The sequence below is a fragment of the Dioscorea cayenensis genome, chromosome 8 (assembly GCF_009730915.1).
Source record: "Dioscorea cayenensis subsp. rotundata cultivar TDr96_F1 chromosome 8, TDr96_F1_v2_PseudoChromosome.rev07_lg8_w22 25.fasta, whole genome shotgun sequence".
In the NCBI taxonomy this organism is placed as follows: domain Eukaryota; kingdom Viridiplantae; phylum Streptophyta; class Magnoliopsida; order Dioscoreales; family Dioscoreaceae; genus Dioscorea; species Dioscorea cayenensis.
The window spans coordinates 4,922,680-5,061,997 of NC_052478.1; the positions used below are offsets into that span (position 1 = coordinate 4,922,680).

Below are 139,318 nucleotides of genomic sequence, written 5' to 3' on the forward strand. Positions count from 1 at the left end.
TCATCCCTAAAAATCCAGCCAAAACTTTATATACTACGTGAGGCTAAAAATAAAAAATTAAAAAAAAAAAAACCTGAATCGTTCGCACTTCACAAGACTAATATCGAACAATAGGGGTATTTTACAAATCTGAATTTTTAATAAGAACTTGGACGAGGGATAATACCTAAAACCATAAAAATGAGCACAAGAGGCAGTAACAAATCAAAGACGAAAGAATGAGTGACGGCCAAACTGGCTGAATTCAGGACATTCAAGTTAGGTTAAGTTCCTTGTTAGAATTGTAAGAAAAATTCAGAACCGCTATCATCACTCTGATCTGCAAGCAAGCACTGAACTATAACAAAGCTTCCAGTATTCTCCGCAGCCAATATGCATCCAAGGGAATGCGGGATGAAAACGGGCTCCTAAAGTTAAAGGGATTCTGCGGTCATATAGTTGCTGTCTTAGTAACAAAAAAAGGATCACACAAAATTTAAGCGTAAATAGAACAGAGTGAAGAGAACAATAACCTTTGACCCATAAGAATCCCATGAAGTGATGATTTCCCAAAGAGTAGAGAGAAACCTTGAAGCACATTCCTATAGTATGGTGAGATTACTTGCCCTGCAATTATTCGTCTTGAATATTATGAAGAGTAGTTTGCCTGATAAGTTTCGACTGAAACAAGATGTCTAACAACAATAGTCTGATATAATCAAGATAGAAAACCAAGAGAACAAAATTTGAATCATGCTCATGCATTTCTTGAAACTACAAATGCATTACCAACATAATAAAAAGAGCACAAACTAAAGCATTTACCGAAATAGTCGGGACAAGGAAGATGGATACTGAATACAAAAATTATCTTCTACAACGGAGGATTGCAGAAACATTAATCAATATTTCCATTTGTTACCACATATAGTCTAAACAATGCAATGTCCATTTCTCCATATTCATCTTAACTATATTGGATGACACAAATTTAGCTTGGTTTCCATAATGCTCAAAAAGACTAGATTGGCAATTTTGAATGATCTCACCAATTCCTTTGCTCATCCCACAAAATGGAGCATAAAGTAAAATCAAAGTATCGGGTGGACGTGTTTCACCAACAAATAATGAGTTTTCTATAGGTAAGGAGTATATACGGACGAGGGAGTCTGAAGAAAAGAACAGTCCAATAGATGACTCTGGTTCATGCAATGAATAAAATTAAAGCATCAAAATTAATAATAAAGGACTTTTTCTTAGGTGCCTCGGAGTATAATGAAAAATTTAACCAAAAATATAATAGCTTTCGTGAAAGAATTTACCTAATGTTGCAAAGTTGCTCTGAACAATTGAAACTGCGTATCCTGGTTCTCCACTGGTGTCAAAAGACATCAACATTGATAAGTCAAATGTGGAGTGGCCTTCATGCTGCAATCCACCACTTATGGAACCATGGGCTGAAGATAAAGCTGGAATCTGGAACCATAATCCAGAGGGGAATCTTCTTCTTCTCATAATCCATAACAAAATTTCGAAATAAGGAGTTTCATGAAGGATGGAGATGGCAATCTCCATAATGATACAGATGAAACTGATTGAGGTGCTCAACATGGCGATGAAAATGTAAAAAACAGATGTCGTGGGCAATAGCAGTAAGAGTGGCGTAAAGACAAGTGAACCAACAACATGCTGCTCAACAGTATAGTCATAACTATCTAACCTCTGACGAAGAGGATTCCATTTTCGACCTCTGCAAGTATTTGCATAATATGGTTACTTTATTGAAGGAAATAAAAGATCATTCAACAATTATTTCAAGCTTCTGAATACAACTAAGCATGCAATCAATTAAAGAGTATTGATTAAAACCTCACCACGTGCAGCATAGCAAAACAAAACTACGAGCACATATTAAGGGAACCTAATAATATTTAAGTTAACCTGTTACAGAGTCAAATATGTCTCCCAAACCCTAGCTGTGCTACACCCTTCAAAGGAAGGTGCCACAATGTTTAATCATCACCAAGGAAAGAGAACTATAATCTAAAGACAGTGGACCAAAAAGAAAATGGGATACATTTTGAGCAAATGAGTTTACCTGAAAAGGCGCCACAAAGATGCTACAGCCTTTATCTGTTGCATATAAATAACTGATATTAACTGATGAAGCATTGATATATGCAAAGTCGCAAGCTTAAGCATGTCTATGCACAGAGCAGCTTGGACAGTAAGGCCCATAACGATGCCAAACAATGAAAGCCCATTTATGAAGTATTTCAGAAAAGAACTAGCAATGAACCAGAAAGTAGAGAAAGCTTGTATGGCATTAAGTGAAACCATGCCAAGAAGCTCTGCTAATTCAGTATTCAGCTTAAAACCAGCTGGCACACCCATTAACCATGCAAAACCAGACCGCAACAAGTTATCTGTCACATTGCGATTGATCAGCATAATCTTAAAGGAAAGAGCTTTGGCATTAGCAAATAAGATCAACCCGATAATGTTTCCCAAAAGAAGATCAACGACAACATTAGACCAGATGAAGTGTTTCTTCAGAGAAGCTTTATGTGAATATTCCATATTCAATGAAGAGCTGCATGCCACAAAATGCTTGGAGGTATTAACATCAAATAAGGACCCTCAATCCAAAAAATAAAACCATAAGAAAATAATACTTTTAATTACCTAAAACCGTAGGTCTGAAGAAAAACAGGCCAATACAAAAGCTGACAACTGCGAATGTGTATATTCTGGAATGTGTGTCTCAAAATCTCTTTTAAAAACCTGAAGAAGAATCTTTGAGATCCATACGCTAAAGATCTATGAAACACCTGAAGAATGATGTACACAACAGAAGACACTGAAGCTACAAGTGCTGCCACAATGTGCCATATCATAGATAACAACCTAAACAAACAGAAAAAAGGGCTTTCAAAAAATGTAAGAACAAAGGTACCAATGATATTATTTTTAAAGAAATTTCAGGAGCAAGATGGTACATGCAAATCCTTCGAAAGTGGATCTGAGGCCCTTTAATACTCAAATATCTCTCAGAATGTACCTTAGCAGCATTTGTGCAGTTAATTGCCAACACAACTGAATCCTGCAATCAGAATTACAGTTGCAGAAGTCAGCAGAAAGAAAAAAAATGCAAAGAATATAGTTTCTGAGTCTTGTGATTGAACAACATTTATTGACTTACCATATCAGGAAGCAGTGATTTTTTGTAAAGCCTTGCAACCCAATTTGGTCTATTGAAAGGGGCTCTAACCTCCTTTTCAAAACCCCAGGAGTTCAGAGAAAAATGATGGCTACCAAATAATGGGGGTTTATATGCTATCAGCTGAAATAAACAAATCAGTGGAAAAGATTGAATAAAAGAACTAAGGAACCATTTAAAGAATGTAGCCGTGGTTATCCTAACTTACATACGTGGACGTCACAAATGGGCAGCCACTGTCCACTTATATGCATGTGGTGAAACTTTGGGGCCCATCTGTTTTCCTTGAACATGATTCTTTGGGTTTGGGGGATAAGCTGGATCCATGTCCCGCATCTAGTTGAAGACTGCCTAAACAATTCTAAACCCTGATCAAGTTTCTTACAGCCACATTTAGATTTTCTGTAGTTTTCAGCAAAAGCTGTCCCCAGGGATGATCTAACAGCCTTTCCTGAGGGAGAACTTTGCTCAGGTTCATTACAATGTTCTTGGCCATCATTTCTTTGGGAAAGATCATCCAGGTTCTGACGCTCCATCTTTAAATCTCCTTCACTACAAGATGCAATGCATTGTCCAAGAAGTGTGAATGTTGAAGATTCTTGCAGTGGTAAGGGCATCCTTCTGTTGACATAACGAAGGAGCTCCTGAATCAACAACAAAAGCAAAAAAAAAAAAAACATTTATACCTAAGAATTAACCAATAGACATTCAATTGACCATGTTCAATGCTCTCCCCCCCAAAAAAAAAAACAAAACAAAACAAAAGAAACCTTCACAGTTGAAAAGACTTCGTCCATTTAATCATGTTTCACCATTCTTCAAATATGATTCGCATTTAGTTATGCATTGTATTTGCATTATAATATCACAACCTAATCATGTTTCATAGAATTCAAGTAAACAAGACTATCTAAAACTAAAGCAGATAAAAATACTTTTAAAGAAAATAGCAAACTTTCATAGTTGAAACACATTTAATCAGTCTTATAACTCCAATGAGCAATGAATGTCAAGCCAAACAAACAAAATCAGAGTCTCCTGAGATTAATTTCAATACTTAGCAGAAACAAAATATTGAAAAACAAAGTTCAATATCATCAGAATTCAGATAAAAACCATTACAATTAGACTGTTTTCTTTACCTGAACCTCAGATTGCTGAAGACACGGGGAGATTTCACTGAGGGAAACAGCAGCAGCCACAACAAGGTCCTCCCCGGCATTCATAAACCAACCGAACAGCAAGAATCCAAAACTCGGCTCGCTAGACAAGAGCCACTCCGGCCACCACAGCCTACATTGCTTCCTCTCCGTCATCCCTGAATCCCGTCCAAATATCATACCTTTTTCACAAGAAAATCAACAAAAATTGAAAAACCATCAAACATTCCCATTCGAATTGGATAAAAAATCGAACAAAACGATACTGGATCAAAAATCTAATGATACCGTATAAGATCAAGATCCAGAGCTTCAAATCTGATGCCTTTTCATTCTGACGGTGCCAATCAACTAGAGAATCCTCCGTCTAAGATAATGAGATGAAGAGAAAGAGATCAAGAGATCGAAAGGAGAAAAAAAAAAACCTTCTTTTCTAGAGATCCATTTCTAGGGTTTCCACAAGAGCTCTGCTCCGGCCACAAAGATCCTCGTTTTCATGGTCACCAACTTTTTTGCTTTTCATATAAACCCTCTAAAATAACTTAATTACATCAATCATTTATATGAACCCTTATAAATTTGGGTAAAATTTTTAAGTACGTAATTCAATTTTGGCTCGTTTTCATGTTGATCATCAAACTCTAATTTACATTAATTTGATTATTCAATTTTAATTTGATTTTAGTATATAGTAAATTAAGGGACTTTGAATGAATGATGTGGCTCTTTTTCGATGATATAAACACCTTCAATAGGCTTAATAATGTGTCATGAAGCGGGTTGACTCGAATTTTCAGACAATCATGTAATCAATTAGAGGGTTGAAATTTTTGATTTATTGCCCAGTGAAATCAAATTAAAGTTGAATGATCAATTTGATGCAAATTGAAATTTGGTGATCAAAGTAAAAATGACCCAAAGTTTAATGATCGGGTAAAAAATTTACCCTATAAATTTTAGGTAATTACCTATAAGTCCATCTATAGTTTGCACATGTCCTAAAAAACCTTTGAAGTTTGCTTATTTTTTAAAGATCCCTCCTTTTCAATAAAATCCCCATCAAGTCCATATGCCAGTAACGGAGGTGACTGTACAGTTAAGTGGCCTTGGAAATCACCTCTTTGCCCCTTGCTCAAATTCCATTCTTCTTCTCCTTCTTCTTTCGCCGACAACTTTCTTTGAGAGACGTTGCCAACTGGAGTTATCTTCGTACTCTCGGCTTTCGACCGAAGTTCCCACAAACTCATGAGCCTTCCTACAAGCCAAAAAAAACCCTTGTTCAACTTCCATTCTTCTTCTCCTTATTCTTTCGCCGACGACTTTCTTCAAGAGATGTTATGAAACGGAGTTCTCTTCGCACTCTTGGCTTTCAACCGAAGTTCCCACAAACTCGTGAACCTTCCTGCAAACCAAAAACCAAGCATAAAGGTAAGGAGAAGTCGCCCGAGTTTCTATAGATTGTTATTATGTGCTTTTCATGTGTATTTTTTTTGGTTTTCTGTGTAGAATCCGACTTTCGGTGGTGGTTAGAACGATAATGGATTTCAGACTTTCTTATATATTATTAGGGGGTTTTGGATTTTTTCTGTGTAGTATACGTTTATTCCAGTGTAAAATATCCTCTTTCTGTGTAGAATCCGATTTTCATCATTGTTTAGAACGATAATGGGTTTCAAGTTTTTCTTTTTATCTAACAGGTCAAGATTGGAGATAACATGTTGGTGTTTAGGTCTGAGGACGTCTCGGTCGTTAAGGGTGCCCCCTCTGTTCTTCATGACCACCAATGTTGTGTTCTTTATGACCATCATCTTCATGACCGCAATCTTTGTGTTCTTCATGACCACCATCTTCTTCCCGAACACCTCCCAAAACAACCGAAAAGAAGGAGAAGAAGAAGAAGAAGAAAGAGGGAAAAAAAAAGGGAGGAAAATAGGGGCATTTCTGTCATTACAAAGACAACTGAGTAACGGATGTCATGACAGAGATTGAAAAGGACATTGAAAGTGAAAATGTCATAAAGACTGTAGAGGAAAAATGAAACTTTGTAAAGACTTATAAGTAATTTTCCCTATAAATTTATAATTATATTCACACCCCTAAATGTTGATTTTTAAAATTAAAAAATATATAAAAAAGACTGTTAAAATAAAAGAAAAGAAAAGAAAAAGTACAAAAAAAAAACCATGTGGTTTCCGAGTTTTGCAAAATAAGGAATGGGGAATTTTTTTCGATTCTATGATATGTGATTCCCAGATTTATAAAAAAAGGAAAAACCATCAGCGGCATTAACTTTTCCAATTTTGGCAGGGGGGCAAAATTGTCTATTTATGTAAAAAATCACTGTGTGGTCTAAAAAAATGATTTTTCAACATGATTTTGTTTGATTTTTAGAATTTAAGTTTTTTTTTTGTTTAGTGGAATTTTGGAAGAGAAATAAATTTAAAAAATAATTTTTTTATGTCATATAAGTTGATTTTGAAATGAAATGACAATTTTGCCCATGTGAGTTAACACTGTTAATGGCTTGATAACTGTTTTTTCTTTTTTTATAAATCTAGGAAACCACATATCATAGAATCGAAAAAAAAAATTCTCATTCCTTATTTTACAAAACTCGAAAAGCACAGAGGTTTTTTTTATTCCTTTCTCTAAAATAAAATATACCTCGTTATCTTCAGTTGTGAAGCAACAAGTTATACCAACTTCTTAAAAAAATATATATTTATTAAACCATGAAAATAACAACAATTTAAAATAATTTAAAATTCATTTTAAAGTGATTTTGTAAAGAGCCTGAAATTGCAATAAATATTATTTCTTATCTCATTTAATCAACTCAATTTTTTTTTTTTACAAAAACAACATATTATTTCTATCATATGTGTACAATATTTGTATACTATTTATACACTACCGGGGCATGAAAAATTTGATTATACATCACTCACTTATTATTTGGATAATTTATCACTAGAGTCACTAGATCATCTAGTGGTTGCCTAATCAACTCAATTTTTCTATCAACTATTTTTAGTTATGAAAATTTAAGAACTAAAACTCCAAAATAAATAAATAAATAAATAAACTATCACCTCCTAAATCTTTGGGAGGTGTTTTTTTATTTTTGTCACAAAGTTATAGCAATTAAGTATAAGTATAGTTTTTTTTTTTTTTGGTCCAAACTAAAATAAACCTTTATTAGCTAAATTAGCAAGAATACATGTCATGGTATATACAAGAACATCTTTAATGCTCATTGGGTAAAAGCTCAATGAGCGATTAATCCTCAAATGCTCCATTATAGTCATTGAGTGTTTGATGGTAACCAAATGCTCAATGGTGGGTTTAAACTTTGTTTTTTTTTTTTTAAAAGACAGTTGGCATATGTTTTTTATATTATATAAATTATAAAATTATCTAAAATTTATTTTTTATTTTTAAAATCACCCAAATTTTATTACTGATGCAATTTAATTAATATGTAATTCCAAAGCAATAAAATTTAATTTAATTTAAATTAAGTTGTTTTTTATTTCTTCACCTATTGAATAAATTATTTTTAATTTTTTTTAGTGACAAAAAATTAAATAATTTAAAAAAACTAACGATTACTATTTTATAGAATTTCATATAATTTTTAGAAAATATTTAAATAACTTATTTTAAAAATATAAAAATTTATTATATAATGCAATTATTTATTAAAAAAAATCTAATATTTTTATTAGATAAATATATTAATAATTAAATTTATATCGTGAATAATTAAAACGATAAAATGAAATAATTGGGAATCCTATCCTATAATATAACTATTATAAAAAAATAGTTTAATAAATAAGATTTTAATGGATTAATGGGTTGGTATATATATATTAAACTTTTAGATGGTTTATGCCATAAGTTCCACGTCAATAGTCCTTCTGACAACAACGATATTTTTCACAATGACAACAACAACAAAAATCAATGCAGACGCACAACATATGACTCCTTCTATAAAAGCAAAGAAAAAATGTACTATACCCTCTACTTAAACCCCCAAAAAAAATTTGTTACATAAGTACTTCTCGGTGCTGCTATTAGCACCAATGATTGCAATGTTACATAAGTACCTCTCGGTGCTGCTATTAGCACCCAATGCTTGCAATAATATTTATCATAAAAAAAATATAATATTATGAATCATTCTCTAACCAACAAGTTTCAAGAAGGAGGTGCTTCTCTTTCTTTTTTTCCTTCCCTCTTTTTGTCTGGTCCTTTTTTTCTCTTCCTTCTTTTGTTTGGTCTTCATTTGTAAAGGTGTACTTTTCCAAAGTCATTTCACTTAGGGCCTGTTTGGATAAGCCAGAATTATGGCATAATCTGTACAATATGCCATAATTTAATATTTTCTGATAATTATGCCATATTAACTGCTTTTGAGTCTTATTTTTAGAGTATAAAATTATGGCGATAATATAGACGATTATAGAGTAAAAAAATATTCCACTCTTAGTGGAATATTTTTTTATTATGAAAAGTCTCTCTCTTGATCCGAAGAACGACCCACCAATCCACCGGGTGGCTCGCTCGACCCTCCGGCCAACGGCCTCCGGTGACACGCCGGCGATCCACCGGTGGTCCGGCAGGCTTCCGGCAACTGGTCACCGACCCAACCACCGGTCCCACCGGGCCTCCCGGTGACTGCCCGGCGATCCACACTGGTGGTTCGCCCGGCTAGCCTCCGGTGACACACCGGCGATCCACCTATGCTCCGGCCGACCTCCGATGACCGGCCACAGGTCCACCGGTGGTCTAGTTGCCGATCGGTCGATCTCCGTAATTTTTTTTATTTTGGTAACCAAACACTCATTCTATAGGAATAAAATATGCTATAATTTCTGTAATAATCACTTGCACTTCCTACATAATAAAATTATGTCATATTTTTTTATTTTGCAGCCAAACAAGCCCTTAGTTATGGGACCAAAATATTCTTTGGTTTTGGTCTACTTTTTTTGTGTTAAATTTTTGAGTTATTTATCACATTCAAAATTTTATATAACATTAAATAATGTTTTTTTAAAATTTACCTTTTAATTAAATATATTTGTACAATTTTTAATAAGTCACAATTAACTAAGCATTAAACCATATACTAAATTGGAGTAGTTTTAAAAAATAATAAATTTTTTTTATAAAATATAGGTAACTAATTAATTAGTGTGAATTAGATAAATATAACAAGGAACCAAGGCATAACCTAGTGATTTTCTACCTTGTTTGTGCATGAGAGGTCTTGAGTTTAAAACTTCTCAAGCACAATGCAAAAAATAAAAAAGGTGCTTGGCGTCAATTTGTCAAAAAATAAATAAATGTAATAAGTAAAAAAGCAAATATTATAAATAAATACATGTAATAAGTAAAAAGCAAATATTATGATCCGTGTCACATATGATATTATTATTTTTTTCTATTGTGATTTGGGGCCACATGCAGAGAATACTAGGGGTGAGCAAAACCGGGTACCCAGATCGACAAAAACTCGAACCGTATCTGACCCGGTTTAAATCGGGTATTGAGAATCAGGTACCCGGTTTAAACCGGATCGGATATTAGGATCCGAATTTAAGTTTTATCTAATCTATAGATTTTCTTTATATAATAACATTGGATAAAAAAACAAATATGAAAAATTTATAAATTATAAAGAGCATTAAACTCTTGTATTATTCTCCATACAACAAAATTTATAACAAAAATATACATAGTTTTATCAATCTTAGTCATTAAAAGAAAAAATCTTCGAAAGCATTAAGTGTCTCATCAATAATAATCATTGGTTGCTAGAAGGAGAAGAAATTTGGATGGAGACTAGAGAGAAGAGGCAAGACGATGGCCGTTGGGGATTGTGAGGCAGGATTTGAGATTTTTTTTTACTTTTAATTTATATAGAATTTAAATTTATTAATATATATAACCATATAAATATATAGCTCTTTTAAGTTATCAGATTAGACATTTGAATATTTTTTTTTTACTTTTAACCCTTCTAAAATTTAAATTTATTAATATATATATATATATAATTTTTAAAGGGTTTAGATATAAGGGATTTGGATTTTTTTTCTTTTTTACTTTTTAGACCATATAAAAATTAAAATTATTATGTATCTATATATATAAATATACTAAAAAAATAAAAACAGGATCGGATTCGGTTACCCGATTTTTAATTTCTCCCCGGATCTGACCCGGTTTTCATCTAAAAAATTCGGATCATGTACCCGACTCTTTTTTTCGAATCGGAAACCCAAAAAAATCTGGTTAAAAAATTCGGATACCAGATCGGATTATCGGATCCGGATTTTTTTGCTCACCCCTAAAGAATACCTTAATTCCAAAACCATGCAGGATGACTTATGCTTCACCCATGGTGACTCTATCCCACTTCTACTCTATTGTGTTATTTGTTGTTTTTCTGTTTTCATGTTTTATATATTTTCACATACTTGTGTGTTCTGTGCCTTTCATTTTTATCAAATTTGTGGTGGCTAATTTATTAAAATATTGTTTATTTTTAAATTATTTCTCAAAATGCGCATTTCCGTAATTATTTACGGAAATACGCATTTTATATTTTTTTATTATTTTTTTTAAATCAGTCGGTCCCACTGTGGTTTTTTAATATTTAAATTTAACTTTTTAAAAAAATAGAGGGGCCCATTATTTTTTTAATATTAAGTTTTTATTTTTTTAAAAACTGCGGGTCCGATAGTTTTTAAATTAAAAACATTTTACATCAAAACCTTTATAATTTTCATTAATTTTTCTTATAACTTATTTTTTCTCACTTCTACTATGTTATTTTTACTTTCACTAATTGTAACCGGCTGTTAATAATTTAAATAAATAATTTTAATATTTTTTTCATCATAAGGGGGTTGTTGCAGCGTGTGCATATATTCATCTACATTGGCAAGCATATGTAGATAATGTTTATAGGCTTGAGACAATTTTTAATGTATACCATAAAAAGTTTCAGCCAATGTCAAATGAGAGATAGTAGAACCTCTATAATGGTCCACGTTTATATCCTGATCTTACAATGCGAAGACTAGCTCAGGACGTCCAAAATCCAGTAGAATTCGTAATGAAATGGACATAAGAGAAGGCGGTCAACCAAAGCGTTTTGGTTTATGTCGCAATGAAGGTCATAATCGTCGAAATTGTTCGAATGCCGCTGGTCCAAGTATTATGCCATAATGTTTATTAAATTATTTTATAATATATGTAATTGTTTTAGTTCATTCAAAATATCAAGTGAGTTTGGTTTAGTTATGGGAGTAATTTTTACATGTGAATTTTTTTAAAATATTTAAAATTTTATTATGATAAAAAAATATTAAAATTATTTATTTAAATTATTAACAACCGCTTACAATTAGTGAAATAAAAATAACATAGTAGAAGTGAGAAAAAATAAGTTATAAGAAAAAATTAATAAAAATTATAAGGGTTTGGATGTAAAATGTTTTTAATTTAAAAACTATCGGACCCGCATTTTTTAAAAAAATAAAAACTTAATATTAAAAAAATAACGGGTCCCTCTGTTTTTTTTAAAATTAAATTTAAATATTAAAAAATCACTGTGGGACCGGCTGATTTAAAAAAAATAATAAAAAAATATAAAATGCGCATTTCCGTAATTATTTACGGAAATGCAATAATTTAAAAATAAACAATATTTTAATAACTTAGCCATGTGTGGTTTATCCACACTATTAAAATAAAATAATAATAATAATAATAAAAATAATAATAAACAAGTTTCAAGTCTTATCCGGATTCTTTAACGAGTTGATCCAATACCAAAAACCCGACCCGATCACACCATCACCGGGCGCTGTGAACGGAGTTGAGCTTCAGTGATGAAGATACCATGAAACCCATACGGCACTCGCCGTGGCAGCGCCACCTCCGTCACCACCTCCAACTCCGGCGAGCTCGCATCCATCACCACAAACCTCGACTCCTCCTTCCTCTCATCATGCACGTACGTAACCAAGTACCCATCATCCTCTTCACCTCCACCCTCTCCCTTCTTCGCAGGAACAAAGCATGGCTCTCCAGCGTAACACTCAAGCCCAAACTCCCTCCTTCCAACCACTCCCCCTCCCTCCAAGTCCACCTTCACCACGCCGGAGATCTTCGGGTGGGGAGCAGCCACGCCGGCGTACACATACCTGTTCCTCCTGCCCACGTACTCTTGGTTCACAGAACCAAACTCTAGATTCTCCGGCGAGATCACAGTCCTCGTCACTTTCCCGGAGTTGACGTATATCCTCACCATCTCCAGTCTGCTCCTCAGCAGCTCCATTCTCTCTACAACATACTTCATTGAATCTCCAACAATGTTAAGCCCCACTAGAACTACAACGGCGCCGTCTTCTTCATCCCATGCATTGACCGAGTGCATCATGTTGAACCCCGCCACGTCAAACCAAAGCATCTCCGAGTCATCAATGGCGTCTAGAGGGAGTAAGCCTAAACGAGGTGTTTTCTTAGGGTCAAACTGAACGGCTGGGGAGGTTAGGGGGAGTTTCATGACAAGCTGGACGTCAGAGAAGATGGCGAAGCGTTGAGTAATGGCGAAGTCGTGGATGACGGTGGGATGACGAAGAGAATGGATATGGACTTCGGAGAGCTTCTGGCCGAGGTTGTCGAATCTGAAGAAGGTGAGAAAAGGTGGTGTGAGAGAGTAGCGAAAAGCGAGAAGGTCGCCGGAGATAGGGTCAAGCTTAGGATGCGCAGTCATGGAGGTGTGAAGCTGGCCATTGAAGTCATGGCGAGAGATGGTAGTGGTGTCACCGGTGTCGGGGGAGATGAAGAAGGAGTAAGGGAGGTCGGACTCGAAGAGAGCGAAGGCGCGGTTGGAGAAGAAGAGGAGGCTGGTGTTGGCAACGCCGAAGCCGAGTAAAGGGTTGTACTGGCAGGTAAGTATGCGGAGGAGGTGGACGGCGAAGCGGAGGAGGCCGGGGAGGCCGTGGAAGGAGAGGAGGGAAGAAGGGAAGAGAGGGGAGTTAGAGCGGAGTTCGAGAAGGTGTTTGTTGGTGAGGATGAAGCGGGAGGAGAAGAGAGGAGGGGAAGAAGAGGAGGAGGAAGGGAGGAGAAGAGAGTGAAGCATGCCGTCACCATCGATGAGGTGGTGAGGGCCGGAAGGAGGGAGAAAAAGGTTAGGGCCGTTGCGGATGTAGACGCCGCCGGAGAGGGAGGAGGGAAGAGGTTGAAGAGGAGGTGGACAAGGAGTGGGAGGAAGAGGAGGGAGAGGAGAGAAGTTGTTGGAGAGGACGAGATTAGGGTTTAAGTGAGGGTGAAGATGAGGTGGGTCTAAGAAGGTAGTTATTAGGGAGTCTAAAGTGTTGCATAAGGAGGTGGACAAGGACAGGAGTAGTGGAGGTTTAGGGAAGGTGGTGGTGGAAATGGATGAAGGTGGAGGAGATTGTTTGGGAGGAGGAGGAGGAGGAGGAGGAGATGCAAGACGGGAGAAGCAGGACAACAAGCGTGCCATTTCGCATGTGGATGTGATGGATGTTTTTTTTTTTTTTGGTTAAATAAGGGATGTTTTTTTTGCAGGTGATGCATGTGATGGATGTTTTTTTTTGGTTAAACAAAGGATGTTTTTTTGCAGGTGATGCATGTGATGGATGTTTTTTTTTGGTTAAACAAAGGATGTTTTTTTGCAGGTGATGTTGGATCACATCATTGCATGCGTTGATAGAAAGAGAGAGAGAGAGAGATAGAGAGAGAGAGAGAGAGGTTGGTCACGTTGATAATTGCACAATAATACCTATGTGCCTTTTCAAAACAGAAATGTTCCCCCACAGCACAGGAGTTATTTAATGATATGTTAGAGTTTTTTTTTTTTTTATATATGTCTATGCATAATATTGGCTCAAAATTTCCTCAAAATATAAAACCCAATATATTATATCTTTTTGATAATGTAAAAGATGGAGAGAATTTACATAGCATATATAAAAAGGGTACTTAGGTGGCAATGTTTTATGATTAGTGTGTGGTGCAATAATTGTAATAACTACAAAAAAAAAAAAATTATTATATATTGACAATTAAAATTTTGTCACTAAAACCTCAAACCTATCTATAGTCATTTTCATGCTATACAGACAGCCATAAACCCTATTACAACAGTAAAATTTTTTGACAAATTATCTCCCAACGCTATAAGCTTTATATTAACAAAAATTATGTCTATTCAATAGCCCATCAGCATTGAGTATGTAGCTATAGCCTATACTGACGAACATGTTCGTCACTTTATCCTTTTTCTTAAATCAATTATAAAATTTTTTATTGACGAATAATACTGTAGATAATACCATCAGTATATTTAACGGATAATACATAGTGATAATTTCTAAAAAAATTTACCGTTAATATATCTATTGTGATGAAATTTTTTAATAATATCATCATTATACCTATACAACTTTTGCATATAATATAATTTATAATATTTTTCACCTAGTAATAGATAAAAACAAAAATGATAAATAACAATATATAAAAACAATTTTATTTATTAAATAAAAAAACACAAATAAATCCTACGTTCATCTCGCTTAAAAATTTCCAATCCAAGAGATAGATTTCCACAGTTTGAGCTCCTCCATTCAAAAGAAGAAGCCAGCTTCATATATAAATCATCATCCTCATTCACCCTATTTTCTTATACTCTATTTTGTAAAAACATTTAATGCTATATTATCATTTGATAAAGCAAGCTTTTCACAACAACACAAGCTCATTGTTCTTAAAAAGCCAAACAGATTCTTTGTTAAACTAAAAAAATTAAGTACACACAACATAAACCAATCAAACATCTAAATGGTACTGCACACTATGCTCTTTCCACACTCCTCACTCCTTCCTCCAAGTACTTCTCATAAAAACATGCTTCTCCATCTGTTTTCACTGCCAATACCCCTGTACTCCTTATCCCAAACACTCCCTGTTTTCCCATCAAACTATTAAATTAAAAAGAAAAAAAAAACCCACAACAAGTTTCATCAAAATAATATATATATATATATATATATATATATAATAACCAGTTCGGTGTCCGTTTCAACAGAGATTGAACTCAGTCAGAGTCACACCCAGTGTTTGGCAACCTATCCTTCTCAACCTTCACTCTGTTTCCCATCAACTTCTCCACCATCTCCTTTGCAGCAATTTCTTTATCTCCATTACTCCTCAACATCTCCTTCAAACTCTCACCAAGTACTTGTGCCTGCAAACATTATTATAAACACATATTCCTAAACATATGATAATAACAATATTATTATTACCTTATGCCATGGAGTATGCAGTCTCACATAAGAAAGAACATGAAGTCCTGGACTTACAACTTGAACACACTCAGGCTCACCTTTCTGCCTGTTCGAAACATACACCATAATTTTCGAACAAACATAAAAAAAGAGAGTATTAAGAATTAGTACAACCATACAATTTATTCACAACCATTTATATATATATATATATATATATATATATATAATTCACTTATAAGAAACACCAAAGCTAAAAAATTCAAATATTATAAAGAGTTATATATGTATATAGTTATATATGTGATATGATTATGAAGAACACATCTATAACTAATAATTAATCAATCAATGATCAGTACAAATGAAGCTCAAAGTTGTCAAGAACAAACAGTTAGTTCCGTTGAGTAAACAAATTATAAATCATCCTTCATTTTCGGGTTAATTTAAAAAATAATAAAGTTAAGAAAGAGCATATTCACATATAAGTCACTCATAATTTGATCAATATAATCAATGGATTAAAAGAAAACAAGATCACACACACACATGCACACATATTTTCATGATCAACAACATTAATTAGAAGTATCATTAAGCATCTAAATAATGTTGAAAATTTATGACAGCATAAAATTTGGTGTATACAAAGCAGAAAGGAGATCACATATAAGAAAAATAACTAGTGGGCATTATTCCAATTAAACCTATACCTTAATTTGGGTTGAGCTGGCCAATATATGTTTGACAATAAGCCATACAAATATAATCAATAGTATGGACATCAAATTCCACAAAATAAATAAACCCAACTAGAGTAATAATTTAAGCCAAAAAATGTTGAGGATCCAATCTTTAATTTTGATTAGTAAAAAACCCATAATCTATATCATTAAGCATCAATAATGACTTTGACCAAACAAGAAATGGCAAGTATTATGACTGAAATTTCCACAGAAAACTATGAACCAAATAACCCAGAAAGATAACAGCGCCATCAAGTTTCATACACTAATCCTATTCAAATCCAATGTTTTGCACAATCAAATAAACCTAGAAATAACAACTCAAGAAAACCCTAATCCACACACACAAGACACACCAAAAACACCATTCCTGCAAAAAACCCATCGAAATATGATGAGATTCATGAAAATCCATAGAAACCAGGAAGCTGATATATAGCAACCATAAATGGAGTTTTGAAGATCCAAACATATAAAATATATATTAAAAGTAAAGTAATTCCATTGCTGATAAAAATTCCAAGACATCCAATCAAACACAACCTCACTTAATTATATGAATTGATTAATTGATTATCCACTCTAATACATAAGAAACTACTACCATTTGGGCTATACCAGCAACTTTATTAATGAAAAAATAGAGACACAATGCATTACACACATGACATTAAATAATTGCTTCATCATCATCATCATATTATTCTTCTGTGATCCTCAATATGTGATCACTTTGTAGCTGCCGTCAACGACGACCAAATAACATGAAAAACAAGTTTTTGAGTGGGAAAACTAATAGTAATTTCTTGCACAGAATATAGAACAAAATAAGCAGTAGAAAAAGTGCCAAGAGAGAGAAACAAGCAATAGTAATCTCTAAAGTTGAGGAGAATTATGGACAAAGAGATGAATAGGAGGAGAAAGTGCGCAATGAGGAAAAGGAAACAGCGCCATCGCCATGCCCCCACGCTTGATCATTAATCTTCATGATCCAAGTAAAACTTCTCATTGTTCGTTGGAGAAGCATAGCTTTTCAGTTTTCTTTTGTTACTTTTCTTTTTTCCTTTTTTTTCTTCTCTATGTTTTAGCAAGCCACTTGTGCTTTAAGAATATGGTGTGTGCGCATGATGATGCTGTGCATCCACATTGTGAATTATTCATCAACTACTTTATATGATAAATGAATGATAAATAGAGGCCAAAAGGTTATTATTGAGACAGTAAACAAAGATCAAAGAGACTGTAAAAATAGTATTACCTGCTAGTGATATCAAGTGATCAAAACCCTCACTGAGCTTCCAAAAGCCTCACTCGAATGAAATCAAAAATTCAATTTGTTGTTTATACTGTAACACACACGAGACAAGTGTTAGCTTTGCAAGTAAACAGATCATTGAGCCTACATGTAAACATCATCAGAAACACTGAATCATTGAACATATAAGAAGAATATTATCTCTCCAATTAGTTTTCAGTAGAACGGGAATAATAATCTTTGCCAGTAAATATCGGTTGTCTTGGACAAAAGATATGCCAAGAAGCTTCATAGTATTGCTCTTGATTATGCAAGACAAAAATAACTGTCATAAATTTAAATGTGGATTCTCATTTTAGCTTTTGCATAACACTTGCCTGTAAAGAAAATCTCGTCATTTCAGTTTTCTTGCTAATCCAATCTGGAACCAATTCTTCTAACAAGCTCAATTGCTTTTCTACTACACTTGAAATTGAAGACGCAACATACAGATATTAACAATTCACAGAAATACATAATTTACACAGCAAGAAAAACATGCACAACAAGGTGCTGATCAGGAATATATAATTTTACATGAATTCTCAATCTCGAGGTCAATTATGATTATCTTGTGGATGATAATCACAAGAAGAAATTATCATTGTAATCCAAATTGTTTATTTCTTCGACTTCTCTATCAGAAAGTAATATTTGAGTGTGCAAGGGAAAACCAAGTTATTGACTAACAACTTACATGTACAAAAGATCTAAAATGAAGAATGAAGAATGAAGGGAAAAAATAGTAGAAATGTTTCTTTTCCTTCAATTGTAAAATTATAAAAACCAGAAGTATGTCTTGAAAAAAATTTTAGCTTATTCCATGTTCATCAACGCCAGAAGACCAATAAATATCCTTTATCAGCTCTATATCAAATATATAATCATTTAAAACAATATGCAGGCAAATACAAAAAAGGTGACAAAATCATCTATGATTTAGGTGTATAAAAAAATCATTGCAACCCAATGGTCAATAATACAATCATAACGTAAATTAACATTTTGAGATTGAATGGCAATAATATCTTGATATTTCTAATTAGGCAAAAATATCTTCACATGGTAAAAAATGTTTCTACAAAAAAAATAGTAAATTGAAAAGATAAAAAGTTAACTCTTTTTGCTCATTTCTACATAGTGGCGCAAAAGAAAGAAAGGAAATGAAAGCTGCAACCAAGCTTCCACTGAAAAATCATAAGCGAATTCTCCATGTAGAGGGGAATTCTCAAAAACGAAAATAATAGATATACATAAAAAGGAAGATAACTAACAAGAACTGCAGCATATCAGGAGTTTTTCCTGTAACACATGAAACTAAACATGCATGAAACTATGTAAGTACAGATTACCCATCAAGCAAAAGAAGCACACCTCATTCTCACATCATCCATATTTATTCTTTTGTCGAGTTCATCCATATAGGGGATTTTTATAAGATCATTGTAATCAAGGTCACCTGAACATAGAAGATAAGAATCAACAGTACATTCATATTCTAAACTCAAGATAGAGATTCTAAAATTTCTCCTCTAATTGCTGCACCATTTATTTGGGAACGTCAACTCAAACCAGAGCTGCACAGAGACCTTTTAGGTGTTTTAGGATAAGACTCAAACAGAATATATTTTATTGTATTTAAAAAGAACTTAAAGATTTTCATATCCTCTGTATATCACAGACACAAGTCATGCTTGCAATAGATTTCCTTGCATTAAACTAGGCACAAATTATTTTTGCAAGGATATAGTTTTTGCAAGATTTTGGTCATATTAGATTGTCTCTGTCTTCCTGTTCTACATCATTGATCAGTTTTTTGCTTTAAGAAATATTGGATCATAAGCATTTATACTGACATTTAATATCCTATCAAAAGTAATCAATACACTTAAAATGATTGTGAATAAGTAGTTCTACAGAATGTGTTATATGCCATTATTATTTGATTTAGCAATGTTATATGTCTTACATTTTATATACATATATAAATACAGTAACAGTAACATTGAAATGGATGCATGGAAATTAAAACCACAGTATGGCAAGTATTCCAAGCATCACTATAACAGTAACAAATAACAACAAGACATCAACCAGAGATTAAATCTCTGGTTGAATCTGCCAGCCTAGGTAAGACATCAACAAGTCATCAACTAGACAAATAGCAACAAGCATCACTGTGTACACATGTTGTATGCATATATTTTTGCTCACTTTCTTTCACAGTTATGATGATTCCAGCAACCTTATCATGGGAAACAATTTGACAATACTTTGTAGAGATGTAAAATTAGTGATTGTATTTTGTGCTGAGGAGCAGATTTTACTTCCAAATATAAATTCTGCAGAATGTTTGGATTAGCTATGTTTTCAGGAGTAAATAAATAAGCATTCAAACTAGAGATTAAGCATCAAAACTCAAAATAAATAAAATATTACAGCAGTACCTTCGCCAAATCTCTGGCCAATTTCTTCGAAGTCAGAGCAAGTGAATCCCGCTCCTTGGACAACTTAATCTTCAAAAACCAAAAACAAGGGCAAAAATCATAATATCAATCAATGAAAAACTCAAAGAAATCAAATAAGCATCACACACTCTGAATCAACAACACTCTCCCACTCATCACTCATCACTCATCAATCATCACTCTCCTACTACTGCTCATCACTCTTCCTCTTCACTCTCCCACTCATCACTCTTCTCCTTTCTGGGATTCCGGCCGGCGAGCTAGCCGGGACCTCCGCCGGAGCATGAGCAGGGAGATGAAGATGGGGGCGTTGGGAATGGAAGAGGTATTTGCGAGGAGGAGGGGGAGATCGGCGTCATGGATGCCCGATTAGGCTGGCGACGAGGAGGCGTTGCATTGGGCGGCGATCAAGAAGCTTCCGACCTACGATCGCCTCCGGACTGGGTTATTGAAGCGAATTGTGGAGGATGAAGATGAGGATGAGGATCAAAGGAGGAGGAGGAGGAGGAGGTATGAGCACAAGAAGGTGGATGCTCGGAAGTCGGGAGAGGAGGAGACGGAGTTCATTGATAGGGTTTTCAAGGTCGCTGAGCTGGATAACCTCCGCTTCTTGAACAAGCTTCTTTCTCCTCTTCCTTTTCATCTCTCTCTCTCTTCTTCGTTTCTTATTTTTGGAGATTTATTTTTTTCTATGTCACATTTTAACATTTATTTAGAGTGGGTTTATATATATATTCTGTTATACACTTAAACAAATGTAACTATATTTTCTCAATCAAAAAGTGTAAATATTAATAATAAGCTGCATTTAGTTTTTATTTTATCACTTATCATTGATTTTTTAAGAAACAGGGGTTGAAACGATTGTATTTTCAATGCCAATATTTTGTTTGCACATTGCCTCATTTTGAAAATTGACCTTATACTTGTATCTTGGTGTTCGTGCTCGCAGATGGACACAGAGAGAAGATGGAGGATGATATCAACATTGTCAGAAGGAGTTTGGAGTTTCTCGGTCCACGTGTGACGACGGACTTGGGGGAAACTAGAACTTCTGTTTAGGCACTGGCTAGTGGCTGAGTTTGGTGGTCCCGAGGGTTTCTATCCTTTCTTTTGTATCTCTGTTGTATTTTGTTGTAACCTACCACATCTAGTGGTTAACTTTTGTACTGCTTATTATTTTGAATTCGAAATGATTTATCCACCTTTTCAAAAAAAAAATATATATATATATTCGGGACTAAAACATTAATGTTTATACATGCAAGTGTATTTTTGGTACATTTTAGTTTGCAAATAGTAAATTTGGGCATTTTAATTAAATATCCGTAGTATATATATAATTTTTTTTTTGTTTAATTTTGATATCTTAACCACTATTTTGGTATGATAGTTGATATTTCATTCTTCTCTAGCTCAAACGTGAAGGATTGGAATTTTATTTCTAATGTTTTTTCATGTTTCTCAAAAATACTTTGGGTAGGGCCTGTTGTAGAGAACATTGGGCCAAAAAAAAAATTCATCATAAATATTTTTTAGTTACTTTTCATTATATAATTTAATAAAAAATATTATCATAAATTAATTAAATATGATAAATTTTACCGTTTAAAAAATTAAAAATTTCCAAAATTATAATTATGCATATAAGATCATATAATAATTGTAAAAAAATAAATAAATATAATAAATATAATAAAATATGAATTGTGACTTCCTAGAAAATTTTGAGGTGTTATAGTTAAAAAATTAAAATATTTAAGATAATTATATAGATAGAATTATAGGATGATAGTACATTAAAATTTTAAATATAACTTTTTTAAACAAGAACATGGATTGTGAGACCTTAAAAAAATTATAGCCAGATTTATTGTGCATTGATATTGTCATGGGTAAATTATTTAAATAATCATCAAACTATTCTGTTACTTTTATTTTTGTCATTAAATTGTGAAAAATTTTAAATAGCTACCATAATTTTAGATCTACATTCAATTGATCATCTGGACTAACTCCGTTAACGGCATGTTGACGCGGTCACACCCCTTTGCCACATTAGCATGCCACGTGAATTAAAACCATTTTTACCTTAAAAATAGTTAATTCATATAATTAGTCTTTCATGTCAAATAAAAAAAATGTAATTTATTTTTTAAATTTTGGGACTTTTTTAATCAGTTAGTTTTCATCAATGTCCCTTATTTAATTTGATTTTTTGTCCATGTGGCATGTTGATATGGCAAGAGGGCATGACGTGGCATGCCACATCAGCATGCCTTAAATAGAGTCAGCTTTAGTGACCCAATTAAAAGTGAATATAAAGTTAGGATACCATGTTAAAATTTTTTATGATTGAGTGACTCAAATAGAAGTGAACGAATAATTTTGGTAACCATTTAAATAATTTACCTCATAAATTAAGTGTTATGGTTAAAACAAAGTGAGACATTAAAAAATTACAAGGCCCTATTAAAAAGTCAAATTTGTTGCACAATGATATTATCATAAATTAAATGTTTTAATTAAAAAAAATTAAAATTTTCATGATAATTAAGTGGATGAAATAATACTAAAAAAATAAATATAGTATTTTTAACAAATATATATGAATTTGTGTGCCCTGAAAACTTATAGGGCCCTGGGCATAGGCTTTGATCGCCTATGCCTGAGCCTGAGGCCCGGGTTCTATCCATAATTCAACTTTGGGTACACTTGTTGTGATACACATGCTTTTTTGTCTTATGGATGCGTTGCAAATCAAACTTTTTTTTTATTATTTTTATTATATAGGGACTAGATGTTGCAAGGTTTGTTATCAAACACAATGTCATAGTGATCTCATTGAATTATTTATTAATTTATATCTTATTTTGATTCATTTTAGAATAAGATTGATTTAAAATTTAGATTTAAATCATAAATCCATTATTTTTTTTATTAAAAATATAAGTTAATCCCAACTGATGTTTTGGATATTGATGTATTTAAAATTTTAAGTTTAAGTTAATTAAAAATATATACACACTCGTGATATAGTTCACGATAAATAGTTGTTGTGAGTACTCTATCTATCGACCTAGATTGGAAATCATGCAGTCATCTAATTTTCTAACATTCTTAACAAGTGTTTGAACTGTCAATGCTATTGTGAGTAACACTCGGCAAACATGGAATATTGAATACGATAACATAATTTGGGCTTACAAAAATTGCAAAATATTACTTAATGCTTACAATTGTTTTTTCTTTTCAAAACTGGCCATATTTTTTATTTTTTATAATCATTTAATCAACCACAATAAATTCAATAATCTAATGATAAATTATTTAAATAGTCATCAAATTATTCGTTCATTACTATTTAAGTCATAGAATTATAAAAAATTTCATTGTTGATGTGGCAATGAGACATGACGTGGCATGCCACGTTAGCACGCTATTAAGGGAGTTAGCCTAGATGGCCAAATTGAATGTGAATTTAAAACTGTTTGGGTATAAATAGAAATTTTTTATAATTTGGTGACTCAAACAGTAGCAACCGAATAATTTGGTAACTATTTAAATAATTTACCCTAATTTAAAATATGAATAATTTTAGATAAAATAAATACATTATATACATTGAAAGTGTTAAACGGATTAATACTAAATTAAACATGCTTTTGCACTGAATTATATATTTATACGGGTTTTAAATCAAGTATCAAGTCAAACACAACTTAACACTGATTCAAATGGCTAACCTGATTTGTGACCTCCTTGAAGAAAGAGAGAGAGAGAGAGAGATGATGATGAATTAATGAAGTTGCATTTGATTATATGTATCTCTTCTTTGGATATATTTAGTCTATTGAAGCAGTCTAACTGGACTTGACTATAAAAATGGATTTACATGATGTTTATAATCACTAAAATTCAAGTCTAGCAAGCCTTCTACACGTGAATTTTTATTTTTATTTTATTTTTGTGGCATTTCGTGTTTGGAATGCAATGCAACTTGATTTACATTTGTTTTAAATAAATAGATGACAATCACCATTTTTTATGAATATAAATAGTACCTAACAATAATGGAACCCGGATTAGTATAGTGTATGTACAATACAAAAATAATACAAAAATCTCATGTGAACAGTGTATGGGGACAGTACTGTCGGAGGAGGGATTGGAATCCATGATCTCTCTTTACACTTTGATGTCATACCATTGGGCTATCCAATGGTTGACTTGATTTATATATTTTGTATTGCTTTAGAAAAATCGACCTAAAAGATCTAAATAGAAAATTTCAAAAATATAAATACTATTTATTAAAAAAAAAGCTTTTATTTTTGCTCATAAGAAAATATTATTAGTATATATTATGTATTTAAATATATATGTTTAATGTTTATTAAATTATTACATGTGATGTTTTGTGTATCATATATAAATACTGTATATTAAATGGTATCAGTGATTAGGAGTACATAAACCAATATAATTAAAAATTCCATTGTCATATTAACGTGGAAAAATTCAATTGTTGTATTAACATGGAGGGCATGCTATATTATAATTTGATTATTTGAATAAATTGGTTTGGTACGCATTATTTTTTATTTTTTTGATATATTTTTTTAATGTGGATAAATTACAATTTTATTGAAATAGAAAAACAAATAAAATGGATGCAATAAGGTAAAATAACAAGAAGAAGAAATAGGTATGAGTCTCCCACAAAAAGTGAGACACCAAAAAAAATTTGGGGTATTCCTTTCATATTTTCATTTTCAAATATAACAAAGTTTTTTTAATTTTAATATGATAAATAAAAAAATATTATTTCAATAAAATGATATACAAAACATAGACTTACCATACCAATATATTTAGAAATTTGTATTCTACTAGATGTAGGGGTAGAATATATATATATATATATATATATATATATATATATATATATATATATATATATATATATATATATATATATATATATATATAGATTAATATTTCACCCTACATCTGGTAGAATATATTATTAAAAATAATAAAATAATAAATTCAAAAACAATGATTACTATAGATGATATATTATACAAATTCTAAACCAAGCAAGAAAAGCTATGTCTAATTTTTTAAAAAATTTATTTTTTGTCCTCACCATTTATTTTTCCATCATTTTTTATTCATCAAAGTAAAGATTATTCCAAGAGAAAAAAAAAAATCATAAATATAGTTTTGAAAATTCAATAAAAGTTCAAGCCACTCCATAAAGGGTTTGATATATATAAACCCTATATCAAACCCTAAAACACCATTGTTATTATTATTTATAAAGATCACAGGGATGAAGAAGAAGAGGAAGAAGATAACTCCATAGAACCATAATAGATAAGTTCCTCAATCATCTCCTCAATGAACTCATCATTCAAGTAATTTATCTCTTCTTTTCCAACTATCTCTGTCCTTGACTTCTTACTCTCTTCTTTCATCACCCCACAATATTTCTCTAGCTTTTCCATAAGACCAGTTGATAAAGTTGATGATCTGCCAGATCCATTTGGATCATATGGAAAGTTAGTTCTTGCTCTAGTCCCACATATTAATCTTGCTGCTTCATCATAAGCTTTTGCTGCATCTTCTGCTGTCTCAAATGTCCCTAGCCATATCCTAGTCTTTCTAAAATAAAAATAAACAAATAAACTTCATATTAGAACCATATAAACACAATATAAAAAACAAATACACAATTAAATGAATAAAGTTTCAGTGAAGAAGTTTAGAGAGTGATACAATAATGGATGCCGAATTTCAGAGACCCAAGAACCCCAATGCCTTTGCCTAACTCCTCTATATCTTTGCACCTTTGGCATGATCACTTAGATCTATACTCTTTAAGAAATGAACACATGCAACAAAATGGTTGCAAGAGATGGAGTTAATATACATAGCATGGAAAGACAAGCCAACAAAGGCCCATAATGATTTGGATCCACGTGTTACTTTGTTCCCTATCAATCTAAATGGGGGCCCATTATGTAACACAGTGACAAAAAAATTGGGCCCAACCCACCAATTCATCGGTCGGAGACTCGTATTGCCACCATCGTCACCTTCACCCACATGTCGGCTAGTGCATCTCCGGCAGGGTGAACATAGAAGCATGGTGGTTCAATATTGAAGAGAAGATATATAGGGCCCATGAGATTTGGAGAGGCATATTGCAAGCCATTCTTAGTTATTTTATAAGATTTTTGTATCTTGTTAACACGAGTGTTTGTTTTCTAGTGTTAATTCTAACCAAGTTGAGGCATAAGTACTAGTGATTTATACGCTATTCAAAGTTTTATGTAGTCTAGTAAGTACTTTGAGTTTGCCTTTGTGTTTTTTTCCTTTTTTTAATAATCTTCCATAATCCACTTTAAAAATTACTTAATAGATTGTTATTATTAGAATGTTTAATATAATGAAATTTTTTGAAGTCTTATACGACAGGGATATATATATATATATATATATTTGAAAATGTGAATAAACTGGAGCATTCATAAACTCCGCACACACATTAAATTTTCAACTATGTTATAAAAGAGATTTAACCCCTTAACTTTTTGTATAAAAGACAATGACACTTATCTGGCTGGTGGTTGAATTGCATTTAGATAGACAAACTATTTTTTTTTTTTTTTAAATAATTTTTTAACTGAAATTCTTAATGAAAGTAAATTTCAAGAGAGAGGAAAAGATTAGGTCAGATGCAAAATTCTCAAGCTTTTAACGAGGACATGATTTGAAGGAAAATAATTTTGCAAAGAAACAAGTGGGTTTATGTGAGTGTTTGTGTGAGAAGAAACATGATTCATGGTGGCAAATCCAATAAGTTGGAGATATGCACGCCATTGTGATGCATTGAGACATGATTTGATTGATATTATTTAATGCTAATGAGATCATGTCATTTTCCTTGCTCTTCTCACAAGTCACAACTCAACATATGTAGCTGCAACATGGACACTTGAATGTGATTGTTGGTTGTATTTCAATTTGGGAAGTTCATTTTCTAATCTTGATTATTTTTAAATATTTCATTGTAAAATCCTTAATTTAGTCATTGATTATATATTTAATTAACTTTTAGAAGTTATTTCTACATAAAACCAATAAAACAGGTCATTCTCACTATATATATTATATATATTTCTGAATTTAACATAGTTTCAGAAAGTTTCCATTCCTCATTCAAACTCTAGGAACTCTAGGAAGACTTTAGATCAAATTAACATTAACTAAAATATTATTCAAATTAATGACTCAACTATTAATTAAAGTCCATTAGATGACAGCATCAATGTTTAGTCAACAACAACATTGCAATTTATTAAATAATAATTGATTATATTAAATAACTATTATTTCTTAAATAACAGAAATGATGTCCTAATTAAGACTTGTCGACAAATTATTTTAACTTCATTAATGATCCAACAACAACTCAAGCAAATATAAATAAGTATATTAAATATTTTGACTTTTTGATGGTGTACAAACCCATAAAAAGCCCTAATGAAAAACACTAATAATTTATTTTTTAAAAAGTATTGAGTATCAATATACCTTCTCAAACAACTTATTAAAAAAGGTTTAATATTCATGGAACTAAACTCTAATCCAATTCTATATTATAGACGTATACATCTTGTGTATGATCATGAGATCATATGTTATTGATTAAATTAGTGAAAAACAAGGGAAATAATTGAGTATAAAGAAGTAAAGAGATGACAAGAATGAATGAATACAAAAAGAGAAGATTCTTACCAATTAAGTTGTCAAAGTAAATGAGAGGTTAAACTTTAAGACACATCTTTAATTAATTAGGGTTCAAATGCATGTTGGTGATTTGTGACACTGTTTAGTTGAGACATCTTTTGATTTTTAAAAAATTTCATGCATCACATCCCATGCATAGTTGACTTTACCTTATTTATTTTATTATTTTTGTTTATTTTATTTTATTTTACTTCATTACACACACATATACCATTAATTATATTTAACCAAAAAATTTGTTAAAGTACATAATAGTTATTTAAGATTTATTGAGATTTTGATGCTGATCATTCCAAAAATAATTCTTTCATCCAATAATATAATGTTTAGTTTTTGATAAAAGATATAATGTGTAGTTTAAAACATAAACCGAATAAAATTTCACATATGAATCACAAAAACTATGCATGTTAATATAGAAGGAGTTTGATCAAATAAGTATTTTGTTTGTTTTTTTTTAATTATTCAATTTAAAAATAATTATTGTATTATTATATTTAGAGAGAATGCAATTCCTTATAATCTTTTAAAAACCCTGGAGACCACGCAACAATCCTAAATAAATTTAGGTAAACACACATAAGAGATGCCATTCCTTATCTTGTTTAATTGGTTTATTAAGAAAGAGAGCATGCCTTGATGACATTAATTAGTGTATTTCTTTTCAATAAAGTTGACTCCAGGCTTAAAAAAAATATGTATATATATTAGTAGTTTTGATTATTTGGCAACTTGTTGTGTTAATCATGCTATTAATCTAATAATTCACTTTTAATATTCTATCTTAATACTCATTAATGATAATGTTTAAATATATTATTATACCATTAGTCCCTACCTAATTTATAAATGAACTTTGGTTTCCCTTTCTGTTAATATATTATTATTATTATTATTATTATTATTATTATTATTTAGATCAATGATCTCACCAACTTGGCTACTTCCAATGTCAAGCTTCATTAAAAGCTCTATATTGTATTTACTAGAGTGGCTAATTTATAATAAATGTGCTCTTTATTAACATGGCCTCTGATTTCTGTCAAAAGTTTCTTAATTATTAGAACACCATTTGATGTATTTTATGCATGTCATGTAATATTTGTTCCATATAAATTAATCGAAATGAGTTTTGTTGGAAGTTTATTATTAAATGAAAAAAAATATATAGTTTGGTGTCCTACCAAAAATTTACACTATTTTTTTTGTTTTATGAATTTGTCATATATATATATATATACCTACAAAATTATTAAACACTCAATCAAGTGCTCATCTTTTCTTATACGATATATACATACATATATATATATATATGGTTATTAATTATTATAAGATGTTTTAAGGGATTAAGGTCTTGTTTGGATTGACTTTTGGAATACCCAGAAGTGTTTTTTTATAAGTTAAGCACTTTTGGATTCCAAAAATGTTGTGTGTATTGTTTTTTCTGAAAAAGCAGAAACTGTAAAAAAAACTGGAAAACAGTTTTTTTCAAAAGTTAGTCATCACCGGCTTATGAAAAAAAACTGTTTTTTAACTTATTTTTACAACTTCTATTTCTACATAAAAACTAATCCAAACAAAAAATAAAAAAAATATTTAACTTACTCTGGAGAAGCACTTTTTTTTCAGAAGCACTTCTACTAAACTAAAAAAAAACATTATTTTTTATAAGCCAATCCAAACAAAGCCTAAGTAATCCATGAGGAAACATACATAACAAATAGTCACAATAAAGGTAAAACAATTCATTATACATCAAGGAAATTTCACTTAATTATCATGAATATGTCAAGCAATGATCCAAAACTCATATGACAAGAAAAAGAACTCAACTTATTAAATTTCATTTATAGTTTTTAATGTGTTTTAGAGATATTAAGTTACGATTAAGTATCAAACTTCTTTTATTAAGTTCATTAACAGCATTTAAGCCAAACTTGAATTGAGGGGAAAACAGTGGAAAAAATTGTATATATTTTCTTCCATTTTATGACCATACATATTTTCTTTTTCTAAATTCTTTTTGTATTTCTATTTTAGTTATCTTCAATTTAAAATTAAATAAGTTGGCCTCAGTTTTCACAATCAATAATAGTCTTGAATTTCTCAGTTCTCTTTTCATTTTAGGCGACTCTATAAACTCAAGTACAAATGCATGAATATAACTTAATGTATGTCTTGGTTGCGCAGCCTCAAATTTTGATCCCCTCAATCAATAGTCATGTAGACTTTTCTTTTCTTTTCTTTTTTCTCAAATTCATTTTGTCATCTAATGACTTAATCACTATTGGTACTCTTTTTAATACTCTCTCCGTTCTTTTTTATCTGTCATGAATAACCGAATCTCACATACCAAAAAAGTTGGTTATTTCACATAATTTAATAAAAAATTAGTTATATTTCTAAAATTATCCGTAATTTATATCTTTACATTTCTCTCGCATATTAAATTTCAAGAAGAGAATTGAATAAAGTGTTAGGGTAATTTTGGAAAAAAAAATAATAAATGCTTCTTGAAGTTTAAAAATGACAGATAAAAAAAACATGGGTTTATGACAGATAAAAAGAAATGGAGGGAGTATATTTTATGATTTATCTATTTTTTAAAAAAATTAAATGAAAAAAATACCATCCCCAAATTAACAAGATACTAGGATAATATCAGCAACGATATATATTCGTATTGCAATATTAATTAGGTTATTAATAACATATGCATGTGTCGTGTGTACCAAAGCACTTCAAATGTCACACAATAACCCTAACCCTAACCCTCACCATAAACTTCAAACATCAAATTCAAATTTAATGCTAACAAGAAGTACTTAAGTTTGACAAAATAAAAAAGCCAATATATTTTCTCCTCGTCCAGTGTACAATTCCAAATAAAAAGAAAGTATACTACATAAAATAAGTATATCCATGAAATTTGTCTAATTGGTCAACTTCATTTGTAGTTGACTTTTTTTTCCTTACAAACAATAATATCATTGATTTGGCTAGAGTGCAGCTTCTTAGTCTATGATACTAACCTAAATTATTTTTTGTTTTTAGTTTTTTTTATTTTTTTTATTAAAGTGGGTAAATCACTCACCTCAACCACTGTACAAAAAGAAAATCTATCGACTTCTCAACTCAAGGAGGAAGGTGGTTACCATCTTTTTACAGCGAAAGTGCTTGGTTACTAACCTAAATTGTGAAATAATGTTTATTAAAATATTCCAAAATTAAGCATAACATATATATATATATATATATATAATTGAGATTTAATATGAAACCCGAAAAATAAATCCTTGAGAGGCTTTTTAGGCCTTTGACCAACCGGTTTTCTATAAACCACAAGTCTAAACTAGTTCAAAATAAGATCACGAGAGCTGCTAAATATTTTTTTAGGTATTTAACCCATCAGTTTTTTTAGTAATTACTGGCTCTAAAGCAGTTCAGAGAAGTGCTGAGAGCTCTCATCACATGTGTTTTCTATACATAAAGGTTCAAATTTTAAATAATTTACTTAAATTATTTAAGCTTTTGTCACTTGTACCGATTATGATCAACTAGTGAGTTAACAATATTTTCAAGCTGGTGGAACCGTGAGAGCGTTCATACTTTGAAAGTAAATAAATAAAAAAATAATTAAAAGAAAGCATCAATTAAGATACCACAAATGTAAATTTGAAAGAGATGGAGAATCATAAATCTTGTAAATTTTAAAATCCAGATTTGATTAATTAGCATACTAAACTCATAAGAAAGCGATTAATTAGAACATGATCGGATTTAATTTTTTTAAAACAAAATTTTAATTGAAATTAATTATCTCGTGTGCCTCAACTTAATCTTTGTTTTTCCAAAATTTAAGGGTTTTCAATGTAGAAACCACCAGTCATATTATTATCAAACGTACATGCATAATATTATGATTAATAATATTAATCTTACTCTTTAGTACTTAAATCTCTATCATACTGATACTGCCATTTGCTTGATACTAATTGGTTTGTTTGTTTTTTTATTTTTTTGAGTTGTGGGTGGGGGGGGCTCAAGCCCATACCTTTCAGGGTAAAAAAAATCATACCCTTACCCGTAGGGTACCCGCTTACCCGTTGTTCAAATTATCGAAATAAATTTAAATAATAATAAAAATAAATCAATTATACATTATATTACAATCTTTAAACACATGTCTATAAATTCAAAATTACTGAGTTGATATATATTTGTTTATCTTAAAATTATATAATCACATAAAAATAGCATTTATTTGGGACTCGATAGTAACTCTACACTTTTTGTTTTGTTCATGTTTAACTACTTTTGGTTTTTTATTTTTAAATTTTTCATATATCTACTATTTATATTTTTATATAGTTTCAAATTTTTTATAAATATCTAGTAAGATTTTTTTGAATATAAAAAAACATTATAAGTAATTCTCATAAATTATATCCAATTGATTTTTTTATTAAGTATCTTATTTTTCGGGGATGTTCTTATAATTTATAGAATAAATTATTATAACATTATTTTTTATATTTTTTTATTTTTTTAAATTTAATTATGATTCTTAATATATATCTAAAAATTCAATTTTTGATAATATTATCAAATATAAATATAGAAATTAAATAAAATTTAAAATAATATATTAAGAGAAAAATTTGAAGTATTATTTTTCAAATTAATCACCATAAAAAAATAGATATTGAGTAAATTGTGAGTAAATGTTTAGTTTAATAAAAATTATATATATATATATATATATATATATATATATATATATATATATATATATATATATATATATATATATATATATATATGAGAGGTAAGGGTACGGGTACGGGTTTTACTCATACCCTCTTCAACGGGTAAGGGTAAGGGTACGGGTAGGGTAGGGGCATACCCTTACCCGACCTGTACCCGCTCAAAAACTAACGGGTATGAGTATATACCCTCTTTGACCGGGTACGAGTACGGGTATACCTGTCGGGTAGGGTACAAATTGCCATCTCTATATATATTCATACATAATTATATTATATATTACCCCATTATATAAACATATATATTCATACATTATTATATTATATTATATATATAATTAAAATATTAATCATTATAAATTCATATGGAAGATGCTACTCTTTATTTTAAAAAATTCTACCTCATATTATTTAAAATAAATTAAATAAAATTAATAAAATTACTATATTAAATAAATTTGATGTTGAGTGATAATAAATAATATAGCTAGCTAAACATAAATCATCAAACATTTTTATTTTTAACTTTTATATATATAGATTTTTTTTATTGAATTTATCACTACATAATTATCAATATTTAGGATATTAATATAAAAGTAAAAATAAAATTCTAAAAAATGCAATTACTATAGCAAAATCTCTAAAACAAAAAAAAAACATTGCAAACTCATAGTGAGTTTTTTTTCTCTTTGATCAATTATTTCATAGATTATGTTTTATTTTTATTATAAGTATTTATCATTTTTTCCCTGTTTGTTTGATATCTAATTTAATTTTTTCAATTTATGTGTGATTATTTGTTGTGTAAAAATATTTATATTTGTTGAATGATTGTTAGATATTTGTTAAATATTTGTTTCATTATGAAATTATTGTGAAAAAATGTTATATATTTGTGATTAATTGTTATGAAAATTTTAATTATTCATTAGATTATTTGTTGAAAAATTGTTGAATTTAATAATTGACTTATATATGAATTTGTTTAAAGTTGTTTTTTAATTACATTATTTGTTGATTTAGTGCTTAACTAGTTGAGTTAATCCCTAATTATATAGATATGATAGCAATTTTACACATAAACCAAATTTTTTAGATGGATATATATCTTATATTTTAAAATATTAATTATTATAATCTCAAGTTTGAATTAATAGAATTATTTAAAATTTTAAAAAATAAATTTAAATTCAGCACCTCCTTAATTTTAGTTTTGGTTCCGCACCCTACCACCGGGGGATATATATATATATTATTTTTAAAATTTTATTTTAATTGTTTTTTATTGTTTTCATGCATATATGAACATAGACATGATTTTATCTATTTTAATTTTGTTTTAATTGTTTTCTATTATTTTTCATATATATATATAGATATTAACATGATTCTTTTGTATTTTAATTTTGAAACAATAAAATAGATAAATAGATATATTGTGTTGTAACTTTCCCTACTTCAATTGAAGTAGTTTATCTACTTTTTTATGGTTTTTTTATTTTATTATTTGTATATTATATTATTTGTTATTGTTTTATTAAATTTATCGAATAAAATTAGTATTTGATTAGTTTTTACTGTTGGTTTTTTTTTAATTAAGTGATTTTATTTATTTAAATTTATTTTTATAATTCACATCATTAGATGAATCCCACAGGCATCCATACTAATTATGATTAATTTGGCTTTTTCCCCATTGTTATTACATGCATATTCGGCCAAGGAAGAAAAGCTTCAACAAAATTTTGAATTTTTTTATTTAATATTCTTGTATTTTAATGAATGCCAAAGGCCCAAAACTGAAAGTTTCAGGCCATTTCCTGTTTGATTGTGATGTTTAACTGATTTATAGTTATATATATAGATAGATATAAAATATTTTATGAATAAAAGCTTAATAATTTTGGTCAGTCAAATGACAAGAAGAAAAGAATGATTGGGTTTTCTTCATTTATATATTATCAAAATTATAACCAATATTTTCAGGAGCACATTCAAGGAAAAAAATCATATATATGAAGATTTTTTTATTCATCGTTTTAAATATTATTTTTTAAATTTTTATATTTGTAAATTCTCCAAATTTATTTTGACTATTTTCACAATTAAAATAAAGAAAGTCTTTGTTTTCTGCTAAAAAAAATATATAAGAAATAAAAACAGCAAACCATGAGCTGCCACATGCCCTTAATTAAGTCTATAATTAAGATTAATTTAAACCAAGCCGGCGCTTTCAACTTGGACTAGGAAATCACCTTTTTTTTTAAAAAAAAAAAATATTTAACAAATAAACCTCTTAAAATTTCATTATTACAGTAGGAATTTTTCAAATAATATATGGTTTAAGGCTTGAATTATAAAATTTATGAGAGTTATGTGTAATATCATTTATATCCTGTAGATCTAAACATCCCTTTTTATGGGACTCGTTTTAGAACCTCAGATGCTCTCTTGATTTTTTGAGCATTAGATTGATTGATTTCGCCGGCACATCAACCTCACACCTACTTATGGAATAAGCCACTAACAGACCTTTTGTTATTGTACAGTGAACTTTACCAACTTAGCTATATCATTCCTTTTATCCATTTTGTTTAGTGCATCACTTCCGGTGATTTTCTCCTAGTCTCTATTCTATTGTTTTCTTTCACAATTTTTTTTTTTGTTATTTTTTTATATTTTTGTGTCAAGTTATTTTGTTGTTTTGTTGTTTATATTCTTATTTGTTTTTCTTGATTTTATTAGTTTAATAAATCAGTAGTTTATTCATTTTATTTTTTTTTTAAAAATTGAATATAAATATTTAGCTTTATAAAAAATTATGTTTATAATTTTCTTTTAAAGTAATTAAACCCTCTTAAATTGGAGGTGTTTTAGAGAACATGGGTCATATCAGAGTATCTAAAAATTTATAATTAATAATTTTTTTAAGAGTAATCAGGTAGCTGGTTAATTAATATAATAGAGTAGCTTATAATTTAGTTAATTTAAAGAAAGTTTAGGAACTTAGGTAACAAGGTTCATGAATCTTAACGTTGTGATGATATCCATGGGGATTTTCACTTGCCAACCCTTGAAAAATAGCAAAATCACCTTTTATTACATAATCTACATTTTAATTTTATTCACCTCCCCAGAATTTAATTTAATTTTTTTTAACTCAGACAATGGTTAGTGATATATATTATAAAATAAATTATAAAAACATAAAAACATGTAAAATACATGGAGTATAACAAATAATTTCGTAAGTTTGCCAGTGGTTGTAGACAAATAAATATATAAAAGTGTCAATATGAGAATTTTGAAAAGAAAAGGGGTTTAAAAGAAAATAAAGGTTTTTTCAAGGGGGCTGCGTGCAAATAAAACCTAGATAATAATGGCCTAATTAATAGATTAATTAATCATATTAGTTAATTAGTTAGACAGTTCCCGGTGTCCAGTGGAGAATGGCGACTGGATCCATCGTGCATCCAACCGTTCATTTGTTTGATTAGGTGTTGGTGGGCCCATAGATGACCGACACGTCATCCAATTAGCCGGTGAATCGGGAGAAGCGGGAAGATATGGGAACTGGAAGGCCGCCTGCCCCCAACGACGAGTATAAATATCACTCTTTTGGCTCATGAAAATGGCGACTTCCATCCTCTCCTCTCGCTCTTTCTAGGGTTTTTGGAGTTCGTTGAGGCTTGGGGAGGGATTCTAGGGATTCTATCTCGGAGGAGATGGGAGGGATCAGCCTCGAGGAGATCAAGAATGAAACTGTGGATTTGGTGAGCTTTATTTATGGATGCTTGTACTTGTGATTTCTCAATCCAATTTATTTGTTTGAGATATGGATTTTTTGGCTTTTTCTTATTTTCTTTTTATTGTTTTAGAACGCCGTTGTCTTGATTTTGCTGTTCTTTTAATTGTATTGAGGTTGTAATTAATGCTTGTTGAGGATTTGAATAGTTTGGTAGTGGAACAGTGTGTGTGTGTTGACTTTGATGCGTTGAATTTGGGATTGGTGTATGGGGAATAGTGTTGGGGGATTTGATTGATGGATTTGCGTAGGGTTTTTTTTTTGTATTTTAATTTGATGAAAAAATTTGGAACTTTGTCATCAGGAGCGGATTCCGGTGGAGGAGGTGTTTGAGCAGCTGAAATGCAGCAGAGAAGGTCTTTCCTCCGACGAGGGGAACTCTCGGCTTCAAATCTTTGGGCCCAACAAGCTCGAAGAGAAAAAGGTTTGATCTTTGATTTCTTTTCTCAGGAGTTAACGAAACTAAGTTGTGACTTCGTGGGTTTGATTGCGTGTTTGTTTTGAATTAATAGGAGAGCAAGATTCTCAAATTTTTGGGTTTTATGTGGAATCCGCTCTCATGGGTCATGGAAATGGCAGCTATCATGGCCATTGCTCTTGCCAATGGAGGCGGGAAGCCCCCGGATTGGGAAGACTTTGTTGGCATTGTTGTCTTGCTGGTCATTAACTCCACCATCAGTTTCATAGAAGAGAACAACGCTGGCAACGCTGCTGCCGCCCTCATGGCCGGCCTTGCGCCGAAAACCAAGGTACTTACCCTGTTGACACCTTGCAGCTTTAGATATCTCCAATGTATTTTTCTTGTTCATAGACCAAGTCTTTGTGATGTTGGTAATGAAGGTGCTTAGAGATGGGCGATGGAGTGAGGAGGAGGCAGCTATTCTTGTCCCAGGAGACATTATCAGCATCAAACTTGGTGATATTGTCCCTGCTGATGCTCGCCTTCTTGAAGGTGATCCTTTGAAGATTGATCAATCAGCGTTGACCGGAGAATCTCTTCCAGTGACCAAAAATCCTGGAGATGAAGTGTTCTCTGGATCAACTTGCAAGCAGGGTGAGATTGAGGCTGTTGTGATTGCCACTGGAGTGCACACCTTCTTTGGCAAGGCTGCTCATTTGGTCGATAGCACTCACCAAGTAGGTCACTTTCAGAAGGTCCTCACAGCCATTGGTAACTTTTGTATCTGCTCCATTGCTATTGGGATGATTGTTGAGATCATTGTCATGTACCCAATCCAAAAGCGCAAGTACAGAGATGGGATTGACAATCTGCTGGTGCTCTTAATTGGAGGAATCCCAATTGCCATGCCTACAGTTCTTTCGGTAACCATGGCAATTGGGTCTCATAAGCTCTCTGAGCAAGGTGCCATCACCAAGAGGATGACTGCCATCGAGGAGATGGCTGGCATGGATGTTCTTTGCAGTGATAAAACTGGAACACTGACTCTTAACAAGCTGAGTATTGACAAGAATCTGATTGAGGTCTTTGCAAAGGGTGTTGAGAAAGATCATGTTATTCTACTGGCAGCAAGAGCATCCAGGACCGAAAACCAGGATGCAATTGATGCTGCCATGGTTGGGATGCTTGCTGACCCTAAGGAGGTATTGGTTGTGTTCTCTTTTTATCTCCAGTCAAAGGTTAACAACTTCATGTTTTGGAGTTCTGATTTTTTGTTATGCAGGCAAGAGCTGGTATCAGGGAAGTTCATTTCCTCCCTTTCAATCCAGTCGACAAGAGAACGGCTTTAACTTATATCGATTCTGATGGGCGCTGGCATCGTGCAAGTAAAGGTGCTCCTGAGCAGGTGCAGTTCTTTTTTCTTTACACCAAAAAGCATGTCGCAGTTAATTAGTGTTACAGTAGGTCCATCATGGATCACTCGTGGTTCATTGAAGTTTTATGTGTTGATGGCAAGCAGATTTTGACTCTTTGCAACTGCAAGGAAGATGTTAAAAGTAAGGTTCATTCTGTAATTGATAAGTTTGCCGAACGTGGGCTTCGATCTCTCGCCGTTGCAAGACAGGTTTTTTGATTGAATCCTCAGCAGTTCTCTCTTCATTACCGTGAATTCTGTGTTCCATGTTTCATTGGTTTCATACTTGCATACCAGGAAGTTCCTGAAAGAACCAAGGAGAGCCAGGGGGGCCCATGGCAGTTTGTTGGTTTGTTGCCCTTGTTTGATCCTCCAAGACATGATAGTGCAGAAACCATCCGTAGGGCTCTGCATCTCGGCGTGAACGTCAAGATGATCACTGGTAGTTTACTTTATTTTCTTTAGATTCAATTGCATCATTTGGTTTGCCATCGGTGCTAACATATTTTACCAACTATTCAGGTGATCAACTTGCAATTGCTAAGGAGACAGGTAGGAGACTTGGAATGGGAACAAACATGTATCCTTCGTCAGCGTTGCTTGGCCAAAATAAGGATGCAGCCCTTGCTTCCCTACCTGTCGATGAGTTGATTGAGAAGGCTGATGGATTTGCAGGAGTCTTTCCTGGTGGGTTTCCTTCTCTATTTGTCCTCTCTAATTAAAGACAACACATATTAATGTAAACTTTGATTCTAATATCATCTGGGTTTCCATTGATACAGAGCATAAGTATGAAATAGTGAAGAAGTTGCAGGAGAGGAAACACTTATGTGGAATGACTGGTGATGGTGTGAATGATGCACCGGCCTTGAAGAAGGCTGATATTGGTATAGCTGTTGCTGATGCTACTGATGCTGCTAGAAGTGCATCTGATATTGTGCTTACGGAACCTGGTCTCAGCGTCATCATCAGTGCTGTTCTTACTAGCAGAGCCATTTTCCAGAGGATGAAAAACTACACAGTATGCCTCAACTATGAAAGCATTTATTATCATTCTGATTGTGAGATTCTTTGTGTTTACTGACCACTCCTTTCCGGTCTGCTTCTTGCAGATTTATGCAGTCTCTATTACCATCCGTATTGTGGTAAGTAACAGATCCAAAATTACAATTTCTCATATTGATTAAATTCTTTTGGAACATCTACTAATTTATGACTGGTGTTTCTTTTTTATGTACCTGTAGTTTGGGTTTATGCTAATTGCACTTATTTGGAAATTTGACTTCTCACCGTTTATGGTTTTGATCATTGCTATCCTGAACGATGGTACGTTCCTTAAGCAAATTTCTACTTTTTTTCCTTCAGTTTATCTCAGGGAACTCACATGTACTTAATCTGGTGTCTACAGGTACTATAATGACCATCTCTAAAGATCGTGTAAAGCCATCTCCGTTGCCAGATAGTTGGAAACTCAAAGAGATTTTTGCTACTGGCGTTGTGCTAGGTGGCTATTTAGCACTAATGACAGTCATCTTCTTCTGGGCAATGAAAGATACTGACTTCTTCTCGGTGAGCATGTCTTGCACCATTCTCACTGTGTTCAAATGAACGTCACATTGTTTACATCCAAATTAATGGGCTTTACTAATGATTTCTCCATGCAGAATAAATTCAAAGTTAGATCATTAAGGCACAGTAACGATGAAATGATGGCGGCTTTATATCTACAAGTCAGTATAGTAAGTCAAGCCCTCATTTTTGTCACTCGATCTCGCAGCTGGTTCTTCATGGAACGCCCAGGGCTTCTATTAGTCAGTGCCTTCATAGTTGCTCAGCTTGTAAGATCCCCTTCTAACATCTAATATATCATTGTTCTTTCAAACTCTACATTTTCATTAATCTATAATATTCTCCTACACAACCGATAGAAACTACACTATCTTGATAAGCTCATTTAGTTGACTTCTTGTGATACTTACCAACTGCTTGCAAAAGGACTTGGTCCTGGATTCTGACTGAATATAAATTGGAAAACATATTGCTGACTTTGACATTTTAATTTAAATGGACGATTAATTTTCCACCTGAAATTAGCTGTGTTCTATTATTTTGCCGTTTGCCAGGTAGCAACTATCATAGCTGTGTATGCAAACTGGGGCTTCGCTAAGATCAAAGGCTGTGGCTGGGGCTGGGCTGGAGTTATCTGGCTCTACAGCATTGTCTTCTTTCTTCCTCTAGACTTCTTCAAATTTGGTATTCGATATATCCTAAGTGGAAAGGCTTGGAACAATCTCCTTGAAAACAAGGTAAAGTTCTTTTTTTATTAATTCAGTTAAATGGATGAATAATGCTTAATGTCTAACAATGTTTTCATTCTTATATGATTTTCAGACCGCATTCACTTCCAAAAAGGACTATGGTAGAGAAGAAAGGGAAGCACAATGGGCCACTGCTCAAAGAACACTGCATGGACTTCAAGCACCTGAAACCAATAACCTCTTTGCTGACAAGAACAGCTACCGTGAGCTCACTGAAATAGCTGAGCAGGCCAAACGCCGTGCAGAGGTTGCAAGGTATATGATCTCTTAAAATGTTCCAAATAGTAATAGTTTTAATTGTCCTGTATTGTCTAATTGAACATATGTTTACTTACTAGTTTGTTCTTTTGTTTACTGAAAATTATCAGATTGCGAGAGCTGCACACTCTGAAGGGTCATGTTGAATCAGTGGTTAAGCTGAAGGGGCTTGACATTGATACCATCCAGCAGCATTATACAGTGTAACAGTGCTATCTATGTTTCAATTGCATGTGAATCAATAATCCAAACTAGTGCCTCTTGTATTTTCCTTTTCTGTTTCGGCTCCTTCCCATCTTGTGTCTCTTTTTATACATTTGCAGCTTTTTCGTTAGATTTTAATGTTTTATGTTGTCTGGAACTTCTGTGTTGTTTTGTTCTCTTTTAAATTAGTGACCGACAAATGTAACTCATGCATTTGGGTTTTAATATAATTTTTAAAAATTATTTAATTAGAGACTAATATACTTTCAGAAATTTGCATATTATACGCTCTCAATTGTTTTTTTTTTTTAAAAGAAAAATGGTTAAAGCACAACATGATAACACAAACGAAATATTAGGATACGGTAGTAAGTGAATATCTCAACAAAAAAGACAAAATAGGCCAATGACCAAATGATCTATTGGTATACGGGTCACCGATAGAGCTCTTCACCGAGTGACGAAAGTTTGATTTTTAGCTGAGAGCACATTTCTGAGAGATGTGAGCGGTGGTTGTGTGTGGGTGATCCCAGCGTCCATGTGTGCGCGGGCTCAACCCCCATTTGCTTTACTGAGGCTTGTGCACGCCCCTGACGGTTTAGCAGGGCTTTCGGGCTGTCTAATCCTCTTGTAAAAAAAAAAAACAAAAAGACAAAATAAGAAAAAAGTACAAAAATCTGGACAAAACGGATATCTCACATTTGTGTTTAAAGATGATAGTTATCACTTCGATTCGTGATTTCCAACCCACCTGAATGGGGTGTTTTTGAAAATTCAAACATGGGGGCGGGCAGGTTTGGTATTACCTTGCCTCGTCCCTCCTTGCCTCGCTAATAATTTAACTTATTAATAAATATTATATAGTATAGAATAAATGAAATTTTTTTTTCAAAATTTCAATAGATTTCTTATGAGCTCGTTTTTATAAATATATGTTTTGTAAAAAAAAGATTTTTTTTATAAATATTTTTAAAAAAATTTTGTTGCTTATTTATAATTATGAGTCGAGCGAGCGGGACAAAGTAGGATGGAGTTGTTTATGAAAAGAAGAAAAATGGGGCGGAACAGGGTCATTATTTGTTGCTATCTTTGTTATTTTTGTCTTTTGTTACATTCTCCACATGAATAATGTTGTTGTTGTTTTTTTTAAAAATTCCTATTGTAACACTTGTGTGTTACTCTTTGGAGACATGGCTTAGGAATGCTCTCGCAGACTGTTTGGAGAGTTCAAACGACTTTGCGATTGCACATGGACTTTTCTCGACTCAAGAAAAGTGTTTAAAATTTTTTAGTTTGCGGGATATCTTCTATTATTATTATTTTTAAATAGATAAATTATAAATTCATTGAAAAAAAAACTGGGAACTGAGTACAGAGGGAGAAATAAAAAACACAAAAAATAGATCACGAGAGGTGAAGTGTCTTAAGCACAAAATTGAATTTTAACTGCACATTTTTTTAGCATGTCTCGATGAGGTTATATCAACGAAATAGATAGAAGGATATAATGATATACATGTAAAAATATTGGATTAGATATATGAATGCAAATAAAATTTTTTCTTTAAAAAATAAATTCTCAAAATTTATTAATTTGGTCAAGTATCACATATTACGATTAGAGTTTTATTATGTACATACTACCTTTTTATATTAAAAATGAACAATGCTATTATATTTTTACAGTATTTGCACAACATTTCCAAAGAATTGATTATAAGTTTGTTTACTCATTATTCAAGTAATAATCTACTGTTTGATCGGTAAATACAAACAAATTATTTAGCGGATAGTAATATGTTTATAGGGGCATATAAACAATTCCTGAATTCGATGGGGGTATTTTTACAATTTTCCACAAAAACATCCAAAAAATTATAGAAAAAAAACTCGTCTAAAAACCTCTAAGCGCGAACCAATGTCCGCCGCCTTCCGCCATTGCCGCCACCGCGAGCTCGAAGCCCTCCTCTTCTCCGCCATCTCCTCCGCCTCCTCTATTTCTCAGCTCAACCAAGCCCACACTCTTCTCTACCGCCTTGGTCTTCACCAGAGCAGCTACCTCGTTGCCAAGCTTCTCCGCCGCCTCGTCGACCTTCGTTCCCTGTCGAATTCCTACGCCCTTGCCGTCTTTTCCCAAGTCCCCGCCCCCAACTCCTTCCTCTGGACCGCCCTCATCCGCACCTCCGCCGCCGCCGCCGCCTTCGGCCCGCCATGCCCTCATCCCCTCGTCCTTTACTCCCTCATGCGTCGCGCGCTCCCCCCTCCCCCTCCACTCTCCTTCACCTTCTCCGCCCTTCTCAAGTTCTGCTCCACTTCCCGCTCCATCGCCATGGGCTCCCAGCTCCACGCGCAGACCATCTTCATTGGCGGCTTCAATGAAGACCTTTTCGTCCAGAACACCCTCATCGATCTCTACGTGCAGTGTGGCCAACTCGATCTCGCTCGCAAGGTGTTCGACGAAATGCTTGTTAGAGATATCATCTCTTGGACTTCCTTGATTGTTGCTTATACCAGGCATGGCGATATGGGTTCCGCGGAGGAGCTGTTTGGAGAGTCTCCAGTGAAGGATATGGTCGCCTGGACGGCGATGGTCACCGGGTATTCGCAGAATGCCCGCCCAAGTGAGGCATTGGCGGCGTTTGAGCAGATGCGAATGGCCGGTGTTGCCATTGATGAGGTCTCTCTTGTTGGTGCTATCTCTGCTTGTGCGCAGTTGGGCGTCGTGAAACGCGCGGAAGGTGTTCGACAGATTGTGCAGGACTATGGATTCGAGAAAAATTTAGTGGTTGGCTCTGCGTTAGTGGATATGTATGCTAAATGCGGCCTCATTGATGAAGCTCGCAGGATTTTCAATGCAATGGATAATCGGAACGTGTACACTTACAGTACAATGATCGCCGGACTTGCCTCACATGGCAAGGCTCTGGATGCTATCAAAGTGTTTGATGAAATGACGATGAGAACGGAGGTAAAGCCTAATAGAGTGACATTAATAGGAGTTCTCACAGCTTGTAGTCATGCCGGGATGGTGGAAGCCGGAAGGCGATATTTCACAAGTATTAGTGAAGTCTATGGCATTACTCCTGATGCTGATCACTATGCTTGCATGGTAGACTTGTTAGGCAGAGCAGGCAATGCCGAAGAAGCTCTAGAGCTTGCAAGAACAATGCCGGTAGAGCCTAATGGTGGCGTCTGGGGTGCATTGCTTGGTGCTTGTCGAATTCATGGAAAGCCTCACATTGCAAAGATTGCTGCAGAAAAGCTCTTTGAGCTTGAACCTGATGCCATTGGAAACTATGTACTGTTATCCAATGTTTATGCATCTGCCGGGATGTGGAATGAAGTGTCAAATGTGAGGAAGTTGATGAGGGGAAGAGGGTTGAGAAAGAACCCGGCTTCGAGCTGGATGGAAGCTAGAGATGGTGTGGTGCATGAGTTCTTTGCAGGTGATGGTTCTCACCCAATGTCACGCGAAATCAAAGCTGCATTGGAAGAGCTTATAAACAGATTGAAGTGTAGAGGTTACACGCCGATATTGAGCTCAATTGTGTATGATGTTAGCGAAAGCGAGAAGCGAAGATTGCTCAATGGGCACAGCGAGAAGCTGGCATTGGCATTCGGTCTGCTCACAGTCGATACCGGAGGAACTATTAGGATTGTTAAGAACATTAGGATTTGTGAGGATTGTCATTTGGTGATGTGCCTTGCATCTTCATCAGAAAACAGAGAGATTGTTGTGAGGGACAACATGAGATTTCACCATTTCAAAGATGGAGTGTGCTCTTGTGGTGGTTTCTGGTGAACAATTACACCTGCAATTGCCAGCTTGTGCTTGTTATACATCTACTTTGTACAGTTGAAAATTATTTGTATTGAAAAACTACAAATTTATCAGTAGAGTTTACTGTATTGTAATTTTTTGAGGTGAAAGCAAATAAGCAATATGTTTTTAGTGTTTCTCCTTGAGGAAATAGATATACTGTGTATTTATTTATTCATGTAGTGTTGTTCTGAAACACAGAGAGACTGTTTTAAGGATTCCTTGAAACATGAGCATTGGAATTAAGAGAAATGCGTGCAGAGCATTCAATTGTTACATTCAATGACTGAAGTAATTTTTATTTGGTTCTCTCAGAGTTATTAATTGTTGGATGATCTCTGTTGAAGAAATTGGGATAAATATTAATTGCTGTTCAAGGCCTGACAAATGAATGTACGAGTTGGTGAGTGATTCATCTTCACGTATGAACTTGAATTTTGTTTTCACTTTTTTATAGAGAAAATTGTTTGTATATCCTTGTAAAGGTGGTTAATTACTACTATACCTTTGGAAAATTAATATTTGCTTATATTCCACACATAATATTTATATTTGTTAATATATTCCTACATATCTGATCAAGGCGCCTAATTAAATATATGCTAGTGTCACTTAGAATGGATGGACCACACCATATGCTGGTGCCGCTTAGAATGGATGAACTACACCTAGCTATCATTTTTTAAGGGTCACTCTATTCTATATTGTCATTGTCACTATTACACTCATCTTTTACAGACTTCATGACTATTTGTCTGTTATCGTCCTTTGTATCTCCTATCTTTTCATATATTTATGCTTATTTCACCTCTTGTCCATTCTAATTTTGTTTTATCCATTTTATTTTTTTAAAAAAGTTGCTTGATAAAAAATAAAAAATAATTATCACAAAATTAATATTACAAAAGAATTTGTGAATCAGTTGAGTGTCCTTCATCTCCCCTAGTGGCATCCACTAAATGCATGCATGAGCTACATCTACAAGCTCTAAACATTTTGATTTTAATGTCTTTGTACAAATGGGAGAAAGATTGATTGATGGTTGAAGGCATTGAAAAATTGGGGCTGATGCTATTCTTGATGCAATTAAGTGAATGCCTAGAGTTGGTGTGTGATTTTAAGAATGGCAATGAACTTAGAAAATTGTACCTATATAAATTTTATTTTAACATTAAGCTTAATTAAAGCTTAGAATCCAATGAATGTAGAATTATTTGCTTGGTTGTTGGGGATTTCATTTATAATTTCAACCATTGCAAGTGTACCATTACTAGATCTAGATACAATTATTTAATTATATATCAAAACTTGGGTTTGAAATTTTAATTTTCTTTTGAGTTTTGTTGGAAATTTACAATTTAAAATATATAAAATTAATAAAAAAAAAAGTAACAACCTACAATATAAATTTATTAATCAAAACTCTATAAGATTTCACATAAAGTAATAATAGTCATAATATTGACAAAGTGTCAATATTATGACTATGGCACACCATTAATATCATATCAAAGTTGGGGTTGTAATAATGCTGGAATTTAAAATAAAAAATATAAATTTAATAACTAAGTAATAATTTATACATAAATTTGACTATGGCACACCATTGTCAGTTTTGTCCTTAAAATTTAAAAAGATAAAAATAAAAAGATAAATATATTTGTTTTAGACAAAAAAATAATAATAATAATGATGATCTAAATTTTAAAGTGCTATGGAGGTTTTAATCCTAAATTTAAAGCTTTATATTTTAGTTCTTGACAAAATGTGCCATTAATATATTAATAGTAGAGAGAGAAGGTTGAAATTAATTATTTGATTAATATTTAAGTGATTGTGAAGTATGGAAGACTTTTATACCAGTGTACATTCATGTGATTATGCCTCATGAAATGGACAGTATGCATGCCTAGTCTATTATGACCATTTACTTGATTGAGTAATACATCTAAGGATTCCATAGCATATAAATTCACAACTAGGACTTTAAATTTTTGGTTGGGTAGTTTGATTTCATAGATCAATATTGGTAGATATGGATGAAATAGAGACCTAGTTAGACTTTATACAAAATTATTAGGGTGATTATAATTTAGAAATTATTTATATATTAATTATTTTTATTTTAAAATATATTTTAATGTTATATAAATATAAGAGTCAAATGTCTTAATTAACCGCTTGGCCATTACAATGGTGGCCAATTTTTTACTTTAATTCTAAGTGTTTTTTTTTATAATAAATGCACAAAACTAAATAAAATATTACAAAAAAAAATTATATCTCTATTAAAGAATTAATCACCAACTTTGGCAAACTAAATAAAAAAAACCTCTTCAAATATTCATTTACTCATAAATTAATTATAACTCAGCATATATATAATTTGTTACCTCTCTATTCCAAGGTCATATAATACTATCCTTTCAATACTTGTCGTAATTTTTTTTAATTTTATTAATAAAATAACTATCCATCCAAATTAAAAAATATGAGAAAAAAAATTCTGGTTTTTTTTATTTTATTTTTAATAATAAAGTAGTGGTTTATTTATTTTTATTAAAAAACATTAAAAAAACGAAAAAGAATAAAAATTCTACATGCCTAAACTTTCATTAAAAAAAAATGGTTAAGGACATGTCCTATCACAAATGTAGACATGAGATTCTTTGCCTCACATACTTTTGTACCAATCACCAAATTCAGTTGAGAATTTAATGACATGTTGCAACTGCTGCAATTAATCATCTGGTGAAATTCAGGGCTTAAAAGATTTTCTTGATCAAAGATCTTAATCTTCTTCATTCAATCTATGAGCTGGAGGAGGAAGTCAGGTCTTCCAAAACATTTTGTACATCATTCAGATTCAATTCTGCTTTCAATTAAATTTCATGTACACTTTTTTCTTCTTCTTCTTCAAATTTTATATATTCTCATCTGTCTCCATCATTCATGCATTCATGCATGCATGCTTTCAAATTTATACTGTTTTGATTAAATTCTTTAGTTTTAGTTAATAAAATGTGTATAAAATAGCTATTTATCAAGTTGTATGTATTGAATTAAATTGAGAAATTTTATAATTAACTACTTGGAAATTTATATAGTTAGATAATCCCATTTATTTTGATTTTAATTGAGGTTATATATATATATATATAACCCAATAATATTAAAAGAAAAGGGCATAGGTGTATATGTTTTGTATATACATACGGATCATGTACACTAGATACTTTCATGCTCCCTACCTAATGGCAAGAATTATGACGATTTAAAAATAGAGGTTCGAATATATAATTGAAATATTGGGATTTTGAAAGAGATTATTGCCAATTTAAATTTAACTTTGACATAAAGAAATTAAGACAAATTTACTTTGATTTAGATAAACATTGATTTTTTTTTTTTTAAAAAAAAATCAAATATAAAAGCATAATATTTAGGCATATCTAGGAAGCTATTTCATGATATCATGAAGGTTGCATTAGCATTAATGAATGATAGCATACACATGCAACAAGATGGTGCATCTTCAACTTAATTAAGCTTCACAGACTAGTCCCCATCATCAACTTAATACCTTTTGACAATGGATTCCCTGGATATGTGCTTCTTAAAACCGTAAATGAATTAATTATATATAACATATATAATCATATGTGTATATATATATCGGATTAATATCCATGAAATATTTATAATGATTTTATGTAATTAATAAAAATTGATCACATATTTATTTTTAACATATGTGCCACCTGAAAACCAAAAAGATTCAAAGTAGAGGATTCCGTTCCCTAAAATGTTATTCATAACGGATGATCCATGTTTGCCTATTGTTTCTTTGTTTCCTTCTTCTTTTTTTTTTTTTATTAAAGGGATAAGCTCCTAGATAGTTAAGGAATTTGGTAAAGTTAATGCTTCACATGCTTTCACATTGGGTTATTGAGATTTACGTGGGATTTGCACTTTCACAAAATTAATTCTTCTATATGGGTTCTAACTCTCACCATTTTCCCTCCCTTAAAGGCCTAGATTAGTACCCCTAATCACCTGAATGAGGTGGTTTTGGTTGGTGTCCCAAGTTTTGTTTTGGCTTTTTTAGTTTTTTATTTTGTCTATTTTATTGAATTTTAATTACCATTGATGAACACTGAGGTCTATAACTCTAAACGGCTTTTACTATGTAATTTTGCTTTATAATTTGCGGTTGTTTTTATTTTTCTAATAAAGTTGTGATTTATCAATTTCATCAAATAATAATATGCCAAAAAATATTAATGTAGAATTTTAAGTTTTTATATGCTACATGCATGAATTAGAGAGCTGACTGTAAATAATAATTTGTCGATTTTATTCTCCAACATAGTGTTACAAAATATTGCTTTTTAATATCTCATTAAAAATAATGTAAAATAAAACAACTTGAAAATAAAAATAAAAAATATATGCAAGAAATTAGAAAAAATACAAATTCATGAGATGAGAAAACATCCATATGAATTTGTATATATATTCTGGAATGATTGTGGTTTATCCATTTTTTTTAAAAAATTATATATATATAAGTTATCGCTATAATAAACAAACGATGAGATATTTGATTCAAAGATCAAGAGTTCAACTCTTTATTGCATGGTTGAGATGTAGCGGTTGTGTGTGATGGTTTATGCCCATTATAAAAAAAAATTATACATTATCAAACAAAGTAATTGTTTCTTCACCTGCAACTCAAAACCTCATAAACTCATAAACATGTATATGAAATAATAGACACAATGACAGGAGCTTAAAACTGTGTCTTATATAATTCCAACATCTATATGTATATCATTCTTCTTTATTTCTGATATACTTTTTTCATTATTTAATAATAACATGATTTATCCAAACTTTGTGGTCTCTCCAACTTTTTACTTTTTTTTTTATATAATATAGTGGATAAACTAGCTAACAAGCCAATATGGGTCTCTCAAACCTTCAATGAATTCTTAAAAAAAAAAATTAACTGTCATAAAAAAAATGGAGCATATCAAATAAATAAATTACATGCATATGCATGAGAGATGATGCATGATTCACCAGTAAACATTTCATATAATATGCATCTCATTCTTACATCCTCCTCATTGTACCCAATTCTTCTTAAATATTCATCTTCAAACCACTGTTTCATACTTTCTCTACATATCTACATCAGCTATTATTCCTGCCATGCATTTCTTTATAACCTTAAAAATTTCATTTAAAAAAAAAAAAATTCTAAAAATAATAAATTTCATCATCACCACCACCCTTCTTCTTTATATACTGATACTACACATATCATAAGAGCATGCTCAACTCCCAACTTGCACTGCGAGTACATCTCTTTCTATTTCTCTCTCTCTTTTTCCATTCTTGTTCTTTGTAGTCCTTTTCTAATTTCTTTCTCTGATTAGAAGATGATGAACAATAACAGAACAAACTCTCTAGATTCATACATCCATCAACCACCTTTCATGCCATTCTCTAGTCCTGAAACAAGCTCTCAAAAACATCATCACATGTGGAACTTAGAACCACAAAGCTCACAAACACTTAACACCACTCATCACCAAAACCAACACTTATACTTCAATAATTCTCAGTTGTTAGATTGCACTCCTCCTCTTCTCCCTATGGCTAATACTGTTCCATTTTATACTCCTCCTATGCCAAGTTACCGAGAGGATCATGAGGTCGTAGGTGTCGGAAGCCAAATAGGCCTTAATTTAGGCCACCGGACTTATTTCTCGTCCGGAGATGCACTGGCTTTAGGGAGGCTTTGGGGAAGATCAAGGGCCGGGTATGCCTTCGGACACCACCCGCCGCCGAGATGCCAAGCTGATGGTTGTGGTGCTGATCTTTCAGGTGCTAAACATTATCATAGGAGGCATAAGGTTTGTGAGTTTCATTCTAAGGCAGCTGTTGTTATCTTTGCTGGTGGTGTGCAACAAAGGTTTTGTCAACAGTGCAGCAGGTAACTTGCCATGCATGGTTTCTTATAGTTCTTATGTAAAAAAAATATAAGGATTTGTTTTTGGAGTGCTTGGAAAATTGTAAATGTTGTTTTTTGTGTGTGTGTGTGTGTGTGTGTGTGTGTGTTTGGTTTGATGGGAAAACATGTCATATATATATAGACATTAAAGCAGAATATATTGATGTTATAACTAGTAATCTTCTTTTCTTCTTATTTTATCTTCATCATCATCAGCTTATTGTTTGTTGAGATACCTGTGTCTTTATTTCACATAGTTTTTGAGCTATTGCATTGTTCTTAGAGAGTTTGCATGCAAAGACTATAAATGTTAAATCTTTTTCACTGTGTGTCTTATCACTGATACATGCATGGATGGTTTAGGTTCCATGAGCTCTCAGAGTTTGATGAAACCAAGAGAAGCTGCAGGAAAAGACTAGCAGACCACAACAGGAGAAGAAGAAAGCCCAAGCCTCAAACAACCAACACATCAAGCTCCTCAAGCCTCAATGACAATCTCCAAGACAAGAGCAAACCATCTTCAAAACCAACAAGAGATTCTTCATGTCTGCCATCAATCTCATTCTTCTTTGTTTCCCTCTGCAAACTTTTTGCTAATTCTCTGTTTTAATCTTGTGCAGCAACCAGCAAATCCAGCAGCAAAACAAGCTTGGATTTTGAGGCACAACAAAGCTACCATTTGAGCAATAACAGCCCAGCACTGTCTCTTGGGGGAGTTGGGAGAGTGAATCAGTTCAACCATGGCTCCATGCTTTCCATTTCTGATGAGAAGGAAAGCCACTTCTCCAATGGCTTTTTTCCCAATCAGAGCATCAGTGAAGCTTCCACCATTAACCACCTTCATCTTGGCCAAACCATGTTCAATATGGACTTCATTTAATTCCACAAGTTTGTTTCTCTGTTTGTTTGTCAGAAATAACAAGAACATGCATGGTACTTAATTCCTCTGTTTGCCAGAAAACAAAATTTCACATCCTTTAAGCAAACAACAAATCAACACATTGATATTGATTAATGGAAACAAAAACGTCCAGTGATCAGCTTTGATTTCTTCTTGTTTGCAGCACAGCCAATGCTTAATGTCAACTCAAGTTCATTCTCTTCTTCATCTGTCAATGAATCTTCGACTCCGACTTTGAAGCCCGGAAAACAGGCTCTTGTGTCTCTGCTCTCCTTGTTTAGCAGATCCTTCATTAGCGTCTTCTGAATTCTGTATAATCGATGGAGTTCATGCACCTGACATTGAGTCCATAAATCAATGGAATTCAAACATACAAAACCTGACTGCATGAGACATATTATATATACCTGATGTTTGAACATCTCTTCATGTTTCAGAATTATATTTTTCATAGTTTCTTTGTTGGAGTGGTTTTTTTCTAGTGATGTATCCATTGAGTCTTGATGCTGGTTGCAGTTGTTGAAGTAATTGAGTGGCAATTGGGATTGAAATTTGGTGCCCATGTCTGGATTAACAGTAAGGCAGTATCATGCCAAGATTATGAGTGGAGTTTTCTGATAGGTTATAGTTTTACTTTTGAATCTGCCATCAGAGAACAAAATTAAATGACATGCAGAAAAATAAGTTTGAGGTGTTGTTCATCTTGATAGCGGAAAAACTCATAATCTGATTGAGTTCTGATTAAAAAATTAAACTTCTCACGGATAAAAAAGATTTCTTTATCTTTCATTTTTCAATCCAGAGCAAATATACTACACAAGTTATATGAGATTTGGAAAATAATTAAGCCTGAGGTGTTGCTTATCTTGATAGCAGAAAAATTCATAATAAGATTGAGTTATATATGAGAAAGAAGATTACAGCATTAAGATTTTCATGTAAAAGGGTTCCTATACATCAATTCATTCTGCAATCCAAAGCAAAAGAGAACAAATTATATGAAAAAAAAAAAAGTTAAGAGATATGTGTTGTCATCTTGATGGCAAATAAACTAAAATTTCTAAAGAAATCTGAGACCATGTAAAGAATAAAGAAGCAGCCTTTTGAAGTCTTTTACTGATTTTGATTTTGAATGTTAGATATTTGCGAAAACTAACAGCATAAATCAAATGGAAACTCAAGAACATGACTTGAATCACAAACACAGAAAAAAAGATCAATTGATTCTGCTCTAAGAACAAAAAGCTCAATTTCTGCAAACTCCTACAAAAATCTCAATGAAGAAAACATGATAATAAACCAGATAAAAAGAATGGAGGGTTTTTGATTCACCTGCAAGCTCCATTGCAACTATTCATCAAGCATCTTCAACTCTCCAACAAACCATTTTCATAAACACAAGGAGCAATCCAAGGTAGAAGACTATTGCTACTTAAAATGTGATATGAAAACAAACATCAAAGAAAGAACACATCCCCAGTCTTCTACGTAAGCTTATGTAATCATGCGAACAATATATTCCAGATAACTCTCAAAGGACAAGCAGATACCAAAGATGCCATTCTTGTCTAATCCCTTTCTCTCTGTATCTGATTATAAAAATCACATCTTTTTGTGTTGTTCATCTCCACTGTCCTCTCATATATGATCAGGATTCAGAAGACAAAGAATGAATGACAGGAATCAAACTGTACTCACAAATCACAGCCTACAAATTATTTGGTAAGAAAAACACATTTAAAAAAAACAAAAACAAAAAAAAGAAAACAAACATTCCCATTTCCCAATCATTGATTTCACTATTAAAAAAAAAAGGAGTTTTTTAAACAACACAAGCTCATTTTTGCATTGCCTGAAAATGAGATTTCTTTTTATCACAGAAATGAAGAAACAAACAACAACAACAAAACATTGAATCTTTTCAACCAGAAAAAAAACATAATGCAGGATGGCAGAATGAGATTAGATGAAAAATCAGAAGCAGAAACACATACCATCCATCACTTTCTTCCAAAAGCTAAAGAACCAAACATGCTTGTCCTTGAAAGGATTAAAGAAATAGAGGTCCCCTACAAATATATGTTCTCATTATCCAGTGAAAACCACCATCACCATCACCATCACCATCACCAGCAGCAGCAGCAGCAACAAGAGGAGAAGGCTCACATGCATCCAAGTTGAAGCCTTTGTTCTCATTGGTGGAGCACCTTCTTCTTTTGTCTCTATTGTTCTTTGCCACATAAATTAATTCCTAGATAAACCTTCATATTTCTTCAAACTATATACACATATATATATATATATTCAAAAGCTTTTATTTATTTTAAAAAAAAGCTTTTATTTTCTCTTGGGGAGAACTTTCTTTTTTATTGTTATCTATATATATAAGCCTTATTATTATTATTATTTGTTTTTTAATTAAAATTATTATTATTTGTTTTTAATTAAAATTATTATTATTTGTTGATTATTAATTAAAAAAAGTAATTAATGTGTTTGCTAGTTTTATAGATCCTCCTATAGCTCAGGAGTAATCAGCTCCCTCAACCTGTGACTCCAATAGATGTCTTAGTTGACCCAATTACTTTTTTGAAAAAGTGGATAAACCACTAAATTAGATATATCAAAAGCAAAAAATAACCAAGTACAGGCAAAAAAGAGAAACAGACTCCTGGCACCACAAGCGGTGATGTAGGGGTTACACCCAGTTACTTTCTTCTCTATTCGTTTTTTTTCTCTTTTTTCTGAGTTTTTCACTGCTGGTGAGAACTTAGCTGTTCTGTTTTTCTTGTTTTGATGTTTGTTTTCTCATATGTTAATCTCATGCTATACTTCACATTTCTAATAAAATAGTGGTTTATCCATTTCTATAAAATATATATAGATGTAAAGATCACCTTTATACATCTTTAAATTATGTCAACATGCCACATAGTTATTTTTTCCTTTTTCAATTGAAAAGCTATTTACATATAGGAAAAATAAGGAGAAAGAATTTTTTTAAAAAGGGGAAAGTTTTTTGGTTTGTGTAAAATATATAGATAGTTTAAAATGCCTGAAAAATGAAGATTTATGCAAAACGACAAAAAAAAAAAAGATGACGTAATCGCGAAATTCAAAAGGGTTGGGACCACAAGCCCGGTGTAATCCGTGCGGTCCGACGCACTCCACATCAGAACGCTTTTCCACTTCAAATCAAACATCATTTTAATCAATCAATCAAATACTAATCTCTCTCTTATATAATAACATAATTTAAATTAGTAGGTATTATAAATACTTTAATAATATATATTACAACTCATGAAATTAACACTCTCATGGTTTACTTATAACACATCTTAGCAGTGAATGGACAGGCTCAGGCTTGGGATTCGACTTCATGCTGTGCTGTGATACTGTAAAAATATTATTTATTTATTATTTATTATGTAATACATATTGAACCTTAGTTTGAATTTTTCGTGGTAGAAATTATATTCTTCATAATTTCAAAGTTATACGATCAGGGGATTTACCATCATTGAGTTATGATCTCTGATATATGTGACGGGTCTTTATTACTCAATATATTAGCCCACATTATTTGATAAATTTCTAGGGGATTAAATTATTATAACCAATGTATTTATGTAACTAGTTTTTTTTAAGTCTTTTGAATAGCGAGGCTCATCACTATTTGTAATATATATATATACATCCGATGGAGAAAATAATAACTTTTAAATTTTTTTTAATAATTTCGTGCAAATAATTTAATTTGCATAACAAGTGTAGTGATAATTAAGAGATTAACAAAGGTGTAACCTTAAAAATAACTAAATATATTATTAAGGAAGTAATGCAAACCATAATTATTGAAGCAAAAAGGGAGAATAAAGCACACGCCATTGCTTATGGCTAAAAAGTAAGAACATCCCCAATGTGTTCCATTTGTCACCTATCAATTTACAATTATATTTTTTTTTGTTCTTAAAATTTATTACTTTATCTCTACTTTATATATATATATATATTCAATTATATATTTTATTTTTCTTTGATGCAATAAAATAAATTAGTTGTAGCAATACACCATGCGATCCATTGGGCCTGGTGTCATTTACATGGGCTGTGGCCCGGCCCGTTTTATAGGTTCGGGCCCAAAAACTGAAAAAGAGCCCTAGATGGATGAAGGGAAAATGGCGGCACTGGAGCTCGCGAGGGTGGCAATGGCGCGCGCGGAGCTGTGGGAATTCGGGGTGGCGATCTTGTTCTTCCATGCCTCCGAGTATGCGCTCGCTGTTGCATTCCATGGCCGCAACAACGTCAACCTCAGTTGTGAGTGCTCCACTCTCTCTTCAATGGTATTCTTTGAATTCAATGAGGATTTGTACTCGTCTGCGTTTAAATATGGGTTTTTGGTTCGGCTATGATGATTTCTGGTATTTTTGTGCGGAATTAATTGTGAAAATTTCGATTTTTATGGAGTGGGGATGGTGTTTAGTGTTGGAGAACGAGGAATTTAGGAGATGCTGTTATGTTTTTAATGTCTTAGGTGAAGTCTAGAAGCCTTGCAGACGTTCAATCTTGTATATGTATGTGTGTCTGTTAATTTGAGAATTGTCCAAATTCATTCCTTAGTTAGTTCTTATGGTTAGAAAAATTCGAGAATCACTCCAGAGATGCATGTGTACATTCAGTTTTATGAGTATGTGAACTCTTCTTAGCATGATTTCTTAAGATTTCCTTATGGAACATATGTTTAACACTCGCAGCACTTCTTATTAGCAAGCATTATGTCATTGCAATGGGGTGTGCATTGGTGGAGTACATTGTAGAGCTGGTCTTCTTCCCTGAATTGAAGGAAAATTGGTTGGTTAACAATGTTGGCTTGGTGATGGTTCTGGTTGGGGAGGTTGTAAGGAAAGCTGGGGTCATTACCGCTGGCCGTGCCTTCACTCACAACATCAGAATCTATCATGAAGATCATCATGAATTGATAACTCATGGAATTTATAGGTAAATTTTTATTTGTAGATTGTGCTATTATTTAATTTTATCTATAATGGGCAAGCATAATGTTCATGAAGTGCTTGAGGTTCCTGTTTGAGTAAACACCATTAAACATGTACTAATTTGTTAAATTTCTTGCTGTGTGCATGCTCTTTCTGTGCAATTATTCTCCTTTCTTAATTGCATAAGGTCTATTTCTTTTAAATGTGGATTGAAGACTTATTTGAGTTTCTGTAATGTCATGTGCCCTAGATTGATCTGGCAGGCCTTTGCTGCATTAAGAATGACGATAGTAGAGAAACTCTAACCAATATATCCTGTTTACCTGCATTCTTCAATCAGATGGAACTTCTTCAAGATGATTCAATTTTCAGACTGTTTTTTAATAAATGATACCTCTTATCAACTAAAATGAATTGTTTCATTTTCTTCATCCTTGATGTCATGAACTGTCACAATTCAAACTTTTATGGACTATTCAAAAGTTCATAGTGCTGATATATGGATTTCTGATCATGATAATTCATAATTATCGTGTAACACCTGAAGTTGGGACAAAAGATTCTAGGAGGGTTGGTTGTAGTTTTACATGGCAAGGAGGCTTCTCATTGAAAGTTTTTTTGGATTATCATTGGTGGAATATTTTTAGCATCTGCTACATAGTTTGTGTTAAGTGCAATAGAAGCCTGAATCTTTCGCTCTTTGACTTGGAATTTACACTTTTTCCAGTGTAGAGCTAAAAGATATCATGTTCATTATCCGGGCTTTAGGTGGATATACTAATATATTATTCAACTCTTGTAGAAGTATTATTTCAATTATTTTATTTTGTATCAATGAAATATACAACCTGCTAGCATGTTTTTTCCATCCAAATAAACAGGTTCATCCGACATCCTGGCTATTGTGGTTTTTTCGTCTGGGCTACTGGGACCCAGGTTATGCTCTGCAACCCCATATGCATAGTTGCTTTTGCATTGGTTACTTGGCGGTTCTTTTCTTCTCGTATTCGGTATCCATATTGACTAACCGTATTCCATCTGATATTCTCCTTTTACTTAGGTTCTATCATATTCTTTGTTTTTTTTTTGGGCTAGGATGCTTTTAATCTTGACGAATTTTACTCATCGACATATTTTTCATAGTTCAACTAGGTTATGCAAATTGGCAATCCTTAATGTAGTACAGATATGAGGAGTTCTTCTTGAGACAGTTCTTTGGACGCCAATATGAAGAGTATGCCAATGAAGTTCCTTCTGGTCTTCCTTTCATAAAGTGAGATCGAGCATTATCTGCAAGTATTTACCAAGGTATGACTAATTATTTATCCTGGATTCACAGTTTCTAGTGCCCATTGCCTCACCACATTTCTGCTTCCAATTGTTTCTATTCATGCAGCTAGTTCGATTTCAAGTCAGTAGTACAGTCAGGGAGCAAACTTCATACAAACAGAAACAACCATTACGGACAGCGCCCTTCTTGGTTCACACCAGGGAGGGGTTACCGGGAGTTGGAAAACACGAAACAAACTGCATTTTTTATGTTTGTTGCTATCCTTGCGAATCCAATTCCCTGGATCAGACACTGTTACTTTCATAATTAAATGCTGATTTTGCAAGTTTCATTGGAAAACTGGAAATTTAGAAATTAGTACCTTAAATGTTCATCAAGAGTTATTTCTGGTTGGATTCCAATTGATGTTTGATTCAGTGATTCAAGGTTTATTGATTAGTTCTTCCATATATATATATATATATATACTCTGTAGCCCACTGAATGTTTGCCATATATACTTAACCCTAATTCTATCCCCATAATTCACTATTCATCTAAGTTTTTCTTGGAAGGGCATTTGGCATGCTGTAATTGGTAGAGAAAAACTATTTTTTTAATTAATTGATGGTTGCTCTTCTAACCCTAGATCTCCAACTCTCCTTCTCCGCCTTCATTATCCACCTCTCCAATGGCCTCCATCTCCGGCTTCTACTGCTCCTCCTCCTCCTCTTCTTCCCCTGCCGCTGCTCTCAAGCTCACTGATGAGTTCTTTGATTCGATGGAACCCCAGCATCAGAAGGTTTTTCTTTTTGCATATGAGGAGCGATTGTGAACCCTGATGAGGTGCGGATCTATATTTGCATTCTCCGGCAACGAGAACTTTCTTATGAACTTGCCAGCCCTTCTCTCCATCCGCAGGTACTTCCCATCATTCTTTTCTTCTCCTCTCTTCTTCTTCTAATGTTGTTGTTGTTGATCTTGCTTTTCTCTTTGATTGATTTGGATTTCATATAATGGTTTAGTTATTTTATTTAGGAAATTAAATTTTGTAGTTCATTAATATCATAAATTAAAATTCAATTTGTATTTAAATAAAAGTCTGAGATTTGGCCGTCAATCCTATATTGTTTGAATTCTTTCTTTCTTTTTTTTTTTGTTTTTAGTTTAGCGCTGATGATTAAGCTTTTGTTGTTTTTTTTCAAATCTGATTTGGTGCGGTGAAGAGATTTGGGGGAAAGGAAAAGGAAAAAAAAAAAAGTAGATAAAAGAAATCAATTCTTTGTGGTTGTTTCTGTTCTGGTCCACCAAATGTGGAATCCCAACAAGTCCTTGAACGCCATCCCTCATCTTCTCCATCTCTCACTGCTCATCAATCTCCAAGTTTCTGCTGAAGTTCATGGTACATTCATTCTCATGTGTTTCATTCCAAATTATTATTATTATTATTATTATTATTATTGTTGTTGTTGTTGTTGTTGTTATTGTTATTGTTATTATGATTTACTTAATAACTCATACAATTTATGCATTTTTTTTCTGAAGATTTTGATATATCATTATCATATACTAGATTATTATATCTCTGACACTCTTTATGTAATGCATTTGAAAAATTCATTTTTAGGAAAGCCTGCTAATGAGATTGTGGACATCATAAATCAGAATAGAACATCAAACAAGCTACCAAAATTGTATGATAGTGCAGGACTAGGCTGCATGGCTTTGCAATATATATCTGAATGCACAGTTGGTATTATTTTTTACCATAGCAATTTGAAGTGGCTTTATGCTGCAACGTTATCCTCTTGAATATGTGTTTATCTATGTATATTTATTGGTTGATTTCTCTGTTTAAGATGCAAAAACATCACTTACGTTAATAATTTGTTGGCGCATTTTGATGATGAAAAATGGTGGTTTTGTCATATAGGAGAATGGGTTGCTTCATGTTCCCAAAGAGCAAGCTCAAAATGCACAATCGAAGATGTTTTCTGGCCCAATGAAGAAAAATCTTTCAATGCTAATACCCCAGGTGACTATATATGCCCATGACTCTTTGAAGCAGCTCTTTGAAGCCACCGTAAGTATAAAAAGAAATTCAATTCCTGTCATTTTTTTTTTTAGGTTTTTATTCTGAAACTCAATTTTCTGCCATGATTTGTTCTCTTTTAGCATTTTCTTTACTTGATTATATTGAAATTCTTGTGGAACTTAATTTTAAGTCGGTCTAAGAAGGTGAATCTGATATGATACTAAGAAATTGGAATGTGAAATGAAAATATAAGAGCTTTATGCATGTAGGCTGATGTAGCCAGTTGTCTGCAAGCATCTTTTATATTTTTTTCATGAAAGTATGCCCACTTTTTCTTGAGTATAATCTTAAGGTTCAATTGATACATCCTGTGCAGATCTTAAACATAGTTTTTAAGTTCTACTGATTCACAAGATCGTGTTTAGATACCGATATCCATTTGCAATAATCATGTTTGTGGAATGGACTATTATTAAAAAAAGTCATTGGTAGAACTTATAACGTCTCCAATAATAAATGGTATTGGACTGCATAAGACTTTATTTTAGACTACTTGGTATTCTTTTTCCTTAAATCAAAGTTCTCAGTTCAAAGATCTCTAGAAATTTAAAATGATTGTATACATAGTAGAATTATACTAAAAAATGACTAGGCATTTGTTGATGTTATTGTAGCGATGGTAGCGAGGCTGTTCATCCTTTATAGTAAGCATATATGTTTTTTAGTTTTTTTTTTGTTTGGTTTAATTTTCGTAATAATCTCCTCTATTTTCAGTCATGAATACCAGGCATTGACACAGACTTGATTTGTTCCTTTATCTATTTATTTATTTCTCTCTCTTTAAAGAATGAAGCTTAAGGACACGTGCTGGAAGGAATCAACACATTAGTAGGAAGAAATCAGTCAAGACACATGCTGGAGGGAATCAACACGTTAGTAGGAAGAAATTAGTCAGGTATTATTGAAAATTCAGTCCTTCTTGATTTATTTAATTGATTCTACTTATATTTCCCATTTGAATTCATTTTACAGGGACTTTTGGATAAACATGGTAGTACTCTTTTGATAAGAAATTAGTTAGATATCTTTGAAAATTTAGTTCTTTTGATTTATTTAATTGATTTTAATTTTATTCCCCATTTGAATTCATTTGATAGTGCCCTACTTTTGGATAAACATTGCCCACAATTGTTGACTATGTTGTGTACAATATATAATTTGTTGTGATCCTTCTGACATTGCAATCCTTTTAACTTCTTTACATGTGAATTTTTACTTTCTACGTACTTATACTTATCTTTCATTGCTTATAAAAGTATATGGTTCATTATAACAAAGTGAGAATTTTGAGATTTAATTAGTTGTCTTGAGTTTTATGGATTGAGGCTATCCAAAATCAGATAAATTTTATAGTTATGATTGTTTTTTATTTGATAATATTAATAAATAACATTCTTGAAGTTTGTTTATTAGGACTTGGGCACATTTATAATTTAGAATAATAAAAAATAAAAAACCAGCCAAAATGAAGAGGAAGCCCCAGTACACTCTTCAAGCTTTGTAAAGCAGTAACTGTTGAAAGTTCACTAATTTTTCAAAAAAGTAGATGGCACAGAGAATTGCTTAAATGGAAGTGTATAGATTGAGAATTTGTACAAATACAGGTGGCTTACCTTCTTCTGCTGAGGTTTTGAACTCTGCGGTAATCATCGCAAAGAGACTTCAATTGCGTTAATGATTGCGTGACTTCCGTTTGCTGGACGTAAGGTCACTGTCAAGGTCCTCCCAGTCACAGCAATAGTTCGATTGAGAACAAGAGCAGCAAATTGTTTTCCTGCCATCTGAATGACATCCACATCATTAAATTTAAGATCACCGTTAAATAATATGTCAAAGACTCTTTGTCCTTCTTTGGTGATCCTGGGATCTATCTCAGCAAAGTGAAGCCAAATTGAATAATTTTTGTTCGGGTCCACCTCCATCTGAAATGATATTTCTGGTTGCCTGTCATTGCTAACAATTGCTGATTGATACAGTCTTTCCAGGTAAAAGTTTGGTGGAAGCGACGCTTGAATGATCTTACTCTCTGTTGAAATCTCCATATCAGAGCCTTGGTCAAAAGTTTTAACTCCTAACCAGAATCTGTCTCCACCCCAGTGATCTTTATCATAATCTTCATCAAACGCTGGTTTCCCAATACCACATGTCAATCTTTTAACAGTTCTGAGTACGGTTCCCTTTTCGTGAGTTGGATCAAAAGAATATGCATTGTCATCAACTTGAAGAATTTCAATAGAAAGGACGGACGGGTCTCCATGACCAGTGTTATGGAAGCAGATAGCAATCGATGTACTAGTGACGAATACTAATGCCATATATATATTTGTTTATTGAAGCAATGCAAAGGAGAACTTTGTCACATATAAATCTGGGAGGTTAATGATGATTATTATTATTATTAATCTCTTTCTTTGATAATGAGTTAGTCAAAATAAGATGAGTTCATTCTATAACCCAAAAACTTGGTGATATGAAACATAAAAAATGGCTGAGAGGGTTATTAGTAGTATGATTATTATTATGATGAAAACATGTATAATTCCATAGGTGAAAATAACAAAAAGGTCTATTTTGATTCTTTTATATTGATAATATTATAAGAAACCAAACTTAGAACATAAAAAAAAAAAAAATGACCATTTACACTTCCACAATATACATATATGTGCAAATATTATGTTTTGATTAATATTATTGAAAAATAATTTTGCAAATTTGTCAATATATACTGATAATATTCGTCAAAATAATTGCGAAATTTTGGATGACTAAATATTAAGGAAATGGAATTTATTGATAAATCCTTTTTCACTCATATTTATGATGTTTTGAAAAGTAATTATTTTCTTTAAAAAAATATAAATGAGTAAGATGAAGCCAATGATTTTAATTATTTTTATTTCTTAATAAGATGGATAGGTTATCATTTTATACTGTTCATTATAATTGGTGGAGGGATTCAAACTCTCTACTATGTTATCTTATATAAATGATGGTTTTGAAGATATTATTTGTAGTTTTTTATTAGCTTATTATCAAAATGTCTATATATGTAAACATTCTTGGCAAACTAGATTTTTTCACTTATAATGACTATATAATAGTAATAAATTGCAAGATCATGTTTTTTCGCATGCATAAATTGTTTTCCCTATTCTTTTTATTATTCTTCTATAATTTTATGTGAATCTAATTTTTTTTAAAAAAAAACCTAACAAACAAAATTTTTACAAGAATTTAGAAAATATGCATTAAATGAAAATTTGTGTTAATAAATAAAAGTACCATATATTGAATATATATGAGTAACAAAATTTAATTTTCTACATAAAATAAGTAAACCATTAATCCAACTTATAACTTTTAACGACACAATAGCCCTGATAAAATCTGCATAACCACCATCCATACTTTTGATATAAATTTACAATTACAATAAATCTTTATTTCAACTTTAAAATCCTCAATCTTTCTACACTAAATAAAGATATATATATATATATATATATTAACCAGACATTTTATTTTAATTATTATAGCCACAAAGAAAAAAACACCGAAGTAAAAAAAGCTTAATATTAAAAATTGTTCTTTTGCCCAAAGTATCTAAATGAAGTCATTTTAATCATTCAATAAACAATATAACATATGTGATATATTTCTCATATTGTTTTTCCTAAAGTTTTTAAATCGGACATTTTCCTTCTTGAGCATGAAGATCCTTTTCATTATCCTTCCATCATTATATGTGAATAGAAAATTCCGTAAAAAACCAGAACTTTATAGAAATTTGCAAAATAGTTATAAAGTGAAAGTTTGTGTAAATAAATAAAATTACTATATCTTGAATATATATATTCTCTGCACAATTTAATTTCCTAAAGAAAATAAGTAAACCACAAATCCATCTTTTCCTAAACAAAGACTTGGTCATAAAAATTAAGCACTGTCAACTTTTCATAGCACACTTCCTGCAATAAAATCTGCTCAATCACCATCCATATCTTTAATATTATATACAATCACAATAAATCTTGATTACACCTTTAAAATCCTCAATCATTATACACTAAATAAAGATATACATAAATAAATATGTCTGCAGGCATCCTATTTCAATTCTTACAAAAAAGAAGAAAAAACCCAAGTGGAAAGCTTAATATGTAAAATTATTTTTTCTTTCAAAGTATCGAAATAAAATCATTCTCATCATTCAATAAACAATATAATATATTTTAGCAATATATTTCCAACTTTTCACATCTTGCCAATATACTTTCTATACTGAAAATAATTTTAAAAAAATGACATTAACAATTTTTTGTTTTCAAAATTTATACTATCTTTGTAATCTTCCTTTTAGATATAGTCAACCCACAGCGTTAGCGCGGGTACTTAAATCTAGTATAAATTAATACTAATCTCTTCTTTTAAAAGAAATTTTAAAAATTGAAAAAAAAAAAATGATACTGTTTGGTCATAGAGTTAGTTAATTTTTTTTAACATATAAATTAAAACTAATATCTTCTTTTAAAAAGAATTTTTAAAAAATGATAACTAAAAATTTTTTGGTTTCCAGATTTTTTTTTCTTTATAAAATAAAAACCAAGGTGTGGAATGCAACTTGCATTGCTAAACAAGTTAGTTATCATGTGATCTATATGTTAATACTAATCTTTTAAAGAATTTAAAAATTAAATAATTGAATTTTTGTTTTGTTTTTCAGATTTTTCCTCTCTAGAATAAAAACCAAAGTGAGGAATGCAACTTGCATTAAAACACATTTATTTCTAATGAAGACAAAAGATAGGTTAATAAAATCCATTCCAAAGGGGATCGTTAGAAGTTGGTCCGCGAGATATCTTATGCAAGTGTTCATACGCCCCTGTGGAACTTCTCTTTTGTTATTCTTAAAGCACATTTATTTCTAATAGAGACAAGAAAGATATGTATAAGTGCTTCACATGGGTGAGCGTTATTTGTTGGCTAGCAGGAACATCTTATGCGAGTGGCTCGCGGGAACGTCTTATGCAGTGTTCAAATGCACCTGAGGAACTCCTTCTTTGTTATTCTTAAAGAACTTTTATTTCAAATAAAGACAAAAGATAGGTTGACAGGTGAGCATTAGTTGTTGGTTTGCGGGAACAACTAATAGGAGATGACTTTTTACTTTCTCAGACAGTTAGATTGATACGCTGGGAGATTATGTTTCTGACTTTTTACTTTCTTATATAGTTACATAAGCTTAACTTTCGCAATACTTACAAATGAAATATGCTGGCATGTGAAAATATAAATCAAATTTTAATAAATTATTTTTTTAACTTTGTCATATCCTTATATAGACAACTTTTAATATCATCTCAATGACAACATTGCTCTTAAATTAATATTTATGTGATGATAAGTTATAACAAATTCTCTTGAATGATGAAGTGTCTATATATATATATATATATATATTAGACAGGTATTTTATTTCAATTCTTATAACAAAGAAGAAAAAAACCAAGTAGAAGGCTTAATATTTAAAATTGTTTTTTCTTTCAAAGTATTGAAATGAAATTATTTTCGTTATTCAATAAACAATATGACATATTCTAGTAATATATTTCCTAACTTTTCACATCTTGGGAATATACTTCTCATACTGAAAATGATTTAAAAAAAATGACATTAGCAAATTTTTTTTCAAAAGTTATATTATCTTTGCAATCTTCCTTTTAGATATAGTTAACCCGCAGCGTTAGCGCGGGTACATAAATCTAGTTTATTTTAAGTAAAATGTTTTTAGGCACTGTAGGTTAACTATTGGTTTCACTAATAGGAGCAATCTCATGAAAATTTTCCTTTGTTAGGTGTCCTGTTCAAAGTGAAATTTATATTCAAAAGTGAAATTCTTGCGGAGGTCAAAAGTCAACAAAAACCTCCCTTTTTTTTTAATTTTAAATTTGAATCTCCAATTTTATTGAACTTGGCTGATGAGATTTTATTTATATATAGAGTTTATAAATTGACTTTACCCAAATGGGCACATAAACAAAGAAAAATATTTTATTTGATATGTAAGTAAATATAATTTTTTAGAAGGACATAGTAGCAATTCTCCACTTCTGGGAGGGATTTGTGGCTACCAACATTCCAAGTGTTCCATCGTTGAAGATTCAACAAAGTTCTCGCACTAACTCAAGGAAGAAGAGGAAGCAATGGCGGCAATGGAACTCGCCAGGGCAGCATTGGAGCGTACTGAGGTTTGGCAATTTGGTGTGGTGATCTTATTCTTCCATGTTTCTGAGTACGCGCTCGCCGTTGCTTTTCATGGCCTCTCCAACGTGACCCGCAGTAGTGAGTGCCTGCTCTCTTTTTTGCCTTGGGTTTTCTTTTTATTTAAAAATTCCATGATGATTTGTACTTGTTTGCGTCTGAATATGGTGTTTTTGGTTTGACTTTGGAGTGAAAGTTTGGATTTTTTATTGAATGGGGTATTGAGGAAATGAGCATGGATTTTGGGTTGAAAAAGAAAGGGACTTTAGAGATATGTAGTGGTTCTCATAGACTGTTGAAAATTTGTTTTGTATTTTGATGAGCATTCCAGTCATCAAGGTAAAGACTGTGGATTTGTTTCTGATGAACGTGAAGCAGTGAGTGCCTTCTCTTTCCTTTATTTAGGTTGCTTTTGGACTAATTCCATGTGGGTTTGTAGTTTCTGGCATGTAAATATGGGGTTTTGGTTTTTTATGAATTGATAGTTGGTTTCTATCAAGTGGAATAGGTCTTTGAGGAATTCATGAGATGCACATTGATGGAGTTTATGTTGAACAAATGGGCAATGCGGAGGTATATGGTTGTTGATGTTGCTGATTTTCTTAAAAAAAAAAAGTTGTCATTTGAAGAACATTCATTAATTAAGTGATAGTAAACCAGAATGTGAACAGTGTGTCTAACATTAAATAGTGCCTACTCTGCCTTTATACTCGTTTGCATCTAAAGATGGGTTACTGGTTTGATTATATACTGAAAGATTGAATTTTTATTGGTTGGAATGGGTGTTTTGTGTCAGAGAATGGGGAGTTCAGGAGATGCGTTTGGGTTAAAAAAGACGGATTTCAGAGGTATATGTTTTTTGTTCTGGACTACTGATGTTGTTGAATTTCCTAAGAAGTTTGTCTTTCCAAGAGGGTTCAAGTAATTCAGTGATAGTAAACCATAATGTGAATGTGTCAGCTAATCTTGGAAAGTGTTTTGCTTCATTCTTCAGTTAACTCTTATGGATTGGAAACACGCCAGAAGCATCTTATTAGCATATATTCATTCTTTAAGGTTCCTCTTATAACATATGTTCATTTGGGCTTTTTGTCCATTAACATCTCACAGCGCTTATGATGGATCTGGAGTATGTGATTATGATAGCGTGTGCATTTGTGGAATATACAATAGAGCTTGCTATCTTCCCGGCATTGAAAAATCAGTGGCTCAGCAAAGCTGGCTTGGTAATGGTCCTAGTCGGGGAGGCTATAAGAAAAATCAGTATATTGACTGCAGGCCGTGCCTTCACGCACACCATCAGAACTCATCATGAAGATCATCACAAGTTGATAACTCATGGAATTTATAAGTACAAACTTACACAGAGAATCATCAGTGTCTTTGGGTTTGTTTCCATTAGCTAACATTGTTTTTCATACAAATGAACAGGTTCATGCGACATCCCGGCTATTGTGGTTATTTCATCACGGCTGCCGGGACTCAGGTTTTGCTCTGCAATCCCATATGCATAGTTCCTATTGTAGTTGGCACTTGGCAATTCTTTAGTTCTCGTATTCAGTATCCGTTATCAGTAATTCTTCGTTGAATTTATACAATGTGAGAAATGGCAATCCTTAATGCTGTTTATAGATATGAGGAATTGTTTTTGAGACAGTTCTTTGGGCCTCGATATGAAGAGTATTGTAATAGAGTTCCTTCTGGTCTTCCTTTTGTAAAGTGAAATCCTGCAAAAGCTGAAGATTTTCAACTTCCTTCGGTCCGTGATACATCAAGTGAAATTGCTTAATTTGAGCTCAATTTCAAAATTGGAGCTCTTGTTTAGCTCGATTTTTTAGCCTTTATTGATTGATATTAATGTTTGATTATGTTATTCAGCTTGTCTGTGTATATTGGGTGATGAATACGTCTGTATGTTATGCGTGGAGCTGCGGCTGTTGAGTGTGAAAGGAAGGTTTGTACTGTCTGCTGTTCCTTCTAGTTATTATAGTGGCCAATTGGATTCTCAACATGCTCTTTCAAGTTGGAAGATTCCTTGTGATGCATTTTCAGAAGGTAAATATTCTAACACAAGCATGTCTTAGTATAAACAAGTAGCACATGTGATTCAGGCCATATATAACATGCTATATTTAGACTTGCAATTGTTACCTCTTGCCAAGCTTGTGTCAAGTTATTGTTCTATGGATCTTCAGGCATTCTTTTATTGATTTGCTGTAATGGTTTTGCTAGTGTTATGCATGAGAGCTCGACGATCCACTCACTGTATACTACATTAACAAAAACGCATATGTATATAGTTTTCCGGCTTGTTCGGCCGCATGTACAAGAACAAGAGCTTCTAGTAAAAGTTTTAGTTTGGAGATTTCAGAAACACCAAACAAACACTTGGATCTTTTTCGCTTATGCTTTTTCTGTGATCTCTATCTGCAGGCATGCTCTCCCGTTCAAGATCTGGTCATCATCTTTTTCCTGCTTTTTTTTTTTTACATTATGTTGAACTGAAATCTGTTTTGTTTATTTCTTTTGGTGCAAATTGTATGTGATCCATGGAATTGGGCTTGAAGCACTTTTTGAATGTAAATTATGCAGTAAGGATTTTATGGCTATATATATATATATTATGACTTATGAGATTGATTGTCATGGGTTTTTTCAAGTGTTAAAAAAAATTATGAGATGAAATTGTTATGGGTTTTGTAACCTCAAACTTAAACTGCCAAGTGTGTATGCAGAAATTAGTAGGAATAGAGCATTCATAATTAATCTCCTTTTTCCAAGTAAAACTTTCCATTGAATGATTCTTATTAGTTAAATTAATATCTGGATTAATAAATTTACAAAATTATCAATCCTTTCCATTTAAACTAATCAAACTTAAGTTGATTGACCATTCTGAAGCATGGCTTCTAACCTAGGAAGGTGTCAAGTAGAGGTTGACTTTCTCAGTTAATTAGTCAACTCACGGTTGACTTCTACTTGTAAGATTCCCAGGCTTTTGGAGGTCCTATTCCTATGTCTCAAAATTAAATAATAATAATAATAATAATAATAATAAAAATTAAAATTAAAATTAAAATAACTTCATCGTCATCACCACATTCAACCACTGTGTATCAACCCCTACACACCCAAATTTATGACCTAAAATAATTAGAAAAATATATAATGAAATACAAATCTTAAAAAAATTTTTAAAAAGAAAAGCTCAGAGAGAGAGAGAGAGAGAGAGAGAGAGAGAGAGGGAACAGCGAGCTCGAGCTCTGACCCTTCGATCGGCTGCAATTCGGCGAGATTGATAGAGAAATTGGGAGGAGGCGAAGAGAAGACGAGCTCACAGTCAGATACAGCGTTGCGAGAGGATTTGAACGAGGTCCTTCTCGGTCGGCGAGGCGGTGAATATCTCCCTGGTTGCTTCGAGAACTCCAAAAGGTCAGCTTGGGTTTCGTGTTTTCTGTTCTGCTGTTCTAATTCTGGGTTTTTTTATCGAATAATTATTGGTTTTGTTTTGGATTTTCGAATCGAATCCGAGCTGGGTCCCGTCGCGATCCGGAGGAATGAAGTGGATTCCTCGATCGTAGAGCTCCGGGCGTGTGCCCTTGGGCTTCTCCCGGGGAATTTTTGGTGGAAACGATGATTATCTAGAGCGCGGAGCTACCCAATTTGGTTTCCTTTGATTGGGTTGCCTTTTGTCGCTTGGGGTGTTGATCAGTTAGGATTAGAATTTCAATTTTTATAACTAGGTTTTTGGCGGATTTTGGTTTTGAATCTTATTTGCTGATTGGAGTTTTTCGGTTTTTGTCCCATTCTTAGGGTTTTATGCAAAAGAGGATGAGATTTTTATCGGCATTGCTCTCTCGGAGCGAATTAGGTATAGTTCTATGGATGAAAAGGAGCGAATTTTGATCCTTGATGACCTTAGAAGTGGCAAAGTGAAGAAGGGGATTGCCGTCTACTTGTTTGTGATTGATCTGGTGACCCTTGATGGATACTGTTTACTGAGAGATGCCGCCACCTCCGCTGCCACTTCCACCGCAGCAATCACGGATCAATCTCAGTGATTTGAAATCGCAAATTGTGAAAAAGCTGGGCCCAGAGCGAAGTCAGCATTACTTTCAACACCTCAACCGATTGCTGTCTCAGAAGCTCAGCAAATCTGAATTCAACAAGCTTTGTCTTTCAATTCTTGGACGAGAGAATGTTGCCTTGCACAACCAGCTCATTAGGTCGATCCTCAGGAATGCATATTTTTCGAAAGTTGCTCCTCCGGTTGCTCATAACAGGAACATTGGGAAGGCTGTTAGTGATGCTGGATCGAATTTGTCTCCTGCTCCGATGCCGCCAGTTTGGTCAAATGGGGACATCTTATCTCCATCTCCACGCAAATCAAGGTCTGGTATTCGGAGGATCAAAGATCGGCCGACTTCTCTTGGGCCCAACACCAAGGTGGATGCTTCCACACACCAATCTTTTGTAACATCTGATGAGTTTGTTGTAAGGGACAATGGTGAATTGAGCCCTTATGGTTTTAAGAGATCAGTGCAGCAGCAGCATCATCAAGCTTGGAATTTAGAGCAGCCAGTAAAGAAACAGCGGACAGAGAAGCCTTTACCAAATGACCAGCTGTCTGTGCATGGTGATCTGGTTGAATCAGCGGCAGTTGGAGATCAGGAAGAATTGGAATTAAGAAATGTTATGAAATCCTTGAAAGGCACCCTCCAGGCTCCACTTGGAATTCCTTTTTGTCCTGCTAGTGTTGGTGGGGCACGAAGATCTTTGCCATCGAATATCAATGTTGATACTGTTAGTGCTATTTCCAACTACGATACTGGAGAATTATGTAAAAGTGAGGATTTGAGAACACGAATGGAGAAAATAGCACAAGTCCAAGGATTGGGAGGAGTGACTCTTGAATGTGCTAATTTATTGAATAATGGTTTGGATGCTTATTTGAAGCAAATGATTAAGTCATCTCTTAAGCTTGCAAGAGCTAGAATGAGACATGAACTATTAATGCAACCTCTGTACAAACAGCAACCTCTTGGACGGCCAATCAATGGTGTCTGGCCAGGAAACTACATGCATGGACAAAGTAGTGGTGGGCCTTTGGAGGGAACAAACAAGGGGAAAAACCATTGTCCTATATCTCTGCAGGATTTTAAAGTGGCAATGCAACTAAATCCACACCAACTTGGGGAAGACTGGCCATTGTTACTTGAGAAAATATGTCTCCATTCATTTGAGGAATAAAACAAACCCACATAAAGTTTCTTTTTCTGTCAAAATTATGCATCAGTTTGTCTCTGGTGTCCTATGGCCAATCCAATAAGGCCAGTGTGGACAGAATCAGACTCCTTGCCACTGCTCAAATTGTCGATTGGTAGAATTTCATCTGGTCCAAGCAGAAGAAATCCTGCTGAGTGTCATTAAAACAATACATGACTTCTTTTCTTGTATCTTTCTCTCCTGAGAGATCGTCAGAAATCCTTATGTTCTGTCCACGTGTTGTACATGAGCATCATTACAGAGCCTCGCTACTAGAATTGGACAAGTTGAGCCTTTGTGTAATTTACAGTGAATTCGAACAGAATTTGAAGACAGTTTTGCGGGAATACAATCACTTAATTTGGATACGCATACAGCCATGTTCTGTAAGTTTCATGGGGTGATAGCATTTCATGAATCAATTTTAGATGAATTAGTTGTCTCCCTATTAACTGAAGAATGACCTTACATATGGGTAGATGCTTCATTTTCTTCTTCTGTGTTCATCTGGTAGACTTGATTTTTTTTAATTTTTGCCTGTACTTCATTAGATTTCAAGGAAATTTTCAAATTTAGTATTCTTTATGAATTTCATTTTGGCTAACAACTTCTTGAAAGTTGGTGAGGTTATTTGACAAACATTTTGGACATCTTGTCTCATAGATTTGGGAGGTGACTTATTTGTCATCTGAGTATCAGGTAAATAATTTATTTCTTTATTCAACATTGATGCATCATAGCCTTGTAAAATCCTAGCAGGACCTAAGCATTTTTACCAGAATATCATATGTTTAGCAAAAGCAGGTTGTTGGTGAGATGGAAGTTTCCTTCTACATCCTTTAGTTCCTTCACTATCACGGCAAAAGAAATCTAATGTGTTAATTGTGTGTGTTGCGTGCGTTGTGTGTGTGTGTGTATAAATATATCTGTATGTCTTCTCAATGAGTTCATAGGACACAAAACATATTCTCTTTCATTACCTGTTTTTCATAATTTGTCTGTCATGTTTAGCAAACAAAGAAAGATTAGTTGCAGGACAAATGAACCTCCAGCCACTAACTATGTCTGCTATTACAGAACCAGCCTGCTAGTGGGAATGAGGAATTGATTTTAATTTCCTTCGAAGGATAAGCTTCTAAAGCCCATGAGGTCAACTCAACTGTTAAACAGAACTTATGTTTCAAATTATCTATGAATGCCATAGATAGATGTGCTATCATCTTTCTCTTTTTGAAGTTGGAGAATGAATGCACTTCAATAACAGCCATGCTTATGTATGACTATTGACTGTGCATCTAGGTTTGTACAAATGGGAAGAAGAGAAGCTCCTTCAGGATCATCAAATTGTCTTCCCCCACATGCGCTGAAGTTGATTTTGAACCACTGGGGTGATGGTCATATATAATTTAATTCAAAGTGTCATGTTTGACATATGCTGCACATGTATATTGGCCTAAATCACACATCTTATTGTAGACCTTGGTAGAAAAAAAATCTTTCAACTTGGTTGTGATTGATTCTATTTTGCTAATTCTTTTCTTCTTCTTTTTTTTTTCATGTAAAATATGCTGTCCCAATTTTATATTTCTATATATATTTCTAGCCATTTGTGATAAGCGTGTAGGTAAACATGTATATGGAGCCATGACAGTAAGCAATTGAGGTAATAGAGCTGTGTACAGATGTTAGTCTACATTGGATATTTTCTTCTCTTTAGTATACTTGTTCTTGAAACTTTTCATTGGTCTCCTATCAAATATGGTTTACTTAATGTAGCATGTTAAAAATGTAGATATTCTGCTAGACAATCATCTTAGTTTGGCGAAAACGGGTACCAGACAGGGTTTTAAGGAAAGTGCATTTGATCATTTGTCTTCATGAACTCATTATTAATTTGTCTGATTTAAAATGGTAGAAGGATACTTTTCCCTACTTTATTCATTCTGTATAAGCTTCCATTGAAATTATTAGACTTACAAGGATCCATGTCTGCAGGGTTAAAGGGTAAATTATGGCAAAAATGGTTATAGTATTTACCATGCTAAATCAGATAAAGAAGTTGCAATTCCTGAATCATTTCTAGTTTTTCACAAATGTAAGGTTGTTTTCAGCACCAAACAACGCATCTTTAATGCTTGTATTTTCTGGTTATCTTTTAAGAACTTGGAGCTAGCAAGTCATTCATTAAAATAGTTTATGGTGTGTTCCTTTTCCAGGTAAATGGGCGGAAAAGCATATGCCAGGAAACATTATTAGTTTTTGACAGATACAGCATGGATTATCTATTCAACTAACCATAGAGAACCACATAATATGATGACCGGATATTAGGTAACCATATCCTGTCAAAACTTGCCTTTTGTAGTATAGACTAATTACAGTGCAAATATTGAAGCTCTTTACATTTTATTGCACGTGCTTGTCATGTTCCTTCAAATTATATCTGAGTCTATACTTGTTTTATCTTTCTGTTTTGACTGTGCAAATGTTACCTGACTTCTTTCATTGAATGACAGTGAAAATACTTAGATGTGTAGACTCTTTCCCATAAAAGTGTGTAGGACTGCATTTAGAGGAAGAAGAAACTGTCATCTGCAGGGTCAGTGTACTCTCCTGAGTATTAGTTTGAGCACTTACCTTTAACTCTGTTACTCTCCTATTTACTATTGGTTACTAATTATACTGTATTCTGTTAATCATTTTAACAAATGGAAAATAAAAATTATTACCTTTCTCTGCTGTTATATATTTTATCAGATCTCTTACAAAATTTCTTCCTATGTGAATTTATTCAGTTGATCACATCCAATGGAAGTGAATATCACTTCTTTGTTTAGTTGTTGCGCACTCTCTATTGATTAAGCGTGAAAGGAACAACTGCTTAATTATTCTTGATCATGCTTACCTTTAAGCAAATGACTAGATAGGTTTAGCAGATGTAGCTCACTGACATGGTGAATATATTATTGATAACTTGTTTTTGTTGTTCAATTACTTTAAGAGAAGCTGCGAACAAGTGCCAGATTTTTCTGTAAACCATTATTAATTAGTTCATCGTTTCTTAGAACTCAAGACTGAGAAATGATGCATGTTATGATTGTAACTCAAAAACTAGGCACATTATTTTTGCTTTCATCCAATATCAACTCCATGGATTGCATCATAGATTCATAAGTTCATAACCCCAGTTTATAATAGATGTAGTTTTAAATTGGTGGAAAAATTACTCCAGAAATGAGTTGTTTGTTGTGTCATCAGCAGGATCTCTTTTTGAAGATTTTAGCGAGTGTAAATCTGCAAATGTTGATTTATGGAAGTGGTCTATTGGTAGTCGGGTCCTCATTAGAACATTTTATAAATGGTGAAAGTTAGAATCACGGATGAAAACACATTTCTGGGAGTGTGAGTAGTGGTTATGTGTGAGTGGTTTCAGTGCCCATGTGTGCGTGAATTTTGCCCCCACTTGCTCCGCCAAAGCTTGTGTATGCCCCGTCTTTTTTAGCTGTCTAGTTGCACATCTTGGCCAAAAAAAAAATCGGCAAAGGTTGATTTCTCCATGATCATGAAGACAATGTGAAAATTTTAGTTCCGCGTGAATGGCAGAGGATAAAAGTATCTGAATTAATGTCTTAAATGGAGCCGAGTTCTGTTTCTCATAGACATTCTGAGTTTGATTTTGATTTTGAGTTTGTGAAGTTCATTGTTGCTGTTGTTAACAATTGTGAACTCACCCAAAGCAATTGTTTGGAGTCTGTTCACACCTTTTCAAGTCATGAGTGCTTCAACTTCTTTGATTTTACAAACAAATCATGAAGAACTAGTCCTGTAATTTGTCTTGTAAGGCTATCGTTAGGCGTTAGCATAATAAAGAGCAGTGTATTGTTTTTTTCCTGGGTTTCACATATAAGCCCTTGAAATATGTAAAATTCACAAACACCCCATATGCTTAACATGAAAAAAATTAAAGGGGGCATAGCACACAATTAAAAAGAACTGAAATTTTATAAGTGAACAGTTTCATCAAAGAGAAACAATCTTATAAACGGTGGACTTTTTCCCACAATGAGAAAACAGAAAAAAGGAGGGCAGGAGATCAATATGATCTGAATTTATTGAACAAGAGGAACAAGAAAGTTTATGTACAGAGTTGTTGTATGTGTTTGAAGAAATGCTTTTAAGTGGGTCTGTTGATTGGGGACTTAGAAGAAGCAACTGCAGAAGACTTGCAAATTGGGCACCAATTCTTCAATCTAAGCCATTGTTGAATGCAAGCTACATGATACCTATGCTCACAAGCCAAGCTTCCAATTTCCTCCCCTAATACATAATCTTCCTGAAACCAAATTGACCACAAATATTACATAAATTGAAACATATTTAAGAAACAGGAATTAAAAACATTCTTCCGAAGGAAACCTGGCAAATGCTGCATTTGATATCGTCACCGCAAGCGGTGACTGTCGATGCGAGAGTGGGCCGGATGTATATGCTTCTCTTCAGGCATTTTGATAACGCCTCTTCCGAGAGAGCAGTGCTCACAGTTCCGATTTTCTCTTCCAAGGCTAACAATTCCTGCTCAAGTAAAACTTTAAGCGACAGAAACAAAAAGGGCATATGCTGCTCTGATAAGAACAAACCTCATATGACATATTGTCGATATCCATTCTCATGTCCCTGTGCTGGTCCTGGAAACTCAAACCTCCCAAATACAAGTTCATTTCCAACATCATTAGTTGCTGCAAAGAAAATTAGCATTTTGTCAGTAAATAATGCAGATGCAGAAGTTCTAACAAGAAAAAAAAGATAGTTTGCCTCAAAAGTCAAGTCCTCAATGTGTTCAATTCTCTCCAGCGCCAACAAGACCTGCATGTGTAAAACCATAGCTATTAGAGCAGGGCTGTATGTTTATTTATCTGAATGGTTCATACAGTCAATACCTCAGCCGTCGTTTCCATGTTGAAGTGATGTCCACCCCTATTGTCAGAATGACTAGCAAGTAATCTGTTGCGAATTGAACGACTACTAGAACCTTGGCTGCTGAATGAATCATGCGAAAGAGAAGGCGGCGATTCCAACAGGAAAGATCTTGATGGACTCTCAGGAACATCTTGAATGTAAACACGAGGTTGAGGTATAACTAGAGGGTCCAGATGAGGAGTGCTGTTATCTCCGCGCTCAGAAAGTCTCATTCTAGTGTCTCTAACAGGACCTCGTTGGGTTCTCACAGACAATCCTCTACTAAACGGCTTGTTACTGTTTCTCAAGCCTTCTTGAGCTATTAGATTCTCCGGAGTAGAGACACTAGGGCCAGAAAGTTTGCTATGTTGAGAGCCTAACCGTCTTTCACTTGAAGACCCAATAATACCTTTACCTCTTCCAGAAGAACTCTCTCCTTCTGAGGGTCTCTTTCTAACTGATTCTACCGCTCTACCCTGACCGCCATTGGAGGAAGACCAACCACTTGGGAGAACATCTGATATTGAGGTACAGCCTAAATTTTTTAGGCCGTATCTCTGTGATCCAGTACCAGGAATTTGTGAAACAAGTTTAGAAGTTCCACTCCTTGATACGACAGAACTCTTTGCCGAGCTTGAAGAAGTATCCTGACTGATATTTCCTGGCTTTTGTCTACATGATCTCGATGTTGACATAGTGTTGCCATTAGCCACCCTCCTAATTACACTGGTGGAACATCCTCGAGTAGAATCAAGGCTATCAGCACCACGTAACAATGATTGAAAGTTACCAGTCATGGAAGTGGCCGTTCCATTTTCTGTCTCGTCTTGAGTCTGTTCCTGTGCATCTACGGAATCTAAATCTTGAATATCTTGTCTACTGCTACTACTGCTAGCACTACTACTATCAGTGACGGATGTACCCTTGGATAACAACCGACTCTTTTGCTCACGGTGAGACTTATTAAGGACAATAGAAGTAGGGAACGATGCTGAAGAACTTCCTGCAAGTGCTTTGCCGCAAGTAGAGCGAAAAGTTGCCTTCAAACATTTAGGTTTCTCAAGGTCATCCATGTTGGCCAGGGCTTTGCTGCAAGCAGAGCGAAAAGAGGATCTTGAACAAGTTGATTTGTTTGCGTTGCTCAAGTGGCCACCCTTCATGTAGTTAAGGTTCGTGCTGCATCCAATCCGATTACAATGTTGGACGCTTTTATCTTCGTGCTTCAGATCTCTACCAACAAGGTTGGACCCTTTTCTAGAGGAACCAATGTTTCCAGCGGTTCTACGTAAATATACATCCATGATAATCAACACGTTGAAGCCGACAAACAAATTTGCTGTGATTTATGCCACAACAAAAAAAAAAAGCAATAAAAAATGTTACATTGTTTCTTGGACCACAAATAAAAACTTACAATTGAAATTGAATATAAACATAAAACATCAGTCCGGAAAGATAAGAAAATGTCACTATGCAACATCATTGTAAATTCGCAATTACAACCCCAAAGAGCAGCAACCATAAAGGAATCTATGGAATCAGGAATGACAAGTTTCAAAGTCAATTTTTTATCAACTCTGTGCCGGGGCGAGAGGTACGGCACAGATGGAAGGAATGCTATACAACATTTTTGATTAACTTGAATAGATTTTAAACGATTCTTCTTCGAAATCTGTGTACTTCTACACCCAAAAAAAACAAAAAAACAAAAAAAGAAAAAAGTAAAAAGTTTGCTGCCACTGAGCATCGCCTTCTTTAGCGGGATGACACTCTACATTGAACTGTTAAGCATACATGGAAAAAAAATAAGAAAAAAAAATCTTCCACAATAATGAACACTCAGCTCTTATAAACCATGTCTACTCTACATGTAAAAATTAATCCTAGATTGCTAGCTATGAGAAAAAAAATTAACATATTGTCTTGCCCACAGGAAAATCTTAACAAAAATATCAACTCAAATATTTCTAGCAATCTTAAGATTATCCCCCTTCTCAAGACTTGCTGGGCCAAGTAAATTTCTTGAGATGTTATTCAATATAATAACTAAGGTTATAACTACACAACATCTTCAGAATTGAAGGCATTCAAAGAAGTCATCATAAACAACTAATGTTCTCTCTACTTATGAAAACTAATCAGCGAGTTTCAGGACTCCATAGGAACAATCCAAATAAGGAACATGCTTAAGAACTGATGAGGAGACTGACAACAGAGAAGAAGATAACAAACAAATTAGTCTCTTTAGCAAGCATTGCATAAATAAAATTTAGCTCAAACAAGGCAAAAGTAAACTAAGAACAAATAAGAACTCAGCATTACAAGCATCTAAAAGGCAAACACCAATATTTGTTTTGATTTCCCTTCATCATGGATTATGCAAGCATGAGAAGAACTGGGAAAAATCAACAGGGGAAAAAAAACAAGTCAAACTCCAGGAAAGACCTTATTATATCATTAAACAAAAACTATAGTATTTTTCCAGAGAAAGGCAATCAAAGACCAAAGTTAAGAAATGACCAGAAGATTAAGGGGAAAAAAAAACTGCTTTTAGTTAGAAGGCCTTTGACTGATTCTCATTCCCTTTGGAATAACACTCATCATATCATCAAAGAATAAAAATGAAAAAGAAAAAAACAGAATTTATCCAGAAAAAAACAGAGAAATCTAGACAGCATATATAAAGCAAGAAAATAAACTAAAAAACAGAAAATCAAATATTAACATCCATAAAACAATGAAATAGTTTTTGTTCTTCCCCTTCTTTTTTTAATTTTATCTGACTTGTGAAATTCTCACATAAAAATTTCCAGAAACAAACGATCAAATTTCATCTAAATATAACAACTTTCAGATAAACGGAATAAACAAAAACAGATCAAAATTTATTGAAAGATAAAATTATAACATCCCTCCTTTCGCATCTCACCAATTCATTAACTTTGTGATATTATGCTCCCCTTTAAAATCCAAAAACATCAAGAGAAAAAGATCGTTTAAAAGATCAAAAATATAAAATTTGGAAATTTAGAAATGGGTCCCAACAAATGGAAATTAATTGTAACTGGGAAAAACACAACCAAAGATCAAAACCATGAAAGACGGAGGAAAAAAAATCCCTCTTTTCTCCAAACTTTTATAATTCCTTTCAAAATAATAAAACAAACATCCGCCAAACAATCGCAACTTTGATGAGAAAACATCAAACCAAACATAACAAAAATTAAAAAAGCTTAAAAATAAAAAATAACAGATAAAAAACAAAACCCAGCTTTCTCTCTCCTCCAACATACCTTCAATCCCAAAAACAATAAAAAGCTTCCTCAAAACAAACATCAACGATTCAACATCCAACAAAACAAAAACACCACACAAAGCTCACAAATTTCCAGTCCAAAAACTAACCTTAATCCCATCAAAACCATTCCAAACAAACCACATCCATTGATTTCTCCCTCCAAATTCAAAACCAGGACCTAAAAATCCCGAATTTCAACCAAAAACACACCCAAAAACATCAAAACCTTCCGCAAAAATCCCTCTTTTCCTTCTCCTACCTCCAATCCGTGCGTGTTCGGCACGCCAGAGAAGCTCCTCGGGAAGCGACGATCGATCAACTCCAAACTGAAACGTGCCAAAACGATCGATGGGATTTAATAGCCCCCATGCCCTGGACCCAACTACCCACCCTAGATCGATTCCTAGCCGTTAGATCCTCTTTGAGATTCGTGCCCTGATAAGATGGCGCCGGGTGTGGTGGTTAGCCCACGCTTTCGTGGATCGCACACTGACCGGCCACCTCCATTTCTTTCCTATTTTTTTCCTTTTAATTTCATCCAAAAATAAATAAATAAATTGTAAAAAAAAAAAATTAAATATAAATATATAAAAATAAATATTAATGGCCTCTTGTTTTTCATGGATTCAATTCATGTACTATTTTTAGAAAGACTTCTATTTCTTTCTTTTTCTTGGATTTTAATTGGAATCTATGTTTAGTTTTTTGCATGTTAAATTTCTATTTTTGTGAGTGTTTCTTCATAAATCTTCATTTTCTTTTACCATATTTAAATTGTGAATTTCTTTTCATAGATCCTCTCCAAAAAATAAAAATGAATATTCTATAAAAAAAAATATTATATATCTTTTTATGTTACCATTTGAGTTAATACTAAAAATTTTAATTATGAACTAAGTTTAAATGATGTAGAAGTTTGATGAGTTATAGAAATTATGAGCAAACTAAAGAACCTTTGAAGGCTTTAAAAAATAAAAATAAAAATAAATAATCATGGTCATCATTCATGGCAAGAAACTTTGCTAAAAGCTCTACTTGGTTCACATGCAATATGTTTATTTTTAGTTGAAGTAATCAACATGCAAGTACATTGTATTATATCATTCAAGAGACAAGATGGGCAAACATTAGGTTTATTTTTGAGTTTATTTACATTTTTAAGAGAAATATTTTATTATTAAGCTCCAATCAAATATTAATTTTAATTGATGATGATTGATAAAACATAATAAAAGTGAAGGCACATGTAATCATAAAATATTTGCCGGTGATTTATAAATAAAAAATTTTTATAAAGATTTTATATAAAAATAGTTGTGACCCTACTTCATTTAAATGGATGATTAAATAAACAATTAATTAATTAACAAAGTTGAATGACTTGATAATCTACTCTTAAGCTAAAGTATATAGCACTAACCTTTGCCTTTGTCCAAATCCAAAAGCCTCTTCTCTTGAGCATCTTCTTGTTATTCTATTCATACAATAATAAAAGTTTCATTAAATTAAAAAATAAAGAAAAACATATTAAAGTAAGGACATTTTCTCTTTTAATGCGGTTTAGAATATATCACTGAACATTTACATTGCCACATGAAAAAAAAAGGGTTGAGATTAAGGAGAAGGCATCTCTTTCTATTGTTTTTAATCTTATTTTATTTTATTTTTATCAACATGGACTAAGCACTCCCACACACACACACACACACACACATCCTAAATTTTTGGAGGATTGAAGTTCAAGGGATATAAAAAACTTTTTCAAAAAAAAAAAAATTCATTTTCTCTTTTTCTATGAATGTCTTCTGATTTCAACCATTTGACTATGTAGGGAGTTATATATATATATATATATATTCTCTTTTTCTATAGAATTATAGGCTTATGCTATCTGTTATTTGACCTATTAGTACTTGGTTCAAAACTTACACAAAGTGAGGCCAAAATATTGTTGAGTTTATTAGTGTGTACTACATTTATATTTGTCCCTAACTTAAATCTTAAATGATGTTTAAAAAAATAAAAAAAATTATAGTTTTATAAATTTCAACCTTTGCTATATATATATATATATATATATATATATATATCCTCTTTTTTCGATAGAATTATGGGCTTATAAATTTCAACCTTTGCCATATATGCATGTGTGTGTGTACACATTCAAAGAAGTTGACAAAATTTGTTAAAAGCTAGAGTTTACTCAAAGTTTGAGAAGTGGAAGTGAAGTCACAATTAAAGTGCTTGTTTGATAGAACTTAGTTGTGCTTAAAATGATTTTTTTAATACATAATAATCACTTTCCACATCTGGATTAGTTCTATGTCAAAATAGTATAAACTATAAAGTAAAATTTAAATTTAAATAAAGTAATATTATTCATAAAAAAATAACTAAGTTATATGCAAAACCACCCATTTACAAGGTAGTTGGTTACTTTATTTCCTTCTCTACTTAAAAAATTAAGGGATCAAATTATTCTTACTTATAACCTGACCACATCTCTCTTTATATATATATATATATATATATATATATATATCGGCTGAAATTGATATAAACAGTAAAAATTAAAGTCGTTTAAATAAGTGATTTTGAATTTAAATTTTTATTTATGCAAAAAAAAAGAGCTTTTAATATAGGTCTATTTCTTTATAGAGCTTACAGTATCTCATCCCATTAAATCGATAGATCAAAGATATAAAAAAAACTAATAATAATCCGTAAAGTTAATTTTTTTTTTTTTTATTGGACTAAGTTGTAGGTAAAATATATATAGTTTCATTATCTTGAGAGGATTTTAAATCTCTGTCATTAAGTCATAGCCTTGAATTACCCATGATTATTTCTCCCCTTGTCTCTTATTTTTTGGGGGGAAAAAAACTAAGGTCAAAGTTTAATCATATAAAGCAATATGTTAAAAGCCACAAGGAGAGGTAGGTAGTAAGTATACATCTCTAGTTTCCAATCAAAGACTAATTTTTGGTAGACCAAGATTGCAACCCTTATGAAGCAATTTTGTCTACTAATCACTTTCTTTATTTTATTTTCATTCATAATAATAAAAAAAACACTTAATGGATCATCATTAAATCAAGCTTCCAATCAACCTTTATATATATATCTATCTATATATATTTATATATATAGTGTTTCCATAAGAGTTCTTGCAATTAAATAAGAGAAGAGAATGTCTCATCTTGTGATTCTTGTCTTGTAACATGTTCTAAAGATGAGTGCAAGAAACTCTTCAAACTTTCCAACCAAGAAGGCAGGCCATCTTTGAATATTCAACTCTCCATTGTATGAAACTATTAATAAATATATATATATTAGTATTCACTATGTATAATTATTTATGTGTGGTGTCATTGCTCCCATATTAACATATTTAATAAAAAAAATGTTTAAATTAGTGTTAGACATCCAGGTGGCATCTTCTTGCCCATCACTTCCCTTCCATGGAAAATTTCCATTTTTTCCTTTTTGGATAATTGCATAAAAATGGATAAGCCACTTGTAGGGCATTGAAGATGTTTAAGCCCTACAAGTTGAAGGGATGTTTCCATTGGAAGTTAATTATTAATTATTTTTTTAATAAATGTGATTAATAAAGTGTCAAAGATGTGCGTAGGTTTTTTAATTATAAAACGGTACAAATAAAAGTTGATAAATTTTTAAGATTTATAAAAGTTTTTATTTGATTTTATGTTTGAGAATTTTCTTAGTTTTTTGTGATTAAAACAAAATCATTTTTATTCACTTTTGAGATAATTTAATTTAGTTTTATGATCATGATTATGTGCAATTTATTTTATTAATTTAGAATATGATTTTTTTTAAAAAAATATCTAATCAATTAACCTTCTAAGTGATAAGGTGTTGATGAATTATTTTAAGGCTTTAATTATATTGCACATTAAATAGTGACAATCATGATTGTGATTGATGATGATACAAACCTTATTTGAAAGGACCATTAATTTGCCATTAACTTTGTTAAGTAGAAATAAGTTTGTTATAAATCATAAATTTTAATGATGTTATTATATGCCCAACAATAAATTTGCAAGTATATGATCTTATTGGGCTATGGTGCTATAAATTATCCATAAGGGGGAAAAAATCTAATTAACAAGCAAAGTTATGATCTCCATTCATTCTCCTCTTTTAAACATGATAATAAACACACACACACACACACACACACACACACACACACACATATATATATATATATTAATTAGAGTAGATAAATTACATTTATTATTAAAAAAAAAACTTACAATTGATGAGATAATAAACTAATAATTATTTCTAGCGGTAATTTTAAAATAATATGATTAAATTAAATAATTATTAAAAAACACTCGTTTTTAATTCTTTACAACTTTAATATACATGACTTCAATGTAATTTATTTTTTTCATTTTTTTCCGCTTATAAAACTTTATTCTTTCCAATAAGAGATTGCAGAATATTTTATTATTAATCATAAAATAGTACTTTTTTTTTAACTCATGCTACAAATTAATTTGTGCAAAATCTGGTAATAATAAGAGCATGTATCGGCATGTGATGTTGATAATATCCAAAGAGGTGTTTAATAAAAAAATTACTTGTTAAGTTAAAAATTAAAGTAAAAATGAACTTATTCATTAAAAATCGAAGACACTTAAAAACGACTTTATATTAATAAAAGTTTCACTTATTTATGTGTGATTTTGTTTCGGAATAGTAATATTTAATGCAAACGCAATCATATTCTCAATCACATTCAATTTTTTTTAACAAAAACAAATTATAATAATCAAAACAAGAAATGTCTTAATGGAAATCATATAATCTAATATATTTTAAATATTAACTTACCAAATTTTAATAGAGTTTTTGTCACACCCACCCCTTCTACTGAGGTAAATGTGGCACCCATCAGTTAAAATTCCCTTTTAGCTGAAGCCCGACACCTGTTTTAAAACAAAAATCAGACCTACAAATCACAATTTACAACTTTTACACCAACTACGAGGTTCAAATACATAAATACCATGAATACTGATAAGCTCAAATTTATGGTGACAACCGCTACAAGATCACAACAACAATAAATAGAAAGAAAGATAAGAGGGGACCCACTGCAGTCCTGGACTCAACCATGACTAGCTCTATACTCGATCAGGCAATCTAGGGACATGCTCCTGCAGTCTGACAGACATTCGGGCTTGGTCAGTGGTGCTTAATAATTTCAAATACTTAAATACGATGATATATAAAGTATATAAATACCAACTTCTCAAATAATTTTTCCAACTTTTCCAAAATACCAGAATTCTAGCAAAATACATTTTTTAAAGAACTTTTGAAACATAAATTCAACATAGATCAACATCAATTTGATTTTCTCAGAAAACACAAATTTTGTGAGAGACCCCCCTCATCACAATTCAAAAAAATAACATAAATTTCAAATTCAAAATAAAGCAATACCCAACACTCACCCAAAGATAACATGGTCTAGAAAACTCTCTAAACCTTCGCTGCGGGCGGCTAGGTTCGAGCCGTCAAGGAACTCATGTCCTCATCGCTGACCCATCGGTTCACCCGGTCGATGACCCCTGGCCACTCCGATGAATATCCGATCGGGGCTCTCGCTCCCACCCGAACCGGCACTCAGTGAAATCAATACTCAGGTCCACCACGCCACCTCTAAAGGCGGCCCGTGGGGACCCACTATTGCGATGAGTCGGGCCTTAGCCCGACCGTCACCGTCCCAAACCATCAAGTAAATATAGCAATAATACCATCTCAGATAAATCATAACACGGGATCCTTTTTCCGGGACAAGTATTCACATCACTGAAATAAACATTATTTTTCCACAAAGCCAACGCCAAAAAGTATAACAATGCATAATACCAAGAAAAGCTCGGATCCACGATACCATTCCTATACCAGAATGAAAACCAATTCCACAAATATTGTCGGTAAAAAAACATTTTTAATACTGGGCACATGATTTCACAAATCATTCCAAATCAAAGCAGCATATATACCCATCCAAAAATAAATACATGAATTGAATAATTAAATCACGTATACATATATTTTCATTATTCACAAATACGTATAATTATACAAAACTGATGTATCAATACGGTTATCATGGCACATCGTAAGAAAATAAATATAAGTATATTTCGACCTTATACGAAATTAAACATGATAAAATGAAATACTTAAACATTTATTTCCAAAATACTAGCCATTAAACAATTATTTCAAAATAATAATAATAAATCAATTATTTAAAATAATAGCCACTACCAACTCACCTGGTGTCCTTGAGTTCCTTGCTAGGCCCGGAACTCCCTCCCAAGCCTGAACAACACCTAACAGAATAATATAATAAAAATAAATACCACATTTAAATAAAAAGAAAAACAAGGAACAATAGTAGACTCTCTATTGGCTCACTCACTCCAATCGGTTCAAACCTGACCTTGCATAATCAAACTGGTCTCCAATTGCACTTAAGCCAACTCAATTTGGGCTAGACCATTCTGAACCAACCTGAACCAACCTCAATTCCACTGAACCAAGCTCAAATTCACTGAACCAGGTTTAATTAAACCCACTAGCATTGAACCAACTTAATTCTTATACAAATTCTGTTGAACCAACTTGGTTCAACCGAACCCAAATCTCTTCCAATTGGTTCAGCCCAAACCTTTAGCCCAACATCTAAACCAAACCCAAATCAACTTCAACCAATTTAATTCAACCAAACCATTCAAGTCCAACCACACTCAACGTGATTTGATCAAACCCAGACCAGATCAATTCAATTAAACCCAACCACTTCAATTCTCATCCAAACCCAATTCCAATTCAATTAAATGAACTTGGTTAAACCAAATCAAATTCAACTCAATCAATTCAATTCAACTCAACCAAATCAATTTGGCTAAACCCAACCAATTCCAATCCAACCATCATCATTAACACCTTAATCATAATAATCATCAACTTAATTAACTAAACCAAACCCTAATCTCGATGCTACAGTAACACCGAAAATCTATCCTCCATTTCAAGCAATTTCAACTCAAATACAAGATTCTTCCAAATAACTTCAAGCATTCAATCATTACTAACAACAATCTCATCATTTTCATCACCAAACTTTCTCTTTTCAAAGCAAAACATGAAAATTCAAACCAAAATACACACAAACATTCATCCAAGTATATCAATAAATAAATTACCAAAATACTTACCAAGAATACTTCATCCATTCTCCTCTCAAAGTACTAAGTTTTATCTCCTCAAATTTCTCTCCAAACCTCTCACTCTTTTCTCTCTTCTCTGCATCAGTAGCACAAAAGATGAAGCAAGAGAAGATGAACCATCAAAAATCTAGAGTTTTTCTCCCACTTAAGTTTTTCAGACCGAAATTCACTTTTTAGTCCCTCAAAATATAATTTATTACAAACCATCACTGAAAAAAACTCACTAATGGTCCCCTCGAATTATGAAATAATATTCTCAAAAGGTCCTTTAAAATTATCCAATGGTCCCCTGATTATAACACAACATTTTCAAAAAGATCCCTCCATCTTACCTTTTCATCTCTTGGTTTTCGTAACCATTTTATATCAATCCTTTTTCTATTACTCTTTAACCCAAAATCTTTTAAAAACTTTTACATTTAAGTCCTTGTTTTTTCCACTTGGGTTTCTCACCAAAATTACTCTGTACAAAAATCTTACTGCAACTGTAGTATTACCCTAAATATATTTTTCCAGTAATTAGCCAAAGGTTCAGGGTATTACAGTTTTTTCATTCCAATGGCCTGACAGTTTCTTTGGTCTATCCCTCCTTCTAATTTGCTTCGAGGCTTTGAAGTGTGAAGGTGGATTATAGATTGCCTTTCAGATGGGAATGATACATGGCACTCCTCTAAAAGGCAATCTATTCCGGGTGAGCAAAATTCTCTTCACCTAAAAATTGCTCATCCTCCGCTATCTCATCAACTGGGTATTTTTCATCATTTCCCCGATCAATAGATTCCTCGTCAGAAAGGACTTCCAAGGGAGTTATCGGGGGAGATGGTTATTGAGAGTAGAATTTATTTGTTTTAATGTTTGGAACCAGGGTCCATCCCCATGAATAAATATCCATTTATAACCCTTAGGTATTGTAATTATTGACAGGAGTAATTTTAGATGAGTCGGTAAGATCTATTGTTCCAAAATATTTTCCTGGATAATCTAAGGTTGTTCCTTTCTATTGAGCTGAGTGATTGGGTCATAAGAGATACAGTTTTGATTAATCACCAGCTTAGAAGAATTAGGGTGATTAAATTGAATAACATTTGAATTTGATTGCAATGAAGCAAGTTGAATAGAATTGGAGGAGAGCTTATCCCGAGGATGGATCTCTTCTATTGAAGTTGATTGAGATATATCTTTTGATATCTCATCCGGAGGCAAAATGGACAAATCTGTCTTTCGATCTCTGATCAATGTATTTGATTGAGGATCTTTGAGATCAAAAGAATTGTCTCGGGATTGGGTTGAGGTTTTCTCACTGATTGAATTGTTGAGTGAATCAATCAGGGTCTGATCTCGAGGCGAATCAGACACCTGCATGAATCCAAGGTGTTTCTCTGCAAGCTTATCCCGAGGCAAAGCAACGGTCGCTGCTCAACCATCCTTCACGTTGGCACTGTGCATGAGCAGTGTGTCCCCTTCCGCATTTCTAGCTCTCAAGAGAGAAATAAGGAATCTAGGGGACCACTGTCGGCTGTTCGCAGGAGCTCCGACTCTCTTCAACCGAGAGAGTGACGTCTGAGCCCCTGAGAACTGTCGGAGAGCGAGCTTGAAGCGCCGGAAATATCAGAGGCTGACCGAGGCCAGAGTGGGGGTCGCAGGCCTTTGCAACCAATAATTTATGATTTATGATTTATTAATTTTATAAAAATAAATAATTAAATAAAGTGGAAATTGCCAAAAAAACCCTTTAAGTTTGTAAAATTGCCAAAAACACCCCGTTAGTTTTGCAATCCCCAAAAACCCCTCCTTTTAAAAGTCTATGTTTTTTTCAAACCCCCAAACCCCTAGAACGGATGCGAACGGAGTGAGTTTCAAATTTTTTTGGACGAAAATGCCCTCGCATGGGGAGTCGTGGTCCCAGCCCATCTCGGCGATTTGAGAGGAAGCTGGGGGGTTTTCCGTAGGGTAACCCCGAGAGACTAATTTATTGGAGCCGTTTAATTGCTTTTTCTCAACTCACGCCTTCGACTTTTCCATTCAAGTCGTCTCCGAGTTGTCTCTACCCGCTGAAGCCTCCGTAATTGCCATTTCATCGCCTTTTTCCCTTTCCACCCGGGTATCTCGAAGGAGAAGTCCCCATGCAACTAGTTGGCATTTCATCGCTTCTGCAATCTAAGGTATTAGTATGGTTTTACGTTAACTGCTCATTACAGAAAGATTTTTTTCGGTTTTGTTTTGTGCCTGCCTTTTTGTTGGAAGATATCAAGTCCGCAGGGGATTTCTCACTGGGGTTTTGTTAGTCTGAGGGAGATTTCTGGGTTAGGGTTTTGTTTTGTTTTTGCAGTTTTCAGTATGTATACACTATCGAAATAGTTTTTTTCGATTATATGATTTGTGTAATATTTATAATGTACATTTCCCGCTTCGCTTCGATATGGTTGCGCTTTTACAAATGAGGTTGACGTTTAAGAAATGAGATGTTCTGAGCTTTAACATTTGTTGTCTCTGCTTTAAAGTATTCCGCCTCTGCTTTAACAAAATGGGTCTCTGCTTTAACATTTTTATATCTACGTTAATAATCGAGAGTTTACCGCTTTAAAACCTTATATTAACGCTAAACTTTTGTCAATCATGCGGAGCTTGTGATTACGGCGGTCGAACCCTAGTTAATGGGCGTTGCTATTTGACACCCGTGCCATGGAGACCTTAGATGAATTGAAAAGTTAACACGACCCTCGACATCGGGAGATTATTCGAAGGACACCGCTTTGCGCGTCATTTCGAGCTGGAAGCCATATACCAAGAGAGGCCCTTCTTGATTCTCTTTTGCAAAGGTACGATGGTCGCACTAATAAATTCGGGATCGGGAAAGCTCGCGAGTTTCGCGACCTCAAGATGTGGCCCTCGTTCTTGGTCTCAGTGCGATGGCGACGCAGTGGTCTTCGAAGAAGAAAACCAGTCGCCGCTCAAGGTCGGTATCTCATCAAAGACCTCACGAGAGACACAGAGACTCCATCAAGAGCACTCAGCTGCAACTTGTTCGACGAGGGGAAGAAGATAATTTTTGTCAAACTCCCCGATGATGTACCTCATGGGGACGATCCTCTTCCCAAATACATCATGCTCGGTTCCGAATCTGGATCGCTGATTACGCTCGATGATCTATCGACCCATGGGGCGACACGCACGGCGCGAGGCGCGGCGCACAGAGTGGCTTATGGAGGATATTCCACAAGCGGCCGCCCGAGTGCAAGATAGATCTCTGACGGAAGAAGACCAACAGGGGTACATTAAGGGTCTGCTCGGTCGCGCTTAACGTCTGGTTTTACGTAGTCGACCGGAACGGGAAGAAAGTCCGTTTTCGCAAGATCCCAAGGATGTTGTGCTACGGTGAAAAGTACTTCACGGAAGCAAGCGACGGTAGAAAACGAGCTTGTCATCGCTCGATGGAAAAGAGGTAATAAATCGGATAATGTTTAACATAAGTCTTTAATGTTTAAACATTTTATTTAGCGCTTAACTTTAGTATTTACCGCTTAACTCTTATTCATACCGGTTTAAATATTTTGTTCTCCGTTTAATTATATTCTATAACGTTTAAATATATAGTTTTTATAGTTTAAAATGAATGATCTCGCTGAAATTGTTTCGGGTTTTACTATATGTTAGTTTCGAGCCTGGTTCCTACACGTCGAAGAAGAAATATTTGTCTGGGCGCCAACCGACGGATGGATGCCATTGCTCGAACCACTTGCTCAAGGCGAGATGAGAGGCGACTCTCATCTGCGCTGCTACCGGACGCCGCTCTCCTACTTCCACCCCACCACCTTGACGATTCCCGACGCCCCGAGAAGCCCTCCCTACCCCGTATAGACTGCAACAACCCCCTACCACGATCAACGCATGATCCCCCGACCATGGCTAGCTCCTCCGACCAGTAGTAGCACTCTAACGGTAACATCATGCTAAGATGTCACCGCGAACTCTTACGCAGCAGTGCCAGATATTGATGATCGAGTTTCTCAGCAGCCTGTCGTGATGGCGACTGGAAGGGACGTTCTCACAACCATCGCGCCATCCTCGAAGAAAACAAGCACCCGGACGAACGAGGCGTGACTTGAATTTCGATCGACGACGACATCATCGGGAAGAGTCATTCCAAAGCGGCCACATTCAAGAGACTTGCGAAAAAGAGAGAATAATATCGCCTCGCTCTCCACCGCTACCGACGTACTGAAACAATAGCAACACCATCGGCTACTGATGTCAAGCATCGAGTCTGCCGCTGATGACATGGCTATGACGGTGGAGGACATCGTGAGATGATGTGGCTGTGCCATGGCGGTGAGAAGGTCGCTGACTCTTCCGATGAGAATCGTCGGGCCGGTGGAACCCGCTACGACGAATCGCGGCATCGAGATGGACACAATCCCGAAGGTCAAGAACAAGTTAAGGGTGTGTCTCCCAATGATGTCGCTGTCATGGCCACGCGCTGAGAAGATCGCCGAATCCGCTGCCGTGGCGTCAGGCCGACAGAGATTGCAGCCCAAGCGACACAATCCCACCACAACAAGAACCACGTAAGGAAGTGTATCATGGTTGACGTTTGCCGCCGTGCGTCCCTCAGAGATCGAAGCGACACAATCCCCGACAACAAGAACAACAATGTAAGGATGTGACTGCAGACTGATGTTGTCGCCATCGCCCCGCATCGAAGGAAGATCGTCGATGAAGACCCCGACCGAGCAGCGAGAGAGATAGATCAAGGCCAATCAAAAACTGGACCGCATCTACGGAAAGCTTTTTATTCCGAAGAAGAAGAAACGTTGGCTCGAGTCGTCTTAATAAATACTGAGCGAGAGTTGATGAGGATCTTCCTCAACTGCTCTATGGACGGGTAAGTGTAACGTTTTTATGATATTGTTTAAAGAGTTTCTTATAGTGTTTAACTATTACCTAATAGTGTTTAATACAATTATGTTATCATTTAAGTTTTCGCCTTACCGTTTAATTATATATAATATCATGTAACAATTGATAATATCATTTAAATATTTACAATATGGTCTTCTAATATCTCATATCGCTTTAACCTCGCAGACCCGTCAGTGGAAGAATACGACTGCCTCAAGCGCACGCGACGAGGTTCATACACTGCTCGAGGGGAAGGAGACGGTCACCCGATGACGATGGATGGACGCTTTCAGTATGCATAATACAAAAGTCGCCGAGCAAAGAGCCATATCCTTACAAGAAGCGCGCCTCCATCATCGGATCACGCTTACTGCTTTAGCGCCAAAGCGGGACGACGCATGACGCATACATCATGGCTATGATCGATGCCGCGCAACCTCGCATGAAGTTCAAATTGTCATCCTCCCGATAATCACGAATAGCCCACTTCCATGTCAGCCGTCTCCGACAATGATAAACAAGAATACGAGGCATTATTCTTCGTGTCCGGGAATGACGATAAGGGACGCGTTGGACATGGTAAGTTCTTTTAATTATGTCCGATTAATATCCTGCTTGGTATTTTAAACCCAGTATTCTAATCTCGACTCTAGCATATCTCGACAGTGGAATCTATCTCGACCTTTTGAGCCGACATGGAGTTAGCGTAGCTCGGCGACGCAGAGTACCCGCTCTGCAGACGGCTACGTAAACCCCACGCCAAAAACAAGGAAGCGCCGATATACTGGCGTCACGCTCATGCGGTTTATCGAGCAATCAGCGAGAAGTTACGGCTCACTCGCAGACGAGCGCTCCTTACCTCGGACACGGTATGTTACCCGCGATACTTAAGGAGGAGGCGTCGGCCCATCTGATAAAGGGGTCGTCACACGTGGTTAAAACTTGTTAACAATATATCTCAGATATCCTGATCGCCAATTTTGTTTTCAAATGTAAATCCGGACAAATTCAATTCATTGTTTTCGTGTTCGAAGAACATGACTTGTATATCTTAATGTAAATTTTGTTTGTTTTTGAATTGTAAAGCGGGTTAAAATTCCATTCGGTTTTATTTCATTGTTTAATTTACGTTGTGATCGTGTGACATTTCACTTTCATTGTTTAAATATAGTATATACTCGTTTAAACATCGCTTTTAAATATTTCAAATTACGGTGTATCCGCTTTAAAAATAACACTTCTCTGCTTAAATGAATGCACTTATTGTTTAACTAAATATGGAAAGTCGCCCATCAATACACAATTCAATTCATTGTTTTTGTTTTGAAGAACATGACTTGTATATCTCAATGTAAATTTTGTTTGTTTTTCAATCGTAAAGGCGGGTTAAATTTCATTGCGTTTTCATTTCATTGTTTAATTTACGTTGTAGTTGTGTACATTTCCGCTTTCATTGTTTAAATATACCATATATCGCTTAAACATCGGTTGAAATATTTCAAATTACGATCAGTATCCGCTTTAAAATAACAATGTCTCCGTGTAAATACATTCAATTCGTTATAAATACACAATGTTTCCCATCATCGTCGGTTTATTAACAATGCCTAGTCAGCGACAGTTTCACTCGCAAGATCGACGATTGTGACCGGATCCTCGCGCTAGCGCAATGTAACTCACAGGACATCAAACGCTGTCGACTCGATCCTCTTTTTCGCCCAGCCGCCCAGTCGCTTCTAATCACAAACGGTCGCGAAAGCGAAGCTCACGATTTCCGTCCCGAAGGCCTCGCCATCGCGTCTGCATGGGAATATAGCTTCATTGTATGCCAGCTTTGTAATTGTCGTGACGCTGAAGTACCCGCTCATAAATCGATATGCGACATGCATGTCCCGATCGCATTATTGTCAGCTGCGCAAGCATGTTTCGAAGGGATACCATAAACTCTGCCACCTCTCGACACGAACAAGTTCCGATGAGCGAGATCCACTCGAGTTGCGCGATCGTCAATCACTGTAACGATCATCGACACAACGACCAACACGTAAGATTTCGACCGTCCCTCAACAATGATCTCTAACTTCGAACGTATGTTCGGGCATAAGTAGGTCTCCCATTCGTCGCTGCTCACGCCTACATAACATCGCGATCAACTTGAACCCGCAAATAAGGTTAAACAAAGACAGTTGATGGTTAAATAATTCGTCAACATGTTTTAAACATTATTGTAATTAAATAAACGAAATGATTAATATTTAAAGTCGAAAAGTGTAATTAAACAAAGATTGAGAATGTTTAAAGGGTAATACTAAATGTTAAGTGTAAATCAACATTCGCAGACCTTATGGAGTCGACCATTTCGTCACCCAGAAATGACGCAGCTTCCTTGATCCAAGCATTGAACGACTCCGCGACGTCTCGAATACATCTCACCCCAACGATCACCTCCGAACTGATAATTCGACCAATGTGCCATATCCGATTTATTAATCAACCAGATGATGAGCTTTCGGGTGATACTGGCCCTGCAGCTCATTCACTGTGATCATCGAAATCTTTAGCCGTGGATGCCCACTGCAATGCGGAAGCATATAGACCAAAGCACTCCTCCCTCAATGCCTTCCCAAGTCCGACATTGGCTTTCATAAAAATTGGCTCCAAATGTCGAAGACAAGATGCGCATGTGGCGAAGAAGGGAAGACTCTCGCAATTACGCCTCACAAGGCCCTCGACCTGTCCGACACGAAGGTAATTATCTCATGATAATCTCCACCCTCGTATAAGGCATCGCCCAACTTAGATATGAACCAAGTCCAATTGGCATCGGTCTCGTTGTCGACTATACCGAAGGCGACGTGGAAAAAACCATTGTTACCATCTTTCCCTGTGGCACCCAGTAGTGTACCCCGATATTTTCCAAGGAGGTGGGTACCATCGAGAAACAGCAGCGGCCTGCAAGCCCTCTTGAATCCCACAATACACGCCCGAAAGAAAAGAATGCACGTTTAAAACGATCACCGTCTCTCTCCACGATCGCAACGCTGCCGGGATTTGTCTCAGCCACCTTATCCACATACCAAAGCAAACAACATATACTGGAGATGTCATCGCCGTCGAGGACCACCCGGCATGCTCTTTTCCCAACCAAGCCTCGCTTGTATGGTATGTGGACACCATGTTCCCCGCAACATGTCCTTCTCGAATGTCGATGGCCTCTGCATAAGGGACGGGCCCTCGAGCTTCCGAATCACTCGCGCGCTAACCCATTTTTGGACGCTTCGGACGTGACGTCAACCTATGCCACCACCGCAAGTGTGTGACGGGTTGATTGTCTTGATTCCGAAAGTATTTTTTTGTTATACTCTTTTTGATGCATGAAGGCGCTAACGACAACCATCGGCAGCTGCATTCCACACCACCCGATGTTTTTCGCTCTTACGAATTTGAAGTCAAAAATTCCTTTTGATCGCATGATTTCAAGTACATCCCTCGAAAATGTTCGACACCGACAAAAACGCTGACCAATATCCAACGACAACACTCGTAACGATCTCGACGAGAAGTAAGACATCCCACACCGCCGTGGTCACCATGGGGATGAATGGGAGCACTCGCAGAATCAATTCCTCGCCAACACTTCATACCAAATGAAAAAGATCAATATGTTAAGCGGAGAATATAATGTTTAAGCTGATAATGACAATAGTTAAACGTTAAATTAAATACTTAAACAATTAACTAATAACGTAAAGGACTAGTACAATATGTTAACCAGATGACGGACATATTTAAACAATAATGACCCCTGCATAACCCGAAATAATTAAAGAAAAGGAACTTACAACGAGTAAAACCTCGCTTTTCATTAGGATTCGGCAATGGCACATTTTTCTCGCCCCGACGACAAGATCAACTACAAAGACATTCTGAAGATGGAGTGGACGTGACACATCCGACTGGAAGTCAACATCGCTTTTCTATTGGGCAAAACCGCTTTTATATCCATCTCGTGTGATGAACTTAACCTCGACAAGAGAAACTTCGAGACCCCATCGCTCACATATCTCACCTAACACCAATTCCCAAGAAGTCCGAGTCGTGAACATTAGCACTCTTCCCTCCCCGTCGAATCTAGCAATACCACAAAAACTCTCCATAATATATCGATCGAAAACCAAATCGTACAAAACCTAATGAAATGAAGAACAAAACTAAGACGACGTAAGAAGAAGTAGAAGATGTAAAGAACAAACAGCTAGCTGAATCGCAAAACAAAAAAAGTGCACAGTTGTATGCATAGAGGTTAGATTAGACGTGATGTGATTGGGCGGTATTTTTCCCTCCATCCCAAGGGCAAAAAGGGAAATATATGTCATTGTCGCGAGGAAGACATGTTGTCATTGTTCGAATGAAAGTTCTCAACTCAACATGAGTCTCTGTAGAACGCTAGCTTTTTATGTTTAAACTGATACATATAGTGTTTAAAATAACGGTTAACTCGTTTAACTAAAGTCTATATCATGTAAATAATATGTTATTGTTTAAATCGAACGCTTTTCAATCGACATCAGCGCTGCTAGATGGGTACCTCCCGGGTCACTGCTTTAAAACATATTTACGTATTTTCTTAAACACCGCTGTCATTGTTTAAAAGAGTAACTCGAGTATTGTTTAACTTTTTCTATTGTTTACAATGACGCTTTTTTTGTTTCCCACATTGTTTTTTACTAGGTCTCTGCTTTAAATTTCGAAGTTCACAACAAAATACGATTGTTTCGCTTTTTATTTATAAAAGATTTACAACATTTACAACATTTTACAAAGATTTTACAACATTTACAACATTTACAACGTCCGGCTCGGACTTTGGACACTCACGACTCGACCGTGATAACGAAACAAGTGTCTCAGACATTCGAACGCTCACGGCTGCATGACTAACAAGCGCATCAACTTGAACCCGCAAAACGTACAACATTAAAAAGGTTAAACAACACACATTCACTGAAAACGACTATTAATCAATGTGTCATGGTAGGACTTAAACGACGATCCTGATAGTTAAACACGTAACGTAATAGCTTGTACATCGACGCTCATTTTTCTTAAACGTTAACGTAAAAGTCTCAGTGGTAAATGTCAACCTCGTCTTAAAGGATGTTTCACGATCTCCCTCCTCTAGAGAATCCTCCGCAATCACGCAATACGTGAAAAACTTTCTTTTCATACCCAAGTCGAAATGCTCTCTTAATTGCTTTCCGCTCATCCATCACTGGAGAATCCTCCGCGATTCGAGCAATTATGAGAGGACTTCGGTCAAGGTGAAAAAGATAGTTTAACTAGTTCGGTGATTACGGCTAATCGATTCTCAAGATAAGGAAGAAGGCTCACGAAAACATCCTTTCGAGATAGAGTGGTCAGTCCATGGGAAGAGGAGGAAGAGGAGGAGGAGGAGGAGGAGGATGATGAGGACGACTGAGGAGTGGTTGTCCATGGGGAGGGTTCTTCCCCGGTTATTTATGGTGTGAAGTCCACAAGCGGTCGACTCTTCGTATCCGAGAAAAAGTTAAACGCACAGTGTCGATATCGATCGATGAGAACGAACGGGTGTTCGGAAATTTGATAGTTACCGCGATAAGAATTAATGCCGCCACTAATTCTCACGCACGGATACCATAACCCTTGCCACCGCCACGCCACATGCCAATAATTCGGGATCAAACGAAAAAGATCACCGCTTTACGCAGAGACTTTGAGAATTTACACGCTTATGAATAGTTATACATGTAAAGATAATGTTAAACGGAGATGGGAAGTATTAAACGGATATGACAATTATTAAACATATTAGTAAATTTATTTAAACGGATAATAGCAAATAGTTAAACATTATTTAAAATATACAAATAGATAACCATAAACGAGAAGAACTTTTACAACGAAATGAACTCATCGTAATCATCGTTCTTCTCGTCGTAATACAACTTTACAACCATAAACGAGAAGACGTACAATGGCACATGCTCGCCTCGATAATAAAATCGACTACATGTCATTTGAAGACGAAGCGCACTTGACTCAATCCGATGGAAATCAATTTCATTTTTCTGCTCGAGAAACCGATTTATATATTTTCGGGTATGATAATGAGGAGAATAACAAGATGTAATGTAACTCCCTGGCATTGTCTCATCGAAACCAAGCGAAAGTCCCTTCAAAAAGGCTGAACACTGACGTGATTTGGCGCTTTCCTTTCCCACTATTTTTCGTGGCCAAAAATGGGATTTCACAATACGGACCCATTTCGAGTGAAATCGGTAGGGGGTAAAAGGGAAGTTAAACACTAACGGAAGGGTCAGTGTGCGTGTAAAAGTAGGAGGGGTTTTGGGAAGTTTTTGAAAATTACGATGTGACAAATGTAATTTTTCCCTTAAATAAATTATATATAACTTTGAAGTAAATAAACTTAATAGGACATGAATGAATTTTCAGAATAAAACCCTTGATGAAGTTTGCACTTAATGTGTCATTCGGAGAAGAAGATCCATGGCGAAGTTTTGAAAAAAAGTGGATAAACCACAACTACTAATAATAATAGGAAAGTTTGGCGGGTTTTTTGTTTGCAAGCCATCGGAAAAAAAAAACCTAATACACCTATATATAAAACAAATGATGTTTATTTATATATTTTTGTAAATCAATTTTATTATCTTATATACCCATTTGACCAAAAATCAACTAAAAAGTCTTATTAAAAAAAAAACCTTTTTTTTGTTCTCTTATTTTATTCATTTCAAGGAAAAAAAAGATAAATTTATATTTAATAAAATTTATAAATTTATTTTAACTAGAATGATATGAGCAAATAAAAAAAATTTTTAAAAAAATATAATTTTTACAAAGATGTATGCTGATTTCAAATCTATGCAAGTTGTTGTCAGATCAGATTTTAAATCTATACGAGTTAATTATCAACCGATCATCAACCAATGGTCTATATCATTCAAATGCATGATGTTACACAATGTTTTAATCTGAAACGTAAATCGTGATTGTAACAGAATCAATCTCGTTCAAACCTATTTCTATTAGGTCTATAGTTGCAAATCTAAAAATCATAAACTAAACACCAGGAACAACCGTATAAACAGAGTACCATACTCAGATCTCAGGATACTATTTATAATACTATCCATATACCAATATATGCCTATCTCTCATTCTTCCTCTCACCCATAGTTTTTTCAAATTTGGAGACATCTCCATGGACGTTCCCAAGTTGTCTTTGCTCTCTCTCTCATATATATAATATATATATAATTATTATCCACAAAAGTAGCACACCAATCTAGAACTTGGAGATCAAATAAACGTCACTTCAAACGCAATGAAACCAAAAAATAGAAGCTTCAATTAATAAAAAACCAAAATTAAAATTATATATAATACTAAAAAAAAAATTTATACATTACCTTCCAACAATTCATCAACTTTTAAAGTATTAGTTTAATTACTGAATTTTATAACTATAAATATGTGAAAATTGCACTGTATATATATAGAGACTTTTTTTTACAATATATTCATATAGAAAGACTTGAAAATGAAAAAAAATGAATTAAAAATAAGAAGAAAATCTCATTTTGATAATGAATAATGGATTCAATTAATAAAAAAGTCTTTGTTTTACACAAGATTTAATATTTTTCCCTCCCGCGTTACTTCACAAGAAAGAAAGAACATATTCGTAATTATAATAATTATTATTTTCAAGGTTTCTAGAAGCACTTATCAGTCAAGATTCTCATTGACTCCAAGTTAACGGGTTCTATGCCAAACCCGATATCCGAAAAGAAATATGTAATTAAAAATTATTTTTAAATCATAACAAAAAAAACATAATTAAATAATTAAATTTCTTGTTTCTCATGTTCTAACAGTTTTTTTAATTATTATTTGAGAAAATTTTATTTCTTAAATGATTTTGAGTTTCGGATTTCGGGTTTGGGGTTTGGGTTTTCTGAAGAATCCGATAGTGGAGAATCAGATCCGAATCCGATAACAGCGAAGCAGCCGGGAATCACGAGGGAAAGCAGTGGTCTCGCTGGCTATAAATGTCATTCCAGGTGTGCCCCTCTGTGAGTTCCCAGAATACCCCTGCGAGGAAAAATGGACGGAGAGGCGGCCGGAAAGAGGGTGGTTGTCGTCGGCGGCGGCGTTGCCGGAGCGTCGCTCGCCAAGTCCATGCAATTCGTCGCTGATGTGACGCTTATCGACCCGTAAAGATCTCACTTTTGCTTTCTAATTCGTAGTTTTAGTCTTTTAGATTATTATTCTTTGAAAAAAAATTGGAATTTTTAATGTGCGCTCTGATGGGAAGTGCTCTTTGTGTTTCGTTTTGTGGATTTCATTTTAGAGTTGAAATGGAGGGGGTTTATGCTGTTTTACATGGTGATTTGGTTTAAATTTCGCTCATTTTGGAGCTAATTTTTGTTTAATCGAGCGCGTGAATTGATGGAGGATATGTGTTTCTGGTGGGGAGTTTTCGATTTTTGGTGTAAAAGAGGGGTTTTGATGCTGTTTTGGAGAATGATGTGGGTGGAAAGCTTGAGTTTTGTGATGATTTCATTGTTTTCTTTGAGTGGATTAGTATATATGATAGGGTAATTATGGCGAAGTAAATTATTTTTTCATTGAAGATAAGAAAGAATGTTGAGAATTGGGGATTGTTTAAGAAAAAATGAACTTTCATGGTAAAAAGGAAGGATTTTGCTGCTGTTCTTTATGATGGTTTAGTTTAGATCTTATCACTATTGTTCTAGTTTTTCTTCTAGATATGTTTATGACTTTGAGGTGAACCATAAGATATTTTAGTTTGGTTTCTAATTATGTACCATTTCTTATGCTGATTCAGATGATTTATTGCTTTAAAAATTATACTTTTGATGATTTCTTTACTTTTCCTTGGATTGTGATTCCAGGTTGAATTGTTTAGTATGTTCTCGAGGACAATATGAAGACTGTTTGGAAATGGCTGGATTTTTTGATGTTTTTCTTGAAGAGGAGTGATTTTGTTTGCTGTTTTAGATGATGAATCTTTGGTTCCTGATTTATATTTTAGATGCTTTCCTTTGCATTGTTTCTTCTCCTTTAATTTTCAAACCTATGAAGTAGCATTGTCTTCTTTCAGTGTTGTTCCTTTTGACTTTGTTTCTAACTTTTTCTGCATTGAAACAGGAAAGAGTATTTCGAGATCCCTTGGGCGAACTTGAGGTTGATGGTCGAGCCTTCATTTGCAGAGAGAACATTGATTAACCACACAGATTATGTCGCCAATGGGAGAGTTATTACGTCACCGGCCATAAGTGTTACTGAGAATGAAGTATTAACAGCAGAAGGGCGTTCAGTGGTGTATGACTATCTTGTAATAGCTACTGGTCATGCAGATCCCATTCCCCATAATCGGAAGGATAGAATCAGTCAGTTTGAACAAGGCAAGAAAAATTGTTTTATCAATCATCTTTAGTTTATCTTCTAAGTGTATTTCCTACATTTTTCTTTCAGCAGAAAAAAAAATTAATATCAATCCATATGTTGGTATAGTTAGTGAAGATAGTACTATTAAATTAGAAGCAATACTATCATTACTGACAGTGATTGGTTTCATGATCAGATAACCAGAAGATCAAAGCTGCTAACTCTGTGCTGATCATTGGGGGAGGTCCAACTGGAGTCGAGCTCGCAGGAGAGATTGCGGTTGACTACCCAGATAAGAAGGTGACTGTGGTCCATAAAGGATCAAGGTTGTTGGAGTTCATTGGACAGAAAGCAGCAGATAAGACATTGGATTGGCTGACGGCAAAAAAGGTTGAGGTGCTTTTGAACCAAACAGTTGATCTGGACTCTGTATCAGAAAGTGAAAAAATCTACACAACATCAACCGGTGAAAAAATCAATGCGGATTGCCATTTTGTTTGTGTTGGCAAGCCAACGGGATCATCCTGGCTGCAGAATTCGATCCTGAAGGACTGCTTGGATAAGAAGGGAAGGTTAATGGTTGATGAAAACCTGCGTGTCAGGGGACAGAAGAACATTTTCGCCATTGGTGACATTATTGATGTTCCTGTAAGTTATTCTTGTTACACTCCCTTCTTCAATTCACAGTCAATATATAGACATTCTTTGAATGTGGTTCGAACAAACTGATTTTTAACTGAGCTTTGTATAATGAGCAGGAAATCAAGCAAGGATTCCTCGCACAGAAGCATGCGAGCGTGGTTGCGAAGAACTTGAAGTTGATCATGAAAGGAGCCAAAGAGAGCAAGTTGAGCAAGTATAAGCCGGCTTCGGCTATGGCAATCATATCACTGGGAAGGAAAGAAGGTGTCGCGCAGCTGCCGTTTATGACAATGATTGGATGCATCCCAGGCATCATCAAATCAAAGGACTTGTTCGTCGGAAAGACTAGGAAGCAGTTGGGACTTGATCCTGGTACTGCTTGATGAATTCTCAGGATTGAAAACTGAACTTTCTAGTTCATGTGCTTGGGCTTGTTGTTTGTGCTTGTGATTTTTCATTTTAATGTTGTTGTTGGTTTACATTTTGTATGTAATTCTTGTGAGAAGATCATTGAAATTTGTATTGATTGAATTATTGTAAAATAGTAATAGAATTGTGATATAAGTTTGTTTTGATCCAAATGCTCTTTCATTTTCTTTGAAGTATTTAAATTTCTTGTTGCTCCTTTGTAGACTGTTTTGTAACACCACATTTTTATATCTATATGTAAATTTTATGCTTTTTAGGATTTTTTTTGAGCGACTGTTTATTTATTCTTCTTAAAAGATACACACACACACACACACACACACAAAATTTAAGATATACAAAAGAAAATGTAAACTAGGAATACTTATTTTTCATCTCTATATTGTTCAATTTTTATAATATGCTTCATGATGAAATTCATAATGAAAATAAAGAATCTAACATGTAAAGTTGCTTTCAAAAATATATATTCCTACAATATATATTTGGATAGCTTGTTTGACTAATGTTCACATGAACCATTTGTTTCATTATCATTATTAATAAAGTTCTTTTTATTGCTTTTTTTTAATATATATATATATATATATTTAGCCCTTTGTTTCTACTTTCTAGTCTTTATTTGTTAACACAACTCACAGCTAGTTTTCAATAATTATGATAAAATAATCACCTTTTGCCACCTTAGTGTATAACTTGTAAATTTTAGAACTTTGAGGGGGGTGATATGAAATTTCGAAACCCTCCCAAAACCCTTCTTTTCCCTCCCCTCCGCATAACTAGGGTTTCATCTCTCTCTCTCTCTCTCTCTCTCTCTCGCTCTCGCCATGAATCTTGCACGATTCCTCACTTCAAAGTCCCCAAATCCGCAGAAATGGCTTCTACATCGCCTCATCGCCTCCTTCCCTTTCTCCACTGCGGGATCGCCAGCGAAGCGCTCTTACAAAAGGAACCCTCAGACCCAATCCTCAAAGACTGAGGAGACAGCGTCGAGCCCGGTGGATAACGATGAGTTGAAGCTCCCCAGGCCTAGCGAGATCCCTTTCCAGCCTAAGGTCGCGAATTTGGTCCAGCTCGTTGGGACCATTGGCGTGCCTGTCCAGCTACAAACCTCGCCGGAGGGGGTTTACTCCGCTGCCTCTGTTCTTGTTCATGAGAAGACTGTGGATTTCCCGCGATTCTGGTAATCAAAACTGTATCTTTTTAAGGTCTTAGTTGTATTGCACTTGTGTTATAGGTTGTGAAATTTATCTTCTCTGAACATTTGTTTATTCGAATGGGAAGTTGAATTTTATGGTGGATTATTAATGAAATTTACAATTTTCATTAGCAAAGACTTGGAAATTCTTTATGCGGAAACTATTTGGTCATAAATGAAGCCAGTTGTAGGGTCTGAGACCGTAATATTTCTCCAAAGTGCCTTTGGAGAGGCACATTTTTTAAGGGAGTTCTGCTGTCTCGATAAACTTTTTTTTTTTCTTTTGGTTTTTGGATTTCTAGGTAGATGTATTTGCTAATCTGTTTCACGGTTGTTGCGCTGTTGTGTTCTCTTGTATATTTCTTGTAGCAAAAAAAATGTGTTATTATATCTATTAATGACGTATATGTTGGAGTTTTACTTCTGGGAACATTGGCATATGCTTGCTGTATTTGTCTTTTTTAATATCTCTTTTCCTCTCAGTTTAAGGTGGCAGTGTTACTATTCTTTGTTGGTTTTAGCCATGATTATTGGACCTCAGTCTTTTTATTGTCCTTATGTTCTGTTCAGGATTCCAGTTATCTTTCAAGGTGATTTAGCAAAAATTGCTGCTTGCCATCTAAATGAGCGTGATCATGTCTACATAACTGGACAACTAAGTGGAGATGCACCTCCTGTGAAGTTTGAAAATGTTCATGCTAATGTTCAGGTAGAAGCCAAGCTGGTGTGTTTACATGTTATTGATTACCTGCATGCTAAAATTATGCTTTGCATGGTTGAAAGATTAAAGTGGTTGCACCTTCCAACCTATTATTGCTTTGAAATTTCAAGTTTATGGTCTCTGCTCCTTATCAGTTGAATGTCTCTGCTAATCAAGTGGCCACATCCTTTGCCTAATCCTGGTTTCTGATTCAGTTCTCAAATTGATAGTTTTTGCCCAAAAATCATAATTAGAATTAGCCATGCCAATTGAAACTTAAGTTGATCTCAGACAGGTCTTTAGTGAGCAAACCAAATTATGGCTATATTTCTCGCATTGGTTCTACTATACTTTAGGTGTCATATTTCTAACTTTTTTTTATTTATTATTCAACTCATGAACTCCATATGTTCTTTGCTAGCTGAATATTTATGTGAATTTGTTGGTCTTTCTATGGCTTCTTCCTTCATGCTATTGATGTTTCTTTGTAAACTGTTCTATTTCTCTTGTTTGGGTTGTGAAGTTTTTTTCATTATAGGTTCTGGCTCATACCCTTAGTTTTGTACAAGGATGTCTGAAGGACAGAGAGTTGGCATACACGCAAAAGGCTATGTCTTTGGATTTTTCAGGTGAATTTTGGAAATGTGCATGTTGGGACTTTTGCTACAAGTGAATTTTTTTTTGTTATTTTCTTTGGGAATTCATTAATTACTCGACTGCATGGTCCAGTCTATGATGAATTGATTACTTGGCCTTATGCTCCAAACATTTTACTGGTGCACCTCCCTATATGCTATAATCCAAGAACACCATTCTGTGTCATTTTTGTGTTTCTTTGACAATGATGATAGTCTTCCTTGATTTTTTTCATTGAGATAATTTTGCAACTTCTACATTTTTGCATTCTTTGACAATGATATTGTTAGATTGCTTTTTATATATTTATGCGCAATATAATTTAAATTCAATTCTTATATAATTCTATTTCAGTTAGTCTGGCAGTAGCCCATAATTCATTGTTGTATTAATTTCTGAACATACAGCAGCAACTTCTTTGGAGTGTTTCTATTTGTAACCATTTCTGGTCCTCCAAATTGATTCACACAAGATTGGTTCCATTGTTTTGTTTGGATTACATTTATATTAGAAATGCAAAATGCCCATGAGGATGCTAGTTTGTGAAACCTCTGGTTAATCTTTCTTATGTTCGAGGTAGCCAAAAGAGATGAAGATCCAAGCACCTTTTATTTGTGGGTTGACCTTCTTACAAACCCTCATAAATGGTGGGATAACAGATCAAACAATGTCAGTAAGCACTTTGGCCCTTGTCTGCACTTCTGTTTGAGAAAGTATTTCTTTAATATATATATATATATATTCGTTTTGTTTGCTGAAGTATCCCATTTGATATGACAATTTTATTCCCAGCTAGATTCAAGATCTCCTGCATTTAGACATAAGGATAATGGCCAAGTATTGTTTATAAACAAATCTACTCCTGAATGGGTCATAAAAAAGTTGGATGCACCAACTTTCAGTCAGAGAACCGAAAAAGTACCCTCAAATGGTTGGTATTTTCTTTGCTTTTAACAATCATTATACAAAAGGATAATCATGTATCCACCAAGTTAATTTCAGGGACTTCAAGGCTTGCAATTTTGAAGAACTTTTGGAGTGACCTCATTGATAATCCACAGAATTGGCAGGATTATAGAATAAATAAGGTAAATGCATGTGGGATATTTAATTTTGTATTAATAGAGGCCATTTCTTCCATTTTTTTGACCCCCTGATATATTTTTGTTCTTTTCAGTTGAATCCAAAATTCCCCGACTTCAAGCATAAAGATACCAGAGAATCACTATGGCTTAACACCGCACCTGCAGAGATCCTATTAATGCTTGATGGGTTACAATTTGCTGAGGGTAACAGTACAACTAAAACAGCAAAAATTCTATCTGTAAATGAAAAAGGTGAAATCTGATAGCGCGTAGATGTTTTCCTTTATTTATACCTCTTCTAATTTGTAGCACTATGTGTATCAATGAGAACAGAGAACCTATGGAAGGACTTGGTGGAAAATCCTAAGAACTGGTGGGACAACAGGTCTGACAAGGTAAGAATTACGCATAATTTAAACTTCTAACATCACAAACAAAGCCATATGTTTTCCGGTCTTATGATTTCCGCTTGCTGCATTGAACTATTCTAGTTGAAACCATCCCAACCTGATTTCAAGCACAAGGTAACCGGTCAAGTTTTGTGGCTTGATTCATCAACAACACCGTCATGGGTGTTGGCCGACCTGCCCCCGCCAAGCTCTAAATCAAATGATGCTAGAAAGCAGGGTACAAATGATGCTGGAAAACAGGATACGGTTCTCACATGAATTCAGATTCTGACTTCCATTTGTAAATGAGTTGCGTGGCCTTATACTGAATCCCGTATTCCATTCCAAAGCAGATCTTGCAGTGTTGGATTATAATACCGGTTTTTTTTTTGTGTGCTGATATTCGTTGTAGCACTACAGCAGCCCAATTTTGTTGTGCTTTTTTTTTTTTATAATGAGATAACCAATATATATTAGAAACATTCCAAAGTAGATCTTACCAACAATCAAATGATCTATTGATAGATGAGTTCCGTTATTACTTTTCATAAGTGGTGAGTGTTTAAATCACAGGTGAAAACACATTTTTTGTATTCTAGAAATATGAACAGTGATTATATGCAGATTGTTTTTATGTCCATGTGTTTGCTGTTTTGCCGAAGCTTGTGCACACTTCTATCTATTTAGCGGCTGCTCATTTTTGATGAAAAATAAATATATATTAGAAACATTGTTAATTGTAGGTTTAGATTGTGAAGCTCCAATGCAGGCAATTTTCTTTTTGCCGCTTTGCTCCTTATTGTTGTTGTCAAGGGGCTCCATTGAATGGGATCACTTTTTCCGACCTTCAAAGAGTAAACTACTATTAGTCATCAAAGATTCTGCAGGTGCAAGGTTATATATGCAAGATTTGAATGCACTCTTCATCACCATATTGTAAGTGATAAAATGCTTTCATAGACCACACATTATTATTTAATATATTTTTAAAAACATTTGGTGATGGTGCAGCTCAGTTTGCCTGTTATGTAATCATCAACGTAACAAGCTCTCTCAAATAAATAAATAAATAAAAATACAATAATGCATGACCAATGACATTAAAATATATGCATTATATCAGAGCGATAATAATGAACAACTAAGATATTGACTACTAAAAAAAAACATTACCATCCAATACAACATGCAATTAAACCAAAATTGACAAGAATAATAGCCAAGTCAATTGTCCAACAAAACATAAATAAAAGAAATTTAGAATTAAAGCAATATCAAAGATCAAAACGGAAATATGTTCTATAATGGAGGTAGCCAAAACACAAACAATGAATCATGTTTTTTTTTTTTATTATTACTGAAAGCAACCAAGACACAAGCTGGTTTACAAGCATATGATTTACACTGCTATACAAGCTTCTCATTTCCTTAATTACATAAACATAATACACTCACTCAAAGCTCTGGGATAACCCAGTCTCTTTCTGACCGCAAACAATCATTAAATTTATAAATTTAAAAAAAAAACAAATAAAAAGAAAACAAAAACTCAAGCTCACAAACAACTTGTGATCTTAAAGAATACCAGACATCCAATAAACAAAGTTGGAGATTGAGCATGAAGGAGACTGAAAGAAGAGAAAAAATAAAAATAAAAGAAAAACCTGTTTCTTGGTGATAAATTATGGGAGCAGAAGCAGCTAATAAAAAGAGCACTGATGCTACCTGTTGACATAGAAAGATAGGATCAAATAATTGGAAATACGAACCATTAATGACCATAAGTTGAAAATAAAAGAATTGATGAGGACCTGAGAATGAACAAGAAGCACTTTGTGGATTTCAAAACAACAGAAGACCCATTTTGAGTTTGTTTTGCTTCCATTTAGGCAGTTTGTAGAAAGCATCCTTTGTCATGCCAAACTTTTCTTTAAACTCTGATGATGATAGATAGGACTGCAACAGTGGAAAGAACAGTTAGGCCTAAATTTGTAAAAGTCCCGATTTTACAAAATGACACTTTGGTATGTTACCTCTCTCTTTGTTACATCAATTTCAGTGACAGGATCAGAGGATGATGTTGTTAGGCGTTCATATGGAAATGTGGGAAGCCCATCATCGTCTTCAGCCTCATCCTCCTTCGTGTCTTCCTGTATGACTTCTATTCTATTGTTCTTGGGGCTCTCCTTGGCATTTGTTTCTGAACTTACCTTGTTGGCCTCAGGGCTCACTACAGATGGTGAGAAAGTAGGTCAAAACTTTGTCCTATGCAACAACTCATGACAAAATACTTTTCAATTTCCATACCTTTAGTTGATTTGGGTATCAAATTTACTTTTGTCGTCTCAAAAGAAGAAGTCAAAGCTGCTATTGCAGCCGAGCGGGGAGCTGTAGCTGAATCTGGTGTCCCAGACTTTGGATACAACTTCCTGACAACAGGTGGAGGGGTTGATAAGTTCCTCGTATTTGCATTCTCAAATGTAGCCGCCAATGCATTGAATGCCGGAGACCTCCCCCGTACACGCACTCTATCAGGGCTGAAAGACATGCTTCTAGAACGCTGAGATTTGTCTGTAGGCACACTAGACCTTCCCCCATATGATGCAGGAGCTCGCCGCTTAGGCTTCTGAGAAGATAAGCCAATAGAATTAGTACAAATGGCCATGAATGCAAGCATGCCATGTGTATGGACTTTGCACACAATAGATCAAAGCAAAGAACAATAAGGATGTAAAAATACATGTTCCTAGTTAGAATTTAAAAAAGTTCCTTCACTGATTTTCAAGTGAATAATAGACCTTGTGATCAGGACACTAGCATAAATGCAAATATCTATTGATTAGAAATTGTGGAAGTTCTGGTGTAGGGAATGCTAACAGAAAGGGGATTGTATTGTGCTGTGAGTCCTGCGACAATGGTTCATTATTGTTAGTATGCACAAGAGATGTTTATCATTGGCCCTCAATGAGGCAGCAGCAGCCTCGTAATCCATGAATATTGTAACCATTTTTATGTCTCTCGATTCTACGCTCTTTCCACCTTTCGAGAATTCCTCGAGCTCGAGCTTACACAGAAAATTCTAAGGTAAATGTTGTTGTCCTTTGTGAGCATGCCAGCTAGCAAGTTTTCTAGAACACCAACACATGAACAACTTAGTTTTACTCGAAGCATAGAACCTGACGAGCTCCAAGCCATATATCATCTCAGCACTAAACTCAGATAATAATAAATAAATAAATATAAGAGAGAGTTTTGCATGGAAATTTAAAATCAACCAACAAATTAACATATAGCTAATGTTTTTTCAACAACTAAGATAAAATGTGTTCTTTAACTCAAAATCCACAATGAATTCAATTGGCACTGCTTTATATAAATCACTCCAAATATAAAGCTTTGCACGAATAGAAGTTTTTAATTTAATAAAATACAGCTTTGGGGATAGATTATTATGTTGTTCGGCTAGTCTAATAAAAGAGCTTTAGTATTAAGCTTTGTTGTTTGAACTTTTGAAATTTAAAATAAGCTCTTGAGTATAACATACTAAAAGGGACATTTTGATTTATTTTTTATTTTTTAAACTCAAAACATGAATTCCAAAGATGTACAGGTTTAACTAAATGGGCTTCCTAAAGATAAAATAATGTTATTTATATTTAAAAACTGCAATAGAAAAATAAGTTTCAGCTTTTGGAGTTAAAAAGCAATAAATTTGAGCTTCTTAATAGAAGCTGTTTTCGGCTTTAAGAAAGCTAAAGCTCTGACACTAGGTTGCAGGAAAAGTACTGAAAGAGCTTTTAATGATGAGTAGGAAGCTGTTTGACCGCTTCTAAAACCCAATGCCAAACACACCCTAACGCTGCTTTATGCATGCTGACTTTGTATTGGTATTCACTTTCTAATATATACAAGTGATTACTCTAAAAATGCCAATCCACATAATAAGAAAAAAAGATTTGGCAGAAAGTAAATGCTCTAACAACCATGACCATGCTGGAATTTGGAAGGTTCAGAAGCTTTAAGATAGGAAGTTTTAAAGGAATAAATCTTACATCAACTGTTGGAGCAACTCCACCTTTCATTATTGTGAGCTTCCTCTGGAATGAATTACCATGCATCTGCAATCCAAAAAAGAGATATTGATAGCTTCTGAAGTCAGAAACAACAAAATAATAAAATTGTACATGTACTCCATAAAATGAATCAGCAGCGTATAATTTTCCACAGAAAACTACAAGTATTCAAGCCTGAGGAACTTGCAAAGACCAACTAATGAAAAATGCAAGAACACCCTCAATGAATATTCTACATGAACCCTACTTATGAAAAACAGAAGACAAGTCAGATGGATAAGTGCAAATGAATGCCTACCAATGATTTAGCAGAGTCCCAGGTAAAGAAGCGAGTGAAAAATTGCGGCTCTCGTCCTTCCATAACGATGAATATGGATGTCTCTTTGGCCAGCTTTTCCAGAAGAAAATCATGTTCAAGAAATTTCTGTGCAAACAAAAAGAGAGAATAAAGCAGCAAGTATACAATTCAAAAGCACCTTTTCCCATCTAAAAGCAAATTCATTTCTATATTTTGAAAGCAGACATGATTCGCAAATACCTCTCCAATTGTTAAAGCTAGTGACTTGGTCTTTGTGTCCACCTGTTGTCCAACCCAGACAAAGATGTCGGATTGGCAATCAAGGATGAATACATCTTCTGTCATCAAATCATCCTGGGTGAAGCTGAATATTTCTGTAACCTGAAAAAATTATAAAGCATTTGTTAAAACAATAGACGATTTAGCATCCTACACTTATTAAAAAATATACAGAAGGAAGTCCGCACCTTTAAATTGCCTGCATGCGACGTGTAGACGATAGTGATCAAATATGGCATTTAGATCCACAAATAAATAGTTAATAAAAGATTATATAACCAGTGAAAGAGTCTACATCAAATGATGGCATCATTCCCTTGAAGATTACCTTTAAAGAAAGTGCAAGAGAATAGATGTGGATCATTTTCTGATTCTCTCCCGATCTTCTGGCTAGGGTATTCACTTTTGCCCCCAAGTAAACTCCAGAATAGTTCAGTTTCAGTTCCTTCCTTTTGTGGTTTGGACTGGACATTAGGCTGTAAACATTGGATAATCATTCTTAGGCATGACCATCAAAATAAAAGTACATGATAAACAAAGTGTGCTAATATAAAGAACCTAGAGGTACATATAAAAGATGAATTACAAAAGAAACGACGTAAATAAGATATGCATCTCAACTATCATTCAAAACATGAAAATTGAGGCCAAACATATTGTCAAGCTTTCCCATTTGCATTGGGAACAGTTTCAGCTGAAATTGCGAAATCAGATTAAGAAATTAGTGGACTAAGTTGAATGAAAACCTTCAGAGAGACAAGGTAAAATCCATCATCCAATCGATAAATGGCATGAAATTAAAAAAGAATACCTTAAAAATTACAAGTTATTACAAACATAAGCATTGACCTTTTCAATAGTAATAAAAAGGACAGCAATACAGCATGGCATGTTAAGCTTGCATATGCACCACCAGTAACAATATTTGAAATAAAGCCTCATTTATGCAAGACAATATGCATTATTAAAGATGATTGAAACATACTTTTAAATTATGGTATAGCATTAAGAAGGACTAAAGCCACTAATATCACCTAAAGTGGATGTTATCATTTGCTCCAACCCCTAAAGTGAAAATTGTTCACTTTGACCCATAGGCGGCGCAGAATCAGGTCTTGGCCAATGAGGTGGATGTAATCTATGGTATGCCATCTGCCGTGGCAGGACATATGACACAATTTGCCACATCACATTAAAAAAATAAAAAGAATTATTTGTTGATATCTTTCATATTCATGAATGCCATTAGTATGACTTTCTATAAAGAAAGTCAGTGATCGAGGTCAATGGTGTTGACATGGATTAATTTAAAAAAAGGTGAATTTTTTTGTGTGACATGGCAGATAATATGTCAAAGTGGGCCACATGTCCAGCCACATTAGATGTCACATCACTGCCTACACCACCTTAACAGCCAACAGCTTGCATGAGTTCACGTGGTTCAGACCATTGAACAAAGCAGTCAAAAGAAACATAAATGATCACTTCAGGGGTCCAAACAAACAATTTTTCACTTGAGGGCAATTGATCGCTTTAATCCCATTTAAAAAAATCAAAGCCATTTTATTCTAGAGTTAGTTTAGAGAAAGCATAAGCATCATTATGGAAAAGTTAATTCTGGTCTTAAGCTATAGGGCAAGTCCTTGATTGCAATAAACACAAATTTTGACTCTTCTTAATCCCTCATGCAGGAAAAAAATCACACCTTTAGCAGATCTAGCTGTCTCTCAATAAGTTCTTGGTCATCTGATGTTGTCAGGCTTCCAGACCATGTAAAGACAGTGTCGCCGCTATGCAGTATGAAGCAATAAGATGAATTCAAAGATGATGCTACCTATCAAAGTAAAACACAGATCAATTAGAATTTCTTGTTGATACAAATATAATTCACTTAAGATAGCATCTATCGAGTAGCTTAATGGCCTCAAGGTCCATGACATAACCAAGAGAAGACTACAATAGCAATATATATATATATATATATATATATGAATCAATTCAAAGCAAAGAAACCTGTGCACTGATTTAGATGATATATACCGGTTCAACTTGAATTGCTTGCATATTATCTGGTCCAGAACCTTGAACTCGAAAAAGCGCGAGTCCATCTTCTGTGTATGTATCATCGGCAATGCCATTTTCAGCAATAAAATTTTTATATCCTGAGCTTACACCACCCTGCAAAATTTCAAATTTAAAGTTCTTTGTCTGTCAGAACACCATCTCAGCAACAATCAATAACTCCCCACCACACTAAATAACTTGAGACCCGAATCCAACCTTGTACACAATAAAGCTCTGGAAAATGGAAAAGAATTGAATAGGTTCCTTTCCTTCATATAAGCGTGCCTATAGAGGTACAAAGAAACTGCTGAGAATGACATATATATATCTAGAAAATATGTCAGAGAAAAAAGGACTAGCTAGTTGATAAGTACCTGAACAGCCTGCAACTTCAAAGATTCAGCCATCTTATTTGCAAGTGAAATAGCTGCAGATCTCTCTTCCTGTGTTTCCAATTAAACAGCATTCATAAGCATTTCAGTATTGTCTTTCCAAATTCCGAACTCCTAATAATCATGTTAAACAACTTTAGTTCCACTAAATGTTATTCAATGCAAACAAAATTACTGCATTTAAACATCCAGATCTCCATAAGTAGGGACCTGGTAAGCTGAGGCACGAAGTCACGCCACTTAATGTCCTCCAAACCATTTGAACAAATCAACTTCCAAGTCATCAATCAGACAATGGAAACCACAACTTGCACTAAATATTAAAGTTTTATAGGTCAAGCTTGGAAAAGTGTACATCACACCCTTATTTTCTGTTATTATAATCATGTTTTATGCTTTCTGTTTCATGTCCCTAAATCAGGTTTTTTCCATATCTAATTTCATTTATTTTTCAATTTTTCCTTTGTTTGACTAGTCATCTTTTTTAATTTCAACTTATTTTTTTCAATTTTAAAAATAGGTTCCATATATAATATGTTTGCACAAACCTAAGAAGAGTTTTATGTGCCAAACAAACCCTAGGCTAAAAATAACTCGCAAGTTCACCTCGATGCTCTTCTTCCCAAACCAAGTGCCAACAAGGTATTCCTCATTATCTTCTCCAGGATATGTATATTGAAAGATATAGCAATCTCCACTATAGAACTTGGACTGATCAGAAGATGAAAGAAGGGTCTTCTCTTGGCCATTTACTCGCCAGACCTGTAAATTCAAGATGGGAATTGCAGTAAGCACGTTTTAGCATATGGTTTTCTCGCATATCATGAATTCAAGCAAAGACCAGCTGAAATATGAACAATAATAGACATTATTTCACGCATAAAAATACTGAATATGCCCTTATAGTGTTGATACTACTAATATATGATTGACAATGATAGGAGGACCTGCAAATTCCCTGTACAATCAATATATGGTTGAGGCTCTTCTTTGACTGGGGCTGCTTTCATCAGACCCTTCACATTCAATCCCTGGCGTTTTAGTAGTGCTAGCAAACAAAAAGTTAAGAATGTCAGGAACATATCAGAACAAGAAAAAAGGAAAAAATTTCTATTCAATTTGACCAACCTGCGACTTTGCCTCTGCCATCCTCAGATACAGTCACATCAGTTGTCTGGGGCCATGCATCAAATTTGGATCGAAACATCACAGTTTCAAAACCCTCAATGAGACGAATAATATGAGCCTTAGGCCGGTCAGATCCATGGAGCAATTCCTGCATAGATTAATACATATGAGATAAATTTTTCACATAAATATCTACTCATAGAAAATTTTCTATCGCAGCACCGGCTCTTACTTCTGCAGCAGCACTGGCACTTTTCCTTTCTTCAAGGGAAGTATTTCTGCCCGTCCACACAAAAGCTTCAACACCACAATCCAGTAGGTAACACTTATTTGTCTCTAGCAACTCTCTTGTCAATGAAGCAGCTTCAACAGGAGACAGCTTCCCTTTCTCAATGCTTAGGAAGACAAACAATTTCTAATTAAAGATAATATACATTGGCATCACAGTTCCAGAAAGCTTGCAAGTAGGAAAATTTATATGCTCCCAAATGAATTTTTTTTTTTTTTTTAAAAAGAAAAGGATAACAAAACCTACCAAAAGAGCTTTGGAGAAAAGGTATCAATTTTTTTATCATCCTCACTAGCTGCTTTTCTCGGAAGAGGAGCAAAGCCACCAAAAAGACCCCAAAATTCCCCGGCCTCAGCATCAGCCATCAGTTTACCATCCTCTATCAATAACATTTCAAAAAAAAGGGGGTTAAGTTGCAATAGATAGTAACACTAATCAGCACCGTGCATAAAGACCAACTTACCAACAGCAGCCACCTCACACTTCCCTTCATGATATGTATCCTTGATGTATTGGACAACTTCAAGAGCTTTAGCTCTCTCTTGAATAGATGAATTAGACCCATTAAACTGAAAAATCTTAGACTTGGTGTCCAGAATAAATATATCATCATGACTGAGAGACGATCGAGAAAAAGGAACCTGATAATTGTAGAGGTGATTCATAATAATAAAGAGCTGATTAGATAAATGAATCAGAAAAATGAGGAAATATAACTTGCCTCTTTTACATGAACAACGTGCTTCCCTTTGCATACAAATAATCGAGTTTCATGCTCATGCTCATTGATTTCAGCATGCTTGAACCCAGATGCCACACCACCTTGCTGCGGAATGATACATGGCTTAAAGTAAGAAAGGAATTTCTCAGTCTCATGGCCTTGCATCTCCCGGTATTGAACTGCTCGTCCCCCAAGAGCAACATCAAGCTCGACAGTTTTGATTGCAGCAGTCCCAGCCTCATCCTTTGCATTTCAAAATGTAACATCACCAAGTGTCATCATGTGCCCAGATATTCTTCAAATAACAAGTAGTTGTCTCAGAAATTCAAAGTGGATTGAATCAATAACTAACCTGACTGGTGTCTTTACCAAGCCAGTAATGTATATCATGGCGAAAAGCACCACTTTTTAATGCTGTTGTCTGCTTGAGAGAGCATAAATTCATTGTCAAAAATAGGTGTCGATATCAATTCAGATATAAGTATAATGGAAGGTATTGTAACATTCATTGGTGCTTTATTATAGAGATTTCATGTCCGTACAAAAACTGCATTTGCAAGGAAACATGCAATAAATATAAATAGGTATATATAAACATCTACTATCATAATACATACGTGCGCATGTATGCATATACATAAACAACAAATCAATTAAGTATAAATATGGCAACTTCCAGCCCTTGAAAAAAAAAAATCGTCATCAAAATAAAATGACAAATAGAGCATGTTTCTCAATCCCTCTGACCAGGATCCTCGCAAACATTAACTCAAGAAAATCCAAACTGGTACATGAACACTACCACTCTTAATGTCTGGCTTTTGATCATGGTACTATAAGTTTCTCTGGCAGGTGATAAGTTGTGCAAAGCAAATAAATAAAGGACGCATGAAAATTTGCATATGACTAGGTGAATGTATTCTCTTTGTGTATAGAGTAACCACAATGATGCAGCAGAAATGATGGTAAATGGTATCATTTTTCACTAGTTCTCTTAGCTGATATTTTCTAGCAGATTTAAGAGGCCAGACAAAATAATGAAGGGAAATAACCCTCATCATGCACGAATTTAAAGGGAACCTCCAATACCTTCAATACGACATATGAATCCCCAGTAAAGAACTTTCCATATGAAGCTTTTGGGACAGGAACAGGGCGGAAGTTCTCAATACGCCAGATCTCCAATCCCCTGCTCTTTGTCAAGGAATACAAATTTGCACTTCTAATAGACAGTATTTCAGAAAAGAAAGACGGTCATGTGCAATTATTAGACTTGGTAGTAAAAGCGACGTGCATAGAATTCGACGTGCATAGAATTAGAATCAAACACCTGGAAAAACTTTGCAAAACAGCAAAGGATACGCTTTTTGTCCAGCCCCCTGGAAAGCAGGATCTACATCCCTCATGGACACAGCCATATTGGCCTGGGTTGTTGTGGAAGGGCTGTCTGCCCACTTTAGCTTCAATTTGGAATAAGAAAAGAACATAAATTAGATTCAAAGACATTTGATCCAAAAGCAAATTAGTTTTGCGCAACTACCAGTGAGAGTATTAGTAAATACTTCCCATTTAAAGAACTATTTATCACAAAGGTTTCCAAATACCAACAGCCTCCACAACTCAGGCACATAAATAACATGATAAAAAAACATTTAAATAGAAATGAAAGGCGGAACTATCCAGTAGGCCTTAATCTGGTGAATGAAGCATAATACTATGAAAAGAAAAGTCCTCCAGTGATTTCGACCATTATAACTTATTCATTCTTGGAAAAAAAAAATTGAACAAATAAAATTCAAGAACTGCAAGATGCAAACTTCTGAAAATATGTTATGAGTTGATTGTGAAAACACAACTGCAGATCAGACATGAACCCCAACACAACTCCAAGCTAAATATAAAGGAAGTATAAAAACCAAAGACCTCAAAAGCAACAAAAAAAAAACCAGAGACAGATGTTGGAGTTTCTAGTATACAACATACACGGATCAAGATCACGCTTCTCCTCCAAATTTAAAACCTAAAAAGCAATCTTTAACAGACACACTGAAAACACACACATCAAACTACAAGAATCGAATCAAATCACAATCTGACATTCAAGAAAGACAATCTTTATACAAAAAAGAAGGCCTTAAATTACAAAAACCAATAAAAATCCTCATCAAAATCAAGAATTCTCATACCTTAGGCCCTCCAACATTCCTCATCCCAATTCCCCAAAAAAAGAACCAAAAATTCGAAGCACCAGAACTCTAATCCCCCACAAACAACCAGATCCAACCCCAACAACTCCGCACGACGCCCACACTCAATAAAACCTCAACAAACAGTCCGCATACCAAAAATTAAATAAAGAAAGCAACATTTACCACGCCCCCATTAAAAAACTCTAAAAAAAATCTCCAGCTTGGACCGTTACCTCGATTTCAACCCCCAGACGGCGCCGACCGAGACTTGAAAGCTGAGAAGATGTGGAAGATATAGAATCAAAGACGATGACGAAGCAAAAACCCTAGAATTCGTTCGAATTTGGCCCCAAAAAAAATAAATAAATAAAATAAAATAAAATAAAATAAAAAGAGAAAAAGAAAAAAGGCGACAAAGAATGATGACCGCCAGGCGTGCTTATCACTACTCTCTTAGTCTCACTAGTGATCTTTTTTATATTTTAACCCTTGATTTCTTTCAGTTTTACATTTTGAGTAAAGTGGGACCCATGGGAGGAACCAACCCCGAACTGACACGTAGTTGAAATCTCTGACGTGGCGGTCTTTGAGTGAGTGTAAAGTCGTCTTTGGTGCTCGAGAAATGGGTTTAAAAGGGTACGTGGCGTGGTGTGAGTGGGTGGAATAGATGATTGGTGTTATGGGGAAGGGTTCAAACGGTGTTCGTTAGTCGCTGGTGCGGCGGAGAGGGCGCGGCGGCATCGGGTGAGGAACTTAGACTTGTGCCACGTGGACTTGGGATCTGAGAATGGGGTACGTGGAAGGTGATTATTGGTTGATGGAACGTGTTTGGTGTTTGGCTGTGCAGGTGATTTGGCGCTGGATGAGTTGGAAAGGTGCTTATTTTAGAATCAATAATTAATTGACTAAAATATTAATTCTTTTTATAATAATAATAGGGATTGCCTGTAAATAGAGACTGCTGCTTTGGCTTAACTAGGGAGCACGTGGCCAGCAACATGTCACGTGCGTCCCAATATTTCTCTCTTTTTTTTTTTGAAAATTTTCTTTTAATTTACTAATTTAAAGTGGTCCTGAGTTTTTCTCGACTAAAATTCTCCAGAATATATATATATATATATATATCAAGGAATATATGTGTGTGTCATTTTTTCCTAAAAAAAATTTGGTAAGTTTCACAAGATTTCACCAATCAAATAGATAAAAAATCTAATCACAACTGTAATGATCAAATGTTAATATATAATTTGCAAAAAAGAAAAAAATAAGTGACAAATGAATGAATAAATGAATGAATTGATGAGTTCAGTGTGGTATAATTTTGGAATGAATCATGGTGTCTTCAGGAGTTGCTCCTCTCACAGGAGTTGCTCCCCAATGTTTAGCTTCCCAGGAGTTGCTCCTCTCACAAACTTTCTCCATTGAAGTTCTCTGAGACTTTGTCCTGCCAGTCCAAGAGAATCATCCTCCGATGATTTTTCGGTCTCTTGAAGCTGAAGATCGATAGACTCAATCCCTTTCGCAGGCCCGTCTTTTGCTTTCAATGTGCCTCCATAAGAAAGGAACTGAATCACTTCATAGTGATCATCAATTCTGCCGGAAACCAATGCGATGCCGTCTGCAGGACCATTTTGCAGGCGAACAAATGTTGTGAAGATGAGAAATCCCGAATCGCTATTGTTGATAGTAAAGACTTGCCCGTCTTCTAACGGTAATGATGCATACATTTTTCCGTCAGCTCCATTGTATAATATAAGCTTTAATGTGGATGCATCGGTTGATCTCTCCACTATGATCTCAACAAACTGCATCATTAAAAACAAGGCACTATTTTATCGGCTCTATGATATCAGATATGGAGATCACACTCAAATACTTTAATTATGCCAAAGTAGTGTACATACTTCGTTTCGGTCTTCACCTTTGTTGTTATAATGGAACTCATTGACCCAAGCTTGTAGGGACGGACTGAAAGTGGTTGAGATTGTTGGAATAGTGGGCTTCCATATGAGATTTGCATATTCTGGATGATCGATGAACGGGTTTCTATTGTGCTGATAAAGCTTGCATATCCTCTCATTTCTCAGCTGTTCTTCTCTTGATGGTGGATCAATTTCATTCCATTTAAGTAATTCAGACAGCAGTCCCATTGTCCTGTTTTCTACAATAGATCGGTGGTCATGAGGTTAGACAGAGTTAAAAATAACAAATTCATCATAACAAATACCAAATGAAGGCTATTCTAGCAATGAATTCAAATTCCAGGAAAATTCCAGTTATATCATCCATTGCTGAATATATATATATATATATATCTATATATCTTAAATAGTGCTTGCTCTTTCCATTCTACAGTAAAGAAAGTTTCTAAAACTGAGATTACAACCATCTTCGATCTTTTATTAACTTACGGACATTCGGTGAATCAGATAGTTGCAAAGGTGGGTTTCTGTCAGGAACATGAAACCCATAACACACAGCCATGTACATCAGGGACCTCGCTATATCCCCTCTAACCTGTAAACAGTCACAGGAATTCAATCAAATCAAAATATCCACAAATACAATGACATTGTCTATTTCTCTGATGAGAAAATAAATAAAAGAGAATTTATTGACATGGACTAAAGGATCAAAAGGCATCATAAAGATTGTGTCTGATACTGGTCTTTATCAAGTATAACCAAAAAGGCAACTTTTAATTAAAAAATTTTTACTAAAAAGAACATTATTTATGTAACTGATGAGCTGTAGGAAAACAAATGTTATTAGTAAGCCGTGAAGAGGTCCAGGAGCTACATTTGGGTGAATTTATTGATAAAGATCAATTCATAATAGGTATAACAAATGACAGTTCAATGACATTCTAAGAGAAAGAAATTAACAAATTCAAAGATTTAAATAAAGTAGTACAAAACAAGGGACCTGTAATGGTGGTGCCCATCTCTGCTTATCTGTTTCTGTATCAAGAGCAGCTTCACGGTTTGCTGGCCTCAAACAGTCGGTAGATGTATCGGTACACTCACCATAATATTTGTTTCCCCTCGACGAATTCACTAGAAAGCAAGCACTACATAGTTTTTTCATCATTGTTCTTGAGTTTGTCAAACATATGATATGACAAGAACCATTTGTTATATTAAAAGCCATCTCTTCTAGTTCATAAGGTGATTTTCAACATGGAGTAGAGATGATTTCCTAATTCAGTAAATAGCATTTGCATCAAAGTGTGTAAACCATGTAAACTCATTACCATTAACATCAGCAGGGCGGATATTGTGTAAATCAGACAGTGCTGGTGCATCTATCAGACCATATGATCGAGGCCATAAATGCTCTCCTGAAAAACCATAAACGACTAAATAAGCCGAACAAGTGAACAACTATTAGGTATTGCCTAATGTTGAAATTAAAGAATACTAACCACCATTCCGAACAAATCGAATACCAAAACATCAATTACTGTGTATATAAATCACTCTTCTTAGTTGTTACAATCATAACAAAGCTCAAACTTCCTTCAACTTAGAGCAAATAAATTATCAAAACCAACAATTTGAATTGCAAAGAGCAAACATTAAATCTTTCAGTAAATTAATTGAAACACAAACTCACTGTTCCATCCATCAGGTCTTCCTGCCAACTGTTTGGCCACTGCCCTTAATGAATAAATCTCAATCCTGCAATCAAAAAGCAACCAAAAATGGTGATTTTTTTTTTTCATCTCATCACAAACACCAAAAGATGATAACTCACACATCTGAAGAAGCCTCAGGATTATCAGCATCCGCAGCATCAAGAATCATAAGAGCATCCCATACCTAAAATTCAAAATTATGAACTCTAATTCACAAAACCCTAACAAAAGCCAATCCTTCGTGTAAACCAAAAAGATCTCACCTTTCGGTAAGGAATGGGATCATGAACTGAAACAATGGATCCGAGCTGCTTCTGAAGCTCAATGCCATGCAATCCATTGGTAGTGGAGTAGTAATGACGGATGTCTTCGCAAGGATAGTGAGTACTTGCAATGGCGACGGGATGGAGAGGAAGGAAAGCAATGGAGGCAAGGAATCCCGGAACGATTGGAAGAGTTCTCATGGAGATGGTGGTGGGTGGAGTTCGGAGGAGCCGAGGAGGAGGAGGAGGTGGAGGAGGAGAAGAAGGGTCGCCACTCGCCAGTGATGAGAGGCTTCGTCGCTTCGATCTTCTTAACGGGTTTATACCCGTTTGCCCGAATCCGCTAAGATAGATCCGTACCCGCTTACCAAATCGATTCCCTTCACGTTTCCCCGCGAACAACGGGAACCGGGCTTGTTCGGCTGCCATGGATTCCGGCGAGCTGGAGCTCAATATAGTAACAATTTCCTAAGAAAGTTCCTTCCTTTTTGGAAATAGGAATTGAGGTTTGACTTCTGGTTTGCTAATATGGATTTGGATAAGGGAAAGATTGTTTTTTTTTTCCTTGAGATTTTCAGGGAGCTCGATCTTTGGAAGACGAGGAAGTTTGTCACATGGACATGGTGAACTATTGAAGAAGATAAGATCAATGAATATTGATAACGAAACAGTTTGAGATAATACCGGTTAATGATGATAATGAATCAAAGATGCAACTTTTCAGATTTCTACTGAGAAGTTTGATAACTGGATTGAAATATATTTATGGCTGAACAAACTCTGAAAGTTGGTGAATGTTGTCATGTTATTATTGATCCTGAAACTCTGAAAAACCATTGGTTGTTAATAATGATGATTTAAAGCATGAGTCTCTCCATTTGTTCCACCAATCAGTTTAAGTAGACCAATTAAGTTTGCTAAAACAGAAAAAATGCAATGAAGATTGAAGACAAATTCTGAAGAATGCCAAGAAAAAGTTGTGAAATAATTGGAAATTTGACTAGATGTTCTTAGTGATCACTTTTGTATAAAGGCCCATGCAGAGTATTATCATAAGAACAGTGAATATTGCAATGAGCCTTTGAGCTCTCTCTCTCTATATATATATATCTACAGTGTAGAACCATTCTTATTCATTTAATAAGAATGCAATGTACAATGTACTGCCATTCTTTTTCATTTAAGACTAATAAGTTTCATCTCTCTCTCTCTTTCTCTCTGTGCAAAAGAATGAAGGCATATAAATGAAGTTTGGTGGCAATAAGGATGGAATATGGAGACTTAGTTATCTGCCACCTTTTGCTCACATTTGAGACTTCAACCTCTACCTGCTTGTTCTTCTTCTTCTTCACTTCTCTTATGCATCTCCCATTGTTTTTAGCATTTTTGAGAAGGTATTGTTCCATGAAGTTGTTGGTTCTTGCTTGCCTTGTTCTTGTCACTGTAGGTTCACTTGGTTTTGCTAGAGATATCAGCTCAAAGCACAACAATGGCAGATTAAGCCAAGAGATGTCAGTGGGTGTTGTCAACATTGAGTGTAAGATGAAGAAGGTGAAGCTCTGTGATCAAATGTTGAAGAATTCAAGCCTTGTTAATGAGAGAGTAGTGCCAACAGGACCAAATCCTTTGCATAACAGATGAAGAAGAAGAACAAGAAGAAGTGAAGAGAGGTGATTCTTGTGCTTCTCTTTCTCTGTATTTTTATGGTTATTGTATCCTGGATTTATCAAACTTAAAAGAATTAATTTGCTTTTTTATTCTGTGTTTTGTGTTCCATTGCAAACAAGAAAGCATGCTGAAACAACAAATTCAATTATTTTTAATCAAATAACTTCTCAAGTCTTCACAAATTACATTAATAAGATTTCTGATCACAAGAGGAAAAGAGAACATAAATGTCTTTCACTTTCATCAAAGCCTGTCAAACCTGCCTTCAATTAATTCTTTGCTCCCTCATTCATACCAAACTGAGAAAATATCCCAGTACCATCACCAAAAGAAGATACAGAAACATAAATATCGATACAAATATGTTTCACCAAAAGAGTAGTTTTTTTCAGAAGCAAGATAAGTGCAATACATTGTGTTTATTGTAAAATAAGAACAAGAAAAACATCAGAATAGATGCTTATTGTTGGACCGCATTCAAGTTGCATTGAAAACAACTAGACTTGCTTGAAATAAAACTGAACTTTCAATCTGGAGCTCCTTCAAATTCATACTCTCTGATGGCATCAATGTTAAGAAACATTAATATAAATGTAACTACAAAAGAGAATATCCAGGTTCTATACTTGTACTGCTTCTGTGCTCCGAGTCACCACTTGCAAGCCTTCAATCGATGTTGAAGAGCATCCAATTATCACAAAATTGTATACTCTAAGCTCGAACAAAATTCTTGAAAGCATGTTTTAGTTACCCTGTAATCACTTTTCAGCAAAACTCACCTCTCGCATTGGCTTGATAGATTCAGGCTTGTGTCATCAAGATGATGGGGGTTTTCGGCAGGAAGGATGAGAGGTGAATCACCTTGCAACTGTGAAAGGGATAATGAAGGCGATGGCGGCCGATCAGATAAACTCTCCCATGAAACATTACTGCAGATCAAAGCCTTGCGGTTTATGAAAGCTGGTTTCACTGGGATTGTTGAAAGTTCACTCTTGCATGTTAGCATGGAAACTACTTCAGACATTGGTGGCCGCAAATTTGGATACGGTTGAAGACACAACAAAGCAATATGACAAACATGGAGGACATCACTTTCTACAAATTCATCAGTTTGTAGTTTTGGATCCACCATATCAATGAGCCTTGATCTCTTGTAAAGCTTCCATGCCTTGAATCCAAATAAAAAAGACAGCGAGTGTAAGTAAATCGTCTTTACATTCTTGCATTTTACTAGAAAAAAACTAAGAAACAGAATTAAAATTTACATATTCTGGAAGATATTGCATTTCTGATGGGAGTGTGTGATCTGTGTTTTTCCTAAAACTGATTATCTCCAGAACAAGAACTCCAAAGCTGTAAATATCCGCCTTTTCTGATAATTCTCCTCTTATGGCGTACTCAGGAGCAGTATAGCCTCTGAAACATGTCGCCGGAAATCATATTAATCAAAACACATAATGATGTAAGCATCATTTTGTGAGCTTCTATTATGCCATTTCTATACGTTAACTATCTTCTCATCAAAATAAAACAATCGATTCGATTCATAAAGACATAGGTCGAATCATAAAGCAACTTACAAAGTCCCTGCAACAGTGGTGCTGAGATAGGCTTGATCTTCAGGGAAGAACCTGGCCAACCCAAAATCGCCAATTTTTGGCTGGAATTTGTCATCAAGGAGAATATTGCTTGCCTTGATATCTCGATGAACAATTCTCAAATGTGCATCTTCATGTAGATACTGTATTCCACGAGCAATGCCGAGAATGATTTGAAACCGAGCATTCCAACTCAAGAACAGCCCATTTTCTCCTGTTGTTATATGAATGAATTACCAATCAAAAATAATTATGACTATAAGAAACACAGGATCAGATACCGACCAAATATGATGCAATCCAAGCTTTTATTTTTCATGAACTCATATACAAGCAGCCTCTGTGCTCCCTCGGAGCAACACCCGACAAGACGGACAAGATTCTTGTGTTGGATATTTGTGATCATCTTCACCTCAGAAAGAAATTCAGATTCCCCTTGCTGAGATTTTCCAAGAGACAATTGCTTCACTGCAATCCTCCTCCCATCATCCAACTCTCCCTGTCAAACTTCAAATTCATCACAAACTAGTTCCAACATAGCTAATACATATGAATAAATCCTCCACTACTAGTACCTCATAAACTGGACCAAAGCCTCCACGTCCAAGTTGATTCCTTGGATGGAAATTCTTAGTTGCTGTCCTTAGAGTTTTGAAGTCAAAATAGCTAACTGCTCTAAGATCACTACTGATGTAATCTGGAACTGCCATTCCAATAGAAAAAACTATTTAAGCTCATATATATATATTTATATAGTAGTAGTAGTAGTTTAAACATTACCTCTTGAAGTTCTGTTGAATTGTATCATCTTCCACAAAGTTTCAGGCTTGACAAACTTCCAGAAAAGAAAGAAAACAAGAAAAATCATAACAAGGCATGCAGTAGCACCCAGCAAAAAGAATGAAATGGAAACAGATGGCTTTGGAGATTGTATTTCTAGCACATAAACATGTTGAGCTGGTGGTTCTGATGCTAAGAACTCTGCAACATGAAGTTTATTATCAGAAAAATTATAATATATACACCCATACAAAGTGACCAATAGTGAGTTGATAATCAAAGCTGATGCCTTTATATACATACCTTGAAAATTCAAACGGCCACCCATCTACTCTGTTTTAGCTTTGAGTTTTCCTTTTCCTTTTCTCAAACACCTCAACAATGGCGGATGAGAAGAAGCAGTGGTCAGTTCAGGTCCCCCATTGGCGTCCAATGAAGGGTTTGGGATTATCAAGAAGGGAGCTTTTTGGCACCGTACGGGTCTTGGAACCATCTGCAGGGCTGCCGAAGTCTCCAATGCGAGCTGGCCTTTCTCCATGGCACGCGTCCACCTTCTCCATCTCCGCCGGCATTTTCACAAACACCATTAGAGGCCTCTTTTAGAAAAGCGAAGAGATTTACATATAATAATATATTTATACTTTTTATATTTATATTTATATGGAATAATTAATAGCAGAAGTTGTAAAGTTTTTTTACATAAAAAAAAGGAACACCAGTACAAGCCTCCACTAAAAGTAGAGAGAAGAGCAACAAAACAAAAAAAACGGGACACGGGACCACCAGAGGTGGTAAAACCGACACGAAACAAGAGACAAAAGGAGGAAGATCCTTCCTCAAAGACGAAGACATCATGTCAGTCACTACCCCACGCTATGCTCCTGCAACTCCTCTGGTGTCGAGTTCTCCATCATAGCAGAAGTTGCAAGCTTTTTGGAGGCGTTGGACTGTGGAAAATTATTATTATTATTATTATTATTGTTTTATTAAAGTTTTTTTAAGTGAATAAACCATATTAATTAATAAAATATTGATACAACCGGTACTAATAAAAAAACTAAAAACTCTAAAAAATTCAAAAGTACAAAAGCAAAAAATATACTCACCATCGGTCAAAACTACTGAGCTCATCTCCTGGGATATACAAATGTTACTGTTTTATTGAATGTGCTGGTAGGCTCCTCAAATTTTAATTTTTCTTATTATTTTTGCATTTTTATCATTAAAAACATTCAAATGAAAAATATTGAGGAAAATTGATATTATTGTTGTCGGTTTCTTAGCCTTATAATTGATAATAATAAATAACTTTTGTGTGCATTTGGACTTGGAGCAACAATGTTTCTTTCCTCTTTTCAATGCCTTGAATTATTAAGCTAAAATATAACAATTTAAAATAAAATTTTATTTTTCTATGTATATATATAACACTTCTTTTATTAATATTTATACATTCTCCTATTACAAGAACATTAATAATAATAATAATAATAATGCTTTGTAAAGCAATGGCTGTAAAAAAATTTAAAACAAAAGCAAAACTTTTTCCTATCCAAATTTATTAAAATAAGGAGTTGCATTCATGGAAATCATCAAAGATATTCCTTCTCATATTCTTAATTTGGTGGCTTTCAAAAACCAAGAAAACCATGGCTTTTCCTTTTGATTGATTCATAGCAAAACCGCTCTTTGACAAGTTATGAAATAACAACGAACTCATCATAAGAAATTGGAATTAATTGATTTTATAAGAAGATGATTTCAATGACAGCTTGAGTGAGTAGCTCTTAATAACTGATTAATCACTGGGTGTCCAAATGCTTCTTTTTAAGAAAACAATATATATATATATTAATTTGAATTGGTTTAGCTTATACTGTCTTTTATAGTCAAACATGAGTGAGTTGGTTCCAATCAAATTGATGATCCTGTTTATTAAAAAACATTGACAAATAAATAAAAAAACAGGTTTACAAATATCATTAATCATCTTCCATTAGTTTCAAAAGAACGAGAGCAAGTCTTGCCATTGTTAATCTTCTCACAAGATGAATAAGATGGAAGCCTAAGTTTGATAAACAATATTTCATCATTCAACTCCCTCTTCTCATTATTTTTTATTTTTTTTTTAATGAAATATAGACAAGTCATGTTAGCGATGTGCAAATATGTGAAATTAATACTTTAACACATGTGCCCTCACTCTATATGAACTGAGTTATAAATTCTTTTTATTAAAAATATAAACATACTAGAGAAAGATCTCTATACTAATACTCTTTCCGTTCTTTTTTATTTGTCATAGTTAACCGAATCTCGTATACTAAGAAATTTAGTTATTTCACATAATTTTAAAAAAATTAGTTATTTTTTTAAAATTATTTTTTATTTATATTTTTTATATTTCATTTTTATATTTAATTCTAAAAAAGTTGAATAAAATGTTAAAAATATTTTTTTTAAAATAATTATAAATATTTTTAATATTAAAAAATAACAGATAAAAAAAATATGAATTTGTGATAAATAAAAAACAGCGAGATGGGCACGGGCCGGTTAACCAGCCCGGCGGGCCCGACCCGCCGCATTGCGGTTCACCGGCCCCCCGACCCGAACCCGGCCCGGCTAGGTATAGAACCCGGCGGGTCCGGGTCACAGGAAGCCGGGCCCGGAATCAGCCCGGCTTCCATGTTGACCTGACGGGCCGGGTTGGCTCGGCGGGTCAACCCGGCGGGTTGGGCCCGACGGGCAGGCCCACTCAATAAAAAAAATTAAACAATTCAGAAAGTTTAGAAAAAAAATAAAAAAAATTCAAAAAAGGGTTGGGCCCGGCGGGCCGGGCCGGGTTGCAACCGGGTCACGGGTTGGGCTAAGCCCAACCCGTAACCGGCCCGTCTCTATGACGGGCCGGTTACGGATTGTTGGCCCGGCCCTCCGTGTCAATGACCCGGCGGGCCCGTTCTGGGCCGGGTTACCGGACGGCCCGTGCCCACCTCTACAAGGGAGTATATTAAAAGATCACAGGCATAATGCTCCTCCTTCATTCTAATCCTGCGAGCATTAATTATATTTGTGATTTATTTATCATTAATATATATAAATGCATGCATGCATGCATGCATGGTGTTGAATGACATATGTACCTTGCTCTTCTGTTTTGGAAGCAGACTTCCACTAGCCTAGGCCCCAAGCTCAAAGGTTTAAGGAAATATTCTATAAATATATATATAAATATATATAGATATATATATACACACATACATATGTGCGCACACACACACACAAGAACTGAAGAAAACTTGTCATTATATAGATATATAGAGAGAGCAGCTTAAGGGTGCTGCGGACCAATTATATTGCAAAATAATAGCCAAATCATGATACCATGTTAGATGTCAAGTTGTCAACATAGCATACTATTTAGTTTTGATTTAATTTAAAATTTTAAATTAATAGAGAAACTCATGTTTATATGTTCGAATGTATATTTCCTATGCTTGATTTTTTAAAGGAAAGATGAGCTTCCATATTTTGAAGAAGTGTTTTTATGCACCAATATATATGACTTAACATGGAAATTTTCTTTGCAGTTTCATGGGATCACGTGTTGCTATTATTTATTTGTTATTTTTTTTTAATAAATAAACCATATTTATTATTAAAACAAAAAACAAAAAGAAACAAGTGATATGAAATCCATTAGTTATGGATTAAACAAAACGGCTTCACATCACCCTGGAGCCGAGAGGGATAACATACATGGCTATATCATATGGTATGAGTGGGCTCCTCACCTATGTCCCATCTCTGGCTATCACGGTCCTTACATGAGGTCCCAACAATTGGTTGCATTATATGATGGAGATGGAATCATCTAGTCTTATCCAATTCTCAACTGGGAGTTCTTTGATTACTATGGAATATTCATGGACCTAGCTTTTGACAGCTAACCCACCACCATACCTAGATAGGGCTATCACGTCCTGATGAAAACCCCATATATCACTTGCTCTGGCCCATAATTTTTCACATTCCCCTTCTTCAAAGGCCTCATCTTATTCTTATAAAGCTTATGAGCTAAGTCCACCCCTCTGCCAAACTGGGCCAGGTCCATATCCCACAATGCATGCTATGAGGACTTAGGTGCATGTTGTGAAACTTCAACCAATCCAACGACGACATGTGTCCCTCACTATACAGGTGCATGCCCGACTCCTAGTGCAATTTATGAGAATTCTCAACACGGTGGACCAAGAGTTGTTCGTCACATTGGTCACGTTGGTAAGCCCAACCATGATTTCTCTAAGTGAAACCTCCTCGATCCGTCTGAGTAGTGTCAGAACAGGGTGTCGCTCATCCATCAGTCTGAGCAGCTTTCTTTGAGTGTCCAACGGTTCTTCGCCTCACCAGTCTTAAATGTTGAGCTCCTCCGTTATGGCGGGAGATAGTCTCCACTGCCAACCGGCCAGCTTGACAGGAGTAAATCGCTATCTCCTGAACTCCATTACCACCACTATTGCAAGAGAAAAATTCCACGACCGATGACCGTAGTTGGAGTTTCAATAGAAAGCCCTCATTTCCTCCATGACTAATACTATTGACTTATATTTTAATTAATTAATTACTGTTGTTAGTATCATTATTATGTTTAACCACCTAAATAGTCATAGGATTTTTATTTCTCCCCCCTCTGGTCCATGCATTTGAGTTTTTGTATTTTTAAAACAGGTAAAAAGGTCAAAATCACTGTATACTTTAATTGATGTGTTTTTTTTTTTAAATAAAATATTAATAAATAATTATAAAATAATAATAATAAATAAAAAGGTTTTAGATTTGAACTTGGATCCGGATCCAAAGTTAAATTTCTCCATTCTCCTTCTCTTCGGGCACTACATCCACCACCTTCTCCATCGTGCTCTTGCACCACCATTTACAATAAACATAGTAATCAATTCCGTACGATAGATCCTAGTCAAAGCAAAAGTTTCTTTGGTCAAATTTCTTCTTTTTATCTCTCTCTTGTTTGAGGTGTAATTTGCATTGTTGTTCAACATAATGATTTTGGTAGCATTTTTTAATGTGCCAGAAATGTAGTTGCTTTTGTTGAATAACAAAAGATATTTTCTTAAAGCATAGGGCTTCTAATGTTGAATTTTCTATTGTTTGCTTTAAGTCATGTGTTTCTTATTTTTTCGGTTAATTACTTCTTGTGTTCACTACTTTTTTTCTCATGAATTTGTTTTTCACTGTTTTTTTTTCTCATGAACTTGTTTCTTGAATTTTCTCAAATTTAAAAATTCAGGATCATTTGTAGGATGTGGCCTCCTCTATTGCAAATTAAGGAGACCAAGGTAACAATTGAAACAAATTTTATATACATATAATAATATTTCATCTACAAGTGCTACCTTAGCAACCAAAATTGTTACCAATAATTTCTGTCATTTTTGGCAAAAGTAATTATTTCATAGATGTTCCCTTAAAAAATATAATAAAAAAAAAAAGAAGAAAAAAAAAGAGAGAATTAGTTGGTTTGGAAGTTGAATTCTCATGCTTATGCCTGTTTTCTCTTTTATGAAATATTGAGTGGTTACCTATGCTTGTGTTGAGGCTGTTATTAGGAGGTGCATGAGTGTGATAACTGATAAAGAGGTTAATCCAAGCGAGTGGTGGTGACTTTTTTGTTTGTCAATTTCACAATGATGGACAACTTATATGGATTTTGTTGACTTCATCACCATTTCCCTTCCGAACAAAACACGCATCACCCACTAACAATCAAATCGTTTATTAATAGCTAGGTTCCAATTAAATTTTTTTCTAAGTAATAAAAATTTAAATTATGGGTGATGATATATTTTTTTAATACGAGTAATGGTTGTGTATACATGGTCTCAGTGTTTATATGTGCATAAGTCCCGTCTCTACTTGCTTCGCTGAAGCTTGTACATACTTCTATTTTTTTTAATAGTTTAGTCACTCATCTTGCCCAAAAAAAAAACACACACACATCATGCTAAGTCAAAAGACTAATACCGTTGCCAAGACAAAAGAGAGTAAAATACATAGATTATTTGAGTGATTAAATTTTATTATTATTACATAAAATAAACAAGTTACTAACCTTAATTAATATTGAGAGAGAGAGAGAGAGAGAGAGAGAGAGAGAGAGAGAGAGAGTAAATTCACTCTTTCACTACAATACTAAGACTATCAAAACTTTTTACTTGTCTTACAAACTTACAATATCTACATTATAATGAGAAATTCATTATCTTCTCAGTTAAGTTGGGAAAATATCCAACTTATATTTGAAGTATTTGTTTTTTTATATAGAATTAATTTTGACAAAATATAAATTTATACAACTAATAAAATCATTCAAACCTCATCCATGTTCATTGAGTTCATAAAATCATAAAGTTTGGCCCATGAATTGTTTAATTGTAGTGATGTATTAATCCTACTAATAACTTTCACTTAAAAAAACAACATAGTCTAGTTTGTCTTTGGAATCTTTGATTGTTCATTGTCAGTATTTCTTTAATATTTTGTTGAACATGGACCACTTTATTCATTTTTAATTATTTTAATTATTTTATTATTTATTTATTAGTTTGCCAGACTTGAGGTCCAAGAAAGCCAGTTCCTCTATCATTCATCTCTACATATATCACAAGATTATGACTACTTTTCTTTGTCCCAATTCAATACCTCCTCTTCCTCCTCCTCCTCCTCCATCTTCTTCTTCATTTTACATTACTTTTATTTTATTTTATTATTCTTATTTATCTTCATCCTTCTCCTTATTGTTCTTCTTTTTATTTATTTTTTTATTTTTATGTATATAAAAAAAAGGAAATTAGAGGGAAATGATGAGGATGAATTCGCTCGCCGATCTGAAATGGCAGTTGAATCCACACGCCTTGCTGAGCACCACAAATTCTTGTGTTATATCTGATCCCTCTCTTTGTGATTTTTGACAAATTTCTTTTCTTTTTTATCATTTGCATTCTCACTGTTTTAATCTATCATATTTTATTTATTTATTTATATACACTAATTAGGGTAATTGATGTTGTCTTTCAATATATATATATATATAGATACCTAATAACTACTAGTTTGTTTCCCATAAAAGCATAGTTCTATTTATAGCAAAAAAAAAAACATCCAGTTTGTAGTATGCCATCTTAGTTTTTTTAATTTAATGTAAAACTAACAATTTTCTTCTTCCATGTTCCATTTAACTGTTTAAAAAATCAAATTCTCTCTCTTCTTTCCCTTCTTTTCTCTTGTCATCTTTTCATCTTTCTCATGTCCACACTTTTTTATTTTTTATTTTTTCTAAGTGGATAAACACAAATGGATTATAAAACGGGGAAAAAATAAATAAATAAATAAAAAGAACGAAGATAAACCAATAGATTTTTTACATTCATATAACCTAGTGCGTTTTTTCATAGTATTAAGTATTAACATTTCATTTGTGGTTAATTTACATGGTAGAGGGGAGAATTGTAATAGAGCCAAACCAAGCTTTACTACGGTCAAGCTCAAACTTTGTTCGGTTCGGCTCCATTTTAATTGAGTTAAAGTCCAAGTTTTAAACTTTATTTATTAGATTTGGGCTCTGCTTGATAAGAAAAATGTAGAATTCGGGTATGACTCATTAGTCACATTAACATGATTAAATAATTTTTTTTTAACAAAGATGACAGGCACCATTTCACAAAAAGTGTCAAGGGACAGATAAGTGTCAAGGTGTATCAGTTACAGTGGTTTAATAACTCTTTAGAGATTTATTAACTCAGTCAGATGTCACATAGGATAATTAAATTTTTATTATGTGTATGTTCAGATATTTCAGAAACTAAACTAAATTAATAAATTTTTTGTCTTGCAATTCTGGAGGGAAGAAAACGATATTTGACTCATAAACAATAAATAAACAGTACAATTATAGTATTTATACAAGAGTTATTATAGTGAAAAGTAACGTATTACTGAAAAGTAATGTATTTGTTACAACATGAGCTCTTCATGATTCATGTGTGGAGTTCAAAATTTAAGTTTTAAAATCATTAATTTAAAGTCATTTATTTAGATTAGCATCCCGCAAGATTAACTACTTCAAAAGTATATAAAAGGAGAAATTTAAATTAATATTATTATTGGGAAAAAATAATTCATAACTTATATTAAATAACAAAATGCAAATGCTTTTATCCAAAAATTTTTTTATTTGTAAATAAAGTTAAAAACTAAATGTCACGGTCCACAGGCCGTGCCTTGTGGGCCAGAGTTGTTGGGCTGTCCCTGTCCGGATATACACAAGGCCCGGCCTACGTAACTCCTAAAGCCTGCCAGCCCGACACACGACAAAAAAAAAAATATTAGAAGTTGGAGTTATAAATATCCAAATGGTATCTCTATTTTTTGTTTTTTTGTTTTTTAGTCTTTTTAATATAAAATTCACCATTTTAGTCCTTGTATTTGTACATTTTCATTCTTTAGTTATAAAATCCGCCATTTTGGTCCTCATATTTACACATTTTCATCTTTTTGGTCTCTCCAATTCATCAACTGTAAGTACCAAAATGGCAGATTTGTCAATTAGAGGGACTAAAAAGATAAAAATATAAAAATACGAGGACCAAAAAAACAGATTTTATATTAAAAAAGACTAAAAAAACGCAAAATAGAAGGACCATTTTGATATTTTGACCGTCAGAGAATAACGGGTTGCGGGTTAAGATCCGACAAGAAAATCCGATTCGGAGCTCCACTCAAAGCTAAAAAGATCCGAAGGGCATAACAGTAAATCCAACCTTTCCTCCAAACTCGAGGTCTATAAATCCTCTTCTCCCACGCCCAAACCCTAACCCTAGCATCCGCCCTCTGGTCTCTTCTCTAATCTCTCTCTTGATTTTTTTAAGGGTGTTATATTTTTTAATTTTTATGGATTGATTTGGGAAATTTGGGAATTTGATGCGATGATGAGCGATAATTCGAATTCGAGAGCGTTTTCATTGCTCGATGTGAATTCAAAATATTATTCCTGTGCGGTTACCTGAGCAGCCATACTCCCTCATAATTTCTAATGTCTAATTTTCTCTGTTTTGATTTTCTTATTTATTTATTTTTTTGTATCTCTTGATTCATATTTATGACATTTAATCTGATTTTTATCGCTGCCTATTATTGATTGATCTTTCTTTCTTTCAAAGAGAAATTTTAAATCCAATCTTCTATTTATTATTTATTTATTTATTTATTTATTTATTTATTTATTTTGTTTTGCATTTTATGTAGGTATATATATGATTTAGTTAATATTGATGACAAAAGACTAATATATATATATATATATATATATATATGTGCGCTTTTGAATTTAGGAATAGGAATAGTAATGAAATGCATGAAAAATTAGTGATGAAAATGAATAATAATGGGACTAAAATGTGTTTGGTTAAAATAAAATTTATTGAAAACGTGGCGAAAAGAAAAATAGTAAAGTTAATATTTTGTTTTTAATATAAATTAATAATGTTGAAAATATTATTTATAATAAAATTTTAATTTGTAAAATATTTTGTCTATTTTAACTACTTAAATTATTATCAAATGTTAATTAAATAATTTATTTTAATTATTATTAATGTAATTAGTATAATAATTAGGTATTATAAATAAAAATTTAATGCATTATTTTTTAAAAAATAAAAAATTAAACTACTACATTTTGAAATAATTTAAATATTATTATTTATTTTAATGATTATAATTAAATATTTATATTAAATAGAAAATATTATTATTATTTTTATAAAATTAGGAATAGAGTAGATATGTCTGAATCTTTTTCATTTCTCTTAATTTCTTTCGAATTTAGGGTAACAGTAAGGGTTTTAACGGTGTATTCTCATTTTTTTACTAACGATTACTCAAATCCAAACACATACTATATTATATAGTGTGTATGAAAATATATTGGTAATAAAGATATGCATTTGTGATTAGAACTTTTTGAAAGATGTACATGCAAATATGTATCTTTTTATTTACATGATCATGTGTGTGACCACAATTTTTTCAAGGGTGTATATACAAAATGTAACTTTCACAAGGTTGTACATGTAATTTCAACTTCAACAATTTTTTTTTTTGGATAAATACATGTGGGTTGTCCGAATTTTTTTTTTAAAAAAAGCTCTTAAGAAGTTGCAATTACTCTCAATTACTGCTAATAGATTTAATAGAAATCAAAACGAACACAAGGCGAAAATTTGTGAGTGCATGCATGGTACCGGTGAATTATATTGAATTTTCTAAATTGATGTATTATTAAAATAATAAAAGAGACCACAAATAAAATATTAAAAATATAACATTGAGACTGAAATGAGGGGCAAAAACCGAAGATGGAGTGTGGAAAAGGAGATTGAATAATTAGTATTAATGGATAAATTTTCATCAAATAGTGATTTTTTTAAAAAATTATTAGTTTTATTGCAAAGAATTAAAAAACAACACAAGATAATTATATCAATCTTAATTTTGATTTTTTTTTATTTTAAAATAAGTGAGTAGATATTTCACTCTTTCATCATATTTTTCTAAAAATTTATATCAATCATTAATTGCAAATTTTGATAAATTTGATCAAAATTGAGGTATTTTTGCCATTAAATATTTCAACTCACTAAGATTTGGATTTTGGGGTAATTTTTTTTAAAAAACCTATTTATTATTTTTTGTTGTTATATTTAAAAATCTATGTTATGTTCCATGTATTATACACGTACATAGTTTATTTTCGGTTATGCATATATTACATGGTAACCACACAGCTCAGCGATAAGCTAATATATTCATTTTTTTTAAATTATTTAAAAGTTTCCATAAAAATAATGTGACATGATATGCCATATGCTATACATGCTATATCAATCAAACATATCTATCTCAATACTAATTAATTTCAGAAAATAAAAAAAAAATATGTGTTTATCATCATATGCACTGCACACTATATATGAATTATACAGTTGCGAACAACCACTTCATCAATTTAAATAAAATTTTTTAAATAAAATATTTATTTATAAAAATATGAGATTAAACTTTAAAACTCACACAAAGTAAAAGTACAAGTATGAGTTTACTCCACATTATTGGATATCGTTTGACTCTAATTTTTTTTTTTTAAAATTTGATTATTTATAACCTATATTTTATTTTTAGAATACAGATCAAAATAAAATTTGTACTCATTATACATTATTGTATAATAATAATAATGTATATTTTTAAAATGTAAAGATAAAAAAGATGGACAGCTGTAATTGAGAATTAATGGTGCATTAATCTTTTAATATATATTATTATTAGAAAATAAAAAATAAAATAATAATATATATATATATATAGAAGAGGGAAGTGGACTTGAGGGAAGTCGGCCGATATTTGGGAAAGTTAAGCTTCAGCAATGGCGAGAGAAGCAAGCTCTTCGACTGGTCCATGGATCCTGGAAGCTGTGCCGCTGCTCGTCGTTGTCCTCATGGCCGCGCACGTCTTGGCACTTGTATTGTTTGCTTTCTTCCTCTATCTCATTGTCATACAGATAAATGAACTAGTGATTGATAAATGAAGGTTTATTGGATGTATAGATTAGCAACTGATAAGCAGCAGCCTCAGCGGACGAAGATGCATTAGGATTTCAATGGTGAGTTCCCTTTCATTCTCTGGATTTATTAGGGTTTCAATCTGTGATGCTGTTTTTATTAATTCTGCGTTACTTTGAAGTAGAGTAATTGAAAGAATTTCGTTTTTCTCTATCTAGGATATAGTATCATAGTGGATCCCAATAGGTGCAGCATTCAATGGCTATGAAGAAGTTGAAAGATGAGTCCTTTGCTAGGTTATGTGCTCAAGAGCACTTTAGACATCATCTTGCTGTTTGTTTTAGCCAAGAGGCCTTGTTTTTATTTAGGGATACTGTATGATTACTAAAAATAATTTTTTTAATCAATTTTGTGCAACTTTGAAGTAGAGAACCACGGAAATTAGTTTTGTGTGGTATATTACTGAAGCTTATCTCACGATTCTCACTGGGAGCAGGATTTGATACTGCAAGGATCCTAAATATGGTTTCTTTATTACTTTGAGGTAGAGAACTATGGAGCTTTTGTTTTGCTGTTGTGTATAGTAACATACTTATCTTATTGAGAAGAGTTTAATGGTGATGAAGAAGTTGTTAAATGAGTTCATCACTTGGGTATGTGCTCAACAGCACTTTAGGCATCATATTGCCATCGGTTTTATCCCAGAGGTCTTGGTTTCATTTGGGGACGCTCTATAAAACCTAAGTATGTTTTCTTTTTTGATTGGTTTTGCTAAATTTGAGGTAGAAAGCCATGGAAAGTTTGTTTGTTTCCATCATGTATGTTACCATAGCTTTTTCCTGTAGGAAGAGGATTCAATGGCAGTGAAGAAGTTGATAATGAGTGCTTTGCACTGTAGTGTGCTCAAGAGTATTACAAGCTTATAGTCTTATATATGTATGTAGGCTTATAGACTTGTCGAACTAGATACATAATGATTTGGGGTTTAAGAGTGAAATTTTTGGATTATTTGAGACATATGGCACAGGGAGATTCATTGTCATTTATATTTGGGATTTCACCATCTTTTTACTTCTATGCATCTTTGATGAAATTTTGTTGAATTAACTTCATGGGCTGAGATAGGTTATGGCCAAGGCAACATGAATTGTTTTGTCTATTCCAAGGATATTTAGGTTTTTGTATGGTTTCTGTTTTACTCTTATCTGTTTTGTTGTGAAACTAGCATGTTCTTGGTTTATACCACTTTCACTCACTTGAACTATTCTATTTTTTAAGACAGTTGACTCTCATTTTATAACCTCTTATTTGGAAAGAGAAATCCTATTTAAAGTTTTACACCATCAAGGACTGGTCCTAAATTTATGCCCAGGGTTTGCAGTTATCAGGGCTTAACACTTTTGGGACTTCTTGCTGAGTCTTAATAGTGGTGACGTTTTTGTAGAAGGTTACTTCATCGCTTATCCATGCCTC

The 139,318-nt window shown here is 33.9% G+C and overlaps 17 protein-coding genes, 1 long non-coding RNA gene and 1 other non-coding gene across 39 annotated transcripts in view; 10 read left to right on the top strand and 9 right to left on the bottom strand.

The window, feature by feature from the left end:
- LOC120267652 (phosphatidylinositol N-acetylglucosaminyltransferase subunit GPI1) overlaps positions 1–4,843 on the bottom strand; it is a 4,969-nt gene extending 126 nt beyond the window's left edge. The window contains exons 1-10 of one of the 4 annotated variants that reach the window (XM_039275325.1): positions 4,648–4,843; positions 4,342–4,541; positions 3,412–3,820; positions 3,182–3,322; positions 2,979–3,082; positions 2,665–2,886; positions 2,078–2,572; positions 1,302–1,729; positions 513–606; positions 1–424 (exon numbers count right to left, since the gene is read on the bottom strand). The exon at positions 1–424 is cut by the window's left edge and continues 126 nt beyond it. In XM_039275325.1, the coding sequence (XP_039131259.1) occupies positions 310–424; positions 513–606; positions 1,302–1,729; positions 2,078–2,572; positions 2,665–2,886; positions 2,979–3,082; positions 3,182–3,322; positions 3,412–3,820; positions 4,342–4,421 (2,088 nt within the window). In that variant the 5' untranslated portion in view covers positions 4,422–4,541; positions 4,648–4,843 and the 3' untranslated portion in view covers positions 1–309. Of the gene's footprint in view, positions 425–512; positions 621–1,301; positions 1,730–2,077; positions 2,573–2,664; positions 2,887–2,978; positions 3,083–3,181; positions 3,323–3,411; positions 3,844–4,341; positions 4,542–4,647 lie in introns of those variants that run through there. The other 3 variants (XM_039275324.1, XM_039275323.1, XM_039275326.1) reach the window with 3 other exon arrangements.
- Positions 4,844–12,229: 7,386 nt separating this feature from the next.
- On the bottom strand, positions 12,230–13,912 carry LOC120267179 (zeaxanthin 7,8(7',8')-cleavage dioxygenase, chromoplastic-like). Its single transcript, XM_039274877.1, has one exon. It carries the CDS (start codon positions 13,910–13,912, stop codon positions 12,230–12,232), a length of 1,683 nt encoding a protein of 560 aa, XP_039130811.1.
- A 1,260-nt stretch (positions 13,913–15,172) lies between these two features.
- Positions 15,173–20,883, bottom strand: LOC120267025. Of its 2 annotated transcripts, XR_005538366.1 has the most exons (6): positions 20,338–20,883; positions 20,189–20,257; positions 19,116–19,200; positions 17,706–17,793; positions 15,720–15,807; positions 15,173–15,658 (listed from the first exon to the last, which is right to left on the bottom strand). It is a non-coding gene; the product is annotated as an uncharacterized LOC120267025 (long non-coding RNA). The 2 variants fall into 2 exon arrangements; XR_005538364.1 differs by having other exon boundaries at positions 20,189–20,880.
- Positions 20,884–36,419: 15,536 nt separating this feature from the next.
- Positions 36,420–41,358, top strand: LOC120266588 (plasma membrane ATPase-like). The gene is made up of 16 exons (XM_039274228.1): positions 36,420–36,575; positions 36,912–37,031; positions 37,120–37,356; positions 37,448–38,209; positions 38,290–38,412; positions 38,527–38,631; positions 38,719–38,863; positions 38,944–39,108; positions 39,204–39,442; positions 39,534–39,566; positions 39,666–39,747; positions 39,830–39,990; positions 40,086–40,259; positions 40,545–40,727; positions 40,813–40,994; positions 41,108–41,358. The coding sequence occupies exons 1-16, from the start codon at positions 36,528–36,530 to the stop codon at positions 41,202–41,204; spliced, it is 2,856 nt and encodes a 951-aa protein (XP_039130162.1). The 5' UTR covers positions 36,420–36,527; the 3' UTR covers positions 41,205–41,358.
- Positions 41,359–43,088: 1,730 nt separating this feature from the next.
- On the top strand, positions 43,089–45,251 carry LOC120266589 (pentatricopeptide repeat-containing protein At5g44230). Its single transcript, XM_039274229.1, has one exon. The coding sequence runs from the start codon at positions 43,120–43,122 to the stop codon at positions 45,001–45,003; it is 1,884 nt and encodes a 627-aa protein (XP_039130163.1). The 5' UTR covers positions 43,089–43,119; the 3' UTR covers positions 45,004–45,251.
- Positions 45,252–50,380: 5,129 nt separating this feature from the next.
- Positions 50,381–52,242, top strand: LOC120266540 (squamosa promoter-binding-like protein 10). Its single transcript, XM_039274181.1, has 4 exons — positions 50,381–51,025; positions 51,407–51,588; positions 51,664–51,976; positions 52,108–52,242. Exons 1-3 carry the CDS (start codon positions 50,469–50,471, stop codon positions 51,921–51,923), a joined length of 999 nt encoding a protein of 332 aa, XP_039130115.1. The 5' UTR covers positions 50,381–50,468; the 3' UTR covers positions 51,924–51,976; positions 52,108–52,242.
- Positions 52,022–54,058, bottom strand: LOC120266541. Of its 2 annotated transcripts, XM_039274183.1 has the most exons (3): positions 53,939–54,058; positions 52,352–52,509; positions 52,022–52,279 (listed from the first exon to the last, which is right to left on the bottom strand). In XM_039274183.1, the coding sequence occupies exons 1-3, from the start codon at positions 53,943–53,945 to the stop codon at positions 52,055–52,057; spliced, it is 390 nt and encodes a 129-aa protein (XP_039130117.1). In that variant the 5' UTR covers positions 53,946–54,058; the 3' UTR covers positions 52,022–52,054. The 2 variants fall into 2 exon arrangements, with proteins under 2 accessions (XP_039130117.1, XP_039130116.1); XM_039274182.1 differs by having other exon boundaries at positions 52,022–52,509.
- A 2,067-nt stretch (positions 54,059–56,125) lies between these two features.
- LOC120267011 (probable protein-S-isoprenylcysteine O-methyltransferase) lies at positions 56,126–58,619 on the top strand. Its single transcript, XM_039274691.1, has 5 exons — positions 56,126–56,264; positions 56,702–56,945; positions 57,823–57,951; positions 58,128–58,249; positions 58,338–58,619. The coding sequence occupies exons 1-4, from the start codon at positions 56,126–56,128 to the stop codon at positions 58,216–58,218; spliced, it is 603 nt and encodes a 200-aa protein (XP_039130625.1). The 3' UTR covers positions 58,219–58,249; positions 58,338–58,619.
- Positions 58,620–58,747: 128 nt separating this feature from the next.
- Positions 58,748–61,514, top strand: LOC120267013. 3 transcript variants are annotated; one of them, XR_005538354.1, is made up of 6 exons: positions 58,748–59,132; positions 59,438–59,613; positions 59,839–59,964; positions 60,145–60,294; positions 61,093–61,201; positions 61,279–61,514. XR_005538354.1 is itself a non-coding variant. In XM_039274692.1 (5 exons), the coding sequence occupies exons 1-4, from the start codon at positions 59,053–59,055 to the stop codon at positions 60,264–60,266; spliced, it is 504 nt and encodes a 167-aa protein (XP_039130626.1). In that variant the 5' UTR covers positions 58,748–59,052; the 3' UTR covers positions 60,267–60,294; positions 60,921–61,085. The 3 variants fall into 3 exon arrangements, 1 of the variants encoding a protein (XP_039130626.1); XM_039274692.1 differs by lacking the exons at positions 61,093–61,201; positions 61,279–61,514 and adding an exon at positions 60,921–61,085; XR_005538355.1 differs by lacking the exons at positions 58,748–59,132; positions 59,839–59,964 and having other exon boundaries at positions 59,399–59,613.
- Positions 61,515–61,952: 438 nt separating this feature from the next.
- Positions 61,953–62,621, bottom strand: LOC120267180 (receptor-like protein 4). Its single transcript, XM_039274878.1, has one exon. It carries the CDS (start codon positions 62,619–62,621, stop codon positions 61,953–61,955), a length of 669 nt encoding a protein of 222 aa, XP_039130812.1.
- A 3,825-nt stretch (positions 62,622–66,446) lies between these two features.
- Positions 66,447–69,216, top strand: LOC120266405 (probable protein-S-isoprenylcysteine O-methyltransferase). 5 transcript variants are annotated; one of them, XM_039274030.1, is made up of 8 exons: positions 66,658–66,947; positions 67,079–67,143; positions 67,367–67,418; positions 67,681–67,921; positions 68,002–68,130; positions 68,203–68,329; positions 68,449–68,625; positions 69,004–69,201. In XM_039274030.1, exons 2-6 carry the CDS (start codon positions 67,099–67,101, stop codon positions 68,291–68,293), a joined length of 558 nt encoding a protein of 185 aa, XP_039129964.1. In that variant the 5' UTR covers positions 66,658–66,947; positions 67,079–67,098; the 3' UTR covers positions 68,294–68,329; positions 68,449–68,625; positions 69,004–69,201. The 5 variants fall into 5 exon arrangements, with proteins under 5 accessions (XP_039129966.1, XP_039129965.1, XP_039129962.1 ...); XM_039274029.1 differs by having other exon boundaries at positions 66,658–67,143; XM_039274031.1 differs by lacking the exons at positions 66,658–66,947; positions 67,079–67,143; positions 67,367–67,418; positions 68,203–68,329 and adding an exon at positions 66,451–66,651 and having other exon boundaries at positions 68,002–68,056; positions 69,004–69,216.
- A 567-nt stretch (positions 69,217–69,783) lies between these two features.
- LOC120267058 lies at positions 69,784–74,864 on the top strand. 6 transcript variants are annotated; one of them, XR_005538387.1, is made up of 6 exons: positions 69,784–70,002; positions 70,384–72,221; positions 72,913–72,984; positions 73,135–73,930; positions 74,052–74,166; positions 74,352–74,826. XR_005538387.1 is itself a non-coding variant. In XM_039274740.1 (2 exons), exon 2 carries the CDS (start codon positions 70,576–70,578, stop codon positions 71,818–71,820), a length of 1,245 nt encoding a protein of 414 aa, XP_039130674.1. In that variant the 5' UTR covers positions 69,784–70,002; positions 70,384–70,575; the 3' UTR covers positions 71,821–72,424. The 6 variants fall into 6 exon arrangements, 2 of the variants coding, with proteins under 2 accessions (XP_039130674.1, XP_039130675.1); XR_005538386.1 differs by having other exon boundaries at positions 72,913–73,930; positions 74,352–74,828; XR_005538388.1 differs by lacking the exon at positions 72,913–72,984 and having other exon boundaries at positions 74,352–74,825.
- A 954-nt stretch (positions 74,865–75,818) lies between these two features.
- On the bottom strand, positions 75,819–80,502 carry LOC120267051 (E3 ubiquitin-protein ligase MBR2). The gene is made up of 6 exons (XM_039274732.1): positions 80,349–80,502; positions 76,773–78,127; positions 76,648–76,698; positions 76,473–76,571; positions 76,252–76,407; positions 75,819–76,168 (listed from the first exon to the last, which is right to left on the bottom strand). Exons 2-6 carry the CDS (start codon positions 78,090–78,092, stop codon positions 76,010–76,012), a joined length of 1,785 nt encoding a protein of 594 aa, XP_039130666.1. The 5' UTR covers positions 78,093–78,127; positions 80,349–80,502; the 3' UTR covers positions 75,819–76,009.
- Positions 80,503–100,408: 19,906 nt separating this feature from the next.
- On the top strand, positions 100,409–102,972 carry LOC120267882 (apoptosis-inducing factor homolog B-like). The gene is made up of 4 exons (XM_039275555.1): positions 100,409–100,556; positions 101,515–101,771; positions 101,951–102,402; positions 102,513–102,972. Exons 1-4 carry the CDS (start codon positions 100,447–100,449, stop codon positions 102,777–102,779), a joined length of 1,086 nt encoding a protein of 361 aa, XP_039131489.1. The 5' UTR covers positions 100,409–100,446; the 3' UTR covers positions 102,780–102,972.
- Positions 102,973–103,577: 605 nt separating this feature from the next.
- On the top strand, positions 103,578–107,448 carry LOC120266358 (protein OSB3, chloroplastic/mitochondrial-like). 3 transcript variants are annotated; one of them, XM_039273985.1, is made up of 9 exons: positions 103,578–104,008; positions 104,594–104,732; positions 105,262–105,352; positions 105,940–106,032; positions 106,156–106,290; positions 106,362–106,447; positions 106,537–106,696; positions 106,778–106,839; positions 106,936–107,448. In XM_039273985.1, exons 1-9 carry the CDS (start codon positions 103,653–103,655, stop codon positions 107,110–107,112), a joined length of 1,299 nt encoding a protein of 432 aa, XP_039129919.1. In that variant the 5' UTR covers positions 103,578–103,652; the 3' UTR covers positions 107,113–107,448. The 3 variants fall into 3 exon arrangements, with proteins under 3 accessions (XP_039129919.1, XP_039129918.1, XP_039129920.1); XM_039273984.1 differs by having other exon boundaries at positions 105,940–106,028; positions 106,152–106,290; XM_039273986.1 differs by lacking the exon at positions 105,940–106,032.
- Positions 107,449–108,157: 709 nt separating this feature from the next.
- On the bottom strand, positions 108,158–118,665 carry LOC120266949 (villin-5-like). Of its 2 annotated transcripts, XM_039274607.1 has the most exons (25): positions 118,500–118,665; positions 118,264–118,398; positions 117,440–117,537; positions 117,167–117,266; positions 116,430–116,498; positions 116,078–116,320; positions 115,820–115,997; positions 115,603–115,735; positions 115,300–115,462; positions 115,068–115,215; positions 114,887–114,987; positions 114,546–114,701; positions 113,922–113,990; positions 113,764–113,832; positions 113,524–113,661; positions 113,189–113,317; positions 111,812–111,959; positions 111,672–111,682; positions 111,445–111,585; positions 111,205–111,330; positions 110,886–110,951; positions 109,141–109,459; positions 108,867–109,063; positions 108,645–108,789; positions 108,158–108,558 (listed from the first exon to the last, which is right to left on the bottom strand). In XM_039274607.1, the coding sequence occupies exons 2-24, from the start codon at positions 118,285–118,287 to the stop codon at positions 108,676–108,678; spliced, it is 2,940 nt and encodes a 979-aa protein (XP_039130541.1). In that variant the 5' UTR covers positions 118,288–118,398; positions 118,500–118,665; the 3' UTR covers positions 108,158–108,558; positions 108,645–108,675. The 2 variants fall into 2 exon arrangements, with proteins under 2 accessions (XP_039130541.1, XP_039130542.1); XM_039274608.1 differs by lacking the exon at positions 118,264–118,398.
- An 826-nt stretch (positions 118,666–119,491) lies between these two features.
- On the bottom strand, positions 119,492–122,820 carry LOC120267919 (extracellular ribonuclease-like). 2 transcript variants are annotated; one of them, XM_039275593.1, is made up of 8 exons: positions 122,167–122,776; positions 122,023–122,087; positions 121,882–121,946; positions 121,520–121,606; positions 121,192–121,322; positions 120,678–120,783; positions 120,171–120,427; positions 119,492–120,071 (listed from the first exon to the last, which is right to left on the bottom strand). In XM_039275593.1, the coding sequence occupies exons 1-8, from the start codon at positions 122,593–122,595 to the stop codon at positions 119,625–119,627; spliced, it is 1,587 nt and encodes a 528-aa protein (XP_039131527.1). In that variant the 5' UTR covers positions 122,596–122,776; the 3' UTR covers positions 119,492–119,624. The 2 variants fall into 2 exon arrangements, with proteins under 2 accessions (XP_039131527.1, XP_039131528.1); XM_039275594.1 differs by having other exon boundaries at positions 119,948–120,071; positions 120,188–120,427; positions 122,167–122,820.
- Positions 122,821–124,087: 1,267 nt separating this feature from the next.
- On the bottom strand, positions 124,088–126,788 carry LOC120267581 (putative receptor-like protein kinase At4g00960). Its single transcript, XM_039275261.1, has 7 exons — positions 126,516–126,788; positions 126,213–126,413; positions 126,008–126,135; positions 125,718–125,931; positions 125,415–125,646; positions 125,100–125,250; positions 124,088–125,002 (listed from the first exon to the last, which is right to left on the bottom strand). The coding sequence occupies exons 1-7, from the start codon at positions 126,538–126,540 to the stop codon at positions 124,610–124,612; spliced, it is 1,344 nt and encodes a 447-aa protein (XP_039131195.1). The 5' UTR covers positions 126,541–126,788; the 3' UTR covers positions 124,088–124,609.
- An 8,418-nt stretch (positions 126,789–135,206) lies between these two features.
- Positions 135,207–135,296, top strand: LOC120268168. Its single transcript, XR_005538837.1, has one exon. It is a non-coding gene; the product is annotated as a small nucleolar RNA snoR128 (small nucleolar RNA).
- The last annotated feature ends 4,022 nt before the right edge of the window (positions 135,297–139,318 follow it).

What these genes read in the sequence shown, in the direction of transcription:
- LOC120267179 (XM_039274877.1), bottom strand. Translation starts at nt 13,912, where the DNA reads ATGGCACGCTTGTTGTCCTGCTTCTCCCGTCTTGCATCTCCTCCTCCT.
- LOC120266588 (XM_039274228.1), top strand. Translation starts at nt 36,528, where the DNA reads ATGGGAGGGATCAGCCTCGAGGAGATCAAGAATGAAACTGTGGATTTG. An exon ending in AGAATGAAACTGTGGATTTG is followed by an intron (nt 36,576 to 36,911) that starts GTGAGCTTTATT and finishes CTTTGTCATCAG; the next exon opens with GAGCGGATTCCGGTGGAGGA. An exon ending in ATTTGCAGGAGTCTTTCCTG is followed by an intron (nt 39,109 to 39,203) that starts GTGGGTTTCCTT and finishes CCATTGATACAG; the next exon opens with AGCATAAGTATGAAATAGTG.
- LOC120266589 (XM_039274229.1), top strand. Translation starts at nt 43,120, where the DNA reads ATGTCCGCCGCCTTCCGCCATTGCCGCCACCGCGAGCTCGAAGCCCTC.
- LOC120266540 (XM_039274181.1), top strand. Translation starts at nt 50,469, where the DNA reads ATGATGAACAATAACAGAACAAACTCTCTAGATTCATACATCCATCAA. An exon ending in TTTTGTCAACAGTGCAGCAG is followed by an intron (nt 51,026 to 51,406) that starts GTAACTTGCCAT and finishes TGGATGGTTTAG; the next exon opens with GTTCCATGAGCTCTCAGAGT. An exon ending in ACCAACAAGAGATTCTTCAT is followed by an intron (nt 51,589 to 51,663) that starts GTCTGCCATCAA and finishes AATCTTGTGCAG; the next exon opens with CAACCAGCAAATCCAGCAGC.
- LOC120267011 (XM_039274691.1), top strand. Translation starts at nt 56,126, where the DNA reads ATGGCGGCACTGGAGCTCGCGAGGGTGGCAATGGCGCGCGCGGAGCTG. An exon ending in CAACAACGTCAACCTCAGTT is followed by an intron (nt 56,265 to 56,701) that starts GTGAGTGCTCCA and finishes TAACACTCGCAG; the next exon opens with CACTTCTTATTAGCAAGCAT. An exon ending in ATAACTCATGGAATTTATAG is followed by an intron (nt 56,946 to 57,822) that starts GTAAATTTTTAT and finishes CCAAATAAACAG; the next exon opens with GTTCATCCGACATCCTGGCT.
- LOC120267013 (XM_039274692.1), top strand. Translation starts at nt 59,053, where the DNA reads ATGAGGTGCGGATCTATATTTGCATTCTCCGGCAACGAGAACTTTCTT. An exon ending in GCCCTTCTCTCCATCCGCAG is followed by an intron (nt 59,133 to 59,437) that starts GTACTTCCCATC and finishes GGTGCGGTGAAG; the next exon opens with AGATTTGGGGGAAAGGAAAA. An exon ending in TATATCTGAATGCACAGTTG is followed by an intron (nt 59,965 to 60,144) that starts GTATTATTTTTT and finishes TTTGTCATATAG; the next exon opens with GAGAATGGGTTGCTTCATGT.
- LOC120267180 (XM_039274878.1), bottom strand. Translation starts at nt 62,621, where the DNA reads ATGGCATTAGTATTCGTCACTAGTACATCGATTGCTATCTGCTTCCAT.
- LOC120266405 (XM_039274028.1), top strand. Translation starts at nt 66,513, where the DNA reads ATGGCGGCAATGGAACTCGCCAGGGCAGCATTGGAGCGTACTGAGGTT. An exon ending in ATAACTCATGGAATTTATAA is followed by an intron (nt 67,922 to 68,001) that starts GTACAAACTTAC and finishes ACAAATGAACAG; the next exon opens with GTTCATGCGACATCCCGGCT. An exon ending in TTCTTTAGTTCTCGTATTCA is followed by an intron (nt 68,131 to 68,202) that starts GTATCCGTTATC and finishes TGCTGTTTATAG; the next exon opens with ATATGAGGAATTGTTTTTGA.
- LOC120267058 (XM_039274740.1), top strand. Translation starts at nt 70,576, where the DNA reads ATGCCGCCACCTCCGCTGCCACTTCCACCGCAGCAATCACGGATCAAT.
- LOC120267051 (XM_039274732.1), bottom strand. Translation starts at nt 78,092, where the DNA reads ATGGATGTATATTTACGTAGAACCGCTGGAAACATTGGTTCCTCTAGA. An exon ending in ACATGGAAACGACGGCTGAG is followed by an intron (nt 76,699 to 76,772) that starts GTATTGACTGTA and finishes TTACACATGCAG; the next exon opens with GTCTTGTTGGCGCTGGAGAG. An exon ending in TTGAGGACTTGACTTTTGAG is followed by an intron (nt 76,572 to 76,647) that starts GCAAACTATCTT and finishes TTTTCTTTGCAG; the next exon opens with CAACTAATGATGTTGGAAAT.
- LOC120267882 (XM_039275555.1), top strand. Translation starts at nt 100,447, where the DNA reads ATGGACGGAGAGGCGGCCGGAAAGAGGGTGGTTGTCGTCGGCGGCGGC. An exon ending in GATGTGACGCTTATCGACCC is followed by an intron (nt 100,557 to 101,514) that starts GTAAAGATCTCA and finishes GCATTGAAACAG; the next exon opens with GAAAGAGTATTTCGAGATCC. An exon ending in GTGACATTATTGATGTTCCT is followed by an intron (nt 102,403 to 102,512) that starts GTAAGTTATTCT and finishes TATAATGAGCAG; the next exon opens with GAAATCAAGCAAGGATTCCT.
- LOC120266358 (XM_039273985.1), top strand. Translation starts at nt 103,653, where the DNA reads ATGAATCTTGCACGATTCCTCACTTCAAAGTCCCCAAATCCGCAGAAA. An exon ending in CGAAAAAGTACCCTCAAATG is followed by an intron (nt 106,291 to 106,361) that starts GTTGGTATTTTC and finishes AGTTAATTTCAG; the next exon opens with GGACTTCAAGGCTTGCAATT. An exon ending in GGGACAACAGGTCTGACAAG is followed by an intron (nt 106,840 to 106,935) that starts GTAAGAATTACG and finishes GAACTATTCTAG; the next exon opens with TTGAAACCATCCCAACCTGA.
- LOC120266949 (XM_039274607.1), bottom strand. Translation starts at nt 118,287, where the DNA reads ATGAGGAATGTTGGAGGGCCTAAG. An exon ending in TTTTCTCCAAAGCTCTTTTG is followed by an intron (nt 115,463 to 115,602) that starts GTAGGTTTTGTT and finishes TGTCTTCCTAAG; the next exon opens with CATTGAGAAAGGGAAGCTGT. An exon ending in AGAGCTTTATTGTGTACAAG is followed by an intron (nt 113,662 to 113,763) that starts GTTGGATTCGGG and finishes GAAATTTTGCAG; the next exon opens with GGTGGTGTAAGCTCAGGATA.
- LOC120267919 (XM_039275593.1), bottom strand. Translation starts at nt 122,595, where the DNA reads ATGGCAGCCGAACAAGCCCGGTTCCCGTTGTTCGCGGGGAAACGTGAA. An exon ending in CCTGAGGCTTCTTCAGATGT is followed by an intron (nt 121,947 to 122,022) that starts GTGAGTTATCAT and finishes TTTTGATTGCAG; the next exon opens with GATTGAGATTTATTCATTAA. An exon ending in GATGGGCACCACCATTACAG is followed by an intron (nt 120,784 to 121,191) that starts GTCCCTTGTTTT and finishes GACTGTTTACAG; the next exon opens with GTTAGAGGGGATATAGCGAG.
- LOC120267581 (XM_039275261.1), bottom strand. Translation starts at nt 126,540, where the DNA reads ATGGGTGGCCGTTTGAATTTTCAAG. An exon ending in ATTCAACAGAACTTCAAGAG is followed by an intron (nt 126,136 to 126,212) that starts GTAATGTTTAAA and finishes TTGGAATGGCAG; the next exon opens with TTCCAGATTACATCAGTAGT. An exon ending in GCTTTGGTCCAGTTTATGAG is followed by an intron (nt 125,932 to 126,007) that starts GTACTAGTAGTG and finishes GAAGTTTGACAG; the next exon opens with GGAGAGTTGGATGATGGGAG.